General features: G+C 48.2%; 1 protein-coding gene and 1 non-coding gene across 2 annotated transcripts; one reads left to right on the plus strand and one right to left on the minus strand.

The window, feature by feature from the left end:
- Positions 1–3508: 3508 nt before the first annotated feature.
- On the minus strand, positions 3509–3648 carry LOC138496260 (U4 spliceosomal RNA). Its single transcript, XR_011277789.1, has one exon. It is a non-coding gene; the product is annotated as a U4 spliceosomal RNA (small nuclear RNA).
- A 46924-nt stretch (positions 3649–50572) lies between these two features.
- Positions 50573–109879, plus strand: SIRT4 (sirtuin 4). The gene is made up of 4 exons (XM_069619745.1): positions 50573–50663; positions 94929–95443; positions 108846–109140; positions 109230–109879. The coding sequence occupies exons 2-4, from the start codon at positions 94929–94931 to the stop codon at positions 109398–109400; spliced, it is 981 nt and encodes a 326-aa protein (XP_069475846.1). The 5' UTR covers positions 50573–50663; the 3' UTR covers positions 109401–109879.
- The last annotated feature ends 34300 nt before the right edge of the window (positions 109880–144179 follow it).

The raw sequence follows: 144179 nt of genomic DNA on the forward strand, positions 1-144179 counted from the left end.
GGCAGCTCCTGTGTGGGCAGAGGCCCCGTCTGTTCATGAATGCTCGCACACGCGCCTCAGTTACACCTCATTAGCTACGATACTGCCACTGCGCAAAGGTACCGAGTGTTTGGTAATTTACCCAAGTCATCATAACTATCACCCATGTAAGACAGTGTGACAAACATTCTCACTTTCAGGATTACAATTACATAAGTATTCTATAGCAAAAACGATGCCCCTCATTGAAAACACAGCTGGGCTCTTTGTGTCGTCTGCTTGGCTCAGAGCAGACAGCAACGGGAATTGTGGGAACGAGCATACTAAATTAGCATGCACGCGCGTTCATACTTCGTTATGGCAATTGAAGAAGGACTAGGCAATGCCCACTCGCCTGCGAGCCCTCCTGGGAGCGGCTCATGCGGGGAACGTTGCTATCCCTGCTCTCCCGATGTCAGTCTTCACCAGCTTTATGTAAACAAACAAACATGAATGACGGTGGATTTGATTTGTAGCCTTTCTTTTTCTCTTTCTCTTTCCCTTGCTATTTGGCCTTTCCTTTCTCCCCTGGTTTCACTGCCTTTTCTTTCCGAATCTTGTCAGTGTAAAAAGGGTTGCAATGTTGTTCTGTCTCGGGGATACTGCAAATAAAAAAATGAAATTAAAAAAAAAATCTTCACCCGCTTTCATGGAAGCTGCGGCATTTTAGATCCATGCTATCCCAGACCGGTCACTGGTGCGTCGCCATTTTCTTAAAGCGTGGCCGTGATCCCATGCGGCCCAGGACTCCGACTGCTGGGCATTTCCCGATCTCTCGTCTCGTCGGAATTTCCCGACCTTGTTCTCCACCACATCGGATTGTTAGACCTGTTTTTTTTTATCACATGTTCCTCCTTTAATTGTTAATCCTGTGTTTTTTATGGCATGTTCCTCCTATATAACGTATAGTTCTTTTTACAGCGCTGGATGGAGCAGGAGCCACTAGGTTACGCTGCCATCTTCCTTGGCATCCAGCCACACACGTGCGGTGCCCAGCATGAAAGTGTCACTACTGCTGCACTACACTTGTAAGGATGCAATACCAGTGGCTATTACTAGAGGGCGTTTCACAAACTTAACCAGGCACCAGCGGTACAGCGATGCAATACCACTGGCTGTTAATAGAGCGCGTTGCACAAGCTTAACCATGCAGCACACGTACAATGGTGCAATACCACTGGCTGTTAATAGAGGGCGTTGCACAAGCTTAACCATGCAGCACACGTACAATGGTGCAATACCACTGGCTGTTAATAGAGGGCGTTGCACAAACGTAACCAGGCAGCACACGAACAACGATGCAATACCACTGGCTGTTAATAGAGGGCGATGCACAAGCTTAACCATGCAGCACACGTACAATTGTGCAATACCACTGGATGTTAATAGAGGGCGTTGCACAAACGTAACCAGGCACCACACGCACAATGATGCAATACCAGTGGCTGTTAATAGAGGGCGTTGCACAAACTTAGGAGGCGATGGAATGGCATTCCCTGGTACAAACCTGAAAACTGCTGACAGAGAGCGAGCGTGGTGTTATTAAAAACCTGTTCCTTCTCTGATAGCATTTTTTTAAATGTACAAGCATCTGAGCCTGGTTCACGCAAAGACTCGTGTATTTAAACATTTAAATACGTGATGCCATCAGTCCCTCCCTCTAGTCTTAGGGGTGCCCTGGCCCAGTTGGATCCGCCCCGCCCACAAAGTAAAGCAAGTCTCTCTGTATGGAGGCGTCCATACAATGTTGTGCGTGGCTCGCCAATTATAGATGTCCATTGCCCACCTTTACACCACATGCTCGTTTGGACCGCAGGGCCCCTTCACCCTCTCATCCTCGTCCCCATGCATCTTTCTATAATGTTCTCACTGCCCCTGGTTCCCCGCCATCACTTGCTTTTTGTTGCATGCTCAGTGTGCTCAAATGTGTTCCTTCTTGTAATGCTTCTTTGCGGGTGATCACTGTGATCAACTTGAAGATCTGCGGTGCATACAGTGCGGGTCGAGGTGACGAAATGTGGCATCCCCGGGGGCTTCATGTAACCTCTTCATAGCTCTTCTTGCCATGGTCGGATAGACCATGATGTTACATTTTTAGACCATTCCAAGTTTAGGAAGGGGTGATTTGCTCAGGTCAGGCAACAACTATGTAGAGAAAAATTCCATAGTTTGGGGGAAAATCAGGAAAATTACAGAAAAAAACCCTGCAATTTCCGTACATTTCATTCTGGTCACCTGCCGACAACACATAGCCTACACCATCCAGCGTTCCCACAGGTGTCCCGATGAAAACGGTACCTCACATGTGTGGGTGCACCTACCTGGGTGCGAAGGGAAAAGGCAAATTGTTTTTTTTTTTAGTCCCTTCCCTAGGGGCAGATGGACAAATGTGTGTGCCCATCTGACCGAGGGGGACAAAACGTACTGCCCTAGGCTTGGGGGGGCCGGCTGCAATATTTCTGGTGGCCCTCTCTCCCCACCCTAAGTGGATGGGGGGACAACTCATGTAGCCTCCCCCCATCCACTTAGGGTGGGGCTGGAGAGGGCCACCCCCTTTAAAAAAAAATCCTGGTGGCTAGTGGGCTCACCCCCAGCCACCCCTACCCAAATCTCAATTTCTTTCATTTTTTTGTTTGCCCCCCTTCCCTGGGGGCAGATGATCACCCATCTGCCCCCAGGGTATTGCCCCCATCCGTTGGGGGGAGAGGGCCGATTACATAGTAAGCAGCCCCTCCCCCCCACTTCAAAATCAAATCCCTGGTGTCTAGTGTGCATTGCTGGGCGCTAATCGAGCGATCCACGCCCAGCAATGCTTCAAAAAAGGTATCCTTGGAAGGACACCTCCCTCGATCTGAACCGCACAAGTGCTGTTCAGATCGAGGGAGATAAAGGTGCAAACGCACCTTTTATTTTCACTGCGGCAGCCATTTCGGCTGCCGCAGTGATAATTGCTTTCGGTTTCATGTCGCTGCGCATTACGCACGTCGACGTGATCCTGAAGGTAATTCAACCCCCGGCCCGTGAGGGGGGGCGCCCCCTCACATAGCCCGGGGGTTGGATTACAGTTTTGTGCCTAAAAGGACGAGCTATTGCGTCCTTGGCAACACAGAGGTAATGTCAAGGACGAGATTTCGAGGCAGTCGAGCTAGATTGTTTCACTTCTGCATTTTCGTGGGGAAAACATACACCCCTCCCATTAAAAATGTCATTAGTCACGGCTGGTCAATGTCAGTAATTTAAGATTGACGTGTTCAGAGCAAAATGAATAACAGTCACCTTATCTCACCTTTCATCGTTTATCAACTATAAAGAGTTGAGATTTCATACTGGATGTGTTGTGGAATAGCTTTCAATAGAACTCCTTAATTGGCGAATATACGTGCTTCAAGGTTGGTTCAAGTAAGGTAAACCAGCATTCATTTTCTATCATAGCAGAAGAATGATATCATATCAGAAGAAATTCATCTATCTCTTAACTTTGAAAGTTCAGTCTCCGTGGAGACTGTCAAAAATTACCAAGTCGACTATATTTCAAGTCATCTTGGCGGGGTATTGGGTAAAGTTTTCAATAAGCAATAATCGCGCCTCGGTTAAACCTCATTGGCTACGATACTGCCACTGCGCAAAGCTACAGAGCGGCGGGCAATTTACCCAAGCCATCATAACTAACACCCATGTAAGAGAGTGTGACAAACATGCTCATCTGTAATATTAAAATTACATTTGTATTCTATAGCAACGATGATGACACGCATTTAAAACGCTGCTCGGCTCTTTGTGTCGTCTGCTTGGCTCGGAGCAGACAGCGCCGGGAATTGTGGGAACGAGCATACTAAATTAGCATGCACGCGCGTTCGAACGTCGTTATGGCAATTGAAGAAGGACTAGGCAATGCCCACTCGCCAGCGAGCACTCCTGGGAGCGGCTCATGCGGGGAACGTTGCTATCAATGCTCTCCTGTCAATCATCACGCGCTCTCCTGGAAGCTGCGGCATTTTAGATCCATGCTATCCTAGATCGGTCACTGGTGCGTCGCCATTTTCTTAAAGCGTGGCCGTGATCCCATGCGGCCCAGGACTCCGACTGCTGGGCATTTCCCGATCTCTCGTCTCGTCGGAACTTCCCGGCCTTGTTCCCCACTACATCTGATTGTTAAACCTGTATTTTTTATGACATGTTGTTCCTCATTTAATTGATAAACCGGTGTTTTTTATGGCATGTTCCTCATTTAAGACGTATAGCTCTTTTTACACCGCTGGAAGGAGCAGGAGCCACTCAGTTACGCTGCTGTGAAGTCGGGCCCCTGGTGGTGTGTGTGGGGCTCGACCTTGGGGGTAGGCCCGGCTCGGGCCTGGCTTGATGTGCCGCGGCGCATAAAAGAAAGATGCGACCACAAGCTGCGCTGCATAAACCCGGACTGGCGTTCTAACGCCAGTTCCGGTGATTCCTTTATTTCCGGTGTGTCACGTGACCCAGAACTAACTGTGCACGTGACACCACATTCCTCCCCAACTTGGAGGTGTTTACACTACTATTAAAAACAAAACATTAGAACGTACCGTGCGTTCAAATTGACTCTTGAGTTCATCTTGGCCGGGTTTTCTGTAGGTAAACTCCGTCCACCACGTATCCCTGGAGACGAGAGGACAGTCTCGGCCTCTCTCTCAGGAGGTATCAGGTGTTACCTCTCTCTGGCGTGTCCGCTCTTGGGAGCTCAGGTTCAGTCCTACCTTCTTGCTGGTGTGTCGTCTCAGGGTCTCTTGGCGTGGCATAGGTTCGGGGTGATACTTGGTCTCGGGGCATGCAAGGTGCCATCGTCTCTCTTCTTGGGGACGCTGGGCACTCTTCCCACAGTTCGGGTGGTACTTTCCTGAAGTGTGACACATTCCTTGTCACTGTTTCGCTCCCTTGGGTGGCGGTAACCATGCTGTGGTTTGCCGCACTGACTGTCCACGGTTGGAGTTCAAAATTGAGGGACATCTTCTTGGGCGTAGCCCGGTTTTTGACGATGACAGTGTCGCCCGGCGTCAACTCTCTGTGACTGGCTCGCCTGGTAATGCTTTCTCGTTCATTTCGCCTCAGTCGCATGGCATCTATGGCCGGGATGTCAGGTTCGGGGGCTACCCACTGAGGGTGTATGGGAAGCTCTGCCTGTATGGGTACCCCGAGCATGAGAGCAGCAGGGCTGATGCCTGTGGAAGAGTGTGGGGTTTGCCTGTGGGTCCTCAGGAAACGATATACCGCTCTCAGCCATGGATGTCCTCGTTCTTTGGCGATGCAAATGACCTTATTGAGTGACCCCGTGAATCTCTCTGCGTCGCCGTTCGCTTGGGGCCATCTTGGGGTGATTTGCTTGTGTTTTACATTTATGTCCTTAAAGAAGTCGCGCAGCTCTTGGCTGGTAAATGATGGTCCATTGTCGCTCTTTATCTTTCTTGGTATTCCGTGTGTTGCGAAGATCTTTTCTAGCGTGAGGATTGTGGTCTCCGTGTTGGTGGACGCCACGTGTTCTACCTCAGGATACCTGCTGAACTCGTCAATTACCACAAGTAGATATCCTTCGCCGGCAATTGTACAGTGGTCCATGCTGACTGCATCCCACCGCTTGCTGCTTCTTGGGGCACTGCTGATGGGCTCCGGGTTCTCAGGCCTTCTGGGGGCTTGGCAGGCTGCGCAGGATTCTACCAGCTCCACTACCCGTTGCTGTATGTTGGGCATCCACATTCGGGACTTTAGGTATGCCGTAGTTTTGACAATGCCCTGGTGTCCGCTGTGAGCTAGCCGGAGGGCTCTCTCCTCTAGTGATGCTGGCAGTATGATTCGGTGGCCTTTGAGGAGTACCCCTTCGGGGGCAACAGAGAGCTCATGTCGGATCCCAAATATTGCTCGGAGTTTGGCTTGAGCTGACGTGGTGCGTTGGGCCATGGACGTGAGGTAGTTCTTCCAATTACCTGACTGGATGGCGGTGTTGGTATGTTGCAGGATGGGATCCGCTTCCGTTTCACATGCTACTTCTTGCAAGGTCAGGGCTCGTGGTCAGGCGCAGGCGACTACGTGGCACACATGTTCGTCAGTTTCTTTCGCATGGCGTTGTTCTCCTTCCGTGGCAGGCCTCGGGTGACGGGACAGGTTATCGGCTGGGTTGTCTGTCCCTGGGCGATATTCAACTTCGATATTGTAGGGTTGCAGTTGCAGAATCCATTTCTCAATGCGTGCTGGTGGGTGAGGAGCCGACCCTCGGAATATCGGGATCAGGGGTTTGTGGTCCGAAAATACCTTTACTTGCTTGCCCAGCAGGTACACTTTGAAGTGACGGCATCCCCACAGGATAGCGAGTGCTTCTTTCTCTATGTGTGCATAGTTCTGCTCAGGTTTGGTGAGTGCCCGACTGGCAAATGCGATGGGGAACACGTTGCCTTCATTGTCTGTCTGGGTTAGTACCGCTCCAAGGCCAACCGGGCTGGCATCTACAAGGAGTTCGGTATGCCTTTCTATGTTGAAGAATGCCATGGTTGTGGAGGCTGACAGTGACTCCTTAATCTGTTGAAATGCTTGTTGGTGGATCGATGTCCATTCCCACTTCTGGTCTTTCTTCGTTAGTTCTCGGAGTGGGCTTGCAATACTGGCGAGGTCTGGAATGAACCGCGCGCAGTACGTCGCCATTCCCATGAAGCTCCTTACCTCAGTGGCAGATTGAGGTGCCTTGGTGTTCTTTATGTCCTCCACCTTGGAGGGGTCAAGTGATACGCCTTTTGCGTTGAAGATGTACCCAAAGAAACATAGTTCTTCCTTTGCGAATTCACATTTTTCTGCGTTTAGCGTCAGGACTGCTTCTTCCAGTCTACCCAGGACTGCTGCCAGGCGTTTGTGGTGTTCTCTCTCGTTTGACGCGTACACAAGGATGTCGTCGCTGATGTTTGTGGTGCCCTTTAGGCCAGCAAGGACTTTTCGGATTTCATGTTGGAATACCTCCGCAGCTGACAATATCCCGAAGTTAAGCCGTTTGTACCATCTTAACCCGAGGTGAGAGGAAAATGTGGTAATATATCTCGACTCTCTGGCTAGTCGGAGCTGGTGATAGCCGGATCTGAGGTCCAGTTTGCTGAATATTGTTGCTCCTGTGAGGTCCACAATGAGCTCATCTATCGTTGGAGTTATGTGGCGTTCTCTTCCGATGGCTGCATTGGGAAGCCTCATGTCTATACAGATTCGTACTGCGTTGGGTTGTTTGGGTTTTTGGGCAACCACCATGGGGGATACCCATGGGGTTGGGCCTGAGGTCTTTTCTATTATTCCTGCTTCTTCGAGCTTGGCCAGTTCCTTCTCCACTGCCTCTCTCAAGTGGAACGGTATCCGTCGGTGTCGGACGGCTTTCGGCTCGATGGTAGGGTCTATGTGGAGCTTGATGGTTCGGCCTTTCAGGCATCCGATGCCTTGGAATATCTTCTGGTATTGTTCTAGTAGGCCATTGAGTTCTTTGTGTTGAAGGCTGAAAGTGAAATTATTAATTTCAGTTTTTCCGCTGTCTTGCAGCTTAGCAGCGTTTCACAGCCCGCATCCACGACAGACTGCAGCGTAATGATTAAGGCGGTTGCATTTTCGGCATGTTGACCCCCATGCAGGACAGAATTCACCTTTGTGTCACCATTGCAGGCTTTTTCCTTCCCTTGCGGCATGTGGGCCTTTTGCTCAGGCTTCACACGAGCGTTCCGGTGTCTGGATATGGCTGCAACGTCTTCTGTTGGTCTTGGGCTGTCGAGTGGAAGTCTCTGGATCGCCGCCTCGATCAACGCTACCTGGTCTTCTGTCTGCTCACGAAGGCGCGCCATTTCCAGGATGCGGGATAGGCGTACATTCCTCTCTGAGAGGATAGCTCTCCTCAGTTTTTCTGAGGATATGCCGTTGATTATTTGGAGGCGGATGGCGAACTCCTCGTCAGGGAACTCGCAGCCGACCGCCATCTCGCGCAGGCGAGCATGAAATTTGTCAACTGTCTCGGTGTCTCGCTGCCTGGCCATGCAGAAATGAAAACGTTCATAGTCCGGGTTGAGGTCAGGTTTGAACATGTTAGTGAGCACAGTCTTCGCAGCGTCGTAGTTGTTTCCGTCTCCGCGGTTTGGGATGGCGTTAAACAGGCATAAGGCGGCAGCCCCGATGTTGAGCAAAAGGAAGGTGCATTTCCTCTTTGGTACCGTGATATCTCTTGCGTCGAGGTGCATTTCAAACTGTTGTAGCCAGATTTCCCAGCGAATGGCTGCTCCAGTGGTGAATGGGTCAAACGTAGGCATGAGCGTGGTGAGCGCTGTGCCTCCTGATATTTTAATTGTTCAATAGCAGAAAACCATTTTTTTTTTATTTCTTTTTTTTTTGAAAAAAAAAAAACCTAAATTGTTCTTGGGTGAGGCAGGACTTGCTGCAGCCACTTTGTATCGAGCGCGATGCTCCTAGAACGTTGGGGGGCTGAGGACGAGGCTTCCAAAGTTTCTGTCGGGCCTGCGTGTAGGTTTGGAATGTTGGGGGTGTGAAAACGAGGCTCGGATGCTGCACGTGTTGATATGCAGCTCCGCTCGCGGGCTCTTCTCCTTTCCCCTCGTCGCCAGTGTGAAGTTGGGCCCCTGGTGGTGTGTGTGGGGCTCGACCTTGGGGCTAGGCCCGTCTCGGGCCTGGCTTGATGTGCCGCGGCTCATAAAAGAAAGACGCAACCACAAGCTGCGCTGCATAAACCCGGACTGGCGTTCTAACGCCAGTTCCGGTGATTGCTTTATTTCCGGTGTGTCACGTAACCCGGAACTAACTGGGCACGTGACACCACAGCTGCCATCTTCCTTGGCATCAAGCCACACACGTGCGGTGCCCAGCATAACCATTTACCGGCACCCGCGAATGGGTAATTACTGGGTCATGCTGAGGTCGGCGTACCGGTAATTGCCCATGCGCGGGTGCCGGCAAAAAGGGACTCCCCATCCCTATTCGGCCACATAGGGCTGAATGGGAATGGTGAAGGTGGTAGCACTGGTACCGTTAGAAACGGTACCGGTGCTCAGAGCCGGCCTTGTGGGGGGGCGAGCCGGGCGTCTGCCCTGGGCGCCACGCCCCCTAGGGCGCCTTTAGCCCCTCCACGGCAGCTCGGGGGAGTCTTTCAAGGGCTCCCCCGACCTGGCGTGGGAGAAAGCGCGGCAGGCGGCCTTTTGCTGTAAAATGCACCTGCGGCGGCGGGTGCATTTAAATGCGCCCCTCCATTGCGGGCGCCTCTAATGCCAAAAGGTGCCATTAGCCCCCCACCACGCCGGCTCTTGGGAGTCTTTCAAGGGCTCCCCCGAGCTGGCATGGTGGCAGAAGGCGTGGCAGGCGCCTCATTGTCATTGAATGCACCCGCAGCAGCGGGCTCATTCAATGACAATGGGGTGCTGACGGACCCTATTTAACCACCTCGCCGGAGCGAGGAGGTTATAAAAAAAAAATGTGGCCCATCCTGCCCGCTGTTAAGCAGGGGCTAGGGGGGGTGCCAATACACCTAGGGCGCTGCTGCCCTTAAGGCCGGCCCTGCCGGTGCTACAGTCAAACCTGCCTACATTTGAAAATCAAAAATCCTGAGATGTATGCCCCGCCCACAGTCACACAAAACTCCACCCATTTTCACATGGCCCCGCCCACATGTCAAAAAGGTAAACTCTGTTGTAATGTGATGTGATGTCAGAAATTTGCAGTTCAAATTGAAATATGCATATTTCATTAAATTGCCTTTTCACAACCACCCAAATTGCATAGGATATATTTAGTGAAATTTCCTTCTCCCTCTGCCCCCGCTGAATACTTAAGGTTCATATTTAACAATGGGGTAACCGTGAGATACTTTGCAGGCGTAAATTGATTCCACTCGAGAAAAACTATTGTAGATATTGTTTAATGATGGATAAAAGTGAAACCTTACAACATTTGCTTGTTGAATGTTGTGCCCTGAAGGCAGGCCGTGCAAGATACTTTAAAAATGTGTTTATAACTTGCATGGACCTGACAAAAGAACAACTATGGCAACTCCTGTTCTCAAACCCTAAGCTAAGAGTTCAAATAGCGATAGTGCAGTTCTTGAAGAGGGTATTACCAGGCGTGGAAGTAACATCAAGGGGGAATGGAAATCATGCAGGGTTCAACTTTTAAGGCGAGGGCTTATTGGAGCATGGAACCTGCCTTACTGTCATATTGTTACTCTAAGTTTGAAGTGTATGGGGCCGATTCATGGAGCAAACGTGCGCCGAAAATCCCAGCGCAAGCAGGCGCAAGGTGGCGCAAGTGTGAGAAACCCAGCGCACGCGCATGCGTGCGATTCAAGGAAGACGCTGCGCGTGTTTCCCGCTGTCCGTGCGCCAAATCCTGCCATGGCGCACGTGGGCACACGCGGCGTGCGCTACGCGCACAGCAAAAGTGCACATAGCGCGGCGCACACAACCAAAGTGGGCGGAACACGCGGAATGGGGAATAACGCGTGAAAAAGAAAGCATAACTGGGGAAGTACTGCAGGGAACTACACGGAACGCCCACACGCACGCGAACAACCCGTATTCATGGATTCGAATACGGGAAACCCGCGCACGGCAAAAGACGCACACAGGCGTCAACGCGTCTGCCACACGAAGGCAGGCGGAAGCGTCCCCGCGCACAGTATAAAAGTGCGCGCAAACAACAAACACGTATATACAGCTACGATGAATGCCTCATTTGTCGCAGCACTGATCGTGGGACACCGCAGGAGGAGGAGAATAGCCAGGGCACGCATTTTCGCACCACGGACAAGTCTTTTTGGGATGCCTGACGACCAGGTCTACGGCAGGTATAGGTTTCCACCCCATATCATCTTAGACCTGGTCAGGGAGTGGGAAGATGACCTTACATCCCCCACCCTTTGCTCCCAAGCATTGAGCCCCTTGGAGAAGGTGCTCAATGTCCTGCATTTCTTGGCCACTGGGTCATTTCAGCGGACTACTGCCATAGTGGGGGGGGGGGTCTCACAGGCCACGCAGTCACGCTGCCTACACCAGGTACTGGCAATCATGACAGCATGCCCCTCAGTCCGCAGGCACATATACATGCCCAGAACACCCGCAGAAAGGCAGGCCGTTGTCCTGGATTTTTTCAGGGTGGCACACTTCCCCAAAGTGCTTGGTGCCATAGATTGCACCCATGAGGCCCTACGTCCACCTAGGGCCACTGAGCACATCTACCGAAACCGCAAGCACTGGCATTCCATCGATGTACAGGTGGTATGCGATGCAAAGGGAATCATCACCTCTGTCTATGCAAACTACCCTGGCTCCACCCATGACAGTTTCATATGCAGAATGTCCGCCCTGAGCCGGGCCCTGGAAGCTGGGCAGCATGGCGACACCTGGCTCCCAGTTGAGTACAAATGCCCTTGCACATGCATGCATGTCACACACACACACACACAAATACACAAACCCCAATAATCACAACCATTTACACCTCCCCAGGGGACAGTGCCTACCCTCTGAGCAATCACATGATGACGCCAATCCGGAACCCCACCACACCACCCCAGGTAAGATACAACGCCGCCCATATTGCAACCAGGGCCATAGTGGAGCGCACATTCGGAGTGCTCAAGTCACGTTTCCGCTCCCTTGACCGCTCTGGCGGGCAGCTACTCTATGCACCCCCAGTAGTGTGCAGGATCATTGTGGCAGCATGTGTCCTGCACAATGTTGCAACACGGCAGGGCGTACCGGTGGACATGGTGGTGCCCCCACATCCCCAACCACAGGCACAGGCGCTGCCCATGGGAGGGGACAGGGCACGTGGCGAGGAAGCCCGGACCCAGCTTGTGGCCACATTTTTCACCTAAACTCCCACCCCTGCGGAGTGCACACAGGCCTGGCACATACCAGGTGACAATCGATGATGACAAAGAGACAGTCAACTGTCACAAACCTACCACCCTGAGATAGTTGCCATGGAAGTGCCACATTGTCTGCATCCCTAGCTACTTAAACACAAGCTAACCCCTGTGACCAAAAGGCACACATATGACATGACATGATATGGCATTTGTAACGTGCCTATACACAAGTGTTTCAAGGTGCGACGAGGCAGGGAGGGGGGAACAAGGGAAGACAGACAACGATACTACTAGGCCAGGTGTCATTTAGATTGCGCAAGTGCAGGGGTAGGGGGAAGGGAAAAGTGCAAGGGGAAGGGGAGGGGGTGAGTGCAGTACAGGGTAAGTAGACTAAAAAACAAATAAATAGGCCAGCTGGTGGCAACTGCAAAGGTAAGTGCAGACAAGTGCCTGGAAGGGGGGGGGGCTGTAGGGATAGAGAGACATTCCCACAGTGCAGGGGTTGCGAGGGAGGCAGTGCAAGTGGAGAGTGGCTGGGCCAGGGACCGAGGTTGGTGAGAGTGGCCCAGTTGCAGATCCAGTGCAGTTCCAGTGAAGAATTTTACAAGGGAGGAAGAGAGAAAGCAGAAGCAAAGAGGAAGGTCTTGTGCTTCCGGAACCGGAGATGGTTCTCCTCAAGTTCCAGTGAGGCAGGAAGGCTGTTCCAGAGGGAGGCCCCTGCCGCGGAGAGAGATCTACCCCCAGCTAGTTGCTTTGAGAAGCGGATGACCCTGACATGCAAGGTGTGAATCACAAACACCTGCAAAACAGGCCATGACCATCACTGTTATGTCACTCAAACCCTCCCAAACCACGAACATAACATGGCAAGCAATACCCATACACCAACACAGTACCAATAAGGTACACATTGCCATGTCATAAGTGTACAGTGGCATCAGACAATGATGCCTGACATGGAATCAGATGAAATGACTGACCAACAACCTCCCACCCAAAATAAGTCATTCCCAAATGCATTACAAAAGTTGTAGACGTAACATAACAATGAATGCCTGTCTACATGCACATTGTGCATTGCAAAATCAACACTGCAGCTTCTGTGTGCTGTGTCCAACTCCTGCAACACACTGCGCAGCGCACAGCACAGTAAACAGCTACTGTGTGTGATGCACACCCTGAGCATCACATCTAAGCGACAAACCACATCAAAAAGCAAATTAGGCATGTACAGGATCCATAATTGGTCACAGAAGATGTGCTGCAGGGACACAGTGGGCACCAGAAGGCAAACAGAGTGTACACATGGATATCCAAGGGTGGTTGTACATGTAGTGCATCATAGTGCAAGTGTGTGGGTCAGTAAGGACATGCACTCAACATATGCATGTGCAATCAAGTGACCATCAGTGTCCTCTACACATCACATGTGAACATTCACCATGTGTACACCCCAGCATGTCAAACCACAACTATCCCCTCACACCAGAAAGGTAAACACAACACATGAACAGGCATTGATCAGCAGAACACAACATGTACATAGGATACCACAATTACAGGGTTCCCATCACACTGCAGGGCAAGGCAACTATCAACAACAACCCCCCCCCTCCCTCACAAATGACCATGACCCACTGAATAACTGCACCTGGGTCATGGAGCCTTCAACCCTCAATTTCACCTGGCCACAGGATCACCCTTCCCCTTCGTCACCATCTCCCACCTTGTGTGTAAAAAGGTGCCTGCACCCTCAGAGTCCACCCTCATTTGCAAAATCACAAAATCCAAGCCAGAAAAACGAACCAGAACACCCTCCAGTAGATGACTTGACGTAGCAGTACCTCACAAAGGCCAAGTACTACCCCTATGATGTAACAACCAAGGTAGCACAGTAAAACAATGTCACAACAGGATGTGAACCATGTGTGGTACATAACATAGAATGATGCACCATGAACGGATGTGTACTGTCACAGGTCCCGTGTACAGGCGCAGGAGTGGCACGAAACAACCACCCCCACCATGTCCCGGGTGCCTGCAAGGTCAAACTCACACAGGCCTCTGAGACCCTGGTGGGGAAGGAGGGTCAGGGATATGCAGTCGAGACAGGTGTTGGCACACTGGATAACTGGAATGAGTGGCAGGAGAGGGGGGAAGGAATGACACATGAAAGTAGGGAATGCACGAAAATGTACTACCTGCATGAACACATACACAATCCGAACAAACTTGGACATCATTGTCATGGCCTTCTGTAGTCCAGGCTTAGGAGTGGCGCGAACCAACCACCCCCTCTAGGGTTTTGGCGCCTGCAAGTTTGGCGCTTACACAGGCATCTGCAACACCAGCTGGGAAAGAGGGTTAGGGAACGTTGCTTGGATAGGTACGGGAAGCAGGAACACCGGGTAGAGGGTACAGGTTTTAAAATTGGATAGGACTCCGGTTGATTAGGGGAAAACAAACATACCAAATTGAATTACACATTCATCCATGCATTAGTGCACCCCCCAGCAAGCCTATGCAGAGCAGTTTGAAAGAAAAACAACATGACACTTAGCTCTGGTTTTGAGTGCTGGCCTCCTGCCTGCGCACTCTCAGGTCCGGTTACAGGAGCACTGCAATGCTGCAAAGAGAGCCACAGTTAATAATCTGTCCGTGCCTATAACACAAATACACACCACCAAACATGCCCCATAGCAACAAACTACTCTACAAACAGACAATCTGGTGTAGATGCTTCGTACCCATATGTAACATTACCCCTGTGATGGGTCATACACAGTCAATGCAGTAAGTCAGTCGCCGGTGGGTGCGTGGCAAATGGAACACCAATGTGTCACAATTCACACAAAATGCAATGTTCCCTGGGTAAGCAGACAGACCCATATAGCAAGGCTTGACTTCAGAACAAGTCGTGTTCCACCATGACCGAAACAAAGTAGGCAGTGCGTGTATCAAAATGTACATGGAAATGAAATGCACTGCACCCGAGTATGTCCCTTGCTGTATGTCCCTGTGATCTGCCCCTTTCCATGTCTCGGAAGGCTACATGGTTGATACAAGTGCCTCAATGGACCTTGGTGTACCGGAGGGTATGTGCCACTGCCCCTGTAGGTGTCCCAGACAACCTTACAATCAACAGCCATCAGTCCACCAACACATCTGAGCTGCATTGTGTGCTTCAACACCAATATTCGTCCAAGCTCACCCTCAGTGCTGTTACTAAGCCTGCATGTGCAACTCGCCTGGTGCAAGCTTTGCTGTGTTGTGGCCCCCCTGTGCTGCTCACATTGCCTGGAGTTCCTTGGAACACATCAGCAGTTCTAGGATGTTGGTCTGCAATCCCTGTGCCTCTGCTTGTGCACACATGTGCATGTGGGCACCAACAAACGTGTCCAGAATTCAGATGTCCAATGGGCCATGTCTGCTGGCAAAGGTGGTCTGGAGGCTCATCCCCCTGCAGAAAGGGCATGAAACACATGATTAATGCTTTAAAGTCATCTGTGTTGTCTCTTCAGGCATCTCATTACTGGACCATGTCAGAGACTTACATCAGAAATCACACCATCAGTCCGTCTTTCACATCCAAAGTGTGGAACACACTATCTACGGCATGAATTGCAACAAGCACGTGGACAGTAAATATAAGAAACATACTACACAATGCATAGCAATGAATGTATACATTAATCATGAAACACCCCATCTAGCAAAAGCTGAACAGTGGACAATAACACCACAATCATCCCCACTAGGGGTGTCAAAACAAGTCACACAGCACCAGACATGCCACAGATATGACAGTGCAAAGCCCTTGTGTAATAGGCTGTCACACCGAACCATCCTTGCGAGCCCATGGATAAGGGAGGCAGGAGTGGCATATGTGAGTCAAGGACCCTAAGCAGCAGTCACATACACAAGACAAGCCTGAAGGGCCCAGCTGGAACAGACAGTGGATGCCTTCAAAAGCCACAAAGCACCGCACCATCACATGAAAGCACAATAGACAAGCAATTTTAAACTATATTAACTAATTACACTAACTATGAAAAACCTACATTACCTAATTAAACTAACTATCAAACAGAAACTTAACTAACTAAACTAAAAGAAAAATCAAAAATGGCCACATACGACCCAGGGGGGGAGAGGAGGCACCCAGGAGAGGGGAGGTACAGGGTGCTGCTCAACACCCACATGCGATGATGCTGAGCCAAAAAAAAAACCTCCATGGGCTCAACGCCTGCACAGCCCGACCTATGTGGGAGATAGATGGTCGTCCAAGTCTGGCTCATCCTGGAAAGGAGGACGTGGCACAGTAGCCTGGCCACGCCTAGCCGCAGCTTGCCCCTCGTCGGCAGCAAGTCTGCCGGACAGGTGAGCCTGGTTCTGTGTGGCGATGTGACGTAGGTCTGCATGCAGAACCTCACGTGATACACGTGCTTCCTCTTGCAAGGTAGCACGTGTAACACAGAGTTCCTCCTGCAAGGCCTGGCTGGACAACCGCTGCACCTCCCGGCAAACCTGTAGCTCAGCCGAGATGGTACGCTCAAGCTGTGCAAACCTCTCCTCTGCCCGCTGCCTCTGGGACATCATAAGGACACCCAGAGTGGATTTGAGGGAAGCATACTCCTCCCTCAGGGCATCCATGTGCGCCTCTGCGTGAGCAGCAATTGCTTGACGCAGAGACGACATTTCAGCCTGGCGTGCCCTGTCTGAGGCCGCCATGCCCAGCCTGAGCGAGTGGGCCGTGGACCATGCCGCCTGCTGCTGGAGAAGCACCTGCCTAGCAGGGGGGAGCACAGATCGGGCCACACGCTCCATGCTCTCAGCGATGTTCTCCATTGCTGCCCCCTGCCATTCTGAATTGGCAGTCATGTCTTGCTCCCACTCAGTATACTGCGGTTGCGCGCGGCGACCGCGTTGCCGGGCTTGACCCCTGCGGGACCCAAGGACCGGGGGTCCTCGCTGCTGGCAGGTGCCTCGCAATGCTGGGGGATGGGGGTGCAGGGGGACATGAGTGGGGGCCTGCTGGCAGGTGCCTCGCAATGCTGGGGGGTGGGGGTGCAGGGGGACATGAGTGGGACATGAGTGGGGGCCTGCTGGCAGGTGCCTCGCAATGCTGGGGGGTGGGGGTGCTGGGAGACATGGGTGGGGGCCTGGTGGAGGGTGCCCCTGACTGGTGGGGGGTGGGGTGCTGGGAGACAGGAGTGGGGGCCTGGTGGAGGGTGCCCTGCACTGCTAGGGTGTGGGGGTGCTGGGAGACAAGAGTGGGGGTCTGCTGGTAGGTGCCTCGCAATGCTGGGGTGTGGGGGTGCTGGGAGACATGTGTGGGGGCCTGGTGGAGGGTGCCCCTGACTGGTGGGGGGGTGGGGGTGCTGGGAGACAGGAGTGGGGGCCTGCTGGCAGGTGCCTCGCAATGCTGGGGGGTGGGGGTGCAGGGGGACATGTGTGGGGGCCTGGTGGAGGGTGCCCCTGACTGGTGGGGGGTGGGGTGCTGGGAGACAGGAGTGGGGGCCTGGTGGAGGGTGCCCTGCACTGCTGGGGGGTGGGGGTGCTGGGAGACAGGAGTGGGGGCCTGGTGGAGGGTGCCCTGCACTGCTGGGGGGTGGGGGTGCTGGGAGACAGGAGTGGGGGCCTGCTGGCAGGTGCCTCGCAATGCTGGGGGGTGAGGGTGCAGGGGGACATGTGTGGGGGCCTGGTGGAGGGTGCCCCTGACTGGTGGGGGGTGGGGGTGCTGGGAGACAGGAGTGGGGGCCTGGTGGAGGGTGCCCTGCACTGCTGGGGGGTGGGGGTGCTGGGAGACAGGAGTTGGGGCCTGCTGGCAGGTGCCTCACAATGCTGGGGGGTGGGTGTGCAGGGGGACATGAGTGGGGGCCTGCTGGCAGGTGCCTCACAATGCTGGGGAATAGGGGTGCAGGGGGACATGAGTGGGACATGAGTGGGGGCCTGCTGGCAGGTGCCTTGCAATGCTGGGGGGTGGGGGTGCTGGGAGACATGTGTGGGGGCCTGGTGGAGGGTGCCCCTGACTGCTGGGGGGTGGGGGTGCTGGGAGACAGGAGTGGGGGCCTGGTGGAGGGTGCCCTGTACTGCTGGGGGGTGGGGGTGCTAGGAGACAGGAGTGGGGGCCTGGTGGAGGGTGCCCCTGACTGGTGGGGGGTGGGGGTGCAGGGAGACAGGAGTGGGGGCCTGCTGGCAGGTGCCTCGCAATGCTGGTGGTTGGGGGTGCTGGGAGACATGTGTGGGGGCCTGGTGGAGGGTGCCCCTGACTGGTGGGGTGTGGGGGTGCAGGGAGACAGGAGTGGGGGCCTGGTGGAGGGTGCCCCTGACTGGTGGGGGGTGGGGGTGCAGGGAGACAGGAGTGGGGGCCTGGTGGAGGGTGCCCTGCACTGCTGGGGGGTGGGGGTGCTGGGAGACATGTGTGGGGGCCTGGTGGAGGGTGCCCCTGACTGGTGGGGGGTGGGGGTGCAGGGAGACAGGAGTGGGGGCCTGGTGGAGGGTGCCCCTGACTGGTGGGGTGTGGGGGTGCAGGGAGACAGGAGTGGGGGCCTGGTGGAGGGTGCCCCTGACTGGTGGGGGGTGGGGGTGCAGGGAGACAGGAGTGTGGGCCTGGTGGAGGGTGCCCTGCACTGCTGGGGGGTGGGGGTGCTGGGAGACATGCATTGTTGATCAGTAATGCAAGGTGACATGTGGCTTAGCTGGGGGGCATGCCCATGGTGGATGAGCTGCCTGCGGGACATGAGCAGGGGTGCAGGGTAGTCCCCCGTGGTATGGGCTGCCTGCAGGGGCCGTGGAGGTTGTAGAGCGAACACCTGGGAGGACCCACACGGCCAATTTACGTGTAGTACTCTACGGAACCCCTGAAATACACGTACCCTGCTGAAATCGCGTGTGAAACTTCCCGCGCACCCCGAAATACACGTACACAGGACATTCGCATGTGGAACTTCCCGTGCACCCCTGATATACACGTACCCTGATGGAATCGCGTGTGAAACTTCCCGCGCACCCTGAAATACACGTACACAGGACATTCGCGTGTGAAACTTCCCGCGCACCCCAGTAATACACGTACCCCGCTCGCACGGGCAAATCGCGTGTGGAACTTCCCGCGCACCCCTGAAATACACGTACCCCGATGGAATCGCGTGTGGAACTTCCCGCGCACCCCTGAAATACACGTACCCTGCTGAATTTGCGTGTGTAACTTCCCACGCACCCCGAAATACACGTACCCAGGACATTTGCACGTGGAACTTCCCGCGCACCCCTGAAATAGGCGTACCCAACTGAAATCGCGTGTGAAACTTCCCGCGCACCCCTGATATACACGTACCCTGATGGAATTGTGTGTGGAACTTCCCGCGCACCCTTGAAATACACGTACCCTGAGGAATCGCGTGTGAAACTTCCCGCGCACCCCTGAAATACACGTACCCTGCTGAATTTGCATGTGAAACTTCACGCGCACCCCAGTAATACACGTACCCCGCTCGCACAGGGCCAATCCCGTGTGAAACTTCCCGCGCACCCCAGTAATACACGTACCCAGCTGAAATCACGTGAGAAACTTCCCGCGCACCCCAGTGATACACGTACCCGCTTGCTGCGCTGGTACAGGGTTAGCGCAGCCCTTTGCGCTGGATTGGGGATTTTGCTGGCTTTTCCCTGCGCAAGGGGCGTTCTTGGGGGCGTAACTGGCGCTGCTGCAGGCTCGCTGCGCCACTGTGTGCCACGGCTGGGTTTGGTGGCTGGAATCCATGAATACGCTGTGCGCGGAAATGTATTTTAGCGCACGCGGCTGGCGCAGGGATTCGCACGCGCACACTGTGCGCCAGCTGCATGCGCCACTTGTGTGCTGAATTCTATGAATTACCCCCTATGTGTTTATGACCTTGTTTTTTCTGTTATTTTAGTTGTTAATTGATTTGCGTATTTTATGCATATAGAGATGTTGAATATTGTGAATTTCTATTTTTTTCTGTTATTTAATGTTCTATTGTATGGATATTTGAAAAGTTACGTTGCAACTAAACCAAATAAAAAAATAAAATAAAAAAGATAACATTTTATGTAAATGACTGTTGTATGACTTGTTTTAAATTGTATGATCGTTTTTTTTCTTTTTTTACTTCCTATGATTGTCAATTTTTTTGTACTGTAACTGAAATTTGAAAATAACGTGTAAAAAGTTTATTTTGTTAAACTAAATCGCACAGTTTTAATAATAGGACAAAACGCATTCGCCTTCCATAAAATCAACATGTTAAAATGTGCACATGTAAACTCCAAGAACCAATACAAAGCTTTTCCCTGAATTTTGCAGTTCCGAAATTGGACATTTCACCTTAGTTGTTTTTCATCAGGTTATTTAGTGCAGTGATGAGTTGTCCAGCATGCAAACCTGATGGCTGTAGTTCAATGGTAACTTGAGCAAAAAGAACGAAAGCAAAAGAAACGCGCATTCACATTGAAACTCTGCAAAAAAAGAATGAAAGGTGAAGCAAAATAAACGCGCGTTATTTAGCTTCACCTGCATTCTGTTTGCCAATAATGTGCTGGAAGCGTTACAGTCATTGCTACAGACACAAAGCCACACTCAGGCAGGGGGCCGCGGTGGCGAAATCCTGCAAGGATTTTTTTTAAAAGCAATCGGTGAAAGCTGCCCTCCCACCCCACCAATGGGCTCATAGGAGGCAAATTTGCACCGTTTCCGGGTCCACGCAAACCTGCATTCGATTGACTACCGGCAGCAGTCTTTGGCAGCCAATCGGGTGGAGGATCTGACAGGACCCGGAAAGAACACAAAAATTCCTGAGATTCCAGGGTCTTCCCCGGAGACCCGGAGAAATGGTTAAAATTCCTGAGTCTCTGGGTGGCTGCAAAGGCACCCGCGAGCAGACCTCTTAGTATGGCGGTACGGTAGCAACGGTGCCGGTAGCGCTACCGGCACCGTTGTTGCCTTACTGCCATACTTGTAAAGAGGCCCAAAGTTTGACTTCTGCGGCACTACACTTGCAAGGATTCAATACCAGTGTCTGTTGATAGAGGGCGCTGCACAAATTTACCCAGGCACCACACGTACAACGATGCAATACCACTGGCTGTTAATAGAGGGCAGTGCACACATATTTACCAGTGCACTCTAATTCTAAGTCAAGACCAGAGGCTCAGATTATGCTTCTCTTTCCATTTTACTACTTCAGCAGCAAAGTACAACCAATAATATACGATAACAAAGCTTGATAAAAAATACAATAACCATTGGAAAAGAGTCTTTGGTAGTTCTGTTATTGGTCCTCAAACTGACCACGTGACAAACTTAACGAATCAGTATAGTCCTTGACCATGACCATACTGTCCCTTCTCATCTACTTCCTCTTTCTTTGCTGCTCGGCAGTGAGTTAAGTGCTTTTTCCTTATTCCTATGAGAATGTGCTTTATGTGATGATTTCTTATTGTGGACACAGGGCCAGACTGGCACGCGCGCGTCCGCACATCGCAGAGGAGTTGGCAGAGCTTATCGGCATTTTTCTTTCTGTGTTTGAAGTTGCAGTCGCGAAGGGGCTGGTGCTCCATCGACCAGAACCTCAAAGAAAGACCAATAGAGGGCAGTACGGTCACAGAAGGAGGAGCGGTACGGGATCACATAGTTCTGGTGCTCCCTACATTCCACCGATCATTAGGAAAGTGCAAACTCTGATGATTGATCGCTCTGAGAGCATCCCCATACTTACTTACCTTCAGATACTTCAAGAGCTATAATCCGCTTGATTCTTCAGAGCGCAACATTCAATGAAATTGTGAACCACGATTAGCGAACGCAGCGCCCCTACAGGCCACAGAGAGGTACTGCAACTCTCAGATTGAAAGGCACAGTCCCAGGTATAACCTGTGATATATATATATATATATATATATATATATATATATATATATATATACACACACACATTAAACAAGCCAGGTGATTACTAGAATATATATATTTTACACAATCTCCAAGAGATTTTACATACATTCCTGGCATAATATAATCCCCAGTGTTCTGTGCTGACATGAGCTCCTCCAGTGATGAGGGCAAGGCTAATATTAGCCAAAAGAGGAGCCATTCGGAGATGACGCAGGTCACGCAAAAAGCCCTGGGGGCCTTATTGGGGCAAGGACCAGAGCAAATAGCTCTGATGGAGGACTGGCTCAAGTTCTCACAGGGCGTTGAGGAGATTAAAGGGCTAAAAGCACAGGGGAGAATGAAAGGGGGGAGAAAGACAGCCCGCAGGGCAGAGGAAACCTCCCCCCACACCACCTAAGAAGAAGGGTGGTAAGAGAAGGAGAGTAAGATCCAAGGCGGGGCCTAGCAGGTGGGCGGATAAATCTTCCGACACTTCTGATGAAGGGGATGAGGATTGGGAGGATGACTATTCAGAGGAGGAAGTATATTCTATATCTTCATCAGAGGAAGAAGGCCATAAAGTGAAAAAGAAGAAAGAGGAGACAGGGGAGGATGGTGCAGGGGACGACTTTGACCCAGAGGTACCGATCCACCCACGTTCTTCCGAATGAGAGCCGCCAAAACAAATATCGGCCACCTGAGAAAGCGCCTGAGAGCGCCCCTAACTAAAGAGGCTAGGAGTAAGATGAGGGCAGAATGCCCAAGACCTCACCTCCCGCAGGGTGCCTCTGAAATACCTGAGATTGATGAGAAGATGATCACCTTCATGAGCAAGTATACCAAATATGTGAGGAAAAGTCTGGATAGGTCCTGGCGATCATGCCAGGACAAGATGCTGGACATGGGCCACTCACCAAGATATTGCAGATAGGCGAAAGAAGCCAGAAAAAAGGGGGAACCAGTGGACCCGAAGATTTTGATCGGGTGGGCCCGCAGGGCAATCTGTATGCTAGGTAACGCTAATCACACAATTACCACAGAGAGAAAATCTCGTCTAGTGAAGAAAGACCCGAAATTAAGCGAATTAGCTTCATCAGACTCGGCATCGACAGCGAAGGGGAAGCTCTTTGGAGATTCCTTTATCAAGGAACTAGCAAAGTTCGCAAACTCGTATGCAGCGCAGGATAAAGCGCAAGCGTCACTCAAAAGAGTGTTTGGATGGCAGATTTTTGGGAGGGCCAGCAGAGGCCGGGGTCGCTCTGCTGGCCGGTTCCCATTCAATAGATCCTACAATGATAGAACGTAGTGGCAATACCAAGAGGATCGAAGGCAGACCCCTCTCTTCCCATCAAGGGGCAAAGGAAGGGGAAGAGGCTGGCGGCACGGTGAGCGTCAACAAAACACCAGAGGTCAGAGTGAACAGAACGTGCTTAATTACCCCAGCATTAGGGGGAGGATAGCAAAGTTTATAAAAAATTGGCATACTATATCTGGGGAAACATGGATACTAGAAACTGTGCAAGGCTTTCAGATAGATTTTCACAAAATACCACAGCATGGGAATCCTACAAGGGGTTTAGAGCTAAACAAAGAAGACAGACTATTACTAGAGGAAGAACTGAGAGGGCTAGAAAGCAAAAATGCCATAAGACAGGTAACAGAGTCCTCAAGAAGTTACATAAGCAACATGTTCCTTGTGAAGGGGAAACAAAAGGTAAGACCAATTATAGATCAGAAGGGTTTGAACTAATTTGTCGTGTACAGACACTTCAAGATAGAAGGGATACACTTGTTAAGAGACACTAATTCAAGAAGATTGGCTCACCAGAATAGATCTAAAAGATGCTATACCTGTAGCAACGGAACATTGCAAATTCCTAAGATTTATCTGGGGGGAGTTGACATGGGAATTCCGATGCCTTCCCTTCGGTCTGGCATCCGCACCATGATGCTTCACCAAAATAATGAAGCCAGTGGTGACTCACTTCAGGAGTCAGGGAATAAGGCTCATAATATACCTAGATGATATAAGTCTGATGTGTCAAGACAGAGAGACACTTCAAGTACAGGTGCAGATGGCTGTAAATTTACTGCAGGATCTGGGCTTCCTCATAAATTGGGAGACATCCAAGATATTGCCAGAACAGACAATGGAATTCCTGGGTTTATAGAGGACTCGACACAGGGATCCCTCAGCCTACCCATTACCAAGGTGAACAATATCAAGAAACAGTTAACACACACCCTAGCGAGAAGGGAGACATCACTGAGGGACATTGCAAGGTTAGTGGGTCAACTAGCGTCATCGATCCAAGCTATATTCCCGGGGCCCCTACATTACAGGGCGCTTCAGAGATTAAAGATCAGACACCTCAGGAGGGGCGCATCATACAAAACAAACTTTATCATCTACCAAGAAGTGAGGGAAGAATTAGAATGGTGGCTACACCGCATGGAACGGGAGAGCCATATTTGGCTCATCCCCAGACTTGATCATCGAATCCGATGCCAGCAGATGGGGCTGGGGTGCCCGATGCGGGAACCTGTCGACAGGGGCTAGGTGGTCGGACCAGGAGATAACTCTCCACATCAACTGTCTGGAGTTACTAGCAGGGTCTTCGCAGTGAAATGCTGGACTCAAGAGAAGGCACAATGCTGTGTCCTACTCAAGATGGACAATGTCTCGGCAGTCAGGTACATAAACAGACTGGGAGGGGCGAGATCCAAATTATTGGGGGAACTGGCAAAAGATTTTTGGGAACTCTGTCTTCAGAGGAAAGTGTCATTGATGGAAGAGTACTTACCGGCCATCAGAACGAGGTGGCCGACTGGAACTCCAGATACCTCAGGTACGCCAGCGATTGGAAGCTGGACAAGGAAGTATTCCAAGAACTAATGACTCGATGGGGACCATGCCAGGTCAACCTTTTTGCATCGAGATTGAACAAGCAACTAACTTGATTCTTCAGCTGGAGACCGGACACAGAAGCGGAAGCGACAGACGTCTTCCTTCAATCATGGGGTCAACAAACAAATTACGCGTTTCCTCCTTTCTCCATGATAGCGAGGACGCTAGCCCAGGTGAGATGGCAGAAAGCATTGCTAGTTCTAGTTACGGCAGGCTGGAAGAGACAGGTGTGGTTCCCCAGTCTGCTGGAATTATCACACCACAACCCGGTAGCTATACCCAAGTACGAGTTGATTGTATGAGACCCCAGAGGCTTCAGCCATCCTTTAGTGAGGTCAGATAGACTCAATCTAATCGCATGGGCGATTTCAGGAGATCTTGGCTTAGGCCAGGATTATCAAATGAGGCTGAAATCATCATTAACTAATCCTGGGCCCCAGGAACACACAAAGCTTACATCTTTGCATGGGCTAGCTGGAGTATCTGGTGTTTGGAGAGGGAGATTCATCCCGATAGAACAGATGTGGTTCATGTGGCCAATTTCTTTTTTTAACACATTTTTATTGTTTTCTGTTTAACATGGTAACATATAGACTTACACACCAATGTACAACTTCGCCATAAAATGTTACGTCTGCTTGTACCCCTTACCCCCAACTTCCACCTCCCACTTACTTTGCATCTAGTAACACAAACACTGCGCAACTAAATTCCACTGCATCCCACATTTGTAGTGTCTAACACTTCCTTACCTACCCTCTCAACTAATACCGTCATACCCAGCGGCGGTTATATCCATTACTATCTGTCTCCAAGCCTCCAACCCCATATTGCTCTGTTCCGGGTCGTGACTAGCTGCTTCTTGCCAGGCCACATTCTCTGCGTTCATCCATTTCTGGAGATCCGCCCACCACACTCGTGTCGCACCCCCCTTATGTGCTTTCCACCCCATCGCTATCCTGCATTTTGCCAGTATGTATGCAAGGTATTTTAGCTTATTCACATGTCTAGCTTTCTTGGGTCTTGCAAAGCCTCCCAGCAGGCAGGCCTTTGGGGATCCGGTGTCTAAGGTTATACCTGCCCGTGCTAACGCTTGGGCTATCTCGTCCCAAAATTGTCTGATCTTCCAGCAGGCCCAGGACATATGAACTAGGTCAGCGTTAACTTATCCGCATTTTGGACAGAATTGAGCTGCCGCGTGACAATTCTTTGCTATTCTTCCAGGGGTCAGGTATGCCCTTTCTGTCATATACAATTGGATCTGCTGTAATCTGGCATTCCTGGACACCTTCTTGTGATAAGCCATTGCCCTGCCCCACATTTCATCAGACAATCGTTCTTGTAATTCCGGTTCCCAACTCTGTCTGACCTGCTCCATCCCACATCCCAGCCTGACCAGCAATAGCTCATATATTCTCGAGACCTCATGTCCGCCCTCTGAAATGTCATAAAGCGTCTCTAGCTTTTCATCCTCTTGTAAACCCTCTTCTACCGTCGGCTATTTCAGCCTAATTTGAGTTAGCAGGCGGGTGTATGTGAGATGTTGTCCCAGGTGTAACCCTGTAACCACCGTCACTACACTGAAGTCTAGGGACAAACCTTCCTTCAGCACATCTCCCAGTGTTGCCAGTCCCCTGGGTTCCCAATACCTCCTCACATTTAACCTCATCTGCTTCTCTTTCCCATACAGTGTGACCAGTGGTATATGTAGAGAGTATGGTTCCACCTTCCCCAACAGCTGGCAAGCCCGTCGCCATGTCGCTCTCCCCAACTTCAATAGTAAATGCGGGCAAGTTTCACGAGGTGCAGTTGTCCATATCATTTCTTTGAGAAAGTACGGAGTGCTGCCGCCTGCAGCAAAAGTGACTCCTGTGTCTGTTCATCCGACATTAGGCACTTTAATACCTCACACAGGTTCTGGAGCTTCTGCAATGCCACACTGTATCTCGAGTCATGCCACAGGAAGCTCCAACATTTTCCGTTCAATCTCCTGAAAAATGGTTTTGGGATATCGTATGAGACATTGGCAAAACAATGAAGGAGTCTTGGTAGCACCACCATCTTTAGCAGGGCTGCTCACCCCATCATCGACAATGGCAACCTGGCCCAGAAAGACATGGAGTTCTCTATTTTGTCCAACGCTTTCTGTGTATTTTGCGTGTACTCGGTCTTTGGATCATGGTATATATTTACCACTAGGTACCTGAACGTGTCAGTCTCTCATCTAATCAGTAGCACTGGCAATGTACGCTTGGGTTGTCCTACATATCCTCCCAGGGGGAACAGGCTCGACCTCTGTGCATTAATTGTAATACCTGACATGGCCGCATAGCATTCAAGCACATATAGGATATACTGCAGATTATTCTCCGGGTGCTGCAGGTACAGAAGCATGTCATCCACGTACAATGAGAGAAAATGCATTCCTCCCGGTGTAGCAATAATATATTCTTCTCGAAGATAGAATGCCAATGGCTCCAATGCCAAGATCAAGAGTATCGGGGACCATAGGCAACCTTGCCTTGTGCCTTTACCCAGCTGCCACTGTTCTGAGACAATCGTGCCTGTCTTAACTCTCGCTACCGGCTTGTTATATAGCAACCACGCCAACTTGACATACGTGGGACCCATACCAAACCTTTCCAACACTGCTATTTGCCAAGGCCACCTGATAGAGTCAAACGCCTTGACCGCATCCAGCGAGGCCACAGCCAAGTGGTGCGTGCTGTTCTGGGTATGGTCCATTATGTGGTGTAGCCTTCTCAGGTTACTAGTGATATGTCTATGCGGGACATATCCCATTTGTTCCGGGGTTATTAGTTTGGCTATAGCTGGTTTAAGCCTATTGGCCAATAGAGGTGTGAGGATCTTCCCGTCTTGATTCAGCAGTCACAGGGGACTATATGAGCCACAGTCCGTAGCCGGCTTACCGGGTTTAAAGAGGGGAATTATTATTGACTCTCTAAGCGACCCAGGCAGTCGGCCTATGTGCAATGCCTCGTTAAGCATCGCCAACATTGGGAATATGACCTCTGCTCTATACTCTTTGTACAATTCGCCAGGCAGTCCGTCTGCTCCCAGGACTTTACCTGTCGGCAGCTCTCTTATAACCTGTTCCAGTTCTTCAGTGGTTTTGGGGGCCTCCAGTTTATGTGCTTCATCTACATCTAGCTTGGGTAGATTAATCTGTGATAATGCCTCCTCTATCTCAGACATCGGCCATTCCGAGGTTTCCTCATATAGCTTTCTATAATACTCGTAAAAACAATTATTCACCCCTTCCTGAGTCTCACACAGTGTCCCATCGCTCCCCACTAGTGCCCTAATCGTTTCCCTTTTAGTTTCACTCTTGTAAAGCCAGGCCAACAGGTGCCCGGGCCTGTCTCCTTCTGCATGTTGTCGTTCCAAATATTTCCTGTAGCTCAGCTTACTTAGTCTGTCCCAGTCAACCAAGCATTCATTCTGCAGGTGGGCTACCTATTGTGCTCTGACTCGGGACTTATTCTCAGCCAACTCGGTGGCTTCCAGTTTAGCCTCTGCTTTACTCAGGTCTCTCTCAATCACATCTTGCATCCCTTTTAAGTTTGCCATAGCCGCCTCACGCACCACCACTTTAAAGACCTCCCACAGTGTACCTGCTGACTCCACGCTACCCGTTTTATGTATAAAATATTCCTTCACCTTCCCACTCAGAGTCTTACGAAATTCTGTATCTCGGAGCGCCTCCAACCTCAGCCTCCATGTAGGGATTCTAGCCCGGGGGAAGAAGCTGCCACGTAACCACTAAGGGTGCGTGATCCTAAAGCACTCTCGCCTTATATTCTGCCCTCGTGAACTGTCCCAATGTTTCCTCCCCATCGAACACATAATCTAACCTTGTGTAGAGATTCTTGGGAGCAGTGTAGTGGGAGTATACTCTCTCCTGAGGATGCATTGTTTTCCATACTGATTGTTATCTGATAGCTTAAATGCCTGTAATAACGAGCTCAGGGCCTTAGTCGCCAAAGCTGGATGAGTGAGTGTATTTATCATTGCTCTATCCACCGCTGGGTTAAGTATACAGTTAAAATCCCCTCCCCATATTAATGTGCCGTCTCTATAGGGGCTGATCCTGGAGTACAATGATCGGAAGTATGCTGCTGTGTCCTGATTCAGCGCATATGTATTTATGACACAGATCTCCCTATTTTCCAAGAACCCCTGTAGCACTACCATTCTACCCTCCTCGTCTAGGGAGATTTTAAAAACTCTAAACGGGACCGTCAGTGCCACCCATATCAGGAACCCCCTGGCGTATGCTGAATATGGCGAGCCCACAATCACCCCACTCCACTTCTGAGTCAAGGTATACAGCTTTTCCTTGGTGTGGTGCGTTTTTTGCAATAGGGCGATATCTATCTTGTGGAGTTTCAAATAAGCCATTACTCTGTTGCGTTTTATATAACTGTTCAAGCCCCTGACATTCCAGGATACTATTTTAAGTTCCTCCATTTCACTTCAAGATGATGTCCATCAAATACTCTCCCCATATTGCAACTCCAGTAACCACCATGAATGCAATTGTAGGCCCCCTTTTCCCTGTTAACTGCCCCAAATCCCCCTCCCTACCTTCCCCCCCAACAACATCCCAGCTCGGTTCCACGTGCTCAGACCTTCCCACTTCTCACCTCCGTCCCTGGATCCTGTCCTGGTTCGTAAGGCGCAGTGGTCGTATACGTAACTGCTAGTATCCGTGCAGGTCAATGCAACTTGGGGTATAGTACGCTCCTACGTAGTGCGATCTGGGGTAAGCACCACACTGTTACCTCCTGATTTTAGCAACAATTTGTCCATTTTGTATTCCTTTTAATGAGGTTCATGATGTAAAGCATCTCCAGTCCTGTGCTGGTTGCAGTTTTCTACTTGCGGTTACTCCTTTCTATTTGGATCAGCTTCCTCTCCCAGTTGTCAGGATCTGCAAGTCCATCCATTTATGTGTGTCCTCTGGATTGTAAAATAAAAGTATGCAGCCCTTATGGATCACCTTCAGCTTGGCTGGATACAACAGTATGTATTTCTGATTAGCCTCCCTCAGCCTCCTGTTGACCGCTATGTAGCTCATTCGCTGTTTCTGAACCTGCAGGGTGTAGTCCGGGTACGCTGTTATCGTGGCGGACGTCCTTTGGATTGTGCCACCTTTTTTGAAAGTGCTCAAGGATCCTTTCCCTGTCCCGGTAGTTCAAAATCCGGGCTATTATTGGCCTTGGCAGGGCCCCTGGTGGTGGTTTCCTCGTCATTGCCCTGTGCGCTCTTTCAACCGTGAAGCCTTGACTGAGGGCCCCTGGGCGGATTTCTTGCTGCAGCAGGGTTTCGATGTACTCTGTCAGATTTGCACCTTCTTCTCCTCCGGGAGCCCAATAATGCATATGTTGTTCCGTCTGGCCCTTCCCTCAGCATCCTCTGCTCTGTCCTCTAGATTACACACTTGTTAGAGCAGTACCCTGACATTTTCCGTGGTGTCTTTGAGGCCACTTGTATTCTCCAGCACTGACTTTGAGTGCTCCTGTACGTTCCGCAAGGGCCCTCACATCTTGTCTGAGCAAAGACACGTCAATGCTAATGGCATATTTTGGTTTCTAGAGACACTTTAAACAAGGCCACAAGGATCTGCTGATCTCCTTCCACAAGCGTCCACTCCTTTTGAGGTGTTGACATTGCCTGAGGGGGACTCTCCATTGAGGGCGCAGTCTTGGTGCATGCCTCCAGGGTAAGTTGTTTCCCTTTACTCTTCTGATGTTTGGATGCCATGACTTATCGCCACCTCTTGTCTCTGCACTCGTGCCAGCATCTATGTGACCCAGACATATCAATTCCACTACTTGCCACTATTTCAATGTAGGCAATTTGGGCCGCGTCCCACCGCTCTCTTCCTGGAATGCGTGGCATAACACCAGGTACTTTTTATCCCACCTAACCGGCGCACCCACAGCCCACTTCACAGTGTTGTTCTTAATAATGGGGCAGCCGCGCTGTGCCAAACGCAGACTACCAAAGTCCTGAAGTGCATGTTAACGTCCCTGGTGTGAGCTCACCGTTGTTTAGGTCTGCACTACTCAGTCCCCTTATTCCGAACTGTGGTCGCTTGGTCCACTCAGAGAAGCAGATCATGTAGGCTTGATGTTTTGGGCTCTCCAATTTCACATACTTAGGAGGCCCTCCCTGGTGCCTCCGGCTATGCTTCCAATTTCCTTGCTCCGTTCTGGCTGAGTGATAACGATGTCCCGTTTGTGTGACTGCACACTGTTTGGAAGGCTGGTGCTTATCGTGGGCCTCCTTGCTGCGTGACTTCTGCCAGGGCCCCTTTCTACTAGCCCTCACAGGCTTTCCATTCCAACCAACCACCCAACCACACCTGCAGCTTTTAGTCACCTTCTTCTGGCCCCGCTAACTCAGGTGTTATTGTTAGTATCGCGCTCATTCAGCGCAGGTGGGCGTCTCAACAGGAAAATAGTCTAGCCCACCCGGAGTCGCACTACTGGATGCACCCTGTAGTATACCGGCCCATGGAGCATGCTTAAGAGCCCTTACCATGCTTGTGATCTTGCGTGCTGTGCCCGACACTCCGACCAGCACTTGCCTTTCCCTCCTCCTCTGGATTGCAGCAGCTCCCAATCCGGGCACTCTGCATGCCTCAGACCATCAGGTTTCCAACTGCACACAACGTATCACCAACACTCTGTGAGCTTTCTTGTGTCCTAGCAGCGCTTGTGCCCAGTGCTTATTTACTGTACTCGCAGTAGCTGTCTCCTCAGACTGGGCTCCATGTCTTGCTCTACGTGCAACTTCTTGGTCTCGGTTTCTCTTTTGTCTTTTGTCCTAGCACACAGTTTTTTCCTCACAGGCCACGTCCAGGCTGTTGTTGGCTCACCAGAGCGCTTTCCTATATCCAGCTATTTGTCGCCTGACTCTCGGGTGCCGCTGCCCATGATGTCTTGGAGCTACTTGGTGGGATGCGCTCTGCTGTATTGGGTCACTGCTTCCTTCGGTCCTTGCTGCCATCCATCCTCGTTCTCCCTTTCCAGGCCGCATCGCCTGCACGTGCCCGCTCCCCTATTATGGTTCGCAAGTGTTATGCTGTGTGTGGAATACCAGGGTCTGGTCCCAGTGGCAACTAGGTCCCACTTCATTCCCTGCTCTCTTCCAACCGGCGCTTGCCTTCGGTAAGGCTTAATCCTGCTCCATACCATCAGTGCTCCGCAACAATTCTTTTGTCCTCTGCCGCCATCTTGGCATACGATCTAAAGCTGAGCACCTTAAGTACACTAACTCTGTACAGCTGTGCACGCCAGGTTCCCCCACACAGTGCTGCAATTTTCAAGTTTCAGGCTTACGAAAAACCTCCTTCTCAGTGTATAAGTATGTATGGATCAAAGGAGCTCCGATGGACACGTCCTAAACCATGCCCCCCCATGTGGCCAATTTCCTAGCACAGATGGTAGCCCAAGGGAAAGCATATAGAACTATCAATACGGCCAGGTCAGGGATATCAGCAGGGCACCCCAGGATCGAAGGGATCGCAATAGGAGAACACCCCCTGATTTGTAGACTATTAAGCAGAGTAAAGATGTCTATGCCCCCTAGAGAAAAATACACTCAACTATGGGATGTGGACACAGTATTGAAACTATTTCTGTCATAGCCGGAGAACCAGGATTATCCAGGAAGGTCATTTCAGGCAAGCTATCCATGCTCCTATGTCTACTGTCTTGTAAAAGGTCATCACACATTAGAGCGCTGGAGATCAACAGTGTAACGCTCACCTGATTCTCGCAGAGGCGCCGGTCTTGACTGGGCGACTACCGTATCTTCAAAGGTGATGTGTAGCACCCGGTTGGCTCTTTGGGCTGGACCTCTGTGCACTGTATGCCTGACGTGTAGAGTAAGATGTCTGCAGATAGAAAATATGGGGTTAATGAACTGGGGTTATTGGGGTGTCCCTATCTCTTTCCTCTTCTCCTCTCCTGTAGACCCCCAAAGGTTAACGCTCTCACCTTAGGTAAGTGAATGCCGAGCTCTCCATCTGCCTCGGGGCAGGGTGCTGTAACCAGTTTCTTCACTGGATAGGTAGCGCAGGCCTCTTGACTTCAGAGGACTGCTGTCCGTCGTTTACTGCACGAACGGTAAGTTTCGAGTCATTCAAATGTCTTTAAAGTCTTTAGTAATGATGTCTCTTGTTTTGCAGGGTTCCGGCGATGGCGGATGACGGGCTGAAGTGAGTTGAAGATGGAGCCCGTGTGATGAATAGAAGCGCCTGGAAGCACGTAAGTAAGCGCTTGTTGCCTGCTTCACGATGCGCTCTAACTGTCTTTTTATTTTGCAGGTACGAGTTCGGAGCGGCTGCAAGGTGCCGAAATACCCACTGGATTAGATGTGGAAAGGAGTAATGGCACGTGAGTATTAAAGTTCCCCAATGTCTTTAAACGCACCTTGTTTTGTCTTTCAGATGCGGGATGCAGCGCCGAAGGCCTCCGGAGCGTGCGAAGAGATGGTAAGCTTTTGTCTTTCAGATGCCGGAATGCAGTGTGAAGACCTCCGGAGCGCACGAAGAGTAGGTAAGCCTTTGCCTTCCTTTGCCTTTCAGATGCCGGAATGCTAACCTGTTCTTTCTTGTCTTTATAGGTGTTGCTGAAGACTGGATTCAGGATGGTAAGCCTTTTTCCTTAGGCCCAGGACCGGATGCAGAAGACACGATGAGCGTTCTGCTGCAGAGGTTGCAGAATAACGCAAAGCAAGATTCATCCACCGGGTGTGGTTTAAATAGCCTCCTGTAGTGCTTAGGTGTCTCCTTCCACAGCCACGCCTAGGTAAGAAAAGAGTTCCTGGTAAGAAAAGAGTTCCTGCCTTCCAGAAGAGTTCCAGTGTTCTGAATCTAGGGAGTGGCTCCAGCCCCACCCAACAGGAAAAGTAGTTCCAAACAGAAGAGGATCAGAGGCTCAACTGGCAGGCAAGTAAGCAGCATGGTCTGCTGCAGGTAAGTCCACCCAAGCATTATGAGCCCGGCGCTTCCAGCGCTGGGACTGGGCATATTTATGAGCCTGGTGCCACTGGCGCCAGGACTGGGTCCAAAAGGTCCCAATTGGGACTGGTTGGCACTCGGAACCCGGGTTATGGATCTGCTTCCAAGGGAGTTGGGAAAACCCTGACCTTTTGGAAGCAGAGATCATGACAGTACCCCCCCTCAAGGCCCCTCCCAAACCGGGCTTCTCCGGGGGTTTTGGCTTGTCAGGAAATGTTCGATGAAATCTTTTGATTAGGCGAGGAGCGTGGACATATTCAGCAGGTTCCCAGGATCTCTCTTGGGGGCCGTAGCCTTTCCAGTCAATTAGGTAGAATAGTTTAGATTTGGAGATCTTGGAGTCTAGAATGCTTTTGACTTCAAACTCGAGTTCTCCATCAACTAGGATAGGTTTTGGAGATTTGGTTAGTCGGGTTTGAGGTTGCACAGGTTTTAATAGAGAGACGTGGAAGACCGGATGTATCTTCATGTGCGGGGGCAAGTCCAACTTGACCGCTACTGGGTTTACTATGGTAGTGATGGAATAGGGACCAAGGTATCTTGGGTTGAATGTGCGTGGCCCTTTTAGAGATAGATATTTGGTGGATAACCAGACTTGATCCCCTACTTGATAGTGAGGGGCTTCCTTCCAATGTTGATCTGCTCCTTTCTTGTATTGTTCTTTAGCCCTTTGAAGGTGAGAAACAGCTTCCTTAAAGGCTTGGGTGATTGTAGAATGCAGGTAGTCTACTGCTGGTGTTTCAAGATCTTGGAGGGGATCCAACTCCGAGGTTCGGGGGTGACTGCCGTACAAAAGAAAAAACAGGGTTTTCCCAGTTCCCGAATGGACAGAGTTATTGTAGGCATATTCGGCTATCCAAAGGATATCTTTCCAAGTTTTTTCAGTTTGTTGCAGCATGCAGCATAAATACTGTTCCAGAGTTTGATTGGTCCTCTCGGTTTGTCCGTCGGTCTGAGGGTGGTGAATGGTCGATAGTCTCACATCAATTTGAGCCGACCGACAGCAACTTCGCCAAAAATGAGAAATAAACTGACTACCTCGATCCGAAATTAGAACCGAAGGAAAACCGTGCAGTCGGACAATGTTTTCGAGAAATTCTCGGGCCAGAGTTGCTGCTGTTGGCAAGCCTTTGAGCGGAATGAAATGCGCCATCTTGGAGAATAAGTCCACAATTACTAGAATCGTATTGTATCCAGAGCATGGAGGTAGATCGGTGATGAAGTCCATAGAAAGCGTATGCCAAGGGCGAGGTGGGATGTCAATAGGGCGTAAGAGGCCGGCTGGTCTTTCCTTTGTTTTGGGCGCATACTCCACAGGACATTATAAAGTCTCTGATATCTTTCTTCCAAGACGGCCACCAGAAGTAGCGCTTGATCTTTTCTGAGGTCTTGGCCATACCGGGATGACCTTCCATTAAAGAGTCGTGATAACAAGAGATTACCTTTTTCTGTAAATCTGTGCTGGGTAGGTATAATCGTTCTTGGAAATACAATAAGTTGTCCTTTACTGCAAAGTCCTTTCCCTGCAGATGCCAATTCTGTATGTCTGCTGGAGTTACAAGTTGCCTGGCTTTATCCTTAACTTCCTCTATGGATTCGGTGGCGATTACACCCAGAATTCTTTGTTCGGGAATGATTGGTACAGGTTTAGGGTTGATCAAGTGTTCTTCCACTCCCATCCGAGAAAGGGCATCAGCTTTACCGTTCTTTGTACCAGGTCGATAGGTAATTATGAAGTCAAACTCGGCAAAGAATAATGCCCAACGGAGTTGTCTAGAGGATTGGGCTTTTGCGGTTTTCAAATATTGCAGGTTTCGGTGATCCGTAATCACAGTAACGGTGTGTCGGGCCCCCAGCAGATAATGCCGCCAAGCCTTAAAGGCAGACTTGATAGCCAGAAGTTCCTTGTCAGTAATCGTGTAATTGATTTCAGGAGGCGAGAATTTGCGGGACCAAAATGCCACGGGATGCAACTGATTGGTTACCGGGTCCTTTTGTGATAGAACTGCCCCCATGGCAAGGCTTGAAGCATCAGTTTCCACGATGTAGGGGAGTTCGGGGCGAGGGTGTTTTAAGATTGGTGCAGAGATAAATTTAGTCTTCAAATCCTGGAAAGCTTGTTCCGCCTCGGTAGACCATTCAAAACGTTTGTTTTTCTTTAACAAGGCAGTGATGGGCTGGACTATTCGAGAGAATTCGGGGATAAACCTGCGATAAAAGTTAGCGAAGCCTAACATGCTTTGCACACCTTTTACGCAGGATGGTGATGGCCATTTGAGAATTGCATCGACCTTCTTTGAATCCATACGCACTCCGCCAGGTGATAATATTAATCCCAAGAATTCAACTTCAGTCACGTTGAAAACACATTTTTCCAACTTAGCGAAAAGTTTGTGTTGACGCAATCTTTCGAGGACCATTTTCACGTGTTTCCGATGTTCAGATTCCGATGAAGAATAAACGAGGATGCCGTCAATGTAAACAACAACACATACATCTATGAGCTCTCTGAGGACATTGTTCATAAAATATTGAAAGGCGGCCGGGGCATTGCAAAGTCCGAAGGGCATGACCTGATATTCAAATAGCCCGTACTTGGTGCGGAAGGCCGTCTTCCATTCATCGCCCTCTTTTACTCGTACCAAGTGGTAAGCTCCTCTAAGATCCAGCTTTGTATATATGCATGCTTTTCTGACTTGGTCCAGGAGTTCAGGGATCAAAGGTAACGGATATCTATTCTTAACGGTGATCTGGTTCAGGGAGCGATAATCGATACAAGTTCTAAGGTCTCCTTCCTTTTTTGGAACGAAGAACAAAGCTGAAGAAGCAGGGGACTTGGAAGGACGAATAAACCCGTTTGCCAGGTATTGATCCAGGTATTGTCGAAGGTGAAGGTTCTCAGGCTCGGTGAGGGCATAAATTCTACTACAAGGAGGAGTAGATCCAGGTATCAGGTCTATCTGGCAGTCATAAGACCTATGAGGAGGTAGAGAGTTAGCCTGATCCTTCCGGAAAACATCTTGGTATTCTAGGTATTCGGGAGGTAACTGGGAAGTCTCTGAAGAAATTGCGGCCAGTGCAACACCAGGTGGAGGGTGACAAGTTGAGACACATTCTGGAAACTGGACCGTTCTTGCTCGCCAATCGATCAGAGGATTGTGTTTCTCTAACCAAGGTATTGCTAGAATAATCTGAAACTGAGGGGCCTTGATCACATCGAACACGATCTTCTCATGGTGTCCATCTTGACTTACTAGCGTCACCTCTTGAGTGGTATGCGTTACTGGCCCGGAGGCTATCTCCGTACCATCCACCGTAGTAATGACGTCCTTTACAGCCTTGGGACAAAGAGTTAGATTCATCCTCAAAACCATTTCATGATCCACATAATTGCCGATGGCACCGCTGTCGACGTAAGCTTCAATTGCATGTAATCGATCCGGATTATCAGGGCTAATGAGGACCATAGGTATCACGAAATGCGAGGTCACGGAACTGGTTTTCACGCTCGGCAAGAGGACCTCTATTCTTGTCGGGCGAGGTCGTTTCCCTGCTCAGAGTTTGTAACTTTGGTAACTGCAGCTCCTACTGCCTTCTTGGCAGGTTTCACCGGACAGTCTCGAAGAAAGTGCCCTGAGTTTCCGCAATATAGGCATAATTGCAACTGTTTCCTCCTTTCCCGCTCCCTTTGTGTTAGAGGACCTTTCAGACCCCCTATTTGCATGGGTTCCCCGGAGTCTACTCCTTTGGAAGGAGTTGGCGGTTTGGAAAGTACTCGAGCATCAAACTTGGAACGATCGGCCTTCCTGTTCTGCAGCCTGTGATCTATTTGAACGACCAAGTCTATATAATCCGAACAGTCTTGTGGGGGATTCACTACTTGGGCTAAAACATCTTTGAGCTCTCCACGTAGACCTCTATAAAACAGCGTAATCCTTTTGTCCTCAGGCCATTGAGTTTCCACTATTAGTCTATTGAAAGATGCAATATAAGCCAAAAGGTCTTGATTACCCTGTCGCAACGAAAGAAGCTCATTGTCCAAGGCCTGCCCCTGTGAATGTCTTGCGAACAGTTTTTCCATACTAAGCTGAAAGGCTTGAAAATCATGGAGAACCGGATCATCTTGATTAACTAGAGGGATGGACCAGTCTGCCGCATTGCCACTAAGGTACGAAAGTACAAAAGCTACTTTAGCTTGATCAGTTGGAAAGGCTGCTGGCCGGCATAAGAAGTGCAACCGGCACTGATTGATAAATACTGCAAACCTCTTTGGGTCACCAGAAAATCGTTCGGGCGGAGCCAGAGGTACATTCCCAGGTAGGTTGATCTGCACTGGATTCATAGAGGCTGTTGAAGGAAGATTTGCCCCTGATGCGGGTAACGGGGTCTGTCCGGCTTGTGACTGTAGCACTTGTCTAGCAAGATTGTCTGTTCTCTCCTTGGAAATAATTAGTTCCCTTCTTAGAGCATTCGTTTCCTGACGAGCTGCATGCACTTCTGCCCTTAGTTCCCCAAGTAACCGGGCTAGGGGGTCAGTATCCGAGGTTTCCATAGCGCCTGGGCGAGAGTTTTGGGGTAGGCTTTGCGTTCTGTAACGCTCATCTGATTCTCGCAGAGGCGCCGGTCTTGACTGGGCGACCACCGTATCTTCAAAGGTGATGTGTAGCACCCGGTTGGCTCTTTGGGCTGGACCTCTGTGCACTGTATGCCTGACGTGTAGAGTAAGATGTCTGCAGATAGAAAATATGGGGTTAATGAACTGGGGTTATTGGGGTGTCCCTATCTCTTTCCTCTTCTCCTCTCCTGTAGACCCCCAAAGGTTAACGCTCTCACCTTAGGTAAGTGAATGCCGAGCTCTCCATCTGCCTCGGGGCAGGGTGCTGTAACCAGTTTCTTCACTGGATAGGTAGCGCAGGCCTCTTGACTTCAGAGGACTGCTGTCCGTCGTTTACTGCACGAACGGTAAGTTTCGAGTCATTCAAATGTCTTTAAAGTCTTTAGTAATGATGTCTCTTGTTTTGCAGGGTTCCGGCGATGGCGGATGACGGGCTGAAGTGAGTTGAAGATGGAGCCCGTGTGATGAATAGAAGCGCCTGGAAGCACGTAAGTAAGCGCTTGTTGCCTGCTTCACGATGCGCTCTAACTGTCTTTTTATTTTGCAGGTACGAGTTCGGAGCGGCTGCAGGGTGCCGAAATACCCACTGGATTAGATGTGGAAAGGAGTAATGGCACGTGAGTATTAAAGTTCCCCAATGTCTTTAAACGCACCTTGTTTTGTCTTTCAGATGCGGGATGCAGCGCCGAAGGCCTCCGGAGCGTGCAAAGAGATGGTAAGCTTTTGTCTTTCAGATGCCGGAATGCAGTGTGAAGACCTCCGGAGCGCACGAAGAGTAGGTAAGCCTTTGCCTTCCTTTGCCTTTCAGATGCCGGAATGCTAACCTGTTCTTTCTTGTCTTTATAGGTGTTGCTGAAGACTGGATTCAGGATGGTAAGCCTTTTTCCTTAGGCCCAGGACCGGATGCAGAAGACACGATGAGCGTTCTGCTGCAGAGGTTGCAGAATAACGCAAAGCAAGATTCATCCACCGGGTGTGGTTTAAATAGCCTCCTGTAGTGCTTAGGTGTCTCCTTCCACAGCCACGCCTAGGTAAGAAAAGAGTTCCTGGTAAGAAAAGAGTTCCTGCCTTCCAGAAGAGTTCCAGTGTTCTGAATCTAGGGAGTGGCTCCAGCCCCACCCAACAGGAAAAGTAGTTCCAAACAGAAGAGGATCAGAGGCTCAACTGGCAGGCAAGTAAGCAGCATGGTCTGCTGCAGGTAAGTCCACCCAAGCATTATGAGCCCGGCGCTTCCAGCGCTGGGACTGGGCATATTTATGAGCCTGGTGCCACTGGCGCCAGGACTGGGTCCAAAAGGTCCCAATTGGGACTGGTTGGCACTCGGAACCCGGGTTATGGATCTGCTTCCAAGGGAGTTGGGAAAACCCTGACCTTTTGGAAGCAGAGATCATGACAAACAGGAAGAGTGTTTCACCGAACTGAGTGACCGTCCTCATAACGAGGAGGACTAAGACAGGTTTGAAATCCATATCATATGAATCTTTTCCGGGTCAACCAAAATTGTGCCCAGTCAGATGTTTATCAGCATATGATGAGATGACGAGGGAAGTGAGACAGTTACTAATAGTGATTTGTAAACCTTTCAAGTCCGTAACACCAGCTACTATAGCCAGATGGCTTAAATGGGTGATGGAGCAGGCAGGCATTGATGTAGTAAAATATGGGGCTCATTCAGTGAGGGGAGCAATGGCTACCAAGGCATTTAACTTAAAAGCCACAGTGGAAGGCATTATGAGGTCTGCAGATTGGTCGAATGAATCGACTTTTAAAACATTCTATTTTAAACCAACTAAGAGTGTGGCATCGTTAGTGGTGAGTAAGCTTTGAACCATCTCAATGACAGAACTGCATATAAGAAACTGGCACGAGATCCCACATCTAGGCTCCAAGAGGAGATAGAAAGTCTCTTGAAGCATGTGGTGGAGGAGGGATGGATAGACTTGGATGAAAAAGCTTGTCTGGTGAATGAACACCCAACAACTCCAGCTTTCTACATCCTCCCAAAAATCCACAAGAACGCAACAGTACCACCGGGAAGACCCATCGTGGCGGCTATCAATTCGATCCTTGAATCATTGTCAATTTATTCTGACTGGTTCTTAAGACCTTTTGTTTCGAAAATGACTTCTTACGTGAAAGACACCACCAGCATGCTAAAATCTTTAGAGACTATCAAGCTAAATCCACCTGATATCCTAGTGATCCTAGATGTGGTGAGTCTCTACACCAGTATTCCCCAGCATGATTGCTTGAGGGTGATGACAAAATATTTAGACAAACGCACCACAACACTCACAAAAGTTCCCACTGCATTCATTCTAGAATGTATCAGGTTAGCTCTAACAGAAAATGTCTTTCTGTATAATGGTCTTTTCTACAACCAGCTACAAGGCTACAAGGCACCAGCATGGGAGCGACATTCGCACTAGACCTCGCCAACCTGTATATGGAAGATCTAGAGCAGCAATGTATCTATGGGCTTACTAATCCATACTCCAATTTCATCAAGGTATGGCTTCGCTATATCGATGACATCTGTATTTTACAATACATGCTGATCTAAGAAACATAGCTTTCCTAGATCTTGAAACAGACTCAGTCAGTGTAGAAACCGTTCTGTATAGAAAACCTACGGACAAGAACACCCTTCTCAACTACTATAGTTTTCATCCTCGCGGTCTTAAAGAAGGGCTCCCGTACGGACATATCCTGCGAATTGGCAGAAAATGCACTCAAGTCAATACGTACAAACAACATGGACATTTTTTTCAATCTAGGTTGAAAGACAGAGGCTACCCAAAGATCACTGTACAACGGGCATATAAAAGAGCTCTGCATACCAACAGAACCTCTTGCTTGGAACCTTCACAATGCCACAATCTGGAGAAAATGACCTGTGTGAGTACATACAGCCCTATTAGTAGCCAGCTTAGAAAGATCATTCAAAAACACTGGCATATGATTAAAACGGAGGACTTTAATCCACCTGTACCCCGTTTTGCTTTTAAAAGGCAACGCAACATCAAAGACACTCTTGTACACACATACCCCTACACTCTTGAAGTCAGACCATCACAGACATCTCTGTGGGGTCTACCTCCAGTTGAAGGCCACCACTGCTGTGGAAAATTCTCGGTTTGCGCACAAACAACTACTATGAAAAGTATCAAACTAAGAGACACGGTAGTCAAAGTCACGTCCTTCACTAACTGCCTTACCCAATGGGTAGTTTATGCTATTAAATCACCCTGAGATCTCGTATATATAGGGAAAACCAAACGTCAAGTACGCCAAAGAATTTATGAGCACAAGTCTTGCATTCGCAATAAAATAGAAAACAAACCACTAGTTGCCCACTTTATAGCAAAACAGCATAAATGCACAGACCTGCTGTGGTGCGTGATCCAGGTTACTAAGCCATCCCCAAGAGGTGGCAATAGAGATCTGAACCTTACTAGATGTGAATAAAGGTGGATCTACAATTTAGACACGGTAAAACACGGCCTTAACATCGCCGTTGAATGGATTGCATTTATTTAACATCTTCCAAGAGTGGAATTACCTGAATAGATAATATTTCCCACTTACATTGCAGTAATCGCCAGAGACCACTGAATCATACCCCTAACCATCCTGGCTATACTGCATTAAGCATGGAATCAAGTTTTTTTTCTTCTGCTTGACACCAGAACAATGGAGTTCCATACTCAGCCCCATGCGAAAAACAAGATTTATATTCATTAGGCTTTGCTTTGCCTCTTAGACCTCAGTTGTTCTACACGACGAGGGCTAAAACACTCTCTTCACCAAGTGTCCCTGCCCAATTGGTATGGCCTCGACCCTGCAGGACACCATTCTGACAACATCGTTCGGACAAGCCTAATTATGAAATCATAGCTCTAAGACACAATCTGAAACATGTAATGTCTCCGGCATTGACATTTAGATCGGTTTACCTTATACTATCTAGAATACGGTAAACCAGTGAGTAATCCTTGCAGAATACACGCGAAAAAATTCTCTTCAGGTTAGTAAAATGAGTTCACATTTACTATTCCAATATTGAATAGGACCACTCATAAGACATTAAGTGCCCCTGACAATTTAAAAAATGTGTAACGTGGCACACATAAACACGCGATTATTACTAACAATACAGTAATCTTGCGTGTTAAGCATGTTCGAATATTTTTCAAATTCCCCCTTTTTTTCACTTGCCAATATAATGGACATCGCTCGTTTGCATAGCTTGTGCAATTCATAAACTATTATATTCATCTGGTTAAGGTGCCAACTCCAGTAAGTCACGTGTTTTGTCATGTGACTGTTTTATATACCATCAGGTGACCTTCGAATGACGAAGCCTCACAAAGCGAACTGTTTTCAAACGAGACGCAGCACGGACCGGCTCGTCAGCCAGGAATAATCCCTGAAAACACGCTGAGAAAGGTAAGCCACATAGACTTCTGCTCTCACGCGTTTTAAACAATGGCGGTTTTTATAAAATAGACACACCGAGTACTAACACCATTATGGTATGTTACAGATGCCGACCTGTTAACTAAATTCTAATCAATGGCGTCCAGCAAAAGATACTTTAAGCTGCAACAACAAACTGTCAGAGACGCCCACTCGTAAATCAAGTTACTCTGAAACAAGTAGATTAAATATCAAGTTCAAATATTAAGGAACAAAGCACTAAAAGCGGGTTTTGAAAATCTCGCCCCTTTTTTCACAGAAACCACAACAGAAATTCTTTCTGAAGTGTCGACCCAACTCAAGGGTAGCTACTTACGGTCTCCATTAGCTTGAGACTCGCACAGAAGACACAGATGGAGACGTGTTTTTCTGTACTTTTTTTTGCACAATGTCGAATTAATTTATCTCAAACAAATAATGGAATAGTTATTAATCCTTTGTCTTCCCTATTACTCTACTCTACTGGATGCCAAAAATTCAAATACGCAGTAGCCCAAGCTCAGACGTCCTAATTCACTGTTTATGGACCACAGGTGGGTGTGGTGCTTGAGTCTGTAATATTAAACATGAGTCATAACCTTTCAAGAATCATCTGGGGAGCACAATCTCTTTTCTATAATAAGTCTATTGTTGTTAGATACAAATGGACACCAGAGGAGTGCCTATTAGGAACTTACCCCAGATTGGCCAAGCTTAAACACGCGGTACGACTCATGGACTTGGTATGCATACTGGCCAAAAGAACCATTGCCATGTCCTGGAATAAACCAGCGGGACCACAATACAAAATATGGCTCAGTGAAGCAGAGCGGTGGGTGCAGGCCGAGACCAAGGCTTGGGAGGATTGCGTCACTAGATCCACTGATGAATCTAGCAGGGCGCTAGAGGCATGGAGAGAACTCACCAGACATAAGTTCCACCCCTCTGACGATAAACCCCCATGAACTAAAGGCCTCAGGCTAAGCATACTCGCAGTATAATCAGAAACGACACGGGCAAGGCCACTGAAGATAAAGCTGGCCCTCTGAGGACACCCCCAACCCACCTTTTTGGACCGTCTAACTACCCCCCCTACCCACCCCTAGTATGGAAGGTACAAAATTGTAGGAACAGAACATGGAGGCAGTTGTTGTTGTTTACGATAATGTTTAATGTTAAGTTAAAAATGTATTGCAACCATATATGTGCACAGCACTTTTGAATGTTATGTGATTGATATTGCTGAAAAATGCCAATAAACAAATTTAAAAATAAAAATAATAAGTCTATTGTTGTTTATGTATTCTTTAGATCATTTAATCTATATCAATGGGGAATTAAAATGATCTTCCAGAAATAACCAACGTCCTGAAGATGGCACAACACTCGAACTAGTGACCACCCCAGACAAAGGTGGTACATCGCTAAGGGCCGAAACATATGTCGACCGAAAAAGGAAACCTAATGTTTTTTTTCCTATGTCATATATGCATAAAATTAATAACTGTTATGCTCGAAGAATATTTAATTTGATTAACCACGTTATTGCAGAAGCTTTTGTTGAATGAATAGTATGATTTATGATCATAAGATCAATTGTTATAATGTGCTTTATTAAGATGTTTTTATGAAGAATCATTAAAGAGAATTTTGTTTTGCAATAAATGCCTTCAGCTTAAATAACTGCCCCCACTTAGGTGACAACCCTACTTATCAAGAAGGGAGTCTCATCTCACCCTACCCTGTGTTACAATCAGGACCTCTAGAGAGGGGTAGTCAATCTGTAACGTGCCTTACAATCCCATCTTAAAGGGGCAATACACGTGGGAGGGACAAATCCCCTTAAAGGGGCAATGCACTTGGGAGGGTCATACATAACACTCCTCCTTTTTCATAAAGAACAAACAAATGTTGCTGAGACCTACATGCATCCCACCTGTTACAGAACAACAAAATACTTATCTCTTTAGAACTTGCAGGGCAGACAGATAGTAGGATATGCCACCAACGCACACATATCTAACTAACATAGTTACAGACATGACACATACTAACACATTCTAAACATACTCAGCAGGTGACAGTCGTGGTTGGTGAACTGCCGGTGGAATCCAGGCAGTTCTACCACGGTTTACAAAACCCTTTATTAACCTGGGGCTCGGAACTGCAACTACTGACAAGACGCCATGGTCGACGGCTGGCACTACATGCACACCTTGCAACTGCGGGATCACAGCTTCACATTATTGTTCTTTACTGAGACCACTTTAAGCATGTCACTACTATGAAGGTTCACAGCATCAAAACACACAAGATTACTGAGTCCTCTTTAAGCAATTGCAGGACCGCAGGATACCAGTTCGTCTTCCATCAGCATCCGTTCAGGAGTCAATTCCCGAATCCAGGTCCATTGATGGTACAGTTTATGGCCGGCAAAGCCGCACCTGGCAGGTTCCAGGGGTCACATCAGCATACTCCCTTGATGTTCAGACAGAGCAGCGAGACGCAGGTCGTAGGGCGTCCACGCTGCTCCATGTGCTGTTGACAGGGCATGGTGCTGGTAATAGGGCCCGGGGTCACAGGACATCACTCGCCCCCTCTTCAGCGATGTTCCCCCAGTCTGGAGTGTCTCTTTCGTCCAGGAGCGCAGGAGGGCGCACAAGCACTGATGATGAGCTGCAACCCATTTCTTGCCCGATGTACATTCTTGGTGTTGGGGCCCAGGGCTGCCTGGTTCGCTGGTCGGACACAAGTTGTCAGCTAAACTTCGGGGTCCGGCAGGTATCTCCCCCAAGCCCTGTTTAGCCTTCGATGGCATGCAGGGTGTCCTTAGTGGCAGGCAGTCAGGGCCACCAGTGTGGCAGGCATGGTGGCTTGTATTCCACTGGTGCTGTGCCAGGAGACGATCACTATTATGCTGGTTGGCCTTCTCGTTTGCTTGTTGTTACAGTGCACCAGTCCTTGTCTGGCTGGCAATGCTGGGCTGGATTAGCGTCACAGGTGCGTGGTCGGAGCCACCCTCTCGGGTCCTCCTCGGAGTTGGGGCCCCTCACTTTGTTCTGCCCTGTGCAGGCAGCATCACTTGCTCATTCGTACTGGTGGGGTGGGTGGTGCACAGAACGCCAGATGCCCTGGTGCTCATGGCTGTGAACCCTGAGGGGCATGAGGGTGAAAGTCCCACGTCGGCCACAGTGAGGCCACTGTTGGTGCTGAGTCAATGCTGTACTTCAATTGCACAGGGCGGTCTTTGGTGCACAGAGTCATTTGTCATCGAGTGCAGCATCTGGGGCATTGTACTGGTAGTGAGGTATGCAATGCGCAGAGTGCAGTGCGCTCAGGTACCCTGGGCTTGGAGATATGATGTAGTGCTGGTGCATTAGCTCTGCACTGTGGCATGTGTTGACATGGAGTACGTGATTACTCATATTCCCCTGGATGGATCGGACTCATGCAGACCTGCCCACCATGTTGGTGCCTGTGGAGCAAACTTTCCTCCTCATTTCTGCTCTGGTTCGGAGCACCCTACAGTTGCCCCTTCCCCTCTGCACACCTTCTTGGGTTACAGGGGGCATGTTTGCTCTCACTGTACTGCTCCATATTGGAGCACATCCTCACTTTCCTGGCCAGTGGCAGGTAGTCAAGTCCCCGGAGGGCTGGCTCGGTGACTGCAGTGGATCAGTGGTAGGGCCACCTAATGGGCAGGCAGTCAGGGTGGCTTCCATGGCATTGTGTTGGGCCACTTGTAAGACATGGTGCTGAGGCCACTGCTCCCTGCGGGTATTGGATTGGCCAGGATACGTGTGGTAGTGGGGCACTGTTGACTCACCAATGAGGCCCTTTCGACATCCCTCCCCTCCCACAGGCAGGGGAGGGCACACCGCAGGGGAGGGCACACCTCTGTCCTTCCGCTCTAGCAGCAACCACTTTTCCTCATTGATTGTGTGGCCACCAGACCACAGAGCTAATTTCCCCCGCAGGGGCAGCACTTCTTTCACGGCTCCAGACCGGAGCAAGTCCTTATGTGGCCCGCCCCATGGCCCGGTTTTCAGAGTGCCATGTGTTTTCCTTGCAAAAGCTCAGACACCGGAGCATTACAAACTACCACAGCCACGTGGCCCAGGCTCTCTGGAGGGTTTATCCTGCCCTCCGCTCCAGCAGGGAGCATGTCTTTCTCCTCACGTCCCCACCGGAGCATATTGGTAATTATGGCCGGTGCCTAAGATCTTGACGGGCTTCACATAATATTCAGGATCCTGCCGTACCTCCAGATGCCCAGGATCATTGCGGTGGCTCACGCGGGGGTCACTCCAGGGTGGGGGCACCTCATTTGCCTTCACTGCCGGGCCCAGGATCATGCTGGGTGCCCCTGTGGGTGTACATTTTGCTCCTACCTTGTTTGTTCTGTAGCTGGCCCGGGGTCTTGATGAGGCCTCCTCTGCCGCTGTAGCGCCTCCTCCATTCACCGCCTCGCTATACCGCTCCCGACCGGAGCATCACATCTGGCTCACCGTTGGGGACTCCGGCGACGGCGCAACACACACGGTGCTGCTGCCGCTAGGGAAATCACCTATTCTTTGCTCCGGACCGGAGCAGGAGGCCGCATGGGATTGCCGGCTGGGTCCTCCCCTGGCCGCACGAGCACCCTCGCTGCAGAGGGCCACGGCCAGGGAGAACCCACCACAAATGCTGTCCCGTCATCTCTCCGGGGCCACCGTCTGTATTCATTTTGTCATGGCGGCTGGCCGCTCCATAACTTCACCCCTGCAGGGGCCATTTGAATCCTCCACTTGAGGTGTAGTGCCGCGGGATGTGGCCTGTATCCTCCTCGGCACGGCGAGTGCCACTGGGGGCAGGCTGGCTCTTTCTCTTTCCCCCGGCATGGCGGATGCTGCGGGGGCAGCTCTTTTATCTTTTGCGTGGTGCATGCCGCAGGGGCCCCAGGCAGATCCCCACCCTGGCCACATGAGCACCCTCTTATCTGAGGGACGCGGCCAGGGGGGAAGGACCACCGGCATGGCGATGGGATGGCCCGCACCCCTCTTCTTCTCTCCGCAAGGCCAGGGCAGCTCACCCCTCGCTCCGAGGCAGATGCCACTGGGGGGAGGGGAGCATCCCCCTCTCCCCGCAGGAACCTCCTTTTCTTCGCGGCAGAGGCCGCTCACCTTCTTCTCCCCTTTCGGGGTTGCATACTTCTTCTCTTTGCGGCGGAATGCCGCAAGGGTGTGCCTCACTGCGGCGTGGCCCGGGCTTGCCCCGCAGCTGCGGCGGTGAGGTACAGGCCAACCTGGACCCGCAGTGGGGTCAGACGCTCCTCTTTCCCCCACTGCTCACTGGCAGCAGGGGGCCACATGGACTTGTCGTCCTTTGTTGCCATTGTTGGGGGTTGCCTGTCATGGACATCCGGCAGGCCCCCTGGTGCTATGAGGCATCAGCACCATCAGGGGTGGGGGCACAACCTGCCAGGCCCCTGACCATGCAGACCTCTGCCACTGTCCTGGCACGAGGGTCCCACGGCATCAGGGCCTGCAGGTCTGTACCTCCCGTGTAGGTACCTCCCCTGCAGCCTACATGGTAATGAGACACGGACTCAGGAGTTCCTCTTGTGGAGTCTGCAGCCGTTCTGTTGCACGTGCCTGCAGGGGCTCCTTTTATTAAATTGCACCATGAAACAGTCATGGCCCATCTTAAAGGTGCAATACATGTGGGAGGGACACATCGCCATAAAGGGGCAATGCACATGGGAGGGTCATACATAACCGTCCTACTCTTCCTCTTCACAGTACCGACGACCCTCCTTTCCCTCCCTGAGCGGGGAATGCCCCATGATCCGGCTTGGGAAATTGGTAACCTGGGATTATGGGTAAGTGGGAGGTATTATACATCAAGAGAAAACAAAGGGTGCTCCCAATGCGGAGGTGGGACCTCAGAGGTAAGTTCTGGGACAAGGAAGAGGGACCTGGCGGTCATGAGATATTTAACTGGTATCTTGAGCAGACCTCTATTTGGTCTTGTAGGTAGAGCTGGGCGAGCCCAGAGTAGGTCAGTCCGGCCCGGATCACTACCTTGGCTGGACCCTGACTCTAAACTCGGGTCACTGCCTGCGCAAAGCAGGGGCCGGCCCCAAGCCCCTCCAGCTGCCTGCAACCTCTGTTTAAAAAAATAAAATTGAAAAAAAACATGCTCCTGTAGTGCTGACCACATAACAGGCACGTGCATGCCTGACCTCCTGTCCCACCCTAGCCACTAATTGTGTTAACACCGAATTAATTAACCTAACTTCACGGAAGGTAATCACACAGAGCTGTTAGGCAACATTTGCCACTGTTCTGTAGCAGCAGCATGGGCAGTACATATGTATTCCTGCAGTGCAAGATGAATAACTGAACAACATGGAGACTGATACCCTCCTCAGTCTGATAGGCAGATGCTGTGTGATGGTGGTACGCTGTGCCACTTGCCTTCACTGGTGCTTCACCTAAGGCCTGTCCAGCCCAGAGTGCAGGGCAGAGTCATGTAGCTGTCAGGTCACTGGATTGGTCTGAGCCCATCACTTAAAGTAATCACTTACCCACCCACCGCACAGACAGACTAACTAATGTGTTGCATGCTTTGTCCTGGGCCGTTCTCAAGCAGCCTGCCTTAGAGTCACATAAATTAGCTGCCCCTGTAAAAAGCAGTAGGATTTGTCACCCAAATCTGTAGGTGGTAGGACTGCTTAAAAAGCAGTAGCCTACTGCCTAAATCAGTAGGGTTGGCAAGTATGCACTCTGTTTCTCGCCCAGGCACTCTCGTATCACGTTTCTTGGGCCCCAGCCCACTCACACCCCTCTTCTTGGCCTCCAGACCACTTGCAATCCTTTTCTCAGCCCCAGCCACTTCATAGCACTTTTCTCTGGCCCCTTCCACTCCTCTTCACAGACCCCTTTTCTGGGCCCTGGTCCCCTTTTCTTTGCTCCTAGTCCCTCGCACCCCTTTTCCTGGCCCCCAGCCCCCTTGCAACTCTTTTCTTGGCCGCCAGCCCCCTTTTCTCAGGTCCCAGCCCCCTTGGACTCCTCTTCTGGCCCATTGCACCCCTTTTCTGAGACACTAATCCCCTTGCACTCCTTTTCTCAGCCCCTAGTCCCCTCGCACCCCTTTTCTGCAACACCAGTTTATTTTCTACACCCCCACCCCAACCCCTGACACAGAGCTCTCCTGTTTCACGCGTCCATTCCCCTGGCTCGGCTCGCGTTTCACCCTAAGGGGCAGGCCAGAGCCATAGCTCCCAACTCACACGCTTTTGGTGGGTGTCACCCGCCTTATTAAAAGCTGACTCACCCGCCAAGGCTCCTGCACGCCCATACATTTCAATGGGCTCTCACCCGCAAAAAGCAAAATCGGATATTTTCACTCGCCTTTGTGACAGAAATGGTTGAGAGCTATGGCTTGGTCCTAACCAATAAATCCCTGGCTCTCCCAGCTCTACTTATGGGTCTCTCCCCCCTAATGTAATCCCACTATCTGAATCTCAGTTTGGGACACAATACAGCAGCCATGTCACCCGGTTGAAAGGTGTAAACTATTTTATTTAAAATCCTCAAGCAAATCGACAAGAAAACACCTTTATTGCAGCAACAAACCGAAGCAAGCACAGTCCTGCAGAACGTATATGTGAAACGTAAATGTCACGTGATGTAGAGGTTTGGTCAGGTTCATCTTCTTCTAACGCTCTATCCAATTAGATGAAAGGAAGTAGTTACGCATTTCCGACGTCTGGTTTTAGTGACGTACGAAACGCACTGTTCTCTGGTTAGGGTAGTTCACTGGTTGTGTAAGGGTAATTTACTGGTTGTGTAATTCGGCCGTGTAACTTCTGCAGAGGTGAGTGTGTAAGATATTGAGAGATACGATTGAGAAATTGTAGCATGTGATGATTTACAGACGAAGAACCAGTTATGTTTTGGAGACAAGGCTTGTTCGATAACACACGGGTCACCTTCATTTACACATATACCCACTTCCTATACAACAGAGGTGTCTTATACATTTTAGGATGTGTTTCCATAGGACGCTACTCAAGTTTGATGTGGACCACTCTTCTTTACAGTGTATGTCGTCCTTTCCCTCCCCGGGTGCACGGGGCCCCTTTCTGCTGCGATACAAACAGCGGTAATGCCCCGGTAAATACAGATAATCTGTATTACTCCAAGTCCTACTCTTCCTCGTCACAGTCCTTACCTTAACCCTTTTTTTCTTCACTCCCCTGGAGATATAATACTTCCTACTTCAATGCAATCCTATCCTCAATTATGTCCCTCGTCCCAGTACTTACCGATGATGTGAATCCAACCAGAGTACTGTGGAAGAAAAACACCATGACACTCAAAGATGTTACATCTCCTCACCAATACTATTAAACAGAAGTCCAACCCAACAATGTGATCAGATTCTCCACAACGACAGCATTCCAACCCCAAAGGAAGCATCCTTTGGGGTTATTCATGTTCATTCTATTATGCATAATGAAGGAGTTGGGGTCTACCCAAGTGGCAGCCCTACAGACAAGATATATAGGGAGTCCCCATGCATGTCTGGCCAGGAGGCTGCTATGCCTCTTTTGGAGCATCCCTGCATATGTTCAAGAACAGGCAATCCAGATGCCACTTTGGCCATGGAAATAACATTCCTAATCCAACACTGATTGACACCACCATAGCTCTCAACTCACCCACTTTTGGCGGGTGTCACCCGCCTTGCAAAGGGCTGACTCACCCGCCAAGCCTCCTGCACGCCCATTCATTCCAATGGGCGTCTCACCCGCCAGAAACAAAATCGGGTGATTTCACCCGCCTTTGCGAGACAAATGGTTGAGAGCTATGCACCACAGGCGTTTTTTTTCCTGCCCCTGCTGTCCAAAATCACCAGGACACTGTCTAAACTCCTCCGTCCGGGAGAGGTATTTGAAGACCGATCTCCACATATATGGCGTGTCACGCTTGTTCAGGAGATTGAGTATCCTGAAAGAAAGCGGGGAGAACCACAACTTGAGACACATGAAACTTGAAGACCATCTTGCAGAGACATTTCTGGCCATACCTCAAAATAAGAGCATTAGGAAGGACCTTAAGCAAGGGCGGTCTACACAAAAGTGCCCCAATTTCACCCAATCTACGAGCCAAGGTAATGGCAGAAAAGCCGTTTTTGTGGTGAGGTCTTTAATGCCATTTCGATCAATGGGTTCAAAAGGGAGGATTCTGTAGGAATATCAGGACTAAGGGTAAATCCCAGGGAGACAGACCCTTATAGGAGGGAGGCCAAGAGGAGGTAAGGAATTTTAGAGTTTTAAGGGCAGCCCACCGAGAGCTAGGGGGGTACACTGACAGACCCTTGTCAAGGCCATCCTGAAGGAACTGAACAATGGCCAGAATATTACATTGAAGGAAAGGGACATCAGAACCTTCTCACAATTTTAGAAAATGTACCATAGACTTTTAAAGTGCTAGGCTGTTTTGAGTGGAGGATGGTTTCTGTTACCTGATCCGCAAGACCTAGGTCCCCCAGCCTATCTCTCTCAAAAACCAGTCTGACCATTGTATCAAATGTAGTCCTGCACCCTTGGGCCGCTTTTAGAGGGCCTGGCCACCTCAGGATCCTCCAAACTCTGTAGCACTGGAGATCCAGAAGAGAGTGTGCAGTAGCACCTTTGGGCGTTCTTATGCGCAGAATGGGATTACCATAATAAAGGATCTCGGACCCAACTAACCACACAGACTCAAAGAATATGGCAAAACACTACTTTATTATCAGCTCAATAAAGTATGGAACCATGGCGAACAACAAATTGTAGCTCACTCACTCTCAGTTACATTTTTGATTATACAAAGGCTTTATACTTCGATGTACGTCAGCTATGACATTGTCCTACGCAGCAAATAATAAAACCTATCGGAAGGAGGGATTGGTTAGGGGAACATATCCCCTTTAAATGTTAGTAACATAATTGACTGCCCCTTTTGCTGCAGTCATATCTTGACCTTCCCTCTTACTACGTATAATACAGATTATAGCAGCATAACCACAGCGAATTGGCCCCTGCAACAATGTATGCTCACCATTGCATAGACCCTCATGATTGGTTGGCATTCTCTCCTAACCTTGGAAATTCGTCTTGTTAGCATCACGTAAGCAAAATGAAACCCAGGTGCAGAGAACAACGTCGGACAACTGCCCACTTGCCCAATTAGTTTACCATCTCTCAACGGTTAAGCCTTCAGCCACAATTTCTTCTTTGTAGTTGACCTTGCTGGATGTTCTCTTCTCTGGAACTTTAAGGGGAGTTAAGGTACATCGTTATCTTCGTCTGGAGCTTATGAATAGACATTGTTTCCTGGTCTTGCACCACGTGTCATGAATCACAGATTCCGGCCTTTCTGGACAACTTGGTCCCTCAAACATCATATTATTGCATCCATCTTTACACTCAACATGGCTGACACTGTGGGGGAACACACAGTCTAGTCTCCCGGTACTGCTTTTTTTTCTTCCGTGAAAAGAGGCACGCCCCCGCGGCTATGCGTGTCGCAACGCTAAGCTTGTCCGTGCCCTTCGTTCCGGCAAGTGGTTTTCCTGGTTCCTTTTCCTCGTCCTATTATCTCTATCCTTTGGCTTCATATGCGATTAAGCCCTTTCCCCTTCCTTCCTTGTGTTATTGTTCCGTGCCGCTCCTCGCTATCTCCATTTTTGCGGAGCCGCACGAGCAGCTTCTGAAACCTCCTGGACTCCTTGTTCCCTCCTGATTTACTTACCTGGCTCTTCCTGGAATCCTTCCTGGATACCGAACGATCTCTGGGCCATCGCATCCTCCCTCGGCAGGAGCCCGGGATATCATCTATCAGTTACCTGCCTGCAGACTGGCGTCGGAGAAGACACACCCTTTCCTGTACAAGACCCGAACCTCCATAAAGAAGGAGAAACCTGCAAGAAAGAAAACATCAAAAAACAAACAGGTGAGCCAAGAGTCTGAGGACTCAGAGTGTGACACCACGTGTGAGCAGACCATGATTTTGCCCATCTCGCCTTTCTATTTAGTGCTATTTGATTCAATGATGTCTGGTGCCATTACCCTCTTCGTCCTCTGGAGACTAATTTTCTCCATCTTATATATGCTTTTTGCATCCTTAATTGTTCAATACTTGGCATTCGCAAATGTTCGCTCATTTACTTAATCTAAGAGAAATATGTCCTAGATACATTGCTTATCCATGTTGACTCCCTTTGTACCCTGCACTTGCTTCTTGCTGTGGCATCCTTGATCTCTGGCCAACAGGTATCCTTTGTTTGGAGTGCACATCCATTTTCCAGCGTCTGTCAGCTCTGCAAACCTGTTCTCTCTCCTTCAATGTTTTCGCTAACTTATTCCAAGCCGACGACCATCTTTTATACATGGCCGCTTTACCTGTGTTATATTTTCTACTGCAGCAAGCTTCCATGTGGCTCATCTACCTAGTGTTTCTGCGTATATACATTTACTACTCATCTGATTACTTATCTTCTTTGTATATATGATTTCTTCTCACTCGTGTATATGGTTACTTTGTTTCTTCATTTACATCTTCATTCTTCAAGTATTCTTATCTCGTTTCTGTGCGTCATCATGTCTTCTCCTTATGACATAACTTTGCACTTGTCATATTTCCTTTACAGCTCTTCGATGTTCAGTGGTGTCTGCAGATCTCCTGCTACCACTTCAGTTTGAGGGTACATTCAGTATAGTTGTCTGAGTGCATAACGTCTCTTATATATTCAGTGCGGTATTGGAATGAAATCTGCTGTCATGCATAGTGTTTTATTGTTCTTCATCCATTATGTCGGAGGTCAGGGAGCGGGTTCTATCAATGATGTGCACGTCTGCTTCTCTACATTCTCCCCTCTGGTCGAGTCCTCGACCACCACCTCCTTCTCAATTTTCTTCATTTTCTCCTCCACAGAATGGCTTCTTTGAGATGGTATGGTATGGTAATGTCTATTTATAAAGCGCCTATACACAGGCAAGTGTTTCAAAGCGCTCGAGGATGGGAACACGGGGGGGAAAAAACCAACAGTCGCTCAGAGCCCTTGAATTTCTGAGACGATAACGGTCTGCACAGGCAGAGTAAGTGAATATGATAACATTTAACAGTTTAGATACCGAAAAGAGGCCTGACAGCGATTCTGCGTTTTTCTTCAAGTGCACACTAAGGGGTGAAGACAAGGGAGAACAGACAGAATGATCTTAATGCAGAGCTGTATACAAATCGTGCAAGTGCAGGCCAGGCAAGGGAGGGCCAGGGGTCCAAGTACACCCAGTCGGTAGAGACTGGATAAGTGAGGAGAGAGAAGCTCTCTAGGATTTATTACAAGTTCAGTGAGGGGGTGGGGTGCAGGGCCTGAGGCAAGTGTAGAAGGACTGGCAGGTGTGCCTGGGACCTGTGAGACTCTGAAGGTACACCAGGTGGCCAGTCAGTAATCTGTATGGAAGAGGAGGGAGAGAAGGAAGAGCAGAGAGCTAGGTTAGCAGGGTAGGGTGAGAGAGAAGGAGGATGAGAAGAGGAAGGTCTTGAGGAGTTTACGGAACTTAAGAATATCAGGCTCAAGACGGAGGGTGGCAGGGAGGCTGTTCTAGAGGGAGGCACCTGCTCAGGAAAGGGATCTCCCTCCAAATCTCTTCTTGGAGAACCGGCTCACTCGCAGAAGGTTGGAGGTAGATGAGCAGAGGGCTCGAGAGGGACAGTATTTAGGTAGGCAACATTGAAGGTAAGTAGGTACCAGGTCTCAGAAAGCCTTGTGGATAATGAAGAGGGTCTTGAATTTGATCCTTGCATCCACGTGGAGCCAGTGTAGGGATTTCAGCGCCGGAGAGATGCAGTCCCTGGGCTTGAGGCCAAGGATATGATATGATATTTTATTTATATTGCGCTCGTACACAAGTGTTTCAGAGCGCGACCAGGCAAAGGGAGCGGTAACAGGGGAGGATAAAAACTACGATCTTACTAGGCCCAGTGACATTAAGAGCACGCAAATACACGGGAAAGGGAAAAGGGGAAAGTGCATGGAAGGGGGAGAAGTGGAAAGTGCGGAACAGAGGAGAGAACAGAATAAATAATAATAAGTACAATAAATAAAGGCGATACACAGTAGTAGTGCAGCCAGCAATTGGCAAAGTGCAAGGTTAGTCAGATAGGGTGTATCTGATAAGTGCAGAAGAAAAGTGGGTGGGGGACTGTATGGGTACAGATACAGACCCCAGTGCAAGGGATGGCCCGGAGGCAGTGCAGGAGGGTGGCAGGGTGAGCAGGGTGACCTGGGCCCATGGGACAGAGGGTGGCCAGGAGCACAGTGCTGAGAGAGAAAGCAGATCAACAGGGGCAAAGGCAGAAGCGAAGAGGAAGGTCTTGTGCTGCTTCTGGAACCGGAGATGGTTCTCCTCAAGTTTCAAGATGGCAGGGAGGCTGTTCCAAAGGGAGCACCCAGCCAAAGACAGAGATCTATCCCTAGCTCATTTCTTTGAAAAACGACTGACCCAGAGGGAGTTAGAGGTAGAGGAGAGAAGGGCTTGAGAGGGGAGGTATTTACGGAGGGATAGTTGAAGGTATTTTGGTCCCAGGCCCCAGAAAGCCTTGCTTTCTTGCTGTTCTGTTCTGGATGAGTTTCAGAGGGCGCAGGCCAAAAGCAGGGAGATTGAGGAAGAGGTTATTGCAGTAGTCCAGCCTAGAGAGAACCAGGGCTCTGGAGACTGAGACGCTGGGGGAAAGTGAGAAAAGGCAGAGTGCCTCTGATGAGGTGCAGTTGATAGTTAGACTTTTTTTAGATGTCAGAAATGTGAGAGGAGAAGGAAAGTGGAGTCGAAGAAGACCTCAAGGTTTTTGGCCTCACAGGTGGCAGTGGGCACAGAGCCATGGGAGGTCGCCTAGAGTGAGAAGGGGAAAGCGGGAGCAGGGGTCCCAATGCGAACAATCTCAGTTTTACTGGTATTGAGACAGCGGTCGTTTGCAGCACACCATAACTGAATAATGGACAGACAGTCAGGTATGAGTGAGGAGGAGTGAGGAGGAGGAGGAGGCGGCTGTGGGTAGTCTGAAGGATAGTTGCATTTCATCCGCATAACACTGGAAATTAGAGGTGAAAGTGGCAATCAAACGTGCCAGGGTAGCCATGTAGATGTTGAAGAACCAGGGGGATAGGTTAGAACCCTGGGGAACGCCGCAGGTTGAGAGGGTGATAGTCGAGAGAAAGGCACCGAGTTCGACATGGGATGGGCAGTCGGAGAGAAAAGAGGTTAACCAAGCCAGAGCCCGACCTGTGATTCCCAGGGTGTCATAAAGCCGTGAGATCAGGATGTTGTGGTTAGTCGTGTCAAAGACGGAGGAGAGGTCAAGGAGAATGAGGACAGAGGGAGTGTTAGTGTCAAGATTTGAGAGCAGGTCTTCATGAGCGTTCAGAAGAGCAGTTTCCGTGCCTATGGGTGCTCTAAAGCCAGACTGATGGTCGTGGAAACAACTGATTAATTCCATATTGAGGTTTATCTGAGAGATAGCCAGCTTCTCCAGGAGTTTGCCCAGGAAAGAAGTGATAGAGATCGGGCAGTAGTTTGACGGAATGGAGGGGTCAGCAGAGGGTTTCTTGAGCAGAGGGTGCACAATGGAGTCCTTGAGAGCAGTTGGGAAAACTCCAGTGGAAAAGGAGAGGTTGCAAAGCTCAGCAAGGCTAGGACGAGGGAGTCAATGTTGTCCTTGATGGTTTTGGAAGGGCAAGGGTCCACTTACTTGGATGAGGCCTTCATAGATCGGACTTGTCTGGCGACCTCATCAAGGTGACGGGTGAGAGAGAAGAGTGGAAGTGGGGCCAAGGGAGTCACAGGTGCTGGTGTGTGCTGTGGTGTGGGAGGAAAGGAGGAATGGATGTCTTGGGTTTTTGTGGTGAAGTGTGCTGCCAGGGCCGAGCAGAGGTCCTGGGTGGGTGTGACAGAGAAGGCTGCTGCAAGATTGGCCAGTTCCTTGCAGACTTTGAAAAGTTTGGCCGTGTTGTTTGATGCCACAGGGATGCAGGCTTAAATAAAGACCCTTTTCTTGGAGCGGATGCAGAGTCGATATTGCCTTTGAAGGAGGCTCCAGGCCTGTTTGTCAGATGGTCCACCCACCGTATTTCATTTCCGCTCAGCTGCCCTACACTTGCGTTTAAGGGCAGTCAGGTCGGAAGTCGTACCAAGAGTTGCGCTTTTTGGAAGGCTTCAGCTGGACCCTCATGACGGGGGCAAGAATATCAAGAGTGTTGAAGATAGAGAGATTATGGATAGTGAGGGCTGTGTCAGGGTGGGATTCAGCAACAGGAATGGGAGGAGGAGAGTAGGTGGAGGTAAAGGTAGCCACTGTCACTTTTTTCATGGGTCTGGTGATCTTGAAGCCGAGTGGCTGTGCCTGGTGTGTTGCTGCCAGAGGAGAGGAGCGCTTCAGGTGTGTTGATAGAAGAGAGTGGTCAGTCCAAGTGAGAGAGGTAGTGAGAGGGATAGAGATCCATATCTTAGTCACCCCCCTCAGGTTGCCTGCACTCTTTATGTGTTCATCCACACTCCAGGTCATATGACAGCACTCCCCAGTTGGTTGACAGAACATCCAATGCCCTACATAGTTCTTATGATCCTTAAGGTAAAAAAAACTTTGTTCTTGGGGGTGCCATAGGACTTTCTCTTCCGCGCACAGGTGGTGTTTTTGGTCTGTGTGTGCTCATCAGTCAGAGCATTCACATCGATCATTATATTCATCCCAATGGCTTTCTTTGCTGTTTTCATGCACTGTGCTATGAATATTCTTAGAAGACAGAATCCCAGCAACACTAACACTAGTATTTCTACAAGTAGTTTGAAGGCATTGGCCAATCAGGTTGCAACTCATGAGAACAAGGATGAAAACCAATCTTCATCCACAGTCTCATCTTCTTCCACCATCTTCGTATGCAGGGTTGACAGCATAGTTATTGCTTCTGTCAGGGTTCCTTTTCCTCCATCGTGGGCAGGTATGTATGTACAGCAAGAAGGCCCGATCTTGGCAGACACGCCTCTTTCTGGCTGCTATAATTAAGTCCAGGCCATAACTGATCTGGAGGGTCATGAGTGTGATGACCCTCAGTTCTTCTCTGATCGCAATAAATCATTTTATTGTCACGTCAATTGTTTGTAGCAGCCCCCACCTAGTGATTTGTAACCACTTGGTGTTTACTGCAGTTTGAATTCCTGGCATGAATATGGCTGTCAATATCACTGACGTTCTGCTGAATAATTTATGTTCATCTGGAATGTCATGATGGGCTTCCATTGATTTTGCCGAGAAGTAATTCTCTCTCTTTTGTTGAATAAGGTTAACCAATCTTTTCTTCCTCTGGTATGTATCCATCTTCAGAAAGCTGTCAATATGGATATCACTTTGGGGAATCACCAATGCAGGAACATGTAAGATCACCATAGAGCACTTTCCTCCCCAATTTTTAGGCAACTGCATGTAGGCCTTAGATCCACAAGCTCAATAATGGCCCATCAGCACTGCAGTTCTTCCATTCATTCCTGGTACATCAATGATTTGCTTGTGTCCTTTATTTTCTCCAACTGCGAGCTCTGTTTAGGAAACGCAGTGTTGCAGTCTTCATTGGTATTATGGACACTGGTCCTACTTCATTTTTAACCAATCTCAGTAATTTTGAATACTTGGCCCACGACTTTAGTCATTCATCATTCACTATTTGCACTATCCTTGCTGGTGCTGTCATCAATATATGTGCACTAGATGTTAGCATTCCTTGTTCCCATCCTGTACTTGTGGCAACCGTCCGTATACCAACATCTGAGGTCTCTCCCAGCATCCTGGCAATCCTGGTGTTTCACATACATCTGCACAACCCAGTCTCTTTTGTTCAACAATCCTTATCTGTTCTCCAGCCATACCACCAAATGAGCACAGGAGCATTCTGCTCGTCCAACCTGGATCTTTTTCCATCTTCTGTATCTTTATGTAAGCATCTTCATATGGAAATGATTTCTCCGATCGCCACCGTAGGGTTGCCCATCTTCCTTCAAATTGTCCCCCTGTCGTACATGCTGCTAGATGACTGAGACACTTCATCATGTATAGGTATTTCATGCAGGGAACTTCTTCTCTTGCTTCACTGTCAGCGGTTGTTGGAGGGGTCGGGGTCTCGCCCTTGTAGAGCTTTATTTCATTCATATGCAGCCAGGCTCTTCTCCCTTGAAAATTTACAGCAATAGGAGTGACCTCCTCTACTAGGTACGGTCCCTTGAAGCGGGGCCTGTTCCAAGTACGAACAAATCTCTTTACTGGTATTTGGTCCCCTGTGTATAAACTAGGCTGCTTAAGCAAGTAAGTAAAATCAGTTGTTTGGGTGTCTTGGCCAATCTACTTTGAACCTTTCCTTCGATTTTTGATCCGTTGAAAAATAAAAGGAGCACTAGCGGTCATATTTGTTAAATAATCATGTATTTCGTCCCCTAATGTTTTCGCTACACTATGTGCATCAGTTTTTATTCAAGTGGGAGGAGAAAGAGGTACTCTCATACGGCGTCCAGTCACTAACTCCTGAGTAGTTAGGTGGTGATCTGGGCCAGGCTGGTTTCTCAGGGCAAACAAAGCAAGGGTAGGCAGTGCAGCCACCCCTTCAGAGTAATTTAGATTTTTGCTATGCTTTCTTTGAGAAGTCAGTTTAACCTCTCACAGACACCATTCGTCTGTGGGTGATAGGCGTAGGAAAACCTGTGTTTTATACCTAATGGAAGAACTAAAATCAGACTTTTTTGGAAAATATGCTGCTCTTTTTGCCTCTGTGGCTTTGTTACCACGAGAAATCATGTGTGCCCCTTTAGTATGGGCTGTGCATTTCACCACTGTGATAGCCAATGGAAGCTTTAGTAGTTTAATGAACTTGTTCAATAGAGAAGCATGTTGCACTGGAGTTCTTTCTGCACAGAGGAAACCCATCCTTTTCCAACGTGATAACCCTGCGTGTATGGTTGACATCACATAGGCGGAGTCAGAATACACCGTCACTTCCTCATCTTCAAATCTCTGAAGTGCAGCGATGAGCACCACTAATTCTGCAGCCTGCGCTGAACAATGTGAAGGCAATCTCGTACTCGTCACTACTTCGAATTCACCATTCTTTTAACCAGTATGCCTTTCACTAGTCGTTTGATCAATTTTTCAAGAACCATCAATAAAGAGAACGTCCACCCCTCCAAGAGCATTTTCTCTAACATGGGGAATATCATCATAAAATTCAGTGTATGTTGGGCAGTAATGTACATAGTCCTCTTTTTCTACTGGCTCTGCTATGAATCTCTGGATTCACTATTCCACATCTAACAATTTTGATTTCTGGATTTGAGATAATCACTTCATATCCCGACGCTCTTTGTGTAGTCAATGGACTTTTGGGTTCCTCCAAAATGGCAAATAGGGAATGCTCGACAAATAACGTTATTGAGCATCCCATCGTAATACTGGTAGCTTTGTCAATCGCGATAGCAGCAGCAGCTAACGCTTGTTTGCAAGGATAATGGCCTTATATTACTGGGTCTAGAATCCCACTATATTAGGCTAATGGTTTGTGTCCTTGTCCTAATGTCATCTTCTGTGTAAGTACTGCTGTCATCACTTCTCCATTTGAATGCGAGAATAAGTAAAATTCTTCATTATAGTCTACTATTCCTAACACAGGGGCTGTGGAAATCGCCATTTTTAATACTTAAAATCCTTCAGTCATCTCATCTGTCCATGTGTTACGCTCACCTGGTTCCCACAGGGGCGTCGATCGGACCCGGACAGCTGCGGTCTCCACCAACGTGATGCGTAGTGAAGAGATGACAGTCTGGACTGGCCCGCCTAATCTTGTCTGCTGGACTGGTAGAAGTATTCTCCTGCAAGTGGAGAAAGGGATTTAGCCACCTGTGGACTTTAGTGATGGCCCCTCAACAGTTCTCGTTCTCCCCACTAATCACCTCCGATATTCCCTTTTGGTAACCTCACCTTATGTTTTTAAATGATGAGCTCTCCATCCTGCATGGCATGCAGGGGCGCGTAGATACCAGTTACTTCACTGGGTTGAAGGTACTGGAGGAGTTCCGGAGGAATATTGACTCCAGTGTCTATAAAGTTCAAAGAGTTCAATATGTCCGATGTTCACTCTTGTTCCATTCCCTCGTTAGGTTGCAGCTGGGTCCAAAAGAATATTGCCTGGAGGCAGCTGATGGCGTTCAGGTAAGAGTCTGTATTACCAAACACTGTCCGGTAAAAGTTGCATGAGTTTAACTTGCTGTTTTCTCTCCCTTTATAGGTGCGGCATAGGAAGATGCGGCAAATTAAAGAATAATACCTCCGCTGGTAAAGCAGGTAAGCCTATGGTGGCAAAGAGATTTTCCTTGTTGGTTTTCTCGGCTCACCTTGTTATTCCTTTTGTTTTCCCCTCAGGTGCTGGGTTTCGACGAAGAAAATGATGGAGGCAGCGCCGAGTCGAAAGATGCAGTGGACTGGTGAGTATAACGCGGCGCTTCTGCTGGCGAAGCGACGCGTGCTGAAATAATGTCCTTTCCAGGCTCGGAGATGTGCTGGGTCCGGAATCAGGTAAGGAATCAAATAATGTCTGTGATCTAACCTCTTCTGCTTTCTTTGCCTTTTGTCTAGGAGCTCCGGATTCGAGGCGGGCGTGGCAGAAGACTGGATGCTGACTTGCAGACACGGTGAGCGTCACGCTGCTGGATGCAGAATAACGCAAAGCATGGGCTGCTGTTCGGGCGTGGTTTAAATAGCCTGCAAAGTAGTCCCAGGTAAGAAGTTCCCCAAAACCACACCCGAGTGAAAAATAGTCCCTGTAATAAAATAGTTCCATCCAGGCCTCACGTTGGCTTGCACTCATTTGCTGCATGGTCTGCATAAAGTAAGTAAAGTCTATGAGCCTGGCGCCTATGGCGCCAGGACTGATTTCTATGATGAGACTGGCACCTAAGGTGCCAGGACTGAATCCAAACGGCCCTCAGCCGGGGCTGTTGGGGTTTTAATGAGTATCTGGATGCCTGCTCCCGGGGCTGATGGACTCGATCCGGATGCCCGGGGGTAGGCATCATGACACCATGTTATCCTAATTTTACTTACCTGTGCTTTGCTTGAGTCCTTTTAAAAGTGGTTGAATATATCTACTGTAATAAAAAACCCAGGCCCTACAATAATTACATGGGCCTAAGAATTGTTGCATTTCCCTTACTCTCTCAGGTTTTGGAGTTGTCATGATTGCTTCTGCTCTTTCAGGTGTCACCTTTCTCCCTTCTTGAGAGATGAGCTGCCCTTTGTACAGGATACTTCCTGTCTAAGTTGTATCCTTTTTCTGCTAATATTATCATTAGTCGAACTGAGTCTTCCCTGCATCTTTCCTCTGTTTTCACTGTTCACTAATATATCATCTACATACTGTATTATTGTACTCTTGAGTTGTATGTTACCTAGGTCCAGCTGAAGCACTCTATTAAAGATTGATGGGGGCTTACAGTACCGCTGATGCAGTCTCGTATGTTTCAGGCACGGATTTCTAGACAAAAACAAAGTCAAATCCTGTGAGTCTTCATGAAGGTGAATTGAAAAGAAGGCACTTTTTAAATCTATTACTGAAAAATATTTGGCTTTAGCTGGGATATTACATAATATTGTAGCTGGGTTAGGAACCAAAGAAAACTCTGCTTCAGCAATATTGTTTAAGGTGCAGAAAGCCTGAATAATTCTCAACAACCCCCTAGTTGATTTCTTCACTGGGTACATAGTCGTGTTACATGGGGATTCTGAGAGCACTAATATTCCTTGCTTTATTAAAGCATAAATAGTCTAAAATATGCCTCCATCTGCTTCTCTAGACATGGGGTACTGTTTTGCATGTGGCAAACTTGCTCCTGGTTTTAAGCTTTATTTGAACTGCTCCTGCTCCACTCAATAGACCCACGTCATAAGGACTTTTGGTCCATAAAATGCTTGACACCTTTTCTAAATCTTCCTGGAAAAATGACAGTTTCTTTTTTACCAATGCCATTCTCTGTGGTATTTCTCTATTCTCAGTTTTCATCTAGTAAGTGAGACTTATGAAAAATACAATTCATCGTATGAATATTCATCGCTAAAAAAGTCTTTGTATGTCAAACCTGTCTGTAGCCTTCCTTAAGGGCTATTCCTGTTCTCCATGCTCTTCCCTCATCATCTGTCCCATGAACAACCACCCTTTCTCGATTTACCACTGCTGCCTCTAACTCTATAGGAATGACCTGTCCTTACTCATCATCCATAGGTGTTTCTGGTCTAAACAAAAATTCATCACGTATTCTCAATATTTTCCCTGTCAGTCCGGGAAGCCATGTCAACAAAATGTTTACTCCATACAAAAATATTTCTGGGTCTAAAGAGACCCCTTGTAATGCCCTTTGGCCTGTAAAGGCTAGTATAAATTCGTACACATTTACATAGTGTATCCCTGGAGTTGAACACACTATCCCTTTTGTCAGAAAAAGATATCGCCATGTTTAGTTTTCTCATCAAATTACATCCTCATTTGTTAACTGGTGTCTGCCGAGAGTACAATAGTGGCATCGACACGTCATATTCACTTATAGAAAGTGGTAATTCATCAGTAAAAGGAACCAAACGTGTGACCCCAGAGAATCACTGCACATTCATGGCGATCCCAGACAATGGGTATTTTCCCTCTCGCACACAGGAATAAGTTGCTCCTGTAGCCACGAGGAATGAAAGTTACTTGCCTCCTTTTGTTACCCTGACCCTCAGTTCGTCTTGTGGGTCTGTTGTCACTGATAGTACCTAACAGACCAGGTCACTCTATGGGCTGTACTATTATGGATATAAATGAATCCCTGTACCCATAAAAGGATTCCCTCCTACTACTGTCACACTCCCTATCCTGGGTGTGGACGCTTGTGAGGCTCCTGTATTCGCCTTCCTTGTGGCACTGTCGCTTGTTGCATTGGTGCATACTGTGGTTGCTGTGTCTGTACTTGTGCCTGCATGGGTGCTTGCTGTTGTTGCCCTTGTGGTGACTGCGTTTGTTGTGGGATCTGCTGCGCTTGCTGTGTTTGTGGCACGCCTCTCTGATAATGCGTGTGATCATGGGCATAATATTCCTGTGGCTCTGTATTGTACTGTGGAGAATAGCTCACCCCCCCTATTGGAGCTTGCCAGTTCTGTTGCATGCCTCCTCCTCTACGTCTACACGTTCGGGCTGTATGTCCTGTCCTCCCACAATTCTAACATTGTTGCAGCTGTCCCCCATTAAATCTTCCTCCCCTTGAGGGTTTTGAAATTCACCTCGTCCTTTCGGTCCATGCCCTCTACCTCGTGGCCAAAAGTTGTACCCACTTTGATCCATAGGGTACACTACATTTCTTTGCTGCACCGTCTGTACTTCGCGTGTGGCCACGCCTTCACACCTGTCAATACTGCTCCTTCTATAGTGGACTTTGACAATTATTTCTGAACTAACTTGGCTTCCTGCTGCTTTCTATTTTCAGCTTTCTTCTTATTTTTCTCTTGCAACAGTCGACATTGGTGTACAATAGTCAACTGTATTTCTAACTATGGCTTTGCTTCCATCCCTACCTGTTTCTTCAGCTGCCGTTGCACTGGCTCAGGCAGTACCTGACATACAATATGATGAAATAATGCCACTGTTTTATCGTCTTGAGACACCAACGTTCCTGAATCTCCTGAATAAAAACAAGAGGATCTTCGTCCTCTCCCATTTTCCTTGTCATAATCACACCCATATCTGATGTGTCAGGATACTGTACTCTAAGCGCTCTCTATGTGTCTGCCCTGCAATTATTAAATGGCGCCCCGGCATTTATGTCGTGTTTTGTCCTGTTACACTCGTGTATCTTACTCGCCCCCAAATGTCGTCGGCTCTCTCCACCAGGATAGCTGCCAGTGGGCCTTTTATGTCACCCAATGCTAGCGTCATTCCAGCTGTCATTCTTTCTAACTCATCCATTTTCCCACACCGTGGTTAGACTAGGTAATTTACATTTAACGTTTTCATTATCTATTTGTGGCCACATAATTTATTGTGGTCGTCTTTCCCCCTTTCTCTAATTACGGGAATTGTGTAAATCCTGGTCCAAAATCATATCCAACTATACTTCGCGTTTTCGATGTGGTTCTAGTTTCGTCTTTTCCTATGCACTACTCAACCATGCTGGTGGTCTTCAGAATATGGTGTAGATTGTGGTGTTTTTTGTTTTGGGTCTTCTAAATCATCACTTTACCCCTCTTGCTATGTTGGGTCTATCGAAAAACTGCATGCCCCTTCTCTTTGCTGTTTCTCATTTTTGACCCTTTCTTCGTCTGACATCATTATACCCCAACTTGTATGGCTATTATCCCTTCCCTCATCTTCAAGATCTAGTCTACTTAGGGACAGCGTCCTATGCTCATCCATCATTTCGTTGTCCGATCTATCTCCTGTTTCCTTCGGTGGAGATCCTGCAACACTCCCCATAGCTTCGTAACCACCCTTCTCTATTGTCTATATAGATCCCCAATCCTTTTTCCTATGCCTACTGCCTCATGCTCACCAGCCCATGTCTGTATTCTCGGTATCCCTTGCAGCTCACTAAGGGGCTGTTGTGATACCCTCTCGTCTTCCTATCACTCTAATGCTTCAATGGGTATCATACTTCTATTAAAAATATGATCTATTTCGTCATCCCTTTGTCCCCTACTTCTTCTCATTACTTCTTCCCTTCTTCTCATCTCTCTTTTCTCTTCTTCCTCTCACCTTCTTTGCATCCTACGTACTTTCAATCTTTGGGCTTCTATTTCTTCATGTTTCTTTTCTTCCAATCTGTCTGTTTTTTTCTGTTCTTCATACCTCCTTTGTTTTTCCTTTCATTTTCTCTTTCTTTCTCTTGTCTGTTCTTTATCTTTCCTTTTCCTTCTTTTTGATTTCCTCTCTCTTTAACATCATCAATGCCCTTCCCATCTAATTTAAGTAGTATCTGTCCTCCCATCCACTTGTTCTGTACTATTGTCATTCCACTTGCTGTGTCCTTCTCTCTTTTTTGCCTCCTGACTTCCTCTTCTACTTCTATCGGTATGTCCCTTCTCTCATCCCACTCTTTATGTTCATCGCGTGTGGACATACATTTCCGTTCTTTATTCTTACGGTCTTCCATGCTGTTTTCACTATTCTAAGCGGGTGGTGCGTATGCTGGATTGACATACTCTGCTGCTGCTTTGAATTCCTTTAGAGGATAGATTGCCTGTTTGTCTATTGTTGTGCTATCATTTTTAGGAGGAGAAAGAGGAGCTGAAGGTGTTACGTCCTCCTCTTTATGCTGATTAAGCACCCACCCCTTCTCAGGCGGGTCTTCTCTCTCACGCTGATACATCTTGCATAGTTCTAAAATAGCTAACCTTTTCTGTAGCTTCTTCCTGTATATGTAGCATGCAAGTATGTTGTCATGTGTCGCAGTACTGTTTTTGATAACAAGCCTTCTTGAGGCCACGGCATTAGTGTTTTATTAGTCATGCCTTTCACCCACTCTGCCTGTTACTTTCCAATCGTAGGTGTATATCTTGGTAATGTCCTGCATAGATGTAAAAGGGGAGTGTCCCCCGTAGTGACAAGTCATTTTTAACTGTCAATACTTACCAGGTTTTTCCGTTTATTATTTCATTAATCATACTCCAACAATCACTTCGGGCCAACAGCATCCATCGCCGCCCATTTCCAAAAAACGATTTCTTCAAACAATTTCCAAGCCTATACAACAATATCCATCTTATTTCTTCATTTATAATTTGTATCACTTCGTACTATCCTGTTTTTATTTTTTATAATTTAAGAAGCCTATTTTATTCTTTTCTTTCTTGTATACTACCCTCTTAGGTTTGATTGGCACCAATCGCTTGCTTTTCTAGGGCCAATAACCTGTCAAATTGTATAACTATCGTTCTTCTAGTTTTTAAGCTTTCGATCTATTTTACCACCACTAATGAAAAACACGTCAACATATTGTTTACACTGATATCTTTTCAAACCCCCAAATACGTGTGCACACTTTGTCTACGATCGTCTTGTCCTATTCTCCTGATAGAACTATCTCATCTCTATTTTACTCCATTTTGGAGTGTGTCGCATACCCTTCTTTGGCTGTAGCTGTAGGAATCCCTCAGTTCCGGAGTTTAGTGTGGTCCCTTCTCCCTCCTTATGGACAGCTATCGAGGTATCTCCTTTTCCCTAATAAATCATGTTATCTTATATATATATATATATATATATATATATATATATATATATATATATATACACACTTACATGCAATACGGCCCCATCTCTTTTATTTGCAACTTTTTTATGTTTCTACATGCATCAGCGTTATTCAGTACGAGCCCTTCGGGAATTGACTCTTCCCCAATCTACTACTTTACCTTCTGTCCATTGGGTGCTTGCGGGGACCAGACAGGAATTTCTTCAAAGAAGCACATGCCCACTGTCTCTTGTCACACGTGTTGTACTATCGCTCTCCACAGAAAACTGCGGTCTTCCAGTTGATGGTGGAAGACATCAAGCATTCGAGGGTCTAGAACCATCCGCACTGTTATCAAAACCTGCAGTACCACCTTTGGGCGTTCCTATGCGCAGAATGGGATTACCATAATAAATGATCTCAGACCCAAATAACCAGACAGATTCAAACAATATGGCAAAATACTACTTTATTATCAGCTTTAGAAAATGTACCCAATGTCTATTATAGACTTTTAAAGTGCTAAGCTGTTTTGAGTGGAGGATGGTTTCTGTTACCTGATCTGCGAGACCTAGGTCCCCCAGCTTATCCCTCTCAAAACAAGGCTCACCATTGTATCACATGGAGTCCCAACCCTTGGCCTGCTTGTAGAGGGCCAGCCCACCTCGGGAGCCCTCAAACCGCCAGGCACTGGAGCTCCAGAAGAGTGTTGTGAGAAACCTGATGCGTTTCTCCCATGCTATTCACAGGGATCCCTGACTCAGGTGGCCAGGGGAGGACCATACTGCTTGGGTCCGGGCTCTGGGGGCGGACGGGCGAGGGAGGATCGCCTGGGGGAGGGATCCTTGGAGACTGTGGGAGGAGCGCCCTCGGGTGAGACATGGTATGGCCCCCGGGCGAGACATGGTATGGCCCCCGGGCGAGACATGGTATCCCCCTGTTCCAATACATCCCTACCCGACATCCCCTCAGTCACTATGGGATATTATCACCCAAAACCCATTCACCCACAACAATACATCTGCCCCCTTCACCCTGACAAAAACATATATCGTTTTATACTAATTCCGAAGAAAAACTACAGCTCCCACAATCCCTTCATCGACTTTAAAAACCAACGCGCCCAATCTACCTTTAGAAAATATGGGCAGTGCCATTCCTTGCCCTCCTCCCCATTTTTGAATAATACTAAGAAGAAGAAGAGGAGGCAACCTGGAGGGGTGAAGATTACCAGTGAAAAACCTGCTAAAATACAGAGGACATACTACAACACTCTTGACGGCAGTCTGTCCCCTTAACAAGGACAGGCAAGGTCAGGCAGATCCAACCCTGACCACACACCTGCAGACAATTAATATTACACAGGTGCATAAAAACGGACTGCAGAGGGAGAGAGGTCAGTTGCTCTTGGGAAGACTGAGGGAGGCTGCAAGGCTGAGTCCGGCAGAGAATCCCTACCCTAATCCCAGGTACTCAAGAGCAGGGCTGGGTATATGAAAGCGCTGCACAGCGAGGGCCAGCAAGAACCAGGCAACAGAGAACAGAAGGCCAAGGGGCTGAGCGATTGCCAAGGAGAGGCTGAGAAATCCAGGCTAGAAGTCCATATTTCCACAGGACAGCAAGAGTTCTTAAGGTGAAGCCAAGAAGCTGGGAAAAGTCTTCCTTTAAACTGTATCGGGAATGCCGGTTCAACTCCCGGGTTAACGACGGTGTTGGGGAGGAGGTGAGGGGCTGATGGTGAGGCCTTTGCTGTAATCAAGAAAAAAGGAAGAAGACAGCGTTACACCCAAGCACAGCCGGTGATCATGAATGAAACGAGTGGTCCAACGAAAGGAAACAGCCCACTAAGGAACTCATGGTGGCAACAGTAAAGACAGACACAAGTGATCACAGTTCAAGGTGTTTATCGATCCGTATAATGGGTCAGATAAATGCCTAATCTAAACCTAAATCTAAGATGAGAGCAAGCTACAACCATCAAATAATAATAAGGCAGTCCTAGTGGCGTCTTGTCAAAGAAAAAGGGCCTATACTAAAAAATAAAACAATGCCAATCATACACTAAGTTCCAAAAAAGAGTGTGGGATAATATTCACCAGAAAAGAAAGAAGTGTTCACAAAATGATAGGATGGTTTTGGCTGGGTCTGCTTTCCCCAAGTTTGAGGCACGGGACAAGGCGGGTCTCTCGAGCACAGCACACTCCTGGGCTTTGACAGCACGAGGTTCACAGTTCAGTTCAACAATATCAAAAAACCCTTTTGATGCTGAGTCTCTTTCTTACAAAAGTCTCTTGCCTTAGAAGTTTTGCTGATGTAAAGTAACAAACAAACAAACAAACAAACAAACGTTCTCTCAGTGTTCTTGCACCTTGGGCGATTGTTCTTTGCCCCGATTTCACAATTACAAAGAAACGTTATTTGGGCAATTGCTGTTCGCCCCTGGGATCTCCCTCTGCCGGGCTCGGGTCCTTCTTGCAACAACAGGCCTCCCTCCGTCTGGTTCACTATGGCCTCTCAGATTTCGCTAGTGTAAGGAACTCATGGTGGCAACAGTAAAGACATACACAGGCGATCACAGTTCAAGGGTGTTTATTAAACTGTAAAATGCAGGGTGGAAAAACACCTAACCTAAACCTAAATCTAAGATTGGAGCAAGGGTCGACCATCAATTGAAAATAAGGCAGGCCTTGACGTGTCAAAATAAAAAGGCCTATACTAAAGAAACCTATTGCCAAATCCTTACAACAAATCAGAAAGAGTGTGGGATAGGGTTTCAATAAAGAAAGAAGTGTTCACAAATAATAAGTCAGGATGTAATTGCCACGGTTCTTTTTTCAGCACGGGACAAGGTGGGTTTCCTGAGCACAGCACACCCTCATGCTTTCCCAGCACATGCCGACAGTTCTGCATCCGCTAACAGGTTCTTCGATGATCAAGTCTCCTTCAACAAAAGTCTCTTGCCTTCGAGGCCTGATGCTCTCACAAACAAACACAAAGTTCTGTTCTACAAACACTTTGGGTGATGACTTCACCCCTGGGTCCCCCTCTCATGGGCGCAGACCCCTCAGAAGTCTTATTCAACAAATTAACAAGACATTTACTTTCTCAATTAACTTTGGGTGATAACCTTCCTCCCCTGGACCTCCCTTGACCAGGCTTGGACCCCAGACGACAAGGGGGACACTTTCCTTCCCCTTGTTATGTAATGCTTCTTGCTTTCACAAATCTTAAATGTCTTTTTAAACAGGCTTTCGGTTATTTCCGTTGGTTGTCAGCTTCCCTCTGCCGGGCTCGCTCTTGCCAACCTTTACCAACAATTCCTCACAGGATTTTAAGACTTCACCCCTTTTCATTAGCATCCCTCTGCTGAGTTCACTTTTGCCGATCTTTACGAAACACAGTTCCTGTACTAATTTTGATCTGGTGGGATTCTCTTCCCTTAACATTCACAATTCTCTGTCAGGCAAAGACTTTCAACGGTACAGAGGATTTTGCAAGACCCCTGTATGACCACTTTGACCGTTCTTTGCCTCTTCCCAGGGCCTTCTGGTTATGGTACTCTTTACCGTAGGTTAATCGTCCATAGTTTCCTGCATGAGCACCCACGTAGTGCCAGACTCCTCTGTATCTGGTTTTCCCCCTCCTTCGTTCATTATATTGGCTTCTTTTCAAAGTTCAATTTAGCCTTTGGCTACTTTTCATTGAACAGAGTTTGGCCTCTCATTGACACTCCCCTCGACTCACCGGCTGTGATGAACTGCTTGGCTTTCTTTCGCCTCGGAGTCAAGGTTGGTACCACAGAGACAAGCGCCTTTTCCCGTCTTGCCAATCAGCGGAGGAGGGTCTTGCTTGCCCTTGACATCTGGTGCAATACACGCTGGCTATTGTTCGCAGACTTAACATTTCCTATGCCAAGGTTTCACAGTCTTTGGTCGGAAAGGGCAAGGTCGACTCTCATTGTCACCCTCTCGGTCTGCACCATCTTTCTCCTCCTCATGAACTGCTGTGCTGAGTTAGCTCTTACGTCATGCTGTTTGCCTCTGCTCGTACTTGCTCCACCTTTTATCCCTGTGGGGAAGGGAAAAGGCTGTCAGGTGTTTGTGATTTTGATCGATAACCTGACTTTGCCTGAACATACTGTTGGGACATGTCAGGTAAACGGCTCTGGTGTTAGTCCCTTGTCTTTCATGTTGTGCGAAATTGTTTGTGTGGGAAGATGGGGCAGTGGTTTTGAATGTCCTACAGAAAAGGATGGGGGGAAAAGGTGTTGAAGGAAGGGGATACCATGTCTCACCCATCGTTGTCCCACTCCTAATCCCCGAGGACCCCCCATCCAGGTGATCCTTCCTCACTGGTCCACCCCCAGGAACTGGATCCAATAGCGATGGCTGTGGCCACCTGGACGACAGATCCCCGGGGACTAGTGAGACACCTTTGGGTTTCTCACAAAAGTCTCCACGAAATGTTTGATGTTTGTTATAAAGCAACAAAGTGAAAGAACTTTGTAATACGCGATAGTCAAGATTAACCCTAATGAAAGGGGAAGTTAAAAGGTGATCGCTTTAAGAGAAAGACTTCTTTGAACTACCTAGACCAAGAGACGTTGGGGCAAAATAAGGAAGAGCTGAAGTGGAAGTCGAAGTGGTCCTGCGGAGGTTTGTGGAAAAGCATCACACGTTCAAAAGTCTTCACCATCAGTGCAAGGTCCGAGGCCGACTGAGGGAGACCTAGAAGGTGCTTTTGTTGAATGTGAATAAAGCCTCTGTAAGTGCTGTGATTGCGAGGTCCGAGCCCGACAGAGGGAGACCTATGTGGATTTTGTTGAATCGTGAAAGACCTTTTTTGTGACTTTAACGTGGAAGGCCAAGTGGGTCTCGACCCACATTTTGGAAAATGCCTTTTCTTGATAAACCGAGCCAGAGTGTGTCATCCTGTTTACAGGTGTCACCTTACTCTGTGCTGTCCAACATGGGGAGGAGAGCTGACTCAGCCATCTTGATCCTTTATGTTATAACACTGCTTTTCCTTTGCATACACATTTCTCTTTACACAATTTTTGTATAAGAGAGAGGGCAGGCATTTGTTTTCTTTTTAGTATAGGCCATTTTGATTTGACATAGACTGACTAGGACTGTGGTTTCTTTATTATTTGATGGTAGATACTACTCCCATCATAGCTATATGGCAAAGGAGCAGTTTTTCCAAACCTCAAGAATTTAATAATGTTTTTGAACCTTATACCTCTTGTGTCAGTGTCATACTTGTGATACCATGCCTCCCTTATAGTGTGCAGTAGCACCTTTGGGCGTTCTTAAGCGCAGAAAGGGATGACCATAATAAAGGATCTCGGACCCAACTAACCGGACAGACTCAAAGAATATGGCAAAATAGTACTTTATTATCAGCTCAATAAAGTTGGGAAATCTGGCAAAACAACAAATTGTAGCTCACTCGCTCCGTTACATTTTTGATTACACAAAGGCTTTAGTCCTCGTTATACGTCAGCTATGACGTCATCCTATGTGGCCAATAATAAAAACTATTAGACAGAGGGATTGGTTAGGGGAACATATCTACTTATAGCTTGAATAAGTGTTAGTAACATCATTGACTGCCCCTTTTCCGGCAGCCATATCCTGACCTTCCATCTAACTACGTATAATACAGATTGTAGCAGCAGAACCACAGTGGATTGTCCCCTGCAACAATGTATACTCACCATTGCATAGGCCCTCAGGATTGGTTGGAATTTTCTCCCACCCTTGGACATTCGGCTCGTTAGCAGCACGTAAGCAAAATGAACCCCATGTGCAGAGAACAACGTCAGACAACTGGCCAGTTGCCCAATTAGTTTACCATCTCTCAACGGTTAAGCCTTCAGCCACAGCTTCTTCTTTGTAATTGACCTTGCTCGATGTTCTCTTCTCTGGAACTTTAAGGGGAGTTAAGGTACATCGTTATCTTCATCTGGAGCTTATGAATAGCCCTTGGTTCCTGGTCTTGCACCACATGTGAGGAGCCCATGATTTTGTCCATCTCGCCTTTCTATTTAGTGCTATTTGATTCAATTATGACAGGTGCCATTACCCTCTTCGGCCTTTGGAGACTTGGTTGCTCCGTCTTAAATATGCTTTTTGCATCTTTAATTGTTCAGTACTTGGCATTCGCAAATGTTCGCTCATTTACTTAATCTGAGAGAAATATGTCCTGCGTACATTGCTTATCCTTGTTGACTCCCTTTTGTACCCTGCAGTTGCTTTTTACTGTGGCATCCTTGATCTCTGGCCAACAGCTATCTTTTGTTTGGTGTGCAAATCCATTTCCAGCATCTGTTGGCTCTGCAACCCTGGTCCCTCTCCTTCAAGCTTTTCGCTTAATTTTTTCCAGAGCCGATGTCCATCTTTTCTTTTTTTTACATTTGATTTGATTTAATTTAATTTTGCAGAAGAGTGTGACATTACAACATTACAATTTCAAAAGAAAATCAAAAAAAGAGACCCAAAAGTGAGAAAATCGCAGCCAACTCCCTGTTTTACCTCCACCCTCTCGCCCTTAACTCCCCTTTCCCCCTGGTACTGCTTACTCCTTGTTTACACAAGTGCTGAGACCCCTGTCCAATGTGCAATCTACTTTTAAGCCCCTTGTTCCCTTTCCCCATTACCGTGAAGGCGCCCTCTGAACATCACAAACCCTCCTCTTAGATCTCCCATAATACTCCACTTCCTTCCTAGACCCCTATCCTAGGGGGTACCCCCTGATCGGGCCCATCACACAGTTCTGGCTTCAAATATGTTACAATAAAGGGGTACCAGTCCATTTCCATTGGCCCCGCTCTTCCGTGAAGCCCTGGCGTTATCCTTTCCATTGTATAAATACTCTTGACCATGTTGGACCATTCACTCTTGCTGGGTGGGTGTTCATTTTTCCATTTGGTGGCAATGCATACCCTGGCAGTCAACAATAAAGATGCTGCCATTTTCAGAAGCCTGATTACCCTCCATCCTCCTCCTCTATCCCGAACAGGGCCAGTAGGGGTTTCTTAACTACACCATCTAGGTCTCTGATCCACCCGAGACCTCATCCCAGAAGACCTGTATCCAGGGACTGCCCCACCACATGTGCCAATAATCGTCTCTCTCTTCACAACCCCTCCAACACTTGGGACTCGTAGCGGGAAACATCTTTGACAGTCTGACCGGATATCAAATTGCTCCCAATGAAGGAGCTTGATGGAATGCTGTCTATACTGGCAAGATAATGATGTCTTAGAAATCCCCCTGCACAGTCTGCTCCAGAGGTCCTCTTCCATCTCCAACCCCAGGTCTCTTGCCCACAGCCCTTTCAAGTTCTCCGTGGTCCCCCCACGCACCCCAACCAGGGCACCATACATGGCTGATATCAACCCACTCATTTCAGTGCCCCTGTCAACTAATGTTTCAAAAGCGGTGAGATCTCTCCTTGTCTTGTCCCTGACGTTCGGTTCCGTGAGGGTCCCATTTAGCTGCAAATACAGAAATACTGAAAGTTATCTGTTATATTGATGAAAGTGCCCTCCCTGAAGAACTCCTCTTGAGACCGGCCTCAAAACATTCCCGGAATCTACCTGGGTTAGGTACGGTGTCTCTTAACTCCTTTGCACCCAGAGGTGACCCAGGGGCGAAGGCCATGTGGTAACCCCCTTCATATCCGCGCCTTGTCTCAAAATGTTCCATATTGTCCCCAGGATGGGGTGCTCCCTGATTCCCCTTGGCAATTTATTTCTAGGCATCCACAACCATTCCCTGTCCTAGGCGGGGTGGAAGTGAAAGTTATCCAGGGCCAGCCATTGTTGGTCTGAATGGGCCCTGAGGTGGGGAATTAAGATCCTAAGTTGGGCGGCCTTATAGTAGAGCCGCAGATCGGGGAGACCCAACCCCCCCTTCTCCATTGGCAAAATCAGAGTGGCCCTTGGAATTCTGGCCTCCTTCCCTTGCCAGAGAAACCTATGAAAAGCCCCCCGTATCTCATGAAAACATGAAAAAAAAACTCAGGAATCCGTATGGGGAGCCTTTGGAATAGGTACAGAACCCTCAGAATGACCACCATTTTTAATGCATTAAGACGACCTGACCACGAGATTGTTAGCTTCTACCATTTCGCTAAATCCGCTTGTATTTTAAGTTATTCCTGATATGGATAGATAAAATAGGGATAAAATCGCTGGGAGACCTCTTCCCAGAGGGCACCTTTCTGACCCCTCAAATGGCTAAAGACAGAGGAGGGAACACATCCTTGGATGTCTTTCTCTATTTTAGACTCCGCCACACCCTTCAGGGGCTATTTCCCACATTCCCTAAGCAACCCCCCACGTGGGATCTGTTACATAGCACAATTTTAGCACAAGGTGAAGGTAGATTGGTGTCAACTCTGTACAGAACTTTGTTAAGAGACACCCGGAAACTTCAACCTAAAGTGCAACGAAAGTGGGAATCGGCTATACAAGAACCGATTAATGAGGAAGACTGGGCCTATATTCTTCGACAGACTCAAAAGGTAGCGTTAAATTCTCGATATAAGCTAATACACTTTAACTTTGTGCACCAAACATATTACACTCCAGTCAGGAAACACAGACATCACCCAGAAGCGTCAGCCCAGTGCGAGAGATGCGCATTTGCCAACGCTGATTTTCTTCATCTGGCATGGGGCTGTCCTGGCATCCAGCGCTTCTGGACTTCCGTTATACAAATAACATCCGACATTATAGGTGAGCAGATGACCCCCTTACCGCTGGGACCGCTCCTCGGCCTCACTAAATATCTACAGCCACCGTCACACAAGCTGGCGGCACTCCTCATGGTGCTGGCACGAAGAAGAATTGCTATGTCATGGGGTCGTGGCCCACTCCCCAAGATTGTAGACTGGGAAAAGGATATAACATACTGCCAAGATATGGACACCGAATTTACTCGAACGCTGCCTTTGCACGCGCGCCCTCCCGACATCTGGGGGCCATACATCACTTACCTAATGAACAATGCTGAAGCTTCAGACTCGGACAATCCGAGCCCCTAGAGTGAGAGGCCATGGGATGAAGGTACACAAGGGCAACGTGGAAAGCTTTCCTTCCAACTCAGACAAAGGATGGAGGCAATCAAAGTTACAGTGGACATGGGGGGCGCAGGGGCGGGGGAACTGTTGTTGGGAATTGCATTATGCGGCTCCCTGTTGGAGCACTGTTTATTTGATGCAGTAAAAAGTTAAAAATAAATATTTTTTAAAAAAAAAAAAGCATCAGTGGGGGGTAATTAGCTTTGAATAACCTCTCAAGATCCCTCGTAAGATTAACGCCTAAGTATCATATTGTGGTTAAGTTAACCTCCAGCCCGAGAGGTATAAACCTCTCCATATCACCATCCCTCCACCTGACCAATGGGAAAAGGACTGACTTGGATCTGGTAATTTTTTGCCCAGCCATAGTACCATAGTGTTCGATCAGGCGGATTGCAGCCGGTATGGAGACCAGGGGTTCGCTCACATGTAGCAACATGTCATCTGCATATAAGGCAACCTTATAGTCCACCCCCCCATTGAAATACCCACCACTCCTGGGTCATCGCTGATCCTCTGGGCCAGAGGCTATATCGACAAGGCATACAGTGTAGGGGAGAGGGGACACCCCTAACTGGTTCCCCTCTGAAGCGCGAACCACCGTGAGTACCCCCCGTTCATTTAGACAGAGGCTGTTGGGGATGTGTACACTGCCATGCTCCCTCGAAGAAGCCTTTCCCGAATACCAAATTTAACAAGGACCGCCCTGAGGAAGCCCCACTCAACTTGATCAAAGGCCTTCTCGCTGTCTATTGAGAGAAGGGATGGGTCCCCTCCCATGTCCTGGGAGGTGTGTATCAGATGTAACGTCTTCCTCATCGTGTCCGCTGCCTTGCGCCCCTTAATGGACCCCACTTGGTCAAAGTGAATCAGTCTAGGCATGTACCCCTCAAGTCTCGTGGCTATTACCCCGGTATAGAGCTTGGCATCCGTGTTAAGGAGGGAGATCGGCAGATACGACCCGCACCTCCAAGGGTCTCTACCCTTTTCGGTATCACTCTAATAAGAGCCTGGGAGAAAGATTCCGGGGCCCAACCTGTATTAAGTATATGATTGAACAACTCAGTCATAAAGGGAAGCAGGGCGGGGAGAAATGTTTTATAGAACCCTGCTGTGAAACCATCTTCTCCCAGGGCCTTCCCCAAGGGTAACCTTGCCACTGCCCTTCTAACTTCCTCCTCCGTTATGGGAGCTTCCAGCGTGGAGGTTTCTCCTTCACAGAGTTTTGGCAGATTAGTGGATTCCAAGTAGGAGACTGTCGTTTACCTCGAGATTCACTTCTGCGGCATATATCCTCTCATAAAAGGCTGCAAAGACCTCTGAAATCCCCTCCCCTGTGGGATCCGTTGCCCCGTCATTTTCTTCAATTTCTGCCACCTACCTATCTGCGCGCTGGCCCCTCAACCTCGCGGCCAACAGGGAGTCTGCTTTGTCCCCTTCTGTTATGTTATGTTAATTGAACTTGGTAAAGCGCACGTACACCCAAAGGCATCTTGGCGCTGGCTACTGCAGGGGAATCAAAACCAGTGCAGTAATAACACCAACGAGAGAAGCGGCTAAAACAGGGTAGTTTTAAGCAGCCGGCGAAAAGTGAAGTGGTCTTCAGTAGCGCGGAGGGGCAAAGGCAGCTCATTCCAGGCTCTAGCAGCCGCCACTGAGAAGGCACGGCCTCCCATACAAGACAAACGATAGCGGGGGGCACTGAGAAGGCACGCAGATTGGGAGCACAGCAGACGAGCAGGTGTATAGTGAGTAAACTTTGCTTGGATATACTCAGCGCCCAAGCCATAGAAGACACGATGCACCAGGCACATCGATTTAAACAAAATCCGACTGGCTACAGGAAGCCAGTGTAGCTTCTTGAGCAACGGGGAGATGTGGGATCCAAAGGGGGGGCGGAGTACAGAACGGGCGGCAGTATTCTGTAGCAATTGAAGCCTTTGGGTCAGGTAACGCGGCTGGGCCAGATAGAGAGAGTTACAATAATCAAGGGTGCTGAGAACCAGGGCCGCCACTACCGGAGCCTGGCATTCAGCAGGAATAAAGGGCAAGACTTTCCACAAAATGCAAAGTTTAAAATGACCAGCACTACATACAGAAGCGACCTGCTTATCGAGAGACACAGAGGCAGAGATTTTAACACCTAGATTGCGGACCGATTGAACCGGAAGCGGGCGAGGGCCCAGGCTCGATGGCCAGAAATGCGAGGTCCAAAAAAGAAGGGGGGAAGAAGTACCCACCACCAGGACCTCGGTCTTACTGCCATTCAGTTTTAGCCAATTAGTCATCATCCAATGGCCTAGGTCCTCCAAACAGTTACTGAGACGGGCGGCGGTCTCAGCTTGAGTAAGTTCAAGGCGAACGAGGATCTTCTCGTAAAACATTTGTTTAAAAAATTGCAGACTTCGAATAATGTTCCCCTCCTCCAAGAGCCTCAGTTCCTCCCTCTTCCCCCTTACCTTCTGTACATACTCCTCCAGACTCTCGGAGGGGTCATGCGCTTTCACGTCCAGGTGTCTTATCTCATCCCTCAACCTCTGCTCCACTAGTGCCCTTTCCCTCTTTTTTCGGGCACCCTCCCGAATTAGGATCCATCGCAAAGTCACCTTCCCTGCCTCCCAGATGGTTCTCTTATCCACCTCCCCATTGTCATTTATCTTGAAATATTCCTCTATTCCCTTATTTATTTTTTAATAGAACACGGGGTCCCTCCAAAGAGATTCATTACACCTCCATTTAGACCCCTTGGGGCGAGGCCCAGCCACTGTATGTCCATCGTTACCATATCCTGGTCAGACCAGGAAATCAGAATGATCTCCGAGCCCCAAGCTTCTTCCCATATGTCTCTGAAGATGTAGAGGTAATCAATCCTTATGTATGTCCAATGTGGCGGGGAGTAGAACGTGTACCCCTGTGTCTGTGGGTGAAGGTGGCGCCATATATCTCTAAACCCACAATCCCCCAAGGAGTCATGAAACACTCGATGTCTGGGGCCTGGGGGCTCCCGGGCCCCATTCGCCCCGGCTAAGCCTGTCCATGTCCGGGTCCGCTGCCCATATGTTGAAATCCTCCCCTGTGATCAAATGTTCCAAACTTTCTACCCACATTTTTGCCAGTGTGTCTTTCAGAAAACTTAACTGACCCTGATTAGGGGCGTATACAGTAGCAAACGTGAACCTCCTCTTTCTAATGTCCCAAGACCATTAGGGCCCTCCCCTCCATGTCTGACCAAACCTTGGTGACTTCAATTCCAAGTCCCTTCTTTACCAGGATACCCACCCCCGCCTTTCCTTGGGGGCCAAAGCCCCAGAAGTCCCAACCAACCCGCCCGCATGGGACCCTTTTTCCTCTCCCTTGAAGTACCTGTTTTCCTGGAGGAAAATGACATCTAGTTCCAAAGTTCAAAATTCCCTTGCAACCAGGGATCGTTTGGTGGGTGAGGTCAAACCTTTCACGTTCAGGGTGTATATTCGTAGGTGTCCCTCCCCCAGGGCCTATTTCCCCCTGGTGTCGTCATGTTATCCCTATCTGGGAGTTTGTTTCATTCCACAATAGGACCTCATTATGTATACATGTACCCTGTCCAAAGATGTCTCTAGTGCTGTGAAAGGCTGTACCTGGTAAGATCCCCCCTCCTCACTTGCCCCCATCCGCAAACCCCCACAACCCCCCAACTTCCGGTGTTCGACCCCTCCCTGTTGACAAAACCGGTTGAAGACCGAACCACCCACGGGACCTCCCCCAGATTAGGCCCCTTCTCCTCGCACCATTTACTCTTGAGCCCCCCTACTTCCACCACTTCACACCTATTACCCCCTATACCACTTCTTATCGCTTCTCCCCCCATCCAAACTTATAAACCCAAGCACCCCAACAACTTACCTTGGGGTGGGACAAACCCACCCGGGTGGGGAACAGAAAACAGAATAGAAAACAACCCGGGCCCACAGGTCCGGTCTCCTATAACAACTCTTCACCCGTGCTCAATCACCACGTGGCTGCATGGGTCCTTTTATCGACTCCGGTCCCATCTGCTGAAGGGGTGTTCAGCTTCTTCTCCTTGATCCCTGTGTTTGCCACTGTCCTCCGTCTGGTTTCCGTTCCCTTGAGTTGTGCAGGGTCTCTACATCTCCAATTAGTTCGCCCATGGCCCTCTTGATCTCCTATTCCTTGGTGAGTCTATATTTGCACCCCTCCACTTTGAAAGAGATGGAGAACGGAAACCCCCACCTGTATCTAATTTTTCATTTAGCCACCTGGTGAGGGGCGAGCAGAGCCTTCTTTTCGAGAGAGTGAGTGCAGACAGGTCCTGGAAGACTGTCACCCTTGCCGTCCCATACATCACTGGCCCCTTTTTTTCATGCCTTTTCCAAAATTTGGACTCTGTCGCCATAATTATGAAAGCGGACGAGAACAGATCTGGGGCTACCCGTCGCCCCACCAGCCTTGTGTATCCTCTCAATCTTGACCTCGTCAATAGCATAATTGCCAAAGATGAGTTTGGTGATGGTGTATAGGGCACTCCGTAAATCCTTCTCGGTCTCCTTCTTTCTCAAGAATCCCAAATAGTCAGAGGTTATTGCAGCTCTCACGATTTTCTAGGTCATCTATCTTCATTAGGATTCCCTCCTCTCTCCTTTCCACCTCCGTCAGGCGCACATCAATTTGGGTCTCCATCATGTCCAGTGTTAGGAAAGATTTCTTAATTGTGGGTAATTTTCCTTCCATGTGGCAACCCCAAAACTTTTTGCTGTTGTTTTCACCATGATCTAGACTTTGCTAGAGAAGTGCAGCCTTCTGCCGCACTCCTCTGGGCTTTCGCTCCATTCTTACGGGGAAACTGACATGCCCTTAAGACAGTCAGTACCGGGAAACGCTGTTTTCCGTAGTTTCTTTATCATGTTGCAGCTTTCGTGCAACATGACACAAAAGGGCAGTGTAAGCTAAGTTACTGCTCTCTCGGGTCTCTAGCCTTCTACGGGCCCTAGATACTCTGTTTGGATTGTAACTGATCGGTGCAAGTGAATCACGGACGGGAATGGTGGCAGCGATCGTTTCTTGTGTTTTTGAGCTCCTTTTGGCGTTTTAAGCGCGTTTCTCACGCTTAGCCCAAAATGGTGGCCTGGCTCCCCAAAATGGCCAGACCACGAGGCTCCTTTGTCCTGTCCGCTGACCGTCTTGCCCCCTTCACCTTCCCCAGGTTGAGCCGATCCGGGGCCTTCCTTATTTGGGCATGTACTTTCCCGCGAAACACAGATGCTTTCACGGCTTCTACAGGCCTTGTGTGTGCCTCCAGGATGTGGGCTGGGATGTCTGGTCCCAATACACATCCTGGGTGCCAGAGATTCTAGGGTGGTGTGAATGCCTGGGACCACCGTGGTCCGTGATAGGTCCACGTATGGTGTGAGTGTTTGATGAGCGGATCTCCCTTTGGGTCCCCTCCGTTTTGGCGCGAAGGGAACCGTGGATAAGAGGGGGCTGGAAACGCCACTACCAGGTCGATCTCCTGATTTCTCACGAACGAAGGAATACAGGAGCCAAGTATCCTGCAACCACAAGGCTGAACGGAGGAATCGCTGGTGACCCGCTGAAGGACTGCTCCTCTGCACTGCTGTCGCCTTGTGAAACGCTTTCTACCTCTGATCGAACCAGAAGGCCTGCACTGGTACTTCGACCCTTGGAATAGCGGGGACAGCTATTATCAGCATCTTCACCATCTCCTGCAAGTATGCCTTCGGAAGTGTATCTGGGCCATCCAGCAGACTGACCAGCCTACCCAGGAGTCTTGCTCTGTAACCGCCGCCAGGTTGTGTTGTATTTCGAGTCCTTGTCACTCTCACACGATTCGTACACTTGGCATTCCCAGGTCTGAAGTGAGTAGTGTACATTTGGCTGAGATACACACGGCCGCTCCGTTGCCCTGCTGTGGGAACAAACTGTGCGGGTTCACTTTGTTTGGGACATCTTTAACTCAACTCTGCTGCTGCAGAATCTACACGACGACGAGACGTTCCCTGCTCCCCTGAACCTGCCAGCACTGAAACTGACGCGGAGAAGCCTGGGTCTGCTTGCATCGGGGACCGGTGAGTAGCATAGCTAGGAACTGGTCACCCTCCTGCAGGAGCCCATAGCTTTTCCCCGCTGTGTCAAACAGCACGCCTTTTCGTACTCGCGCTCTGCTTCTGCCCACAGTGGAGGCTGCGCTTGAGTCGCGGAACTCTGTTCTTCTTCATTTGTGCACCAAACTGAACTGCCTGATTCCCTCAAAGAGACACCCCTTTTTGCCCGTTGGCACCAGCGTGTGCAGGTACTTTTGAGCACAAGGCTCCACTCCTCGTAGGGGTTGGACTTCCTTTTAGTTAGGTGCATCTGAAGGCGGACTGGGTCTAATCATTATTTTGCACTGCCTGTTTTCCTCCTCTTCTAGGTGGACTACACATTTCGTGCATCTAACGCTTTAGACTCGTTTGTATTTGTATATATATTGTATTGGTTTGGTATGTGTTGGTTTACTAGAGTTTTATTGTGATTTCTCGCTACGGTCATTGTTGCAAAGGCCTTGGAATAAATGTGTATATATGTTTAATATAACACCTGTTTGGAGTAATTTGTAAGTGTCCTTGCTTTGTGTGCTCATTGCGGGCTTTCAGTCACCCTCACCCCTCTTGAGACCTAGTCTTGACCGCCGTGATCGCTACCCTGATTGGTCTGGGTTGTCCAGAGGTTACCCTGTTCCAAGTAATTAGGTTGGCCTTCTGAACTTCTGCGCCGCCAGGACAGAGTTCAGAAATCCGTCTTAACAAATTGGTGTACAGCGGTGGGATACGTCTGAAGGTATCCAGTGTTGCGCACAAACTAAGGCATTTCGAGTTATTCCTACCAGGACACGTAGTGAATTGTCGTAGTATAACTTTAAAAAGGCCATAGTCCTATCTAACAGTATGGAAACAAATACCTTGTTAACTTTAAATGCTTCCAAATCCGAAACATTGAAAAAGATGTGTGCGGAGAGAGGTGTTTCCTCTCAAGGCACCAAATTGGATATGATCCAAAGAATCGTGGCGTGGCAAGAAGCGCAGCTTGACGCTATAACTTCTGAGGACAGTGCGGAAGGAGGTGGGGCTGCTCTCACTGGTAGAACCGACGGTTCTGCCGCTGCACTGATGCACCGCGATCACGAGGACAGGGAGGATGAGATGTCTAATGTTTCCTCTTCCAGTGTTGATGGGGAGGCTATGCTTGAATTCAAGAAGCAAGAGCTGCGGTTTAGGCAGAAGGAGCTTGAGTTCAGCATAGCAAAACTAAAAATCGAACAGGCAGCAAAACAGAAAGACAGGGATCACCAGTTGGAACTGGCCAAGCTTCAGGTTGCAAATGGATCCAAGGGTCCTGGACATGGGTCTGGGGCCTCCTCTCATCCACGGTTTCCGAAAGATCTGCTCAGTCTGTATGAGGAAAGGAATGACATTATGGACTGGCTGAATACGTTTGAGTATGCATGTGAAGTTTAACAAGTTGACAATGCTGATAAGATTGCCTGGTTACTCAGCAGACTGCCTCATTCTGGCTGTAGTGCCATTATGGAAATGTCGAAGGCTGAGCGAGCTGATTTCGCAATGTTAAAGCAAACTCTCATTTTAAAGGTTGGAAAGACTCCTGCCCAATATTTAAAACGATTCCGAGAGTACAAGAAAAAAGAAGGTGGTACTTGGGTATCTTATGTAACCGAATCCTTAAAAAACTTGACTGGCTGGGTCGAAGGTTATAAGGTTTCTACCTTTGAAGGCATGATAAATCTTGTCATGCTGGAACACATTTTTGCATCTTCTTCCCCGGAGCTTAAGCAGCATTTGGCCGATTTGAAGGAGATAGATCCTAAGAAGCTGGCCATTGCAGCCGACTTATGGGTGTCACATCGAGTGTCCCATAAGGACAAAACTCATCCTGGTAAGCAGGAGGAAGGGAAAAAGTCCAAAGATAAGGAGGGTGGAGAATCTGATAAATCTTCTTCTCAAAAGGGCCACAAAAAGAAAAATAAGGGTAAGACACAAGAGAACTCACAGGGTAGTGGAGGTCAGCCTCCGAAACAGAACTCTGGTTACAATAAACCTCCCTATGTAAACAGACCCAATGGATCTTGTTTTGCTTGTGGAGCAACTGACCACGTGAAGGGGGATCCCGGTGTAAGGTTAAACCTTTGGGGGTCCATTCCGCTAATCTGGCCTTCTCCTCTTACGAGGAAGAAGAGATTACAGGAGCATCCTTCTCCTCAGACTCATTCCCCAGCGGGATAGAAGCTGAGGTAGTTTTAGTTTCCCTGGGTTCCTGGGAGCCTAAAGTCGCAGAGGCTTATGCTAGGATTCCAGATAATACCAAGCACTACTTTAAAGACAGTGTGCTGATCAATGGAGTAGATACTCCAGCTCTTAGGGATAGTGGGTGCAGTCGAACTGTAGTGGATTCTACCTTGGTAGACTCAGAGGAAGTTGCCAGAGCTACTCTGATGCCCACCAAGTTGGCTGACGGCCCACTCTGCATGTTCCCAGTAATACCTGTAAATCTTACTTTAAATGGTACAGCAGTCAGGATTCCAGTGAGCATTCAGAGAAACGTCCCAGGAAAGATCTTGTTAGGCAATGATCTCAGAGCTTTAGGGCTCATGGGAGACACTGCCGACAGACCCTACACACGGTCTCAAGCACGGGCCGCATTGGCCAAGACCAATACGCCGCCCCAGCCGAAGGGGAAACCCAAGGCGAAAGGAGTAAACAAGTCAAGACGAGGGAAAGAGAACATTCCCCCGAGCTTGCCTACCACTGCGGTGGAGGAAGTTGGTCAATCGCCCGGGCCTGACGAGGAGGTGGCGATGCCTGAAGTATTTGATCCCAACGACCATCCTGAACTAAAAGACTTCTTAGTAGAAGGTGGTCCTGACAGGGAAGAATTCAGTAAAGGCCAACATGAGTGCCCATCTCTTGAAGGCCTAAGGAGACAGCCCTGCTCCCAGCTTGAGGGTGAACCTCCTGGGACGCATCGGATTTATTGGGAAGGTGGCCTCCTGTATAGTGAGCCCACAGAGTCTACAGAAGGAGACCATAGGAGGTTGGTGGTTCCCCTTGCTGTAAGAACCTTCCTCTTGCAGTTGGCGCATGAAGTGCCCCTTGCTGGTCACCTTGGTAGTAAGAGGACCAAGCAAAGGTTATCCATGCACTTCTACTGGCCCAAGATGGGGGTGCAAGTAGAAAGTCACTGCAGGAGTTGTGCCTCCTAGCAGTTATCTGGTAAGGTTGGCTCGACAATCCAAGCTCCATTGGTACCACTCCCAGTTGTGGGAATACCATTTGAAAGGGTAGGGATCGACATCGTTGGTCCCCTTGACCCGCAAACATCCTCGGGCAATAGGTTTATCCTGGTGCTGGTCGACCATGCAACCAGATATCCTGAGGCCATCCCATTGAAAACTGTAACTGCCAAGTCAGTTGCAAAAGCGTTACTTGGCATATTTACTAGGGTTGGCTTCCCTAAAGAAGTTGTGTCGGATCGTGGCAGCAACTTTATGTCGAAGTATATGCAGGCTATGTGGAAAAAATGTGGGGTCACCTACAAGTTCTCTTCTGCATATCACCCCCAGACCAATGGTCTGGTGGAACGTTTCAACAGAACGTTAAAGAGCATGATTGGGGCTCTGGAAGAACCTCGGAGAAGAAAATGGGATCTTCTTTTACCATGCTTACTGTTTGCCTACCGAGAGGTACCACAGGGGGGTGTTGGCTTCAGCCCCTTCGAACTTCTGTTCGGTCATCCTGTACGGGGACCCTTAGCCATAGTCAAAGAGGGTTGGGAGATGCCCACTCCCCCTGTTACTGCCAACGTAGTAGATTATGTGCTGGGGCTCAGAAAACGGATGGTACTTCTTATGGGCTTGGCTAGTGATAAATTGAAGGCAGGACAAGCGCTGGTGAAACATTGGTATGACCAGAAAGCTTCCCTCATCAACTTTACAACGGGTCAGCAAGTCCTGATCATGAATCCCATAAGGCCTCGAGCTTTACAGGACAAATGGTCAGGCCCTTACACAGTGGTGGAGCCCCTGGGTGAGGTTAACTATTTAGTGGACCTTGGAAGGTCTGGACAGGCTCCAAAAGTGTTTCACGTAAATGGTCTGAAGGCTTTCGTCCCAAGAGTCGAAATCGCAGCACTGCTACTGGCTTCAGATGTTGAGGAAGAGGAGTCTGAACCTCTCCCCGACCTGTTCCAAAGCGGTCCTTCAGATAGCTCCTTTGAGGGTGTCTGAGTGGCCCCTCACCTGACTTCTGATCAACAGGCTGAGGTGAAAAGTTTGCTTAGGCAGTTTTCCCCCCTGTTTTCACAGTCGCCTGGTTTGACACCTTGGTGCAAACATAACATAGACACAGGAGACAGTGTACCTACCAAAAGTAGGGGATACAGGATGTCAGACAAAGTACGGTCTTATATTAAGACCGATGTCAACAAGATGTTAGACCTTGGGGTGATTGAACCCTCTAGTAGTCCTTGGTCCAGCCCTGTGGTTTTGGTTCCAAAGGCAGGCACTTCTGAATTGAGGTTCTCCGTGGATTACAGGGCTCTGAATGCTGTCACCAAGACAGATGCACACCCCTTGCCTCGAACAGATGAGCTGGTGGATACTTTGGGGGCCTCCAAGTACCTCAGCACGTTTGACCTCACTGCTGGCTATTGGCAAATAGCTTTAGCAGAACATGCCAAGGAGAAGACAGCGTTTTCTACTCCAGACGGCCTTTACCAATTCAGGGTAATGCCGTTCGGGTTGAAAAATGCACCTGCCACTTTCCAGAGGCTTGTGAATCATGTGTTGAATGGGTTGGACGAATTCTGTCTTGCATATCTGGACGATATAGCAGTTTTCAGTGCCACCTGGGAAGACCATGTGAAACACCTCGGGATTGTGCTCCAGGCTCTTCAGAAAGCACACTTGACCATAAAGGCTAGTAAATGCCAGATTGGACAAGGCTCAGTGGTTTACTTGGACATGAAGTAGGTGGAGCGAGGATACAGCCTCTTCCCAGTAAAGTACAAGCAGTACAAGACTGGCCAACCCCCACTACACAGACCCAAGTGAGAGCCTTCTTAGGACTTACAGGGTATTACCGCAACTTCTTGGCAGACTATGGCACCATAGCTGCCCCTCTGACTGCCCTCACCAATCCGAAGAAACCCAAGAAGGTAACTTGGACCGACGAGTGTGAGAAGGCCTTCAAAGGCTTAAAAGACTCCTTGTGCCAGGCCCCTGTCCTCAGGGCCCCTGATTATCAAAGACCTTTTATTGTGCAGACGGACGCCTCTGACACTGGGATAGGAGCTGTACTATCGCAAGTAGATGAGAAGGGTAAGGAACACCCTATTGGTTTTATTAGTCGCCAGCTTAAGGACAGAGAGCTCAGATGGTCCACAGTGGAGAAAGAATGTTTCTCTGTTGTGTGGGCCCTACGGAAGCTGAGGCCCTACCTCTATGGGACCCACTTCACTGTGCAAACTGACCATAAGCCCTTAAAGTGGCTAATGAACATGAAGGGAGGGAACCCAAAGTTGCTTAGGTGGTCCATAAGTCTACAAGGCTTCGACTTCACTATTGAGCATAGGCCAGGTGTCCAACATAGCAATGCTGATGGGTTGTCCAGAATGTTTAACCGACCTGAACAAGAGACTCATCCAGGGGTGGATTAGTTCCCCCTGTCCATAGTCTGGGAGGGGCGAGTGTTAGGAAAGATTTCTTAATTGTGGGTAATTTTCCTTCCATGTGGCAACCCCAAAACTTTTTGCTGTTGTTTTTACCATGATCTAGACTTTGCCAGAGAAGTGCAGCCTTCTGCCGCACTCCTTTGGGCTTTCGCTCCATTCTTATGGGGAAACTGACATGCCCTTAAGACAATCAGTACCGGGAAACGTTGTTTTCTGTAGTTTCTTTATCATGTTGCAGCTTTCGTGCAACATGACACAAGAGGGCACTGTAAGCTAAGTTACTGCTCTCTTGGGTCTCTAGCCTTCTACGGGCCCTAGATACTCTGTTTGGATTGTAACTGATCGGTGCAAGTGAATCACAGACGGGAATGGTGGCAGCGATCGTTTCTTGTGTTTTTGAGCTCCTTTTGGCGTTTTAAGCGCGTTTCTCGCGCTTAGCCCAAAATGGCCAGACCACGAGGCTCCTTTGTCCTGTCCGCTGACCGTCTTGCCCCCTTCACCTTCCCCAGGTCGAGCCGACCCGGGGCCTTCCTTATTTGGGCATGTACTTTCCCGCGAAACATGGATGCTTTCGTGGGCTTCTACAGGCCTTGTGTGTGACTCCAGGATGTGGGCTGGGATGTCTGGTCCCAATACACATCCTGGGTGCCAGAGAGTCTAGGGTGGTGTGAATGCCTGGGACCACCGTGGTCCGTGATAGGTCCACGTATGGTGTGAGTGTTTGATGAGCGGATCTCCCATTGGGTCCCCTCCGTTTTGGTGCGAAGGGAACCGTGGATAAGAGGGGGCTGGAAACGCCACTACCAGGTCGATCTCCTGAGTTCTCATGAACGAAGGAATACAGGAGCCAAGTATCCTGCAGCCACGAGGCTGAACCGAGGAATCGCTGGTGATATATGATATATGATTGTTTATTTATATAGCGCCTATACACATGTGTTTCAAAGCGCTTGAAACCCGCTTGGTGACCCGCTGAAGGACTGCTCCTCTGCACTGCTGTCGCCTTGCGAAACCCTTTCTACCTCTGATCGAACCAGAAGGCCTGTACTGGTTCTTCGACCCTTGGAATAGCGGGGACAGCTATTCTCGGCATCTTCACCATCTCCTGCACGTAAGCCTTCGGAAGTGTCTCTGGGCCATCCAGCAGACTGACCAGCCTACCCAGGAGTCTTGCTCTGTAACCGCCGCCAGGTTGTGTTGTATTTCGAGTCCTTGTCACTCTCACACGATTCGTACACTTGGCATTCCCAGGTCTGAAGTGAGTAGTGTACATTTGGCTGAGATACACATGGCCGCTCCGTTGCCCTGCTGTGGTAACAAACTGTGCGGGTTCACTTCGTTTGGGACATTTTTAACTCAACTCTGCTGCTGCTGAATCTACATGACGACGAGACGTCCCCTGCTCCCCTGAACCTGCCAGCACTGAAACTGATGCGGAGAAGCCTGGGTCTGCTTGCATCGGGGACCGGTGAGTAGCATAGCTAGGAATTGGTCGCCCTCCTGCAGGAGCCCATAGCCTTTCCCCGCTGTGTCAAACAGCACGCCTTTCCGTACTCGCGCTCTACTTCTGCCCACAGTGGAGGCTGCGCTTGAGTCGCAGAACTCTGTTCGTCTTCATTTGTGCACCAAACTGAACTGCCTGATTGCCTCGAAGAGACTCCCCTTTTTGCCCGTTGGCACCAGCGTGTGCAAGTACTTTTGAGCACAAGGCTCCACTCTTCGTAGGGCTTGGACTTCCTTTTAGTTAGGTGCCTCTGAAGGCGGACTGGGTCTAATCATTATTTTGCACTGCCTGTTTTCCTCCCCTTCTAGGTGGACTACACATTTCGTGCATCTAACGCTTTAGACTCATTTGTATTTGTATATATATTGTATTGGTTTGGTATGTGTTGGTTTACTAGAGTTTTATTGTGATTTCTCGCTACGGTCATTGTTGCAAAGGCCTTGGAATAAATGTGTATATATATTTAATATAACACCTGTTTGGAGTAATTTGTAAGTGTCCTTGCTTTGTGTGCTCATTGCGGGCTTTCAGTCACACTCACCCCTCTTGAGACCTAGTCTTGACCGCCGCGATCGCTACCCTGATTGGTCTGGCTTGTCCAGAGGTTACCCTGTTCCAAGTAATTAGGTTGGCCTTCTGAACTTCTGGGCCGCCAGGACAGAGTTCAGAAATCCGTCTTAACATCCAGTGAGGACTGTATGTTCCACCTCCTCCAGTATTTCCTCCATCTTATCAATTCTGTGTGTGATTTTATCGACTCTCCCTCCAATGTCCGCCCTCATGCTCCTAATCTCCTCCAGGACGGCCGCTACGTCCTTCTTAGTGGCTGCGGTGTCTACTCCCATGGTTGATTTATTACCTCCATTAGGTGTTCTTTCCTCCTGGATGCGGGGGTTGTATTCGAAGGGGGCCAGTCTCGCCCTTGCGTCCATGTACCTCAGCCTCTCTCCTCGCCTGTGCTGTCCAAAGCGCAGGGCGATTGACCTATGTTGGGTGTCACTATGACCCCCATGGGCTGATGGGGCCGCCCCATGGACGGTCAGTGGGCTTGCCGGTCCGGGGCCTTGATGTGCAGCTCAGACACCTGCGTTACTGTTTTGGGTAAGTTAGAGGGGCGAGGCCCATATGGCGGGCAGGTAAACGTCCTTTTGACTAAGTTGGGAGTCACCCCTATAGGCCCCCCTGAGCCACCACCCCAGACCAGGGGGTATCTCCTGCCTATGTCTCCCAAATGAACTCCTCGAGCTTGCTCGTGCCGGGTCAGTATCTGGTGTGGCAGGGCAAGCACCCACCCCCGTACTGGGCCCCGGGGGCCCACACCCCACCTCCTTTCCTGTCCGTTTGGTCGGACCTCCTTCCAGTTGGGGGCCCTTAGGTGCAGCGACCCCAGATGCAGCCCCTTCTCCCAGCTGTGCTCCTGTTGACACTTCACCCGGGGCACTGAGAATGTCCTGCTTCACTTGGGTCAAGGGGGGACGGGCACACGCCCCTGTACCTCCCCCCTGGAGCCTGTGGGCCTTCTCTCCCTCCAGGCTTGCCCCTCCGTCTGGCCTCTGCATCCCCCTCTGTTCGCGACAGCTGCCCCCCAGCCCATGTTGCTTTCTCATAGAAGTCACCAGCCTTGGCAATGTTATTATGCACACCCCGGGGGTGGGGGTCACAGTGCTCCTCCTTGCAATCCAGCGCCAGCCTTCTTGTCTCCTGGGATACGTCACCGGCTCAGAGACGTGGCACTCTGCATTGCAGTGTTCAGGAGCCCTATCTTCTGCTTCACAGCACCCACCGGCCCGGGAGTTGGACCGGGGGTGCGCCTAGGGTTTACACGGCCCTCAGGAAATACGCATCCTCCAGCGGGGGCTTCTTGGGGGGGGGCGGGGTCGACCCTCAATATGGCCCTGGGGAGAGGAGCTTCTCACAGAGACTGCCTCATCTCTGCGCTCCCTTGTGGCCGTCGACGTCAATCTTTTCAACATGGCCGCTTTACCCGCATTATATTTTCGACTGCAGCAATTCATCCAAGACTCTAGCCCCTGGCCACAACCACCGCAGCATGTCACACCCATGACAGCGTTGTTATCAATAGCACATCCACACTAAATTGGAAATGTACTACCAATTGTAGTGGTTGCTAACACCACGCGTGTTCTTACATCACTTTAAAGGTACCTGGCCACTGCATGGACTGAAACATTACCCTCATAGATCCCTCATTTTCTCCATGTACAAACATCCCAAACAAGGTGGCATAGAGATTACATCATAAATGACTATTGACAATACAAGTATAGTATTTCACCTATTTCTAACTATCTGACCCTCCCCAAGCACTGTAGGAGATCAAAGTAGGTTTCTAAACAGCAATTCTCATGGAGAATAGATCATTAACAACTGTCGGCCAAACAAGTGCATTATGTAAACCCATCTCTCACGCTATAAATCTCCCCACGCACTGTAGGACAGTAAAATAGTTTCGGAAACAACATTTCGGCTCTGCTGACGACCACTTTGTCCTGGGATCCAAGATGTCAGGCGCATCCACACAATTTGACGCACATTACGGCTCTCTGCAGCCAATCGGGTCAGACGTCGTGTGCCCGCGGTCATGACGCCACCCCCTGGCCAATCGGTAGCTTGTCCGCTGAGCGAACAGGGAAGTGTGACCGCCCTGCCCCTTCCACAAATTTGGTGAAAATACGTCCAACGGTTTCACCTGTAGGCATGCGCAAACTTTTTCTTCCATTCAGTCGATGGGGAAAAAAATGTTTGGAAACCCCCCCATAACTTTCCCCCCCTGCACCAAACACCACCAAACTTTGCAAGAAAATTCAGAGTTCCCCATACAACTTTTTTCCAAAGTTTGGTGAGGATTCGTCCAGGGGAAGCGGAGTTATAGGCCACCCAAAAAGCGCTCTTCCTGTGGAAACAGCAACTTAACCATAACTACACAGCCACTACCGTGGCTGTGTAATATATATACACATATATATATATATATAAGGTGAAGCTGGACTTATGGAAGATAAACTCAGGTTCCAGTACTTATGAACACAGCACTGACTGTGATAGTGAGACTGACTCCAGGTGATTATTGAAGAATATTGTGATATACATTGAACAATATTGCATATGTTGATAGTGTTCCAATATGAACTATCCTACTAAATAGGTACATTTCTTCTCTTTAAGTTTTGTACATCTGAATGCACTTGAGGCACGAAAAGATATGAAGATTTGCTCCAGAGGAAGGAAAAATATTCCCCGAAACTCGTAGAGCAAATGTATCAAGAATAGCTGATCTAAGAATCTTGATTATTGCCCTGTTCAATGTATTAATGTTTGAAACATAATTGTGTACTATACATTGTATATATTCGTTTTTTTAAAACTATATAAATACTCGAGATTGTCAAGACACAAGTCATTGAGTAAAATTATTATTTCTTCAAAGATAAGAATTTATAATCACAACTAACTACCTGGAATGTCTTAATTGTTGATTGGATCACAATAGAAATTGGTGTGCAGAGGACGGGAGTGTTCCACAAGACTGTGGACACCTCTTTGTTGCTCTAGGCGGCGGTAACCCGCCACCGGCAAACTCATAATGAGGCCCATTGCCTTATCACCCGCATGAAAGTACATGCTGGTGGTAATGCAGCCGCAGTTGTTAGGCGGAGCAGAAACAGCAGGCGGATGTGGTAAGTCCTTCGCATTCCCTAACTCTGGCTTAAAAATATAAGAAAATCCAGAAGATTAGAAAAAGTGGATGTGAATACTTGTACTGCCATTTTTTCCCATCTGCTGGACCCCAAAAAGTCTGTCTCTGTCTGTCGGTCATCTCCAGGTTGACAATTACCTGGCCTCGCTTAAAATGTGGCCTCTCTATCATTGGATTTTCTGGGCACTTGCCCCTCGCAGTTCATCATTGCGGTCTGCCAACTCCTCAGAAATGTAGTGCTGGGTTATTGGTCCTTCATCTCCCTACTGTTACTCACAAGATTCAAAAGTGACCCAATGATCTCATTTGGTTTCTCTGCATGCTAGTACCCTCTAACACTTATATCATCTGAAAGTGCTCTAGCAGCTGATGTTCAGTACCTGGTCCTTTGTGGCTATTGTTGTGGCTCTGAGCCTCTTTTGTTCTGTGATCCCATTTTACTGCACTTCGAGGTTAGTGCCTCATATTCTATTAATATTTTACTGAGTATCAGACTCAATTTGGCTTATTTTAAACCTTTGTAAACTGCCTCTTGGTACTGGCTTCCTTCTGTCCAGCCAGCACCACTTAATATCTCTTGGTGGCCGTCAAAGTATTACATCATTTGGGGAGGTGGTGGAAGACCTGCATGGCATATTTCCCCAGTTATGGGGAAAGGGGATTCCTGCATCTTTTTGTACATTTTTAATCTCTTCTATTTTTATTAATGTGGTCAAGATTTGGTTACTCTGACTCATGACTGCAATCCTGTTTATGTTCCAGATGTTACCAGACCTTGGTTGGAAAGCACTGGCCAGCTGCAAACCATGGAAGATTCCACCTCACCGATCAAGCTCTGGTGTGGTAGCCGCAGTAAAGGACGTGAATATGGCCTTTGTTCCCGCAAACGCACCACTGCACTCTCCAATGTTTGAGCAGTTGCAGGAGTTCATCGCTAATTCTCGGAAGCTGTTTGTCATGACTGGAGCTGGAATCTCCACAGAATCTGGGATCCCTGATTACCGCTCAGAAGGGGTGGGCCTTTATGCCAGGACTGCCAGACGGCCTATTCAGCACACTGAATTTGTGCGTAGTGCCAGTGCAAGGCAGCGCTACTGGGCTCGAAACTTTGTGGGATGGCCTCAGTTTTCTTCCCACCAACCCAATGAGGCCCACTTAGCACTGAGTAACTGGGAGAGGCAGAAACGGCTACACTGGTTGGTGACGCAGAACGTGGATTCCTTACATTCGAAGGCAGGCACCCAGCGTCTGACGGAACTTCATGGCACCACGCACAGGTACTGAGAGCTAGGTGTAGAGAAAGGTCCCCACAAGCAACAGCCAGGTGAGAACCCCTTAATCCCTTCTCAGAAATGTGCCATTTCCAGTCTCACCAGTTGTTAAGGCAAGCACTATCTGGATATATAAGCGCAAACTTTCAACACCATAGTAGCAGATAACAAATCATGCCATATCCTTAATTTCCAAAACTTCTGCGAGGACCTTTAAAGTTCTTTTTTACAAGTTTTTGTTTCCGCATGTTAGGCCTTTAAAACAAAAAATAAAATGTTGTTCCCTCCAGCCCTTTAATGGGTCCAGGCATGACTTTAAGCCTGTGTTATCATCGATGACTGTTGATCTCGGCATCACCAATTGAGATGTCATGCCTGCAGTCTGAAGGCCACTACCCAGCTTCTGCTGCCTGCTAAGGGATAAGGAGTTATTTGATTTGGCCTCTGCACGACTATCTCCACGCAATGGTATTGTGCCCTGGTGGCAGTTTGGGGAGGTTTATGGCCAATATCCCAAGAGCTAGTTACAGCAGTTTCTTTGGACTTCATGTTGTGTGATGTTTCATGCTCTGTACGTAGATCCATCGTCATCAATACACTGTGTCTGTGTGGCTGCATCATAAGATGTTACTGCAGGCTTTTTGGATGGGGAGTCTCTGCCTATTGACTTGGATAAGACAAACCTAATCCCTATGCCTTATGTCCTGCATCATGTGCATCTCATAGATTAACTCCGCAATTGATGCACTCACTTGGTTCCGGTGTTTGATTAAGTATGATATCATACCCGCCTCGGCCTTCGCCTCAGCTGTGAGGTTATTATTACTTTGCGTTGATCTTGGTGGCGATGGTCGAGGACATACATCCGTATTATCCCAGTCGCAATTACTGTCAGTGCCCTCTAAATGACCAGCTTGTGATATGGTTATTAGCAGAGTCATCCTAACACCCTGACGATACTGACATGTTAGATTGGACTCTTAAGTTAAAATTACCATCACCATGGGTTTGGTCAGTGTCCTCCATCATAATGCCAGGGAATATTGGCATGGCGGGGTAAATTGGGCTCAAAATTGGGCCTTCCATGGGGCGGTTCCATCTGTATTTATATTGTAACCTTCCCCAACATCCATGACATGAGTTGCAACATGTGGCCCTTTCTTAGCAGTAACATCTAGGGCTATGAAGGGGTCGTTCTCTATGTAAACTGCATTTTGTGATACCAGATAGAGGCAGTTTTCCTCAAAAAGGGCGATCAATTGAGCGTTCCAAGACCTCAAGAAGCGACCTACCGGATTGTGTAATAGGAGGAATAGAATCAGCAGACCCTAGGCCAGTGGTTCGGTCCCTTTCCGCTGGACCTTCCGCTGGGACGTATGGTGCAGGGGTGGCAGGGTATGGACACACCAGTATGTCTTCGCGCATCACTTGCTAGTTTGTTTGGTGGGCTACAACTGGCCCACCCCCCTTTGGATGATGGTTCATTCGGGGATGCCATACCAGTGCCTGCGATGCTACAATTGGCATCAGCAACAACCGTGGCCACCGTAGGTCCATCAAGATGCTCCAGAGGCAATAGGGAGGTTTCCTTTTTACTGCGTAGTGTCCATTTGATTGTTGATTGTGTCTTCTTACCACCAGGCTTCGTAGGGCCTTGCTTGGTCAGAACTCTTCCCTTTTCCCCAGTAGCAGGCAAGGCTCTCTTGGGCCTAGGCTTTATAAACATGATGTGGATGCCAGTGCGTGGGTGCACTAAGGAAGAGAAACGTACAAACTATGGTGTACCCCTAAAAGATATGGGTGCGAGGGAACCCAACCAACAGGGCAAAGCACAACAGTACGAAAGCACCAAGGCAAGCCGAGGCAATACCATCTTGTAACAAAAATAGAAGTAGTAAAATAAATGGTTAATAGTAAAGTACTATAAAGTAAGTAGCAACCTTGGTTAGATGAATGACTGGTTTTAGCAAACTACAAAGATTTTAGAATTTAGAAGGCCTCCCTCTCTGTTGTGCTGCACCGTTTCTCAAAGCAGTGCATCGCTAAGAGTTTCCCATGGGGGCACACCACAGTTACACTCACCCATAAGGTAAAGAGAATGAGGTTTCTCAAGCCAGGATGGTCTCCGCCCTCGAGCTGCTATGCGTTACGCGGAAAAGAATGCCACGGACCCCAGAGGCGACTACAGAGAATAACTTTATAAAATGTTTATTATGGCCCCCCAAAAACACACCGAGCGTGCCTTTAAGTCTGGAGCCTGGCCTTATTCCCATACTTGACCAGGCGGCTCTGAAACCACTGCACTTTTGGATACGTATCTGGGCCGGTGTTACCCACCTTAAATATACAATCACCCTCAGGGATATCTTAACTTGCCAGAATGTTCTAATTATCCTGTGTTTTAAGCACCTCAAAGCTTTATAGGGTGCGCTAAATCTGGAACATTTATGGGCTAACCCAGACAGTATCACGGAAAATAACAGGCAAGGCAAGGTGTTTGGTTTGTTCATTTATTTGTAATGCGCGAACATACCCTAAGGTATCAAGGCGCAGCCTTTACATGAATTTGCGAAGCTTAGTTACATCAACCATAATATAAACATAAACATATAAACACATAAACATAATATATACATAAACACAATGGAAATACGCAGGAATATATACATATATATAAGTGGGCACACGTGGTTACAATGTGTGCAAGTGGCACGAGTGGGACAGTTTGGGCACCTAAGTGTGTATGGGGCCTACGTTTTCAGCCATGAAACTACCTTGGATCGGAAGATTTGGTAGGGTAGGTCAGTTCTAAGGGTTGGCGGCAAGGAGTTCCACAGTTTAGCTGCTTTCACAGGGAAGCTCTTACCACCTATAGTAGAACGTTTGTAGTTAGGGACAGAAAGGCAATCTTTGTAGGCTGTTCTTATGGGTCTAAGGGACGACTGTCTATGGAATCTGTCGATCAAATAGATCGGGGCTTCGTTATTAAGGGCTTTATGCGTAAGAGATGCCGTTTTTATGAGAATTTTGTCTGTGATGGACAGCCAGTTGTTCTTTTGTCTATAACCTGTGATATGCTCTCTTCTGGAGAGTTTGTAGTTTTCTGCTGGTGGCTTTAGAGGATCCCAGATGGAGGGCGTTACAATAGTCTAGGCGGGATAGTATGAGGGCTCTAGCGAGGATAAGGCATCTAGTGTCGGACAGGAATGGTTTGGCTGCACGGATCACTTTACACGTGTATGCCGTGGAGGATGCTAGGGAACTCACCTGTCTGTTGAAGGAGAAGTTGGAGTCCAGGTAAAAGCCTAATGTTTTGACCTCTTGTCCCACTATGATGTTGTTGCCATCAATCATGCAAGAACAGTAGGCAGGGCCTAGTTTCTTTAATCTGGTGGAAGTGCCTAGGATGATGAGTTCAGTTTTATCATCATTCAGGCATAGTCCATGTGTGGCCATCCATGCCTTGATGATGATGTACACTCTATTTACCAAGGCCAAATCCTTTCCATGATCTCCAGAAAGCGGAAGGAGGATCTGGGTATCATCTGCATAGTTAGTATAGGTGATACTGAGATGATCCAGATCATCGAAAAGGGGCTTAGTAAATATATTGTACAATGTGGGGGACATGCAAGAGCCATGTGGCATGCCACAGGTGATAGGTATGGGGTCTGCTGCCGCTGTGGGTGAGAAGACCCTCATAGTTCTACCATTAAGGCATGAGCTAATCCAGGTGATGGCCTCAACAGAGAAGTGGGCTGATGTATGGAGGTGTGTGCATAGGACAGAGTGATCGACCAAGTCGAAGGCAGCGGAGAGGTCAAGGAGGAGGAGTAGGGCGGCTTGGCCATTGTCTCTGAGCTTGTCAATCTGTGCTTTCAGGTCGATGAGCGCAGTTTCCGTCCCATGTTGAGGATGGAAGCCTGATTGTCTAGCTCCTAGAAGGTGATGTTCTTCCAAGTACTTAATTTGTACGTAGGCGACCGTGTCCAGGGTTTTTAGAAGGAATGGTACGGTCGTTATGGGTCTATAATTTGTGGGCGTGGCTGGGTCGAGTGTTGGTTTTTTTAGTAGTGGGAGTAACAAGGATTGTTTTAGATTGGTGGGGATAGAGCCAGTGGAAAATGAAGCATTAATTAATTTTGTGATGAAAGGGGAGAGGTTGCGGTGAGCGTCTTTGATGAGCTGTGCCGTTATAGATCTCCCTGACAATTGGAAGGTTTCAGTGACAGGATGATTTTTTCCACTTCAAGTGTGGTGACTTTGGAGAAATTGGAGCGAGTGGTTTCTCTTAGGGTAGGCTTCTCCTGTAGATTGGAGGGGAGAGGATCATTTAAGGAAGCTTTTTTGCGGGAGATTTTGTTCTGTAAGGTCGCAATCTTGTTAGCTAGGGCGTTTTGGATTTCTGTGCACCAGTTCTTATCTTTGGTGCAGGTATCTGGTGGTACTATAGGGGTTTCTACTTCTTTAAGGATGGAGAATAGTTCCTTCATGTTTGATTTTGCTTGGGATATGCGGGAGTCAAAGGAGGTTCGTTTAGCCAGGTAGATTTCTTTTTTATAGAGGGCGGCTAGTTTGGAAAGTTTGTTAGCTGCTGAGGGGAATTTTTTCCAGGTGGCCTCGCAGTTTCTTTTTTGCTGCCTTAAGTTTTTGAGGAATGGTGTATACCATTTGTTTAGATGCGTTTTGAGTTTGCTGGATCTGAGTTTGAGGGGGGCAATTAGGTACAGTGATGTGGCCATAATTTTATTATATTCTTCGACCAGAGTCTCTGGGTCCGGATTTTCAGGCAGTGTGTTGAGTGTGGGGAGTACATTTGGGATGAGTCTCTCGACTGTGATGCACTTCTTGTTTCTCGTGAGTGTGGGTGGGGCCCTGATGGTTGGCGGGGGTGGGGGTCGGATGGTGGAGAGCATGAACGATACCAGGTGGTGCTCAGTCCAGGCTAATGGTGAGATGTTGGTGATGTTCGCTAAACAGTTGTGGTCAGCCACCCAATCAAGAATTCTGCCTTTAGCATGTGTGGGTGCCATGCATCTTTGTGCGAAACCAAGTTCGGAGAGGGTATTGACTATAGTGCTGGCAATTTGGTCTTGTGGGTCATTGTAGCCCATATTAAAGTCCCCTAAGGTGAGTACCTGGGTGGAACCGTTATGGTTGCTAGATAAGATGGTGTTAATGTCCTTGTCAAAGGTGCCTATTGGGCCTGGAGGGCGGTATATCAGGTGGATGTTGAGGGTTTGGACATGGGTGAGAGGGACTTTAACTGAGAGTATTTTGCAGGAGAGGACGTTAGTAGTTGTTGCTAATCTCATGGTGAGACTACATTTGTGGATAATAGCCACACCCCCTCCTCTGGAGTTGGGTCGATCTTGTCGCAGAATGGAATAATTATCTGGGACTGCAAGCATAAGCATAGGACCTGCTGCTGGATGCAGCCAGGTCTCGGTAATGGCAAGGAAGTCGAGGTCTTCTTTGAGAATCAAATCGGCAATTTCAGTTGCATGAGCTGCTAACGATCTTGCGTTGATCAGGGCTCCCTTGATTTGGGGGCTGGCTGTGGTTTTAGTAGTGGTAGTCTGGCAGTGGTCCTGTATTAATTCAGGAGTGCCCTGATTTGAAGGGCTAAGTAGAGGTGTAGGGTTGGAGTTCTGGGGTAAGTTGGATTTTCTAGTATATAAGCTGGGTCGGACCGGCAGAGTTTTTGGTTTCTGTATGGTAGGCAATGAGCGGGCAAGGGGCTCATCAATTTTAGCTAATCTGGCTCTGAGTCCTAGGCTCCTATCAGTGGTAGAGCGAGAGAGGCTAGTAGGTAGCAGTGGCTGTGGGTCATTTATATCTAGGTGTGAATTGCTGGATGACTTAGTGTTGAGCATAATCGAGTACTTTGTGATAGGTGAATGCGGAGCCATCCTAAACTGTACTATGTTGTTTAGGAGGAGCAGGACGCAAGCAAACAAGCTGGTAATCAAGGGACACATGCTAAGTGGTAGTTGCAGGTGTGTTGGGTAAATGGGAGGTTGGCCTGGCTCTGGGAGGGGTGCTATGGATAGGGCCAATACGTGGCCAATATGTGGCACAGGCTAGGGACATGCAGAATGAGTATTACTGACTAAAGAACAGAAAATACGTACCAATTAAAGGCGTTGCAAAGGGTGAAGCAATAGGCAAGGAGGCACTAGCTACAGTCAAACAAGCAGCAAGGTAAGGTTCAATCTCAATGTTAGTATGGCATAGGAGCATTATACCCGCAAGTTAGCACAACTTAGGCTAAGGTTCAATGAGGTAGCACCGATGTTCAAATAACACAATTTGGCTGAGGTGCTATATGGTAACTCCTGAGTTTGACTCGAGATTACACAATATAGCTAAAATGCACAGTTGGGTGAAGTGTAATGGGTAACACCTAGATTCGAGATGTAACACCTAAATTCGAGATTACACAATATAGCTAAAATGCACAGTTGGGTGAAGTGTAATGGGTAACACCTAAATTCGAGATTACACAGTATAGCTAAAATGCACAGTTGGGTAAGGTGTAAAGGGTAACACCTAGATTCGAAATTACACAATATAGCTAAAATGCACAGTTGGGTGAAGTGTAATGGGTAACACCTAGATTCGAGATTACACAATATAGCTAAAATGCACAGTTGGGTGAAGTGTAATGGGTAACACCTAGATTCGAGATTACACAGTATAGCTAAAATGCACAGTTGCCTGAAGTGTAATGGGTAACACCTAGATTCTAGATTACACAATATAGCTAAAATGCACAGTTGGGTGAAGTGTAATGGGTAACACCTAGATTTGAGATTACACAATATAGCTAAAATGCACAGTTGGGTGAAGTGTAATGGGTAACACCTAGATTCGAGATTACACAATATAGCTAAAATGCACAGTTGGGTGAAGTGTAATGGGTAACACTTAGATTCGAGATTTCACAATATAGCTAAAATGCACAGTTGGGTGAAGTGTAATGGGTAACACCTAGATTCGAGATTACACAATATAGCTAAAATGCACAGTTGGGTGAAGTGTAATGGGTAACACCTAGATTCGAGATTACACAGTATAGCTAAAATGCACAGTTGAGTAAGGTGTAAAGGGTAACACCTAGATACGAGATTACACAATATAGCTAAAATGCACAGTTGGGTAAAGTGTAATGGGTAACACCTAGATTCGAGATTACACAGTATAGCTAAAATGCACAGTTGGGTGAAGTGTAATGGGTAACACCTAGATTCGAGATTACACAGTATAGCTAAAATGCACAGTTGGGTGAAGTGTAATGGGTAACACCTAGATTCGAGATTACACAGTATAGCTAAAATGCACAGTTGAGTAAGGTGTAAAGGGTAACACCTAGATTCGAAATTACACAATATAGCTAAAATGCACAGTTGGGTAAAGTGTAATGGGTAACACCTAGATTCGAGATTACACAATATAGCTAAAATGCACAGTTGGGTGAAGTGTAATGGGTAACACCTAGATTCGAGATTACACAGTATAGCTAAAATGCACAGTTGGGTAAGGTGTAAAGGATAACACCTAGATTCGAGATTACACAGTATAGCTAAAATGCACAGTTGGGTGAGGTGTAATGGGTAACACCTAGATTCGAGATTACACAATGTAGGTAAAATGCAGGGATGCAGCAACTTGATATAGTAGGATACATTAGGTGGAATGCATAGTATGATAATGCTGCCGTGCAGTGGGCACCAACTGGTCGCAATGAGGCAAATTAAACCAGGTACTTAACATAGTTTACAATAACAGGAATCGATGTGGGAACCGTAGGCTAGAATACAAGGGGCATTACCTAGATTCCACTAGGTTACAATTATGCAATGCCTAGTGTCAAAGTAGCGCGATTGGCTAGCGGTGTCGTGCATCTAGGATCAGAGTAAATGCATTAGCCTAGGGTGCCATGGGGCAACAAAGTGAGAAAGTAATGGCATTTATATTTGAGGAGTGAAATAGTACACATACCAATCCTAGATTACACGAGTGTAGATACTCACAGAGGCAATAGTCAATGGCAGCAGAAAGTTCGAGTGTGCTTGTGGATGTGGCGGTGGTAGCTGAGGGCTCAGTGGTGCAAGGTAGCCTCAAAGGGCATTGGTTTTACCTTAACAGGGTGTGCATGAGGGCCAGGGGGTCTAGCAGACGGCAGAAGTGGCAAGAACAGGCGAGGGCCTTGTTAGGAGTGGGCCGGCTGTGCCTGCCGGCAACCAATCCAGTAGAAGAGGGACGAGGCAGCTAATTGGAAATGGGTAGAAGCTGGAGGGTGCCTGTCTAGGCTGTGGAAGTTTCCGGGTCTGAGCGGGCGGCAATCTTTGACTGGATAGGTACCTCGTGTACCTTGATGGCGGACACAGTGATCCGCATAAGCAATTTCGGCTGTGCTGGCCAACGGCAGGGAAATATTATCGATAGGAACACAAAGTGAATATGGGAGCTGCACGGTTTTGGATTCCTACCTAGAATATACCACTAGGCGATACATAAGCAAATTGCCTGTATCTTTCGTCTGGAAGTGAAACGAGGCAAACTTCTGGAAGTGTATCCTTGGCTCATTGTAAGCCCTGACTAGAGAGCTCTATCTATCTATCTATCTATCTATCTATCTATCTATTTATTTATTTATAGAGCGCTTTACACCAAGGCGCTGTACATTGGAACAACAAAATACAGAGTAATAACAATAACTTTATGAGCAAATTACAACTTGAATCATTCAGCAAAACAGTGCAAGGAGCAATTGACTGAGAGGGGGTGGGGGAGTGGAGTGGGAAACAGGAGTGTTGGGGAGGGGCAGGGGAAGGATTGAATAAATGTAATAGGAGGGGAGGAAGAAAGTAAAGGTAGAAGGGAGAGAGGGATTAAAAGAGGGGAAAAAGAACAGGGCGGGAGTAAAGAGGGCAAGGGGTGCATCAAGGTGGGGAGTGGAGGAGGAGGGATTTAAGGGAAGTGTGAAATGAGGTGAGGGAAGTGGAAGAGCGGATTGAGAGGGGGAGAGAGTTCCAATGCAGAGGAGCAAGAAGTTGGACGGAGCGGAACCGGGAGGAAGCACAGGGAGAAGGGGGAACAGAAGGAAGTGGTCAGCAGAACGAAGGGGGCGAGAGGGGGAGTAGAAGGAGAGAAGGGAGGAGAGATAGGGAGGTGCAAGACCATGGAGGGTTTTGAAAACAAGGCAGAGAAAGTGGAATTTAAGTTGTAGCTGGAAAGGTAGCCAGCAAAGATGAGAGAGCGAAGCGGAGACGGAGTCACGGGATGTAAGGAGACAGAGGGTACGAATAGCAGAGTGGTAAATGGATTTGAGAGGGGTAAGCTGAGATGAGGGAAGACCGAAGAATAGAGAGGAGCAATAGAAGAGACGGGAAAAGATGAGAGAGGAGATTAGGAGTTTAGTAGCATGGAATGTGAGGGAGGGACGGATTTTGCGAATATTGTAGAGGTGGTATCTGCAGGAGCGGGAGGTGAGTGAAATGTGTTGCGAGAAGGTGAGAGAGGAGTCAAAGAGAACACCTAGTTTGCGAGCATGAGTGGAGATAGGGAGATTGGAAGGAGGAAAGTGGATGAAAGGGGGAGGAGAGGGAGGAGGAAGAGTATTAGAGGGGAAGAAGAGGACTTCGGTTTTATTGTTGTTAAGTGAGAGAAACCAGGAGGACATCCAGTTCTTGATTGCTGTGAGACAAGAGGAGAGTTTAAGGTGGAGGTCAGGTGTGAAGGAGGAGAAGGAGAGAAAAAGTTGAGTATCGTTGGCATAGAAATGATGGGAGATGCCAAAGGAGGAGATAACGGGGGCAATGAGGGAGGTGTAGAGAGAGAAGAGGAAAGGACCAAGTACAGAGTCTTGAGGAACACCTCAAGATTTATAAATCTGCGTTTGGGCACTTTACCACTTGCTTCAGTTAATGCCGGGTGACATAGAGCCTCCACTGATTGTTGCCCTTTTTGCCCTTGGATAACTGAAACAGTGCAACATTTTCTTTTTCAGTGCCCCCATGTATGCCAACATCGGCAAGAAAAATCGTAAAACAAAGTCTGGTGAATAAAGGTGTATACTCCCAAATTATCGCCCAAGAAGTATGTAAGCTGGCAGACGCCAATGATCTTATTTTCACTGTCTCAGGCTACCTTGTCAAGGCATGGTGGAGAAGAGAAAACATTCTTGGCAACCTTGGCCAACCATGTTTGATGGCATCTAAGGATAATTCTTTTCTACTATGATACTTATGAAAACATATTTATTGATTGTTTTAAGATAATGTTGAATTTTTGTTTTTGCCTAGGTGTGCTGTTTGTACTTTTATGGCTGTTAACCGAAATAAAGTATGCACTGACTGAATCATGGCATCTGGCATAGGTTGCCTGTTGGTAGAGTTCCTAAGGTGCACCGCTCTTTCATTTAACTCATCTACTACCCCCACTTCCTGCAGCCTTCTCTATTTCTTCTCCATGCCTCCCACGCCTCATTCGTCCAGGAATTTCAAAGTAAAAGGAGGAGGTTGGGGCAAGAATCAGACTTATGACTGGAAGCCGGGCTGGGCAAAAAGTAACATGTGGAAAAAGCAGCAGGAGGAGAAAAAATAAATACCTGGGCCATCTCACCCTTCACCAGCGTGAAGGAGTTTATCTAGTTGATTCTATTCACTAGTGTCCCTATATCGATGGCTTATTTATATAGCGCTTTCGCCAAAGTGCTTGACATAGAACATATTTACATACAATATCACCCAACCAAAGTTGGTACTCATTTATCAACCTTGGAAGGAATTTGGCCTTGCCGGGATTCGCACCTGCAACCTGCAGATTACACACAGATCGCAGCAGTGAGTGCTCAACCCACTGAGTTATCTGACCGGCATGGCAATGGAAATGCTTGACCTAGCGCTTTCAGCCTACTTAGGCTGTTACTTTGATGCCATTGGAATTGAATTCTGTAATGTATTAACTCATTTGTGCCATAAAACAGGCCTCTGCTACCTTTGGCTCTCCAGATGTTGTGGAGTGCAACACCCATTTGCACTGCATAGCATAATTATTGATGAGGGATCATGGTAGTCCTATTTCAGAAGATCTGTAGAGCCACAGGTGGCAGAGCCATGCCATAACCATATGAAATGCATGCAAGTGGATCTTACATTCTCCCTGATACCAGCAGTCCATCCTCGGCTGCTAGGCCACGTCTGCTCTGCACAAATAACCATCATCTTCAAGTCCGTTTTATCCTGTGCCAATATTAGCCGCAGAGGGCTTTGTTCACAGAGGCCCCCGGATACCTTAAATGCAGTCACTAGTATTCAACAAAGATGTGGCAACAAGAAAACTCTGTGTGCGGAAATCAGGCTTGGTATCAAAGCAGTTATACCACAAATCTGGAATTATCGATGTGAGGCATGGTGGGGGGGAGTGGCATGCTGACTTTCCCAGACTGTATACTCTGTCACTAGCTGGTTTCCCTATACCACCTCTCTGGGGTATTAAGGGAGGCAAGACTTTATTGCCATCCTGCTTGCTTGGTTCTCATGTGCACCAAACTTTGTTCTGAGTTTCCTTGGAGGACCAACTTCTGCAAATTCCTAATTAATTACCAGTTACTATTTATTCCTGCATGCTTACCTTGCAATGAATGCATGTCTAGTCTGCCTCTGAACGTGTGACTTTGTAATATTGTACGACCTCTTCTCTCTCTATCTCGGTTTATGATACCTCGCTTTTATTTGGTTTCTTGCTGCCATTAATGCATCGTTTGTCCTGACCTGTAGCAGCAAAGAGCTGTGTCCACCAATTTGTCTTTGCAGAGTCTGTTTAGTTCTGTCTGGCCACAATAACTCCGGCGACTGTTGGTGCAGCCTTATTAAAAACGGAACCCCGTGGTGTTTTTCATTGTTAAGTAACCAAATCCCTACCAGTTAGTTCTCACCAAGGAGTCTATATAGTTCTTCTGAGCCCCAGTTATGTTTTCAAAGCACCTTGGGAATGTTTTGGTCTGGGCCATGCATCCAGCAAGGACACATTCTATAATGCGGTTTGGCATCTGGGCACTGACGGCTCCTGAGGCACAGCCTCGCAAGGAGTGACATGACACTTGCGGCTCATGAGGCACAGCCTCGCAAGGAGTGACATGAGACTGGCAGCTCATGAGGCACAGCCTTGCAAGGAGTGACATGACACTGGCGGCTTCTGACCCACCACCTCGCAAGGAGTGACATGACACTCGCGGCTCCTGAGCCACTGCCTCGCACGGAGTGACATGACACTCGCGGTTCCTGAGCCACCACCTCGCAAGGAGTGACTTGACACTGGCGGCTCATGAGGCACAGCCTCGCAAGGAGTGATATGACACTGGCGGCTCCTGAGCCACCGCCTCGCAAGGATTGACATGAAACTGGCGGCTCATGAGGCACAGCCTTGCAAGGAGTGACATGAAATATAACTCCCAACGGTTCAGTCTAGACTGAATTCCAACAACTGGTCTCTTAACAACTCCCAAGTTCCATCTCTTACACGCATAGACCACCATCACACACAACAGCAACCTGTCTACTAATACGTAATACTTTGAAGAGGTGATAGCAGTAACCATAACTTCTATCAAAGTCAGTGGCTAACTTGGTTCTGCGGGCGCTGTCTTGCAGTTGATCCTGGTTTTCCTCTCCAGATAAAACACATACCCAAGTGTCACAGCCACAAACCACATAAATGATACCAGCAGTCAGGATTCTGGTGCTTATGGCCTTAATTCAACTGCTGAGGTTTGTCATCACCCTCCCCTTCTGCCCCACTAATGCCCCAACCACACCTCTTTTTTTTTGGCAAAGCCACACGCATCGCGGCCGCCAAAATGGCAGCGGTGTCCTGTATAAGCCCACTTTCTATTGCATTATATGTCCCAATGCCTAATATGCCGTAAAGGTCTTTTAAAACCTCAGTTGGACTAACAAGACCCCATGGTGTTGTAAGAGTATGAACTTTACTTATTTAAAAAGAATTAAAAATATCAGGCTGAACAAATGGCACATCGTCCTGATTCCTTTTGCATTTACTTTACACAGAGGTTTAAAGCATGTAGTGCTTCAATCCTGGAAACTGCACGTACCTTTACGCTCTCTTGCAAGAACATGTTGCAGGAAGTGCCCGACAGCATCGCAGGAAGTGCAATGACTGTCTGAAACAGCCCTCAGGAGGCACTTTCAATGTGCTTTGAAAACTAAACCTACTTTGGTTGTAAAACTAGAATAAATCTGTCTTTATTTGGTTTTCTGACTGTGCCTGTGACTTTGTCATATCCCCTTTGGGGAACAAGTGGAATTTTGGTATGCAGATTAGGGAATGTTGCCTCTGTCTCTGCCAGTTGTCTCATTGTATCATCATTTCTCTTGTGCAGGGTTCTCTGCTTAGGTTGTGGGGCCTGTAGCCCAAGGTCAGAGCTGCAGGACCGCTTCATGTCCATGAACCCAACCTGGGCGGCAGAGGCTCGTGGTGTTGCCCCCGACGGTGATGTCTTTCTCGAAGATGAGCAGGTGCAGAGCTTCCGTGTCCCTTCTTGCGCCGAATGCGGGGGCACCCTGAAGCCGGATGTCACATTTTTTGGTGACAATGTGAATCGGGACAAAGTTCTTTTCGTGCATGAGCGTCTAGAAGAATGTGATGCTGTGCTGGTCGTGGGATCCTCATTGCAGGTATCCAAGATGGAACCACAGAGGTTCCCTAAATTGCAAGCCAAGGCAGGAGTGCTGAGTAACCCACCTTTCGTGTCTTCTCTTTACAGGTGTACTCTGGGTACAGATTTATTGTGGCGGCCCACGAGCAGAAACTTCCAACAGCAATCCTGAACATTGGACCAACAAGAGCAGATCATCTGGCCTCAATAAAAGCCAACTCCCGCTGCGGTAGCGTGCTGCCCATCATCCTCACAACACAAAGGGCCACAACCCAGTGACCGAATCAGTGTGGTAACAGAAAGGCCATGTTAGCTCACCCTCAAAAAAGAGGTCTTCTGAACTTTTTAAAAATGTTACATAACCATGTTATGATGAAAAAAACCTTGTTGCTGTCCAGAAAACTCAGCAAAGCAGAATATTGAAGCTAGGATATCACATTTGAGGATACGGGTGCTAACCTTCTTTCATTTGATCTACTGGAAGGGTATCTGTATGTTATGTTCAATAATGGATGCCTGTGTAGGAAACCGACTACAAAACTATGAACACATAGATTAAACACTTGGAGCCAAGAAATTGTGGCTGCATATTTTGTAGGACAATATATGTTTCTCCTACAGTGGATAGACACATGTTCACCAATTGAAGGGCAACAAGGTTGTGGTATACACTATGGGATCTAAAGTGGCGCAAGATGGGCTGATGCTTATCATAACTCATGGACATACACTAAAAAGGATGCACCTTTTTAATATTACTTGTACGTCTGTTCAGTTATTGCAAAACAAAGAAAAGTTATTCCTCACACTAACTCCTTTTGTCTTAGTCCTTAGCCCTTTTGGGGATGTGCAGAGGATGACAAAGAAATGTACCCCGACATCGTATACTAGGACATTCCATACTTAAGGATGCATCAGTCTTCATACTAAAATAAGTAAAGGTTACCATAGCAACATCTGCAGTCTTAGTTGTTGAGCCCACTTTAGTGATATGCCCTTGTATAAGGCAATGTACTCTCACTACCTAAAAACAGGAAAATACCACTCCCCCCACCCCCAAGAAAAGGAAATACCGTCATCATATTGGTTCAGATCGGTGGTCCCACAGGAAGGTGCTCTATTTGTATGACTGCTTGCTTGATGGAAGAGGTGAACATGCATCTTTTAATTTGCATGAATTACTTGGTGCAAGAAACCATGGAGTACAAAACATGTTTACGTACCATCATTGGTAATCATTTGTTTATCCTTAATACACATTTTATTCCACACTTCAAGACATAGGGAGTCAAATACTCCCACTTCAACATCTGATCTGCAGACCATCTCTCCAATATTCCGGGAACAGGACCGAATTGATAATGGACATTGTGAAACTAATTACTTCAAAAAAGCACCTGCCGTCCATCCCCTTGCAGCCAATAATAAGTTCTCTATAATTTAAGAATTTTAGCTAGAATACAAATGAAGTAAGCCTAATACCAAGTTGGCATGCCTAAAAAAAATGACTGTTGCAAAACATTTTTTTCTCGCGCACTCATATTCAGACCAAAGTTCAGTAACCTGCCAATATGCAACCTACAACATAGCTGTGTTCATTAGAACTGTGATTTGTCCAATCCTGTATGCCCAACATTAAGCCAAATTTGCCAAAATCATTCTTTTCAATCTAGTAAAAGAAGAAGCAGCAGTTAAATCCTAAATCTTCAAATGATACTCCCTTGGGGTACATACTGATGGTCTGAAGGCCTTCTTGTGCTTTAAATATTTAGTATTTCTTTCTTCTAGAATCCATTGAATCCTCGGCTGTTTCGGAATCCTGGGGTTCAAACTGCCCTTCTCTGATATTTGTTTTCCAAAAAGCAGAAGGTCACCTATGAGCCAGTTGTGAAAGTATTGCTGTACTCCGTTGGTCTTCCTTTCTAATTCCAAGGAAAGTAGGTCCTCAATAGCTATTTTCTCCACAACCGGAATACAGCAATTGGCCAGGAATTACACACAAGGGAAGGCAGTATTAAGTAGAAGGTTGCCGGGGGGCGCTGTTGCGCACAGAGGAAGATGGCGGCTTCTGTGTAAGCTCCGTCAGACTTCGGTGCCGTAAGCAGGGATAATCGCTTGTAATTGTCCCGATTCCCCATGAAACTCGAGAGGAGCCTGCAGTAGCACCCTCGGAAGACGCACAGAAAATTTGAGGCCAGACGGAGAAGGGATCGCCAAGAAATAAGCCCAGCAAGATCCCACGGCGCGTGGAGAAGCGGCAACCGAGAGCGGCGGGGAGGTGCCCGGATCCAAACCTACGTGAGCAACACAGGCGAAAAAGCAGGCGAGTGCGCTTGCGAGAGGGAGAACCGCGGGCGCTCCGAACATCGTAGAGCGCTTGCGGACCCTCTCATGGATGATCGGATGAACCAGGAGAGAGGGGAAGACTTCGGATCGCACCGCAACACAGAAGCGGGAGGTAAGACAGGCCGCCCCTCCCCCGCCGATACATGCGACTCTCCCTCCGAACGGAAGGCACATAGAGCGGCACTAAAGGGGGCATAAACCGAACACTACAGGCACCGGCAGAGGTATTGCATAGCTTCACAGTTCGGGGCGAGGTGTCCCCCCAACTTACATGTGCCGCCTGAGATAAGGAGCACGAACGCTAGACAAGGTGCGATTCAAGACGCATAGATTGCCGCCTCATCTCGTAAACGAATGCAACCCACGCGCCCATCTATACCCACGCGCTGTACAGACCACACAACCCTGGAAAAGAAAAGAGAACTAGGAAAAAGTGCCTGCTGGTAAACTGGCTAACGGTATCTGCGCCCTAAACACACTTTGGCAATTGTGGCGCTCGCAGGACATATAAACACAGCAAGTGGAGCACTCCCATAAGCTAGTCAGAACTTCCGGCTAATTCGACGACAAAGCAAGCCGCACATCCCGTTTAGAGGAAGTCAGTGAGGACACTCTTGCGGAGAATTTAACATTGAATTCAACTGAATAGGTGACGATGCCCAAGAACTTTGGCCCCAAAAAAAACAGAGGCACAATAGACAAATATACAACCGCAATCCAAAAAGACATGGCATCTGAGGTCGAAGGGGAGATGGCAACGCAGGACAATCAACCCCCTCCTGCAGCAATGATGAACCCTCAGGAAGTTTTCACGGCCATGCAACAGGGCTTTACAACGCTCACCGAAAAACTTGACGGGATCACAGCCAGTGTGGCCACCATGAAAGCCCAACTTGACAAGACCACCTCTCGTATGACAGAGGCTGAAACAAGAATATCAGGCACGGAAGATGCCCTTGAAGCATTGAAATCCACAGTCTCCACTATGGCTATTGAACTGGGCACCATGAAAACCAAATGTGAGGACTTAGAAGCGAGATCTCAGAAGCGATGGTCCCCGACGTTTATAGTGGAGAGGGCACACAGATCAGCGGCCCCGAAACCCAAGCCAGGGGCTTATCCGAGACTGATCATTGCACGTATATTGAATTACAGGGACAGAGATCTGATCCTGAGAACCTCCAGAGAGAAACAGGAGTTAAGATGGGAGGCAAATATAATACGCATCTACCTGGATTTTACGTTGGCGGTCCAACACGAACGGAAGCTCTTCAACGGGGTCAAGAAAATACTACGAGACCGGCAAGTGCAGTATGCAATGCTTTATCCCGCCAGATTGAAAATCCAACACCAAAACAAACCCTTTTTCTTCACATTTCCTGAAGAGGCGGCAAACTTTGTAGAGACACATATTCCTCCGAATAAGGAACGATCCGCAACTGGTGGTGACTCAGATGGGAAAAAATGGCCACATTACCACCAGCACACCAAAGAAGCGAAACGGACATTAACAAGGCAGGCTCCACACGGAACTCTACACTAAGATGCGTCGAAATTCAACTCTCAACGACTGTCAATGAACACCTCAGACAGCACGATAAGAGCGAGTAACGGGACAAAACCGGAAATGACTCAACACTGGCAGCTGCACTGAAGACGCCACAGCCCCCCCTGTAGCAGGTGCTTAAGATGTTGATGGGAGGGAAGGGATGGACAATCTATTGCACCGTTGAAGTTTGGGGAACTGTGAGGGTGGGGGGAGGGGGGACACAGGGAATGTTGGGGGTTTGTTATGTACAAGGGGTGGAAAAAAGAAAAAGCACACAGGGGAATGGCACGTTTGCACTAAAGCACACAACGGGAGGCTACTGGAGCACAAACCAAAAGAAATACGTAAGAGACAATGGGTAAATTAAACAGAGATGATATAAATGCGATAAACTGGAATATTAAGGGGCCTTGGGTCTAAGATAAAGAGGAGAAAGATCATGGCATATCTAAACAGACAAGCTGCTAAGATCATCTACCTTCAAGAGACACATATTGGTCCAGGACAGACAGAACATGTGATACCTAATTGGGGCTCTTATCAATATTTCACCACATATTCCAGACGAGCGAGAGGGGTCGCAATATTACTGCATAAAACATTACCATTCCAGCTAATAAAGGCAGAATGTGACCCGGAAGGGAGATATGTGCTACTACATGGCAATCTATGGGACAAAGAAATAGTTTTCCTAAACACATATGGCCCAAACGTAGACCAACCAGATTTCTACGCATCGATCTTCGAGAAACTAGCAAGCTTCCCAACGGCACAAGTGGTCTGTGGTGGGGACTTCAACACTATCTTAAATGTACAACTCGATCGCCCATCCACTCAACCTAGGTCATTAACTAAAGCTGCCCAGTCAATCCTCACATATATGTCAGACCTGAAATTGAGGGATGTCTGGAGAGCACTACACCCAGACACGAGGGAATATACATACTATTCCTCAGTCCATGATATGCATTCCAGAATAGATCTATGGCTACTGGACTCGGGCAGCATGACATGGGTCACAAACTCCCACATTCACCCTAGGACCTACTCTGACCACTCTCCGATACAACTAACACTGAGAATCCCAGATAAGACACATTTCCGTCCACCATGGAGATTTAAGCCAGAGGCATTGAGAAATCTAGTTTATAAGAATTCAATGGAACAACACATACAGGAATATTTTGACTTAAACGAAAACTCGGTCTCAACTCAGGCTACTTTATGGCAAGCATTTAAAGTGTGCATTAGGGGGCAGTCGATATCTATAGAAGGGAGAATCCTGAAAGATATTAGGGGACGGTTAACCCGACTTGAGTCACACATAGCCACCCTACATACCCAATATGCGATCACTCCATCGCCCCAAATTAGCTTAGAGATCAAAAACACGCTTCATGAATACATCGAGGCAGCAGACCAAGAGGTCAGATACTTCGATAGACCAGTGGCAGCACGTAGGTATGGAGAAGGGGAAAGGCCAGGAAGGCTATTGGCTAGGACAGTGCGAGGCGAAAGGGGCCCCACGACTATACCCTGTATACGAACGACGGATGGTACAGTGACCACTGATCAGACAAAATTGAAGGACACATTTTATGCATTCTACAAAGACCTATACTCTCCACAGAGCACTGTCACAGAACCCGAAATAGAACAATATCTTTCCCGAATACCCACGACCCTCATAGCAGATGCCACTAGGGAATCGCTGGAAGAACCCATCACTGAGGCTGAGATAATAGAAGCAATCAAAGCACTCCCCAGTGGGAAGTCGCCGGACACAGACGGTTTGGGAGCTGAGTTCTACAAAGTATTCAGTCATCTGCTAGCACCCAGACTTCATGCAACATGGATAGAGGCGATACAAAAAGGAGAGCTCCCAGAAACCACAAGAGAGGCAATAATAACACTGCTACTCAAACCGGGGAAGCCTCCCGAAGACTGCAGGTCATATCGACCACTCTTTTTAATAAACACGGACGCTAAGATCTTGGCAAAGATTCTGGCCATTAGACTCACACCGCTGATGCAGTATATGGTTCATGAGGACCAGGCTGGGTTTATAACAGGCAGATCCACAGCAACTAACATGAGACGATGTCACCACATCATCTCCACCATTCCCCCCCGAGACCCAAGCGATAGCAGTCTCTCTAGACATGAGGAGAGGGTTCGATACAGTTTCCTGGCCCTTTCTCTTTGGGGTGCTAAGAAACTATGGGTTTGGCCCGCAATTCATAAAATTGATCAAAATATTATACACACGACCCCAAGCGAGGATTAGGATCAACGGAACACTCACAGAGGTCCTGGAACTGCTGGGTGGTACAAGACAGGGCTGCCCACTATCCCCGCTCCTTTTTGCTTTAATAATAGAACCAACGGCAGACATACTTAGATCACGCTACAACACGTTTGGGATTCAGAGCGGCGGTAAACTGCATGTAATAATACTATATGCCGATGACATCCTATTATACCTAAGGGACCCCGATCGCACACTCAGTAAGGTCCTGGCAGAAGTGGGGAAGTTCAGCGAGTACTCAGTGCTCCGCCTTAACCCTAACAAATCAGAGATATTCCCGCTGACCGAAAATACAGCCCAGCCTCGAAACCTGCATGGCCTCATATGGAGCCTGGTCCATATCACATATCTAGGCGCACACATAGCAAGGACGGCCCAACTTTCTCGCACCCTGAACTACTCCTCTCTAGTAGAAGGTCTATGCATCAAAATGAAACGTTGGAATACCCTGCCAATATCTCTGATGGGAAGGATAGCACTGATTAAAATGATTATACTACCGAAACTCTTCTACCTTTTCAATGCTGTCCCAGTCTGGCCAGGCTGTGCTCTGTTTTCCAGGATAAACAGTGCCTGTATAGCGTTTGCGTAGGGTGGACATCCGAGATTAAGCTGGAGGGTCATGTCTGACACGTACCCTAGGGGTGGACTGATGGCACCTGACCTGGAAATATACTACCTTGCGGCACAGGCACACCATGCTGCGAGCTGGGCCACATCCTTCATAGACCCAGGCCCCTATCCCCCCATATCAGTAGAGTGTGAAGCAGTGATAGCACTTCAAAGGATCACTCGGCCGGCCCCCAAGCATTATAACGCAATAAACCCTACCAAAGTCACGATCACAGCATGGGCAAAAATCACGGAAATATTTGAGGTCAGTAAATTATATCATCCAAGCATGCCAATCTGGGGCGACCCTTATACATCTCTATCTGATGAGTGCAGTAGCAAAGCACTGGAGCTCGAGAGGAATTAAACAATGGGGACAGCTATTCCCAGAGAAGCAGTTTGTACTTTGGGAAGACATTAAAGACGTAGTGGGTAACACAAATACACATAAGCTTCAATATGCTCTGGTGGAGGACACTTCACGTCGTATGTTCCCTTCATTCCCAAAGGAACCGGAAATTAACATGGCGCTAGGCTACATTTACACTGGGGGGACACAGACGATAACCGCCTCAGCGTTGTATAAGAATATAATACAGACACGACCGAGGGTGAATAATTCAGATAGGGGTAAGTGGGAGCAAGATCTGGGACAACAGATTGAGGATCAAGAATGGTCTCAGATATGCTCACTAACCAAACAAATATCATGCAACTCAAGATTTAAGCTGATTCATTATAAGATAACACATAGGACACACTACTCCATAGCAAAACTCAAGAAAATATATCCCACCATGCCCGGCAACTGCCCAAGATGCAACAGCGAGAATGCGAACATATTTCATATGCTGTGGGATTGTATTAAATTGAAACAATATTGGGCTGATGTATGTGGAGCACTGGACATGATGGCAGATCAGCCAATGGAATGGTCCCCGAGAATATGTATATTGGGGGCAGTGGGAAAGATGAACCCGACATGGCGTAAACTGCTAAATGTGAGCTTACTAATCGCTAAAAGGGTCATACTGATGAGGTGGAAGAATATAAGCCCCCCGACCAAAGAAGACTGGAATAAGGACATGATGTGGGCTAATGACAACGAGGAATTGTACATTGACTCTGTGTTACCCTCCTCCAAATCTAGAAACATATGGTCAAGATATAAACAATACCTAGCGGAGTTAAATGAACTTGAGTTCCCAACCACTGAAGAAATCTTGCCGGCTTAAGTGATGTAAAAACCAAATGTCTGGAATAATGTTATGTGCTTAACCTGTGTGCAAATATAAATAAAGTTGTTAAAAAAAAAGTAGAAGGTTGCCACTTCAAATAGCATTTGCGGGGCTGGTGCGCATATGGTGCTCGCTCCTTTGTCGGAGGCCTCACAGTAGTGACCTATAGAGAGAGAGCGTACAGTTATGCTGGTCACAGCTTTATCAATTGTTACGGTAGAGGGATCAACTTGCCACTCTACGCCAAGACAGCATTCACTTTATTGGACACAACAGAAAACAAGCGGATTAGGTTTGACTGAGCCCTCAGGGCAGTGTTCTGAAATGGGTTCAAAACTATGGGAAACGCTTTTTGTAGGACCATTGGCCTCACTTTCCCTCTCTCCACTAAACAGATCTGCCTCGCTGGCAGCAAACAGTGCCTCACAGTCTATGGGGGCTTGAACGCCCTGCACTAATTTCTTGGCCTCTTGTATAGCCTGTCATGTTTTGGGTTTGTCTTGTCAGGATGATCCAAATGGACTCCAGGAGTCCTTGGCACCATCACCTCTGCTGTCCTGGTTGTCTGGATGGGGTTCAGGCTGAAGAGCCTGGGAGTAGTAAGCTCCACCCCTTCAGTGCTTTGCGGGTCTGACCTTACTTCTTATCCTTCCAGGCTTTCAGCTGCGTCTTGGCTGCCCTTCACTCCTTTCCATCTGCACATTCTTCCCCTCCTTTCTCATTCTCGTTTCTTGCTCTCACCATTCTGTTTGTTCCCTCATTCCAACACCCTTCACTCCATTACACTACTTCGCTCATTCCTTTACTCAGCTCTCCACTTTTGTTTTCTGGCTTCACGACTTCCTCCTCAGCCTTGTTCTGGTTTTTCCTCTTTGTCTTTCATCTTTTGCCCCAGCATTCTTCTCCTTATGCTCCTTCGCAGGATCTCTTTATACCTCCTTTCCTTCAACTCTTTCTCTCCCCACCACTCCCTTTGTTCTTCTCTACCTGCCGTTTCTTGCTTTTTCAAATTTCCCCCTTCTCTGCTTTGGTTTATCCCTCCGCCTATGTCTCTGCTCTTCTGCTTTCCACCCCATGTTACTTTCTCTGACCCTTCCCTTTTTTACCTCTGTTCTTTCGACTCCATCCCACTCTGCTCATTTCTCTTCCATCTCCAGTCTCCTTTCCTCCACTTCTTTCTCCTACCCTTTGCTCCTTTCTCTCCCACCTTCACTCTCTTTGTCACTCCTACGGTCCTCTCTCTCTGTCTTCCCAACTCTCCTTTTAATTCTATTCTCCTTTCACCTTTCTTCCTGCCTCTCCCCCAGCCTTCCTTTCCCAACACACTTCTATGTTCTAAACTCTTTCTTACTCTCTGTACACCTTGCTCCCTCGCTACCTGCCAGCTCTGCTCCCCTTTTATTACTGCCTCTGGTCGGTCTGTCTACCTTAATCAGGCGAATATTTTCAGGTGTAACTGTGGCACAGGCATGCTGTGAGATTGACCAGTATCGGTGTGGACTACAGGAACAGCAGGTGTGCACATTCTGTTAGCAGTCTGTGCCGCGGCTCTGCTAGATGATGTATCCAAATATTCAGCTGACATCTTAGATTCAATTTCCACACAAGGAATGCCACATCTGCGTCCAGGCCCTGGAGTATCACTCTCTCTACCATTGCCTCTCCCCTCCAGCCTCTGACAGAACTGGAGGTGCATAGGACGCCAGGGTCCTTTGACTGCTGGATGAGACACAGTCGCTAGTTGTTGCCTTTCAACACACCAAGCCTCCCTACTGGACAATGTTGTGATAGCCCGCAAGAACAAAGCACAAACTAGCACAGTGCTCAGACAGTGTCCATGCCCCACATGACCTGCAACTTGCATACTCCAGACCCATTCTTGCTCCCGCAGGGATGGGGGGTATGTGTGTTTGCTCCTGTAGGGTGTTCGCTGCCCAGCAGGAGTAAGGTGCCACCTGAAGATTACTCATCCAACTGCCTGCGACTGCTTGCTAATTGATGTCAGTGTTAATTTCTTCCGCTGATGAGACTGAGCATCAAGGAGGTGAGCGCCAGTACAAGTCGGAGCTGTGCATATCACACTGTTATCTGGTCATTCTGTCAAACGGAGAACTTACTGTGAACATTTGCTACCTCCATCCCCAGTGCTGTAGAATCAGCACCCAGTAAAGCTCCTTGTCTCTGCTTACATCTAGTGTAGATTGACTGCCCCCTCTTAATTTTCATTTGCGAGGCCCTCGACAGTTCCGCTATGTCAACGACTCTAGCACCAGTTCCCGCACCTATATCCCAACGGAAAATATTGCTGGTTAAAAGGAAAATCAGTATTGTAAGGTGCACAGTGAACCAAAAGTGGTGTTTTAGAGATCACATAGAATTACGAGTATCCGGGGAGTTTCCCCTTCCCTGAGTTATATTCAGACTAGAGAAAATGAGAAAATGGCTGTGTGCATTATGAAAGTACTTTAAACTGTACTTCCAAGCAGATGGGCAACCAGTGGCAGTGAGATGGAATCATTAAACATATTTTAAAGTCTTCTGATTTCTGCTGAGCAGGTGCAACAGCGTCATAGACTGTTCAAATTGTCTACACCTAATGGGGACATCATTTGATTTTGGGTTCATGTGGCATGATCATTTTCAAAAGTAAGAAGCGGCAGTGCATTCATCTGGAGAATGATGGATCTTTGTCATTTCAAAACCCAGATGCTGGACTGAGGCAACAGGGCAAATAGGTTGGGTGGAGTGATTCTGACAAGTAGTCTTGTTTCTGGTGGTGTCAATTTTCCTGAAAGTGAAAGGATTTTGTTTTGATTCGGTTTAAAATCGTTTTGTTACATCTGTTCATGTACTACTGACCAACAAGAGTAGAAATGCCCTGTTGCGAATCCACAAATGCCGGCAAGCCTTGTGTGTCATTGATGTAAGTGTAATATGTTTTTTTAAAGTTATTCAGGAAACCAGGGCAAGGTCATATTTTTAAAACAAAACCCGGAGAGAAGAAAGATCTCTGAGGAATGTCACAATATATCTTAATGGGTCTGGAGGAGCCCTGATCTGACCCTATGGTTTGGGTGCAGTTGCCAATTTTTGGTGATACAAATTAATGCGCTGGTCTATGGTGTTGGAAAACTGCTGATAAACTGGGTGCTTACTCCTATCTCCAGCCACACGCTTCCTCATGGTACAATTTTATAGCTGTTACAAAATTCTGATGGAGGATGCAGCTTTAACTGCACTAGGAATTACTAGGTTAGTGCGCCAAGGACAGAGACATCAACACCCTTAGCGTTTCACCAGGATGTCCTTGGCAGTAAGGTTGCCCCGCATGGATCTAGACAAGTCCGTTCCTCAACAAGGCTTAACAGAAATGTGCATCTGATCTAGAAGGAACATCAAATGCATAGCATTTGACAGACATGTGGTGTAACCCAAGGGACTACTTTTCAAATGTTTGTGTGTGGAATGCTGCACTGGAAAGACACACATGCTACCGTGGCACACACACACCATTTTCACCTCACAATGCAAGCAATACCTCAATGAGCAATAGAGGCGTTGGAACCCAGTTTACCTGAAACTTTGGTCTCCATCAGTAACAAAAAGCCTATTTGACTTCCATAAGACATATAGGAGATCCGTATAAATATTGAGTGTTCTCTAAACATGCAAATTATAAATAGATCTCTCTGTATCCGAAGAAAGGTTTGTAAAGATCATAGTTAGACATCTCCTCATTGTTGTAGAACACTGATTAGGCTTTAAGTAAGAAAGGTTATAAGGTTGTCAATTTATTTTGTTTGACAAAAAGCCATTACAAACAGTAAAACAACTTTAAAAGAGTAGATAATCCATCATTTAATAATTGGAGATGCGAGATTAAAGAGTGAAGTACAGACTACATAAAACTGTAAATGTGGCCTGGATTTCCTAAAAACAATAAAAATAACAGGAACAGGTACACAAAACAGAACTGCCCCTGAAGTCCTGCTAGTGAGGATGGGCCAGACTATAGGTTTGCTGCCTACAGAGTATAAGAGGCAATGACAAAAACCACCACAGAACTTGTGGAATAGGCCCAAACAAGTTGGTAATGCTGGCCTCAAACAGGAAGAGCCTAATGATACTCCACCTGAGGTGGCTACAGTCCACACAAAGGTAATGAAAATGGGCCACAGATTCCTGGGCCGGGCCCCATGAGTAGTCAAGCTAAATTAAGACTTGCCCACTTTCCTGTAGTGTTCTTTATGTACTATTCAGAGGGAGAATATGCTAACAGAATTGTGCGTACAAGGTGTCAACCAGATATGGCTCCTGTACTTCAAAACACTTCAGGTCAAAATACAAAAATGAGGTTAGACCAGCTTGCCTCAAATGTATGTCACATAACAGACTCCCAAATGAATCCCTTAATTAGTTTCACATCCATTGAGGAAATGGAATCGGGGGATTTCCATAAATGGGCTAGGAGATCCAACAGGCTTCTGAAATTCCTAAAACCGGCACAAAGAGATGGGGCTCTTCTAGCAGCTAACAATTACTACAGATGTACCTTCTGAATTTCATTCTCCTCCATTGCCCTAATTCTAGCCTGCAAAAAGGCAGGCTTCAACGCTTCCTCCCTGCTTACCAAATGCAGGCCCAATTACTTGGGCACCAGAATAGGAGAGGAACACAGGTATTACTAATGTGTTTATAAAAGCATTTTTAGCCGTTTAATGGCAATCTTTGACATCAACTAGACTTTCACTAAAAAAGAAGGGCATTTGTTAAAAATGCTTTGATTGAAAAGAATTTTAATGGAAACAATTTGGTATAAAACACAGTTTGAAGATCATTTGTTATGAATAAAACATTTAAATGGTTTTCCAATTCCTTTATTTGAAATATCTACTTAGTAAAACTTGGTTCAGGTACTTTTTAAAATTTTTGTTATGCATCATGCAGCATTGTTTAATGTCTAAATTAAAAATACTTTGGTAGTTATAATTAAAGCAATCAATATTCCTTTTAGCACTGACTTTTTAATTAAGTAATCTTTATCTTAAATTTATTTTTTCATATAATACTATTTGGAGAAGAAATAGAGAACAAATACTTGAAATTAAATGCTACATACGATCCAATCCCAAGTAGCCTTGGAAGAAAAATAAAGGTTGGATGTACCATCGGCATGTAGTGTTCCTGTTAGAATATGCAAGCTTCCTTCATTAAGTAAGTAATGGGATGAGCAAGAGGATTGCAGAGGTAATGAATGGTTTCAGCATTATTTACTTTACCTAAAAGAAATGAACAATGCCCAATTTGATCTCAGCCCCCCTTATTGGCTTACTCTGGTATGCTGCCTCCTCATTTGTCAATGGTGGAAAATCTACCCCATCCAGTCTTTCCAGCCCAACCAAGCTGCTCCACTCCGTGTTTGCCAGTGACGCCAAATGCTGACAAACTACAGCAGACAACGTACAGCAACTGATAGGGTATGTATGGTTTGGGCAGGGAGTACACCATGAATGTATTTCAGTAAAACCCCACCACTCTTACTACCTAACACCATATACGTACATGCATTTAGCCTGATTGTGTGAGGTAGCCATATTTTGCTGTAGCCTAATTGTGTGAGGTAGCCATACTCTGCTTTAGCCTAATTTTGTGAGGTAGCCATACTCTGCTTTAGCCTAATTGTGTTAGGGAGTCATATTCTGCATTATGCCTAAATGGACATGGTAGCCATATTATGCTGTTAACTTAATTGTTAAGTTAGCCAAACCTTTACATTTAACCTTACTGTGTAGGGAAACCTCAGCATACACCTCGGCCCATACACATTAATCAGCCTTATCTTGTATTTAGCCTAATGGGGTAAAAAGGCCACTGAGTGTTTTCCTTTGCTGTTGCCAAGATTGAATCTAGACCTTTTCCCTTCGCACTACCAAAGTAAAATCTAGGCGTTTCCTTTGCAGTGCCAAAGTCAAATCGGAGTGTTTTCCTTTGCTGTTGCCAAAGCTGGATCTGAGTGTGTCTATTGGTGCGCTGGAGTCACATCTGCATGTTTTCCTTTGCTGTTGCCCAAGTTAAATCTAGGCCTTTTCCCTTCACTCTACCAAAGTAAAATGTAGGTGTTTCTACTGCTGCGCCAAAGTCAAGTCTGAGTGTTTTGCTTTACTGTTGCCAAAGTGAAATCTAGGCTTTTTTCGCATCACTCTTCCCAAGTTAAATCTGGGTGTCTCTATTCTAGTGCTACAGTCAACTTTGAGCGTGTCCATTGCTGTGCCAAAATTAAATCTAGGTGGTCTTCAACTGCTTCGGCCTAGTTGAATCTGAGTGTCTTTCCATTCCTGTGCCAAATTTGAATCGGTACCTAAGTTGGATGCAAGGGTGTTCACATTGCTCTAACACAAGTTGAAGATAGGTGATTTTCAAACTAGTTGAATGTGAGTGTCTTTCCATTGCTGTGCCAAATATGAATCCAGGTCTGCTCCATTGCTCTACCAAAGTTGCCTCTAGGTCATTTTTCCATTGCTGTGCCAAAGTTGATTCTAGGTGACTTACCTAGGTGACTCTAGCTTTCACTCCTCACTGTGCCATGCCAGCCCGGATGTACCACACCCAGCCCCCAAAAATTCTACTCTCTCTCAGCAACCCCGACCCCACCCACACAGCTGACATTTCACCATACCAATGGCGAGTCAGGCAGCTCACAGGTGTGCCACTCCCCAGAACTTCTTCAGTACACACCAGCCCCTACCTCACACAACTCACCTCACCTGTTTAACACCACTCCCGACCCATCCCGTCCACTCCTCACACCTGCCCATAAATAAGGCAGCTTGCAGGCACATGACCCCCCCCGACCATATTATTACACCCCAGTGTACATCTCTCACTATAAGCCATCATCCCCTGCTGAACCCACCCTCACCCCCACCACTGGCAATGTTAGACCACCCACTGGCTCCCATCTCACTGCCCTCCACCCTACCTCCTCAGATGCCTAACTCACGCTTCCCCTCCCTCAGTGCACACGAGCCGCCCAGGCAAACACAGGCCCCTCAGCAAACCCTCCTACCTTCTTGCACACTCCTGTGCCCCTGAAACGCCCCACAAATCGCACAGACCGTACTCATTGCAGACCGACACATTGCTCTCCCCTTCCCCTCCCCAAGGCACACCCTGCTCCCCCTCCCTACTCTCCCCAGCCTTCCCTGATCACTCCTCACCCTGTCCTAGCCCTTTTCACCTCCCCTCCAAAACAACCTTCTCAGACCAACATCCCTCCTTCTGAACTTCCCAGCATGCACTCAGACATCCCGGCTCGCCCCCACCATGCCCAACCCTCTACCACTCCAGATGCCAACCATACACCAGAACTCTCTCCCACTATCCTGCGTACTCACCTACGCCAGATGGGTCACCAAAAATAAACACAACATCTTTGACCTCATAGCCACTGAAAATCCTGAAATCCTATTCATCACTGAAACCTGGTTCACATATGACTTCAACCCCATCACACACAAGAACTGCCCACTGGCTGCTCCCTGCTTGTAAAATAACAGGTGCATCAGAGCGGGGGGGTCCAGTCATACTCCACAAATAACACCTTTCAATAATATCCACCGAGAATCTACCTTACAAATGTATTCTCACTAAATTCCACCTCCGCCCTTCCGTCACCCACAGTTTCCTTCTCCTATATAGGCCTCCCGGCTACAACCAAAATGTCTCTCTGTGACTCCCTCTCAACCACACTGATCCAGCAACCTACGCTCACTTTGCTAGGAGACTTTAACATCTGGTTTGATGTTCCTGCCAATCCCACGACCCGCTCTCACACAGACAATCTAGACAACCTGGAAACTCTCGGCCTAATACAAATGATTACCCTCCCGATCCACATTGCAGGACACAGCCTCAACACACTATTCTGCACATCGGGTCTCATCTCCCCACTCCCACCTCGCCCCCCATCTGGAATAATCACCATGCCATACCTTTTTCACTTCAACTCCCCTCCCCCTCTCCACCAGTTCCAGCAAACATCTCCTCAACCACCCCTGCCGCCCTCCCTCTCTGGAATAAAATCATCATCCACCCAGACCTGGCCAATTTCCTACATTACACACTACCTGATCTCTCTCGCAAGGAAGGGCACCCCTCCATCATCCTCCTCGACCAATGACTCTCCAAAGCTATGTCGCCCCCTCACACCAACACATCCCCCCTCCATATGATCAAGTCCACACCAAACATTGTACACCCCTACCCTCAAAGCTACGAAAACCCTCAAGCATCGCCTAGAACGAACTTGGAGGACCAACCCTTCCCCACAAAACAAAACTGCTTTCGCAAGAGTGAACAAGGCATATTTGCACGAAAGACAAAAATAAACAGTATCGAAACAGAATCTCCAACTCCACAAATGCATGCAGGGTACTCCACTAAATCCTAAGGGATTCAATTCCCCTAGTTGCCTAATTCTCCCCTATCCCCACCCAACTCACAAGCTCTTTGAGATGAACTTTCCAAGCACTTTTATAACGTTGCGCTTGAAAGACATCGTACCATCACCATAAAGCTAGCTCCGATCCCGCCATCAACATCTGATACTCTTTCAAACTCAAATGTTTCCTCGCCTTCCCTACCAACTTTCTCTTCATTCACACCTCTTTCCCAGTCTGATTTCTGCAACATACTAGCACTTAGCCAACCCTCATGCTCACATGGAGATCCCTGCCCACCACCCCTTCTAAAAAAATATCCTTCCCTCCACCAGGGCTGGCAGCGTAGCCCGCTCCATCATAAATAGATCCCTTTCATCTGGCACCTTCCCAGAGACTTTAAAAACCTCCCATGTCAAACCGCTACTCAAAAATCCCAGCCTCGATCCACTCTCCCTATCAAGCTACAGTCCAATCTCCAACACCTGCTTCATTGATAAACTCATTTACAGAACCCAGTAGACTCCTCGACCCAGCCCAATAAGGGTTCTGACCCCTTTGTGGAACAGAATCCTCTTTGGTCTTTATCAGGGATGACCTGAAAAGAATTTGAGATTCAGAAGGGTGCGCTACACTCATCCTCCTGGATCTATCCGCAGCCTTTGATACCATCGCCCACACGATTCTCAGGAACAGGCTCCTCACCCTACGCATCAAAGACTCCACCCTTAATTGGATCACCTCTTATTTCCAATTGCTCACAAATCCTTCTCCTCCGCCCCTCACCCGTCACAAAAGTGGTGCCACAAGGAGCCTCACTTATACCCCTCTTCTTCAACCTCTACCTAAGCCTACTGCCAGCTCTCACAACATTACCTGCTACAGTAATGCAGACGACACCCAGATCATATTCATAATTCCCAAGACTCCAGACTCCCCACTTCCTGACCTCGCCTCTTGTCTCTTGGATTTCGACCTATGGATGACGACCAACCACGTAATCCTCAACCCGGACAAATCGGAAATCCTAATATGCGGCAGAACTGCTCTGATTCCCCAACCTTTACCATGCCCAGTATCCCTGGGAGACCCATCTGCCACCTCCACCTGTGTTAAAAAATGTTGTATGCACCATGGACGCTGACCAATCCCTCTCCAAACACATCCACTCCATATTCAGAACCTGCCACTTCCACCTTTGTATACTAAAATGAATCATTCCCTACTTATCCAATCCTCAAAGACTCTCTGCAATACTGAACATCATCATCTCTCGCCTAGACTATGCCAACTCCCTCTATCTTGGCATCTGCAAGAAACATGAAGGTGTCTCATCTGCTAGTCCCCAGGGATCGGTCCTCCAGGTGGCCAGAACACAGCCATCACTTTTAGATCCAGTTCCTGGGGGTGGACCAGTGTAGGAGGATCACTTTTTCTCCATCCTACCAGGTAGGATACTTAGGAACTCAAGCCCTCCCTCCTTTTCCGACACAAACACTTTCTCATGGACAGCTCATTATGAGAGAAAACTGACTAACATCCGAGCCATATACCTGACATGTCCCCATACAATGGTCAGGCAATTACTGATCATTACACACACCTGACTTCCATCACACTTGCCCACACGGATAAAAGGTGGAGCACTAAAGCATACTCTGAGCAAAGCAAAGCACATGAGGAAGCAGCAGTTCCAAAATGGCAGTTTAATACAAGGAGAAAGAGGGCAAGACCAAAGATGGTTACAGGGAATGAAGTGCCCTCGATCTTTTCAGAAAAAGACTGTTACTTTCATGAGCCTTCGAGAATAAGAAACATAAGACCTGAAATCAAAGCTGAAGAAACCTGCACTGTGTGTCGTAAGTACCCTGGTCTCTCCTGCATCGATAGCCAGGGCGGGGAGGATTGTTTGCTGCTGTCATACTGTCCTTGGCTTCCACAACAAGCAGCGCCCGTGAACTCAGCACAGCCGGTGAGTTGGGGAGACTGATACCAGACCGGCCTGTGTTGAAGCCTAGGTTGCAAGCAGCAACATTGTATAGAGAAAACTGAAGAGAACAGTGTGTGAAACAAATGTAACAAGCGACACAGATTTAATTAAACAGCAGATAAGTGACTGAACATTTGAAGCCAAGACAGATAAACTGAGTGGTCCAGTGTCAAGTGGGTGCTCATTTGAAGGTCTCTGTTAGGTATCCAACTGAAAGGTGGTATTTGTAAAAAGGAATTGTGAAATCGAAGTGGTCCTGCAATGGGTCAAGCCAAACCCTGTTCACATTTGAAAGTCTTTGATACCTGATGCTAACTGAAATTGGTCCGAACACGGCTGAGGGAGACTAAGGGCCTCATTACGACCCAGGCGGTAAGTTACCGCCTGGGCCGTGACTTTACCACCATGGCGTAAACTACGTTTACGCCATGGTGGTTGGTGGACTTACCGCCCCATTCCGAGGTTGGCGGGGCGGTAAGTCCCCAATCCCCATTTACCCTTCCCCATTCCCATTTTTGCCCCATAGGGCATAATGGGAGTGGGGAAGGCGTTAATTACGCCACCGTAAATTACGGTGGCGTAATTAACTCCATGGTCCCTTAGCGCCATGGATTTTAACACCTGCTAAAAGCAGGTGTTAAAAGCGCCATGGCGCTAAGGGACCTCGTAATTGGCGGTAAGGGGTCGGCGCAGCTAACGCTGGCGTAAACCCCTTACCGCCAGGGTCGTAATGAGGCCCTAATTGTATTAAGAAGGTGACCTGAGCCCAGCTGAGGTGAATCCAGGGTGAACCGTGAGTCATCTGAGAAAGAATATCCTATGAACATTGTGAAAGAGGACATGAGCCCGGAAGAGGGGGATCCAAAGTGGTGATAATTGCATTAAATGGATCTGAGCCCGGCTAAGGGGGATCTGGGGCGAATAGTGAATCACCTGAATTGAGTACTTGTAAGAGGAAAATAACTTGTTTGTTTTGTTGTATCAGGCCCTCTGCTTGAAGAGACTTTGATAGGCAAAGAGACTTGGGCACAGAAGGCCTCGATGCTAATGATTGAACTGTATCCCCGTGCTAAAGAAGCCAGAGATTGTGCTATGATCAAGTGAACCGCCTTGTCCCGTGCTGAAAACATTGGGAAGGGAGGTCAACAGCCTGAACACCCTGGCATATCATTTTTGCGAACACTTCTTTCTTTTTCATAAACGCTACCCCACACTATTTGTATTTAGAGATAAGGATTGGGAATAGGTGTATTAGTATAGGCCCTTTTATTTTGACAAGCCACTATGAGGACTGCGTTATTATTTGATGGTAGTAGCTTGCTCCCATCTGTAGATTTAGGATTAGATAGGTGTTTTTAAACCCATTTTGAAGAATAAACACCCTTGAACTGTGGTCACTTGAGTCTGTCTTACTGTTGAGACCCTGCCTTCTTACAGCGGCTCCCAACGGCCTCTTCACGGTGTGCACCTTCCGGGTGGTCCTCGTTTTCTGTGGGTCACCTCACAGCCCTGCCAGAGGACCAGGGGTTCGGACCACAAAAATCACATAGCAGAGTACCTAGGGCCCATCAAACCCTCACCTGGCAATGACGGAGGACTCAGCCATGGGGCAAGTTAGAACTGTCCTTTATTTTCCAAACAAGCCGGGATCATACAAGAAATCACAGAATCTCCAGCAATTGCAGCTTCTGAGTTTATTTCACAAGGTTTTATCCCGTAATAACATAACAATTCACAACCCTTCCCAAAAAAACCTAAGAACCGAAACCATTAGACAGCTTTGGTAATAACAGCTATAGGGATCCCCTATATGAGTTTTTAGATTGGTCTTTCCATGTCAGGTGGGTTCGCCTGAGACTTCCACAAAAACTATCTATTACATTGTTGCAGGGCCGCAAGACTACCATTGGCCCTTACATCCTCACGCACCACCCCATGATTGGGACGTCCTGATTGGCTGGAGCGGGTTGCCTCAGGCCTGGGAACCTGTTCTGTTCACAGCACTCTGTGTACCTTTTCAAGGTAATGAGAAAGACTGTGGCTCATTATAATGTTGCCGGTCTGAAAACAAGGGTGCCGGTAAGCTCACCAGCACCCTTGTTTCCAGACCATCAAACTACAAGTGTGCCTGCCGGAGCCACTGTGCCCGACAGGTTTGACCCTGCCGGGCACAGCAGCCACTGTAGGTAGGCTTGTCACGGGAGTACTGGCACTGTTGCGAACGGTGGCGGTGCTCCTGTGTCCCCACTCCAATATAGCCCAATAGGACTCTATGGAATGGGGATTAACAAATGTACTGGTGCCTGACTTCCCGCCACTGGGCGGACTTGTAATAGCCCAGCGGCCCCGGGAAGTCAGGCGCCAGTCAATTATTATGAGTCCAGCAGCAACCCGCATGTGGCACTGGCAGGGTTACGCCAGACCCATAATGAGGTTCTGTGTGCCCCATTGTTGCCACTGAAATAGCCACCTAGTCTGAGTGCCTGCCAGTTGCAATGTTTGGTGGATAAAGCATGTATCAATTCTGTCCGTCTTCGCTGGGAACGGCTTCTCTTCCCACCGCAGGTACATGGCTATTGTTCAGCTGGGCTGAGTCACGTGGGTGAGGACAGCAAAACTGAGCTTTTTGGTCTGCTATTACTGGGGATTTTATTCTGTTATTCTGCAGGTGGCTCCCTGCCCCGGGAGCCAGGAATTCCCCCCACCCTCGTCCTTGGCTGTGAGCACTGGCTCTGGGCTTCGTGCTGCAGAGTCTGCATCTCGTCTTCCCTCATTCTGAGGCATGTGGCTTCATGTAAATTCACTACAGTCATTCTATGGTTTCCTATATATTGTATTATTTTCTTTAGAGGTTAGTAGTCCTCAAGCCCTTCCAGGTACCTTATACGTTCCTGTAGCTCCATATGGTTAGTTGCAATAAGCAGTTGCAAACTTGCTTGGGGTGAACTTTGCTTTCTTGCGTTTCTGCATTTGGCTAGTGAAAAAGGAAAGGACTTTCGACAGTATGTATATGTATATGTCCTCTATCTACAGAACGGTTTTTGCCTGTTCGACTTCGTGCACGGATGGGAGTTTACTTCATGACTAACGCTGCTATGTCGTGTTGTCACTAATGACGTCAGCACGACTGGACATTTATCATTAGTCAACCTGGTCCAGTGATGAGGCACCTGTATTTGCGAAGACATCGGCTGGATAGGGTTTGAACTGAACTGGTTGTCTAAGAGAATATCTGTTCCCATACATGGAAAACACTGGTCCACCTGGGCGTTGGCCAAATAGCGACTGGGATCTCTTGTTTCCCATCGTTTGGGCTGACATGCGCATAGGGGACATGAGGGCCATTCCGGGGACTTTCTCTTCATACTGGTCTTCTTGAACTCCTGTGAACATGTGGAAGGAGCCCTTCAACATCTAAAAGAGGCTCACCTCTTCACCAAATTGGAAAAGTGGCAATTCCATCAGTCAGAAATTCCATATATGGGATATATTCTATCAGCTAAAGGAGCCAGGATGGATCCGGAGAAAGTTAAGGCCATCTTAGAATGGTCTGCTCCCAGCTCTGTGCATGAGATCCAACTTTTTTTTGGGGTTTGTGAACTTTTATAGAATGTTCATATCCAATCTCTCTCGTAAAATCCGACCCCTTATGACACTTCACAAAAAAGGCAGAAGATTCAACTGGAATGAGGAAGCACAAAGAACCTTTCAGGATATAAAAAATGCATTTACCAACGCTCCGATACTGAGGTTACCTGATCAGACTAGACCATTTATGGGAGAATCAGATGCCTCCAATAGTGCCATTGGAGCCGTATTAAAACAAAAAGGGAACTCAGGAATGGAGTTTCCCATTGCCTATCTCTCAAAAACCTTATCTCCCTCTGAGATTAACTATACAGTTCTTGAGAGAGAATTGTTGGCCATCAAAAGGGCATTCCAGTAGTGGTGTCATCTCCTTCTAGGTTCAAAACATTTGAGTGAAGTTAGAACCGACCATCTTAACCTTAAAGTCTTACAACAAGCCAAGACCCAGAACAGTCAACATTTGCTTCACCTTTATTCCTGGGAAGGCTAATTTGACTGCAGATGCCCTTTCTCGTAAGCCTAAAAAGATGAGTCGCCTTCAAGCGGAAAGAATGTTTTCCAATGCTTCATTTCTCTTTTTTTGTGGCTGACTTTCTTCACATTGTCAAAAAAGAGACAACAATGAACGGATCCATGTAATAATGTCCCTGCAAAAATGTCCCCTAACAAAAAATTTGCTGTTTTTTTTGCAGAGACATTTTTTCTTTTTTTAAGAGTTCTTTTAAAAATAGGTGCAGGAGACATCCCTGCAACCCGTCCCCATACATAATGTCACCACATATAATGTCACTGATGGCTTTTTCCCGGCGACATTATGTATGGGGACATTTTTACCTGATACCCAACGAACCACAAGTCCTTCAGGGAACAGGTTCCTAGTGTGAGAAACGAGAAGGTGTCTCCCTGACTAGTCCCCGGGGATTTGTCATCCAGTTGGCCAGGACACAGCCATCGCTTTTGGATCCAGTTCCTGGGGATGGAGCAGTGTGGGAGGATCACCTGGGTGAGGGGTCCTCAGGGAGTGGAACACCTTATGGCAAGACGCAGTATTCCCCCCCCCTATAATCCCTTTGACCCATCCTACCAGGTAGGATATCGGGCGACTGTAACCCCCCCCTTCCCTTCACGAACACTGCTACACAGACAGCCCGCTCTGGGAGAAAACAGACTAGTACCCAAACAATGTACCAGACATGTCCCATAACCGTGGTCAGGCAGAGTCAGGCAATCACTGTTAACGACTCGCACCTGATCTCCATTGAACTTCCCCAAACGGATAAAAGGCAGAGCACGAGAGCACAGTTTGAGCGAGGCAGAGCACACGAAGGAGCAGTTTCTTCCATGCCATAGCTGAATCGGTGGAGACACACAAGTCGAGAAGAGAGAGAAAGAAGGAAGATGCCCTTGAGCTTTCCGATGATTGAGCGTTATACTCTTGAGGATTCAAAAGCAGCATGTGTGAAGCCAGGAAGTGAAACAAGAGAATCCTTTTCTGTGTGTCCCTCCTGCATGACTGGCCGAGTCAGGGAGGAACAGCAGCTGCTGTGGTATCGTCCTTGTCTCCCGGACCAAAACTGAAAGCAGAACCTTCAACACAGCCGGTGAGTCGGAAGGAACTGTACAAGGCTGGTCTGTGTTTAAATGAAGGTTACGAGCGACAACAATGCAACCTCAGAGATCAAACGTTGAAGCGGTTAATGAAAGACGAGAGTAAAATACAGAAAGCTGATAAGTGTGTTGAAAATGTTATGAGAAACTAAGGATACAAGTTTGCAGAGTGGTTCGGCACCGCGTGGGTGCTCAATCGAAGGTTTCTGGCGAAAGGTGTCTTACAAAGAAACAAAGCAGCGAAACGTTGACATTTGAATAGAGACATTGGAAATGAAAATCTAATATGAGAAAATCAAAGTGGTCATGCGAGGGTCTGAGAAAAATCCTTTGCACAATCGAAAGTCTTATAAGTGAACTATTCATTAAAGTGACCCCCTACCCCGCCCCCAAGGCTGCCCGAGCCAGGCTGAGGGAGGCCTATTGGGGTCGCAAGTCACAAGTGGGTCCGAGCCCGGCTGACGGAGACCTATTGTGCCTTTTTATTTGTCAAAAAGGGGTTCGAGCCCAATCGAGGGAGAAACAAAGTGAATGTTATACATGGAAACAAAGGACAGTGAACTGTTGAGGAGAGAGAACTTGAAGTGTTGTTTTGGTAACCCGTGGCATTCTGCGCGTGAGAGATTTGTGGAGAACGAGAGACTTTATCGCATAAGGTCCTATTTGATTTATGAACTGCATCCTGGTACTCAAAGAAGCTAAAGTGTGTTCCAAGTTCAAATATGACGCATTGTCCAGTGCTGAAACGTGGGGAAGGGGCTCTTATCACTCATCTGTCCTAACATATTGTTTCTTAAACACTCTTTCTTTTGCATACATCATTTCCCCACACCATTTGTATTTAAAAGTAAGAATTGGCAATAGGTTTATTAGTATAGGCCCTTTTTATTTCGACAAGATTCCACTAGGACTGTGCTATTTTTACTTTGATGGTTGTAGTTTTCTCCCATCCTTAGATTTAGGGTTAGATAGGCATTCATCCAACCCATTGAAGTTCAATAAACACCCTTGAACTGTGATCACTTGTGTCTGTATTCACTGTTTGATACCATGCCTTTCTTACATTAGGTACAACCTTCCTCAAGAAGGAGAATTGTTTTTCCATGAACAACAAGTCTTCATTCCCACCCTTACTCTTCGGAAGGAAGTACTGCGCATTTGCTATGATTCAGTCATGGCAGGACATCACAGAGTGGGAGCCACTCTGGACTTTATCAATCAACATTTTGGGTGGCCGACTCTTTCTCAGGATGTAAAAGACTATGGGTGTCATTACGAGTTTGTCTGCAAAACAGCGTTAATTCTGGCACCACAGAATTACCGTTACCACTGTGGGGCGTTGTGGAATCACTGTCGTATGACAACATGGCGGGAGTGCACATTCACATTGGCGGTAACAATAATTCTGTCTGGCGGAATTACAGCCAAAGATAACTAAGCAATGGGAATTCTGCCAAATATTGGCAGAATTACCATTACCGCCTGGTCTTTCTGCACTAAATCTTGCAGAGGGTGGAGTTACCACCGGTGAAAATAAAGTCATTGGGGGGAAAGGAAGTACTGCTGCGTCCATCTTTAAAAACTCAATCCATTGAATATCAACCTGTAGGAATGCAGGTGACTGGATCACTGCCCCGGAGGTGTTCCATAGTCACATTGATGACCCTGGCCATGGTCTCAGATTTGTTCAGCAAACTGTTGCTTGCATTGGTTTGCACTGTACTCCAGCACAACCGATCAATGGACCTGGCAACCTGCCTGAGGCCCACAGAGGCAAGCAAAATCATGTCTGGAGGGAAGGCTAAGTCCAAGATCCCAGATATGCGGGTGCAAAAGCCCGAATTCAGCAAGCAAGAGCTGACAGTACTAGCGCAGTAGGTGGTGGCCCATTCTGATGTACTCTAAGGGGCCCAACTAAGGAAGACCACTCAGGAGCGCAAGAATGCCATGTGGGAAGACATTAGGGACAAGGTGGTGGCTGTAGGCCATATCCCACGTGATGGAGAGGACATGAAGAGGTGGAATGACCTCAAGTCCCAAGTCCGCAGCCTAATCTCAAACGACCGCCACAGGTGGAGGAACAGTAGACTCTCTACAACTGACCCCATGGGAGGAGATGGTCAGCGGCATCCTCCACATGATGTGCCTGGAGGGTGTGGGCTTGGCTGAGGTCTGAGGCAGCAGCCAGGGAGATCCCGTTGAGTACATGAGTGAATGATGGGCCCGTTGCAGAACAATCATGATAGCATGGCATGAACATGGCATCATCCAGGCGACGGCAACCCCGACAATGCATGACTCATCCATGTGACACTGCAGGCCATAACATGAGTCTTTGAAGCTGTGAGCCCCTTATATTGCAACCAAGCAGGATGACAAGGGCATGACGTACGCAACTGCCACCATCACAAGTACTGACACACATCTGCATTGCACATCACAACCACTCCTTGCCCGCACACCGGTCACCCATACACAGACACTGCAGCACGCATGGTACCAAACATGTAGTGCATGTGAAGCAAACAACTCCACTGGACATGTGTCTCTAACAATCAGTGCAACTGACCACTAGTTGCAAGGCCCCCATGGAGACACTGTCCAACCTCATGTCGTTATGACTCCACCAGCACAAGCAGGGCACCCCTCAGCCAACAGTACTACAGGATATTCAAGCAATATCTGTCCTGCCCTACATGCGCACACGTGACCCTGTAGTCAGTGTAGCACATGACTGTACGGTCCAAGCAAGGCACAGCTCCACACTGACCACATGCATGCACATCAATCAATGCAGTAAACCGCCATACTGTCAGTCACCTGAAGTAGTCCCCGTTGGAGGCCTAGCACCATGTAACCCCCACAGTAAAAGCCTACATGACAATTCACTGAACACATTTCCATCAAGGTATTGACACACATTTTCATGTCTCCCAACAGGCACACAAGATACCCAGGAACCGTCTGAAGGTGCTAGTACCACCAGCCACACCAGCACCAACAAGAGCCACAAAAGCCACAGCTCGGCCAGGAGCGGGAGTGTACCCCCCAGCCCCAAGAAAAAATCCAAGGCCACAGTGCCGTCCATCTCTGTGACCAATGGCACACCGACCACAACGCTCCACCCACAACAGGGGTACCCTCTGCCACTGCCGGGGACACAGGAGTACCACACACTGGCCCGAGTGGCGACAACAGTGAACCTTGTGCACCCGCTGCCACCGTACAATCAGAGTCTTCCTCTTCTACCTCCAGTCCCCAAAATTCACCTGTGAGACAATTCTCACTGAATCCTCTGCCATGCGCAGCATCTCACCCATGCATTCCTCCCCCTTGTCATCAGCATTCATACAACTCGGATGACCAAGCAGAGCAGGGAGGCCGTGCATCCCACAATGTGGGTCTGGACCCATGACCATCTCCTCAGACAGTGCACAGCCCCATATTGCAGACCATTTGGGATTCGCTGGACAGGATAGAGGAACGGCGGCCGAAATGCGTACCATTTCACAAGAACAATTGAGCCATTGACCGGCCAAGCGGTGTCCTGTCAATTGGTCGACTGCAATTTGGTCCACACCATTTGGTCGAATGCCAAATGGTCGAATTTTTTTTTTCTATTTATATATTTTTTTTGTGGGTTTTCGTGTGGGGAAAGAAAAAAAAAAAGAAAAAAAGGGGGTTGGGGGCCCCCCCCCCAACAAAACCCAAAAAAGGGGTAAAAAAAAAAAAAAAAAATTTGACCATTTGGCATTCGACCAAATGGTGTCGACCAATTGTCCTGTCGACCAAATGTTTTCGACCAATTGACTGGTAACCCGGCCAAGCGTGATGTGATCCAGGGGGCGTCCAGGTGTGTGGCCAGATCCACTGATTGGCTATGCCGGAGTACAGTGCAGACCAATGCAAGCAACAGCCTCATCAGCCAGAGGGTGAGGGAGCTTGTCGAACAAATCACAGCCTTGCATGCGACCATGGTCAGGGGCATCAATGTGACCATGAACACCACCGGGGCAGTGAGCTGGTCAGTCCAGCTATCCCTATTGAGGGGTTGTTGGCCAGCACGCCAACCAGGCTCTCCCAGCTCCACACGTCCCGAGTTCCTCTGCCTGTGCAAAAAGGGGACAAAAGGAAGCGCTAGTGGGCAGGACATGGGACATACGGATGGTGTGGGGTGGGTGATGGAGTTCGGGATCAGGATGTGGGGTAGGTAGGTTATCAGGGTTTGTTAATATGAAAATAAATCACTGTTGAGTCTTGATAATGTGCACAGTGTTTTTTCTATGGTGGGGATACATATGCATGCAGTGAATCATCAGTGACGTCAGAGGTGCATATGTGCAAAGTCAAACAAAATTGTCCATGAGGTCCTGGAGGATGATTGGTCCTTCCCACGTATGTCCTGAGGTGTTCTGTATTCACCTGCAACGTCTTCCTCATCAGAGGCAGGGGTAAATGTTCCTCATCTGGGGGCATTTGTATCGTCCTTCGTATGCAGATGTTGCGCAACATAGGGCATATGACTGCGATTTTACCCACTTTCTCAGGGCTGTACATGAGTCCACCACCTGTGTGGTGGAGGCATCTGAATCTAGCCTTCAGAAATCAGAAGGTGTGCTCAATGCATGTGCAGGTCCTCCTGTGGGCCTCATTATAGGCAGCCTCCTGTGGTGTACCAGGGTTCCTCACAGAATCAGCCAGGGTAGCTGCGGATAGCCTGATTCACCTACAAAACATTTAAAGTACAGTGTTAGACATGGCGGTTTGTGTGCCGTGGTACATGACATGTATATGGCCCTATTGTACTGTTGCCAATGTGCTCTTATTGGTGCATGTGGATGCCGCACCTTGCCTCATTTGTGGCGGATGGACATTGCCCTGAGTGCACTTTCAGTCATTCACATGTATGTAGCATCATTCATCACATATTTGTCTATGCGCTGATGTCACCCACGCAGTTGACAGTATGGAGATGGCAGTAGGCCATGTACCGCCCTGTGACCATGAATTTGCAGGGAAGGACTTTGATAGGTGCCTTGCATGGTGTCCCAGATTGTGTTCTGCTACCTTGCATGCCAGGATGTCCTGTGGAGTCACCTGTATGTGTACTGGGGTAAGTCACTCATGGCTCATGGCCGTTTTTCATCATGGGACTTGTAGTTGGGTCCCATTCCTTCTCATTCCGTTCTCCATGTGTGTCACAGTGCTATGTCTTTGTGAGACTGACTACTACTACTTACCCACACGCCAGGTAAGCTGTCCTCTGTGTGTGTGTACATGTTCACCGGTAGGGTGCTGTTCCTCAGTATCATGGCATCATGCGTGGCACCAGGGTATCGGGCGCAGCAATGGCTGATTGTGAGGTCGGCATCACATGTCATTTGGACATTCATGGATTGCAAATGTTTCCTGTTCCAGTATGCCTGCTCCATTGCCTGGGCGGGGGCACTAATGCCACATGTGTGCAATCCACTGCAGCTACGGTGTTGGGGAAATGGACAATGGCCTAGAAACGTGTCTTTGATGCATGCACCTGCGCTTGGGTGGTGGGCATGCTTCATGAGCGCATCCAGGACTTGGTCCAGCACCTTTGAGAAAGTTGGCTGGGACATCCCATGCAACGTCCCAACAGTGTGCTGGACTATGGCCGTGGGACAGGAGTGTAGGACTGACACATGTTTTACCAAGGGGTGGGGGGGACGGCCATTCCAATTGCAATGGTGCTCTGGAGATAAGCCTGGATCAGAGTGAGCATGTCTGTGATGGTGGGATGGTCCAAACAAGTGTCAATAATTGGTGGTCGGTCAGTAGCCAAGGAGATGGGCGGACACGTTGTATGGGTGCCCTCCACAGCACACGTCTCCTGTGCCTTTGTGGTGCCCGTCTCCTTCCCTGCTGGGGTCTTGCATGCTGCTGTAGCTGGATAAATAGTAGCAGATTGTGGATCCCATAATCAACATCTACTTGTGGCTGCATGTCGCTTGAATGTGTGTTTGAGGAAGGTGTGGGCCTTTTCCTGAGTGGATCTGGTGCACCTGTGGCTCGATTTCCATCATCTGTATGCATTTATGCATTTACCTTTCTGGTGGAGGTAATTGCACTGTGCTTTTAGCTGAATTACTGCTGCTTTTTGGTGGTAATTCAGCAGTATTTCCACTTGTAAATGTAGAGGCAATGAACCAGGCCAAGTAGGTTAGATAAACGGTTTATTGCCTGTAGGGAAGACTGGATAGTTGAGACCCCCAACCTCTCCACAGTATAGCATCAACTGAAGAATCAATTAATAACATTCCAACACAGAGCTCCATGACTACATGCCATGACATCACCAGAGTTCCACTCAGCACAACAATGCCATTAAGACATGAACATAACAGTAATGCTGCGTAAATAGACATCAACATAACAGTAATGCTGCGTAAATACCGTTTTTTATTTCTGGCTGTGATTCTGCTGACAGAATTAGCCGTGGCGTTAATTCTGACAGATCTTGGAGGAATTATCGCTGGTGGTAATTCCGCTGGTGGAATTAGCGCACATTTTCTGGTAGGTATAATTTGACATAGTGGTACAAGTGACAGTAATTCCGCTACTGCCACTTTTACCACTTACCGCCATACATGTAATGACCCCCTATTTCTCTGCTTGTACTATATGTCTATGAACCAAGACCTCACAATGACATCCCTATGGATATCTAGTGCAACCCAAATTACCTGTTGTGGTTCTTCCTCGATATTCTGGACATACCACGATTATGGTAACCAGTGAATTCACTGGCTAAACTGGTCCCTTTCCTATCCATGCCTCAGGTCCCCCGGCACAGCGCGTCTCTCTTGATCCTGACGCTCCATTTGCAGTTCTCGTCTTTTCCTCTGCGTTCGGACTCTTTCTCTGCACTCCTCCCCTCTCCCCGTGCTTTTTCCAGGCTCCCTCTTGTTGCTGTGCTGCCTCTCACCGCTTTCTGCTGGTGGCTTCCATTTCCTGCTACGCGGGAGGTCCATACCTGGACACACCGGAAGACTAATTCCTGCTGGGCTACATCTTTTGGGTTTCATCCCCCAGGAGGATTTCCCGAGTACTACACAACACCCTGTGTCCAGGGGTTCAGGTGGTGTTTGAGAGACTTTCCACGGTTTCAGTAGCTGTTTGATCTATGAAACAGGTCAGTGTTCATTGCTTACTTGATCTTTTACCTACATTGACACCTAGACCTGGCTATCAATCACCGTGCCCTTGATGGATTGGAGGCGGCCTGGGATGACAGAATCAAGGAAACTGAACAACGTGTCATGAGGGTAGCACTGATTTAGGGCTCAACCCTGTGTCCCCTGATAACAAACAAGGTAAGTGAATGTGGGATGACTAATTGAAATAAAGCTGCTGGTGGCTCATTGATATCAAGACACTTGCTTCCCGTTTGGGCTTTACCTGCATTGGTATAATATAATCGTCCCCATCGACCTCATCGAGAACTTGCGTGGGCAACCTGCCTTCTCACATGCAGGTAGAAAACAAAAAGCTGAAACAGTCAGTATGATTGGATTGTATTTATTTTAATTTATATAGCGCCTTAATCCAAAGCGCTTTACAAGAGGAACAAGTGAATACAACAAGCAATAGTTAACAATGAATCTAAACCAGAAAAAAGTACAACGAACAATTTACATTTATGATGAGTCTAAGTACTAATAGAGGGACAGAAGGTAGGAGGAGAGGGTGGAGGTGGGTTAGTTGGTGAGAGAGGAAACAATTGGTGCTAGGGGGGAGAGTGGAAGAGATAGGATTTTAGTGAAGTGCAAAATAAGGGATAGGAGGTGATGGAGCGGATGGGAAGAGGAAGGTGGTTCCAGTGGAAAGGAGTAAGAAGTTGGAAGGAGCGGAAACGGGAGGGGGAACAGGGGGGAGGTGGAGTAGAGAGAAGGAAGAGATCTGCAGAACGGAGAGAACGAGAAGGAGTATAGAAAGAGAGACGGGAGGAGAGGCACAGAGGGGTAAGACCATAGAGGGCTTTGACGACTAGGCAGAGGAGGTTAAATTTGAGCTGGGAGTGGAATGGGAGCCAGCCTAGTGAGTTAAGAGAAGAGGAGATGGAGTCGTGAGGTGAGAGGAGGCAGAGGGACGAATGATCCACCTTTGATGACCACACCAAGGGTTATTAATAATTGTAACCCAGTCAATGAACGCCTAATGTATGATCACTGTCAAACGCTGTTATAGAGGGGAAGCCCACAAACCCCAACCATGTTGTACATATGCTCACACTGACGGCAGCCTCAAAGTCAGAAGTGCAGAGCCGAGGGTCTCTGTTGCATCTCCGCTTAAATCACGCAGTTCCACTAGACATCAAAGCAAAATGGACACAGAGTCGCAACTCCAGGCAATTCTCTCCGAAATGAAGACCAGAAACCAACGCATGCAGGAAACCAACACCACTATTCAAGATATTGTGAAAGAAATAAAGAGATCAATTGTTGCATAAAGCAAATCAAATAACAGCCAACATACATAGAATTAGTGCAGTAGAAGATTACCTGGAGACCTTGAGCACAGAATTAGATGCTGCTATCAAAGAAATACAAAAAGAAATTCCAAGATGGCCGCCAGCACAGTGTAGACGTGCTGACGGCGCTCTCCAGACCCCGGTTGGTGCGAGGTGCCCACCACCCCACTAACGGGTCCCTATGACTGGCGAGAAGACCCCCCGCGAACTGGAGGAGGTGTACGTGAATAGCAGGAGGGGAGCAGAGGACGTTGGTAGTGTCCGTGAGGTGAAGCTACCAGGTGGGACGCGGCGGCCCTCAGTGAAGGAGCTGATGAGGGAGAGTCTCCCTGACGAGCGGTGGCAAGGGTGAGGAATGCCCGGTGAGGGCGGGAAGAGGATCCGGCGGCTCTACGCCACATTGGGGGACACCGGGAGCGCCCTGAGAAGGGAGGGTGCGTTGCGAGAAGGTGGGCCCCCCCGCGGACTGCAGGGCCTCGGTTTATGCAGAGCACATCGGGTTCAGATGTGGCTCCTTGGGCTGACTAGCCCCCCCAGCAGAGTGACGGCCTTCAGCAGGAGGAGGAAGAGGCCAGCGGCGGGGGAGCCCGTGAAGCCGCGGCAGCAGCAGAATAGCCCGCAGCAGAGGGGGCCGCGGCGGTCACAGACGGATCTCGGCAGGAGGAGGAGGTCCGCAGCGTTGGTGACCGGGGGCTACAGCAGGGGAAGCAGACCGGGGAAATCGGCGGCAGAACCCTGGGGGCCGGGGAAGCCAAGGAACCAGGAAGCAGCGATCAGGAGGGGTGCCATCGTCAACCGGCACACCCCCCCCCGACACCCTGACCCGGTGGGAGACGGATTCAAGAGCCGAGGAACAGCGAAGGCTGCGGTGAGTGCTCACAGAGGTGGGAAGAGTCCTAGCAGCAGCGGGCCTGGTGGCCCGGGATCAGTAATCAAGCAGTGGGAGGGGGATGTGGTGCCAGCTTCGGGCCACCACCCCAGAACACGAAGGCAGGGAGAGGCACACCACGAGACAGGAGGGGGTTTGGGCCCACCTGTTGGAGGGTCGGAGGGCCCCCCCTGGGCACAATGGGCAGCGTGACCCCGGGTCCCCTAATCAGGGGGCTGAATGTCGATGAGAAGACCCAGGCCCGAGTAGTCACGCGAGCGGACTAAAGGGAGCGCTCTCTCACTATCTGGCAGTGCGAGTTAGACCACAACAGGCGGCGGCCTACGCTGACATGCCATTTTCCCCTCGGGGGCACAAACATCCCGCAGGTTGCTCCTACCAATTGGGGCCGGTGTGGAGGTGAAAGAGGAGCTGAAAAAAGGGACACTAAAGTGAGCAAGGCATATGGGGCGATAAGAGAGCAGGTGTAGGCGGCCTGTCGTGAGCGGCTGGATAAAGGGGGAAGGTACAGCGGTGGCAAAGCTCCTTACCCTGCAGCAGAAAGAGGGTCTGGAGAGAAGCGGACCGGCCCGAGACCACCCAGCGGAGAGACAGAACTGCGTCGAGGAGGGGGGAGACCGGGGATCATAACTACGAAAGCCAAAGGAAAAGAGGGTAAAATGGCCCAAGCCCTAGGGGATACTTCGGGCACCCTCCACGCAATGTGGCCCGCACAAAACACGAAAGATGGGGCCAGGAACAGACCGGAGAAGACAATGCTCAAGGGGGTATGAAGGACTCGTCCCTGATGTCGAGACAAGAATTCCTAGGGGAACTGCATGCTCTACAAGCCAATCTGGCGAAAACATTTCAGGAACAATTTCAACTTATGCGGGGTGATTTAAATGAAGCCCTAGGTGAGATCAGACAAGAGACGCGGCATTTAGGGGAGAGGACAGACATCCTTGAAAAAGGCCTTCAAGAAGTGGACAAGGACACTATGGCCAACAATGAAGCTATTGAGAGATTGGACATAGCAACTCGGAATCTGGAGATTCAGATGGAGGATATTGAAAATAGATCCCGAAGGATCAATATAAGGGTGAAAATGCTACCAGAATCTGTGCCAGATAAAGACCTAAAAACAGTAATTCAAGAAATTTTCGCGGACATCCTGGACGAAGGGAGCCTGGAGACGATTGAGCTGCATCGGGTGCACAGAACAGGGCGGCTAGCTAAAGGGCAGACAGCAAGGCCAAGAGATGTACTGGCTGCTTTCACTAGATATGCGCAGAAGGAAGCAGTCCTCCGGGCAGCAAGAAAACAGGAACCCATTATGTTCATAGGGCAGCAAATTGCACTATTCCAAGATCTGGCGAGTAGCACGCTCACAAAGAGGAGACAAATGAGCCCGGTGCTTAAAGTACTAAATGAGAAAGCTATCCGTTACAAATGGACCTTTCCGTTTGGCCTGCTCTTTGAGTGGGAGCGGAGCCAGAAACGGATCACCTCGGTACAGGAAGGGGCAGATTTGCTTCAAATTGAGATGGCAGAGGCCCCCACAGGCTCTGGCACACAAGGAACGAGCATTCGGGCCAGGCCGAGACCATGGGAGTGGATGACAGTCAGGGAGAAAAGAAGAAAAGGAACAAATGAGGGTGGAACACCGCGAAAAGAGAAGACCAGAGAAGAAATTAAGGGGACACAAGTAGACCTCTGAAGCAAAATAGTGGTAGAAGGGGTAGTGGTCCTCTAAAAGGAAGATCGAGGCTTTGGAGTCGCTGGGGGAGTAACCATTTTGGGAACGGAAAGGGCGGGAATGCCCGAGTTGGGAGTGGCGGGTAGGCGGGAGGGAATTGTCCTTCCAGGGGGGGAGGGGACAATGAGGGAGGGAAGAGGGAGAGGGGCAAAGTGGTTGGGGCAATGAGACATTCGACAGAGGAGAGGGCAGTAGGGCAGTAGCACGGGATGCGGAACACTAGGTGGTGGGCAGTAGCAAGGAATGCATCA

This window comes from Ambystoma mexicanum, chromosome 10 (assembly GCF_040938575.1).
Source record: "Ambystoma mexicanum isolate Mex_15411 chromosome 10, UKY_AmexF1_1, whole genome shotgun sequence".
Classification (NCBI taxonomy): domain Eukaryota; kingdom Metazoa; phylum Chordata; class Amphibia; order Caudata; family Ambystomatidae; genus Ambystoma; species Ambystoma mexicanum.

Excerpts from the sequence above, each read along its gene's own strand:
- SIRT4 (XM_069619745.1), top strand. The coding sequence starts at position 94,929 with ATGTTACCAGACCTTGGTTGGAAAGCACTGGCCAGCTGCAAACCATGG. Across the intron at positions 95,444-108,845 it reads CTTCATGGCACCACGCACAG|GGTTCTCTGCTTAGGTTGTG; the intron begins GTACTGAGAGCT and ends TCTCTTGTGCAG. Across the intron at positions 109,141-109,229 it reads TCGTGGGATCCTCATTGCAG|GTGTACTCTGGGTACAGATT; the intron begins GTATCCAAGATG and ends TTCTCTTTACAG.